The sequence below is a fragment of the Rosa chinensis genome, chromosome 7, assembly GCF_002994745.2.
Source record: "Rosa chinensis cultivar Old Blush chromosome 7, RchiOBHm-V2, whole genome shotgun sequence".
Classification (NCBI taxonomy): Eukaryota; Viridiplantae; Streptophyta; class Magnoliopsida; order Rosales; family Rosaceae; genus Rosa; species Rosa chinensis.
Genome location: NC_037094.1, coordinates 65,578,127 through 65,720,770, shown reverse-complemented (window position 1 = coordinate 65,720,770; position 142,644 = coordinate 65,578,127). Strand labels below are relative to the sequence as shown.

Below are 142,644 nucleotides of genomic sequence, written 5' to 3'. Positions count from 1 at the left end.
TAGTTATTCACTCAGTAATGCTACTAATACCAACTATAGTCCATAATCACAAAACTAGAGAAAAATTATTTTTATAATAAAACCTCATTTTAACTTACCTATGAACCAAAGACGATTGACGAAGTTGTGTTAGCTCAGTGGTTAGAGTGCCCACTACCTAAGATCTAGGTCCTGGGTTCGAGTCACCATAGGGGTAGGAGTGAAATCATCATTTGATCTTCTTTCATAATAATAATTTTAAAAAAAATCATAGACGATTAAGTTCATATAATTTAAAACAAATATTTATTTCCAGAAAACAATTTCACAATTAAACAAATAATAAGTAACTCCATTCATAAATGAACTCCATGAGATTTACTCACCTCTAAATCCAACTGCGTCTTCTCTCACAACCGAGATCAAGTACAAAACATTCTCCATCAAGCACCTAAGTAAAATAAGGTCTTAACTTAGTACACGATTAAAATAAAAGCGGTTACGGTTCGAACCGAGCACTTGAACCAAAAACTTAAGATTTCATCAATAGAGACAAAACTTCCTCCGAGACCTCCCAAGGTCTCCGGAACACTTTTATGATATGTCAAAACGACAAGTCGATCCAACGGTTGGATCCTCACGGATCGAAAACCGAGATAATCGAATTATGGAAAACCTAACATGCTTCAAATGATCACAACTTGACCTCATAACATATCAACATGCTCGTATCGACAAGTAGATGACAACCATGAAAACAGACACCCAAAAATAGGTCGGACGCGCCACCGGCCATCCCCAAATTGGGTCATGAAATCTATGCCAAAATGTTCATCTCAACATGTACAACAACTTTCACAACTAGCACAAAGTCAGAATGTAAACCAATTGGCCGGAATTTACCTCGAAAGCTCAAGAAATCGGTGAAACACGAATTTGGACTTTTGATACATTCTTCCTCCTCGCTACGAATTGGTTCAAGCCACTTGGAAGGATGAATGTACGTCTCCCGCGTCTGACCCAACTCGGACCCTGTATTCCAACCCGGTCGGAACTCCTAACTCCGGCAACCTCAGACAACGGCGCCAATCCAGTTCTACTAAGACCAGCCTAGCCTTCCTCCTTGTGGTGGTGGCTTGCTCTGATTCCCACCCACAGCGGCGCATCGAGGAAGCGAACCTAGGTGCAATTGGACCCGACCAGATTTTCCTTCTTCGGCGACGACCTAGCACTAAACCAGTCTTGTTCTTCTCGTGGGAGCTTCCTCGTTCGATCCATGGTGGTGGTTTTGGACGATTCGCACCGAAGCATAATCAACTCGAATTAAACAGTGGATTCCGGCTTGTGAGCTTGATTCCGGCGGATCTGGGCTAAACGGGCCAAAACTTCAGGTATTAAAGTTGATCCTTGTAGTAGAAACTCCATTTTGGATGGTTAGATATTTGTGAATTTGAGTTTGGCTGCGGCGGTGTGCTACCGCCTGTGGCTGCGCTTGGCAGCGTTTTTGGTCATGTCAGGCGCAGTTTCTGGTTTTATATATTATCTACTTGTCGATACAAACATTTTGATATATAATACGTAATTTTTGGAGATCGTATGAATTTGTTAAAATCGTTTTTGATCGTCTCTTTTATCGATCCGGGAGGATCTGGCCTTTCCATCGACTTGTAGTTTTGTCATATCGATTGTAGAAGTATTCCGGAGACTTTGGGTGGTCCTGGATGAAGTTTCTCCTCGACTAGCGCTACTTTTAGAGTTTTAGTTCAAACGGGGGTTCAAACTTTAGTCACTTGTGTTTTGTGTACTGGTATGAGACCGTATATGATTAGGTACTTGACGAAGTTGTCTTGGACGGTTATTTGGTGAGTGTGTTATCTCGATTCTCTATAGAAGACGCAGCTGGATTCTGAGGTGAGTAATCTCACAATGTTTATTTATGAACGAAGTTACCTTATCCTTTTCAAAGTTATTTACTTAACTGCAAACTATAGTTGATATTAGTAGCAATTCCTGAGTGAATGACTACGTGTGTGTGTGTGTCTATATATTTACTTGAAATATATATGTATGGGTAGTTTTATTGTGATAAACAGTATTTGTGAATCGGTTCATTTTATTGTTTTGGGGTGTGACATTTTGGGGATCCAAAGACTTAAGGGTTGAGGATTGGGGAATCTTTTCTTTTAGATTCGGGTAACATTTTGGGTCCAGTGCGACTTGCTTAATGTTGTGGTCTTTGTACCGGGAGGTCACCATTGGTGATTGGGATTTGTGTAACATTTTGGGTCCAATGAGACTCCTTTAAATGTTTTGGTATTTATACCTGGGATCCAAAGACTTTAGGGTTGAGGATCGGAGTCACCACTGGTGATCGGGGGTCGCGAATGTGACCGAGGGTGGGTTATTAGAACCATGGCCTTGGCCGAGGTATAGTTACAATTTGTTAGAGCTCTAGTCTGTCCGTCTAGGTATCTCATGGGGGTAACAGTGAGGTTACTTGTGACTCATGAGTACGAGTTTTAAAAGAGAGTCTTGAGTATATTCTTTCTTTTATTGTCTATGATGGACAAGAGTTTTCATATTTAATTGTTGGGGTTTCAATTAATATGATTTTGTCACGATGTGACACGTGTTTCCTTATGAGAAAATGATGGGAAGTTTCGAAAGAAATCAAGCATGAGTTTCTTGCGTGAGTTGTTTGTGTGAGTTGTTTCCTTAATTGGAATGAGTGGGCTTTCTTGTGATTGGTGTGAGTTGTTTCGGTTGTTGTATTTGAGTTTACTCATACAAGCTTTCATAAGCTTACCAGGTTTGTTGTGTGACAACCCGGTGTACTATTTGATGATGTAGGGGTTAATCATGCAGGTCAGGGTAATCATTGATGAAGCTGAGTTCTGTTAGTTGCAGCTTTACGGTAGGAAGCCAATTTTGTGACTTTACTGTTGTTAAGACTTCCGCTATGTAGTAAGCTCTGAGGAGCATTTACTTATTATTTTGTTGTGGCAATTTAATTTGTAAACTTGTGTAATATATGACTCTGCGATGCGAATCTGTATTGACATAATGGGTTCAGGACATCAATATGTACTTGGTTTAAAAAGAAAACAATTTTCAGGTATTTTATATTGATGGGTGACCCATCATGCATGTATAATTCTGGGATTATATTGATTTTTAATGTTGTTTAAAAATCGGGGCGTAACAAGGTCTGGGCATGGACAGTCTAGACTTTGTTCTATTTTGTACTAATCCACAAATTGTCGGCAAGCTTTGATCATGATTTCTTTGGAAATTGGTAAATATCTTGGTTCCATTGTCTGGTGGGATCTCTTCTATGAGTTTTGTCAAGAAAATACGTACCACAATTGAGTGTTGAGGCGGACTAGTAGGTAAAAGATGATTTTGCCTTGGAAAAGATGGGTAGTATTTGTCAAGTTTTAAGTCTGTCTGAGTTTAGAGTTTTAAATTTGATGTATGTATTATTCTGGGTTTTGACTTCTTTTTTTTTGAATTGGGGTTTGGAACCCAGCCTAACTGGAAGGATCAGCCCCACGCCCGTTATTCTGGGTTTTGACTTTAATTAATGAAATGTGATTTACTAAAAAAAAAAGAATTAGAAAAAGAATGATAGGAATTAAATGTGTGATACTTGCTACATAAAGTATGTTTCAACATTTATACATTTAAGGGTATAAAAATGAATGAACAAGTCATTTATTATGACGATTGACAGATAAGAGATGTAGATGGACTTTTATGAGAATAATGTTGACACTAATATTGGAGGATGGTGTTAGCGGGTTATGGTTGGGGGTTAGGTCCATCCGTGCTATACTCACTCTTTTAGCTTTCTTTCCCTCCTATTGTCTAAAGGTTTAATTAAATGGAAATTATGAAGTCAAGAAAGACTCACTATCAAAGTATCAAATAACAAATCGTGGCTTAGATTGTAAAGGGACTAGAATATGTTCAAGAAGTCAAAGAAACTTATACTAATTAGTCCTGTCAATTCATATTTAGCAGTAGCGCCATCCACAAATTGGTCCATGCCAGTTTCTCTTCTTTTGAAATATGATTAGCTAGCTAGGGAATATGGTTCTTGAATTCCATTTGTATTAGGCAGGGCTAGATGCCTATATATATGTTTACTTAAACTTTCTCCTTTGACAAAAGTAAAATAAAAAATGGTGTAGAGAATTATAAGGAATGGCCCCATTTTTAACGTTGCAGTACTGTTTTATTTATATTTTTCAACGAAAAACAACAAAAATTCATTAATGACAAAGATTATAAATAATGAACGACAATAAAAAGTTTACTCTTTTAGTTATAAGCTTTTAGAAATAAAAATAGATACAATAGCCTTCCAAACATTAAAATTTATAAGGAAATATTACCATTATCTATTGCATTTTCGCTAAAATATATATATATATATATATATCAAAATAGAACTATATATTAAAACCCTCCACAAACCTAGCATCCATACTAGCAAGAAGCAACAAAGCTAAAAAGGAATAAACAACTAGTAACTCTTGTTCTAAGCTTGGGAGGTAGAAGCAACTAGTAACTTGTTGTTCTAGCTCGCTGCAAAACTATTTTTCTATTAGTAATTTGAGTGTTGGAAAAAAATTGCTCTAGTCCGCAATAAGCAGAAGATGGTATATGTTGACAATTTTTTTCTATCTCTGTATGCTCAATAATCTTTAACGGAAAAACTATTGTGTTTAATAAGATGTTCAAAGAAATTTCTCAATCACCCGGCCATAATCTACGAAAGAAGGTTTAGTCTCCTTGAATTAGTGTACTACCAGCCTACCATAAATCTGTAGGATTTGAAGAACCGTACCTAAATTGTGTAAACTTCTGTGGCTGGAAACAATGTCTCATATGGCCATATTCTTTGTCCATGTTTTATATGTAGCTTTCATGAATTCATTCTCCGGAAATAACCTCTAATTAATTAATTTGAAGCCTCAATGTTTTTCTATGCTTGCTGGCTACCTACTTATGCAGTTATGCTTTAACCTAACTACCCCTCCAATACCTAATCCCAAAACCCTTTGTTTCTTTTTGGGTGAGACAATTGAGGAGCCTAAACCCCCCATTCTGTTATAAACTTTGGGGACCCCAATTCCCTATCGATCACTTAAATTTTTGTTGTTTCTTTTTCTTTCATTATGAAGTTGTTGCTGCTCTGATGAAGCGTACTAAGAGTCGTGCCAAGCCGGCTGGTCTTCTTGATGGAAGAAGGTTGGTACCATAGACTAAATGCAGATCTCCTCTCCAGCTAGCGGTAATGAAAAAGAAGGAGAAGGCTGCTTCTTGAAACTGCAACAGTTATTGATCCACATGTCATTCCTTTGGTGGAGTCTTCTCCGCCAGAAGTTCAAGCATAGTGAACAGAGGCGAGGCAGTGGCCTACTGGTCCGTGCCTCACTTTTGTTTTCTGAAATAAAATAATATATATACATATAATTTACTAATATTATATTAAAGATAGATTTTGATATATGTTTTTAAACTAATTCTCACCTGATGGACCAAATCTTCACGACTTCATGTGCTCCTTTTTTTTTTCTTTCTTTTTTTCTTTTTTGGGAGGGTGCTCCCCTTATTGATCTCGATAATATGCTCATATATTGTATAATATTTCTATTTTCTAATATTGTAGAATTAATTAAAATTAATGATTCTTATTTCTTCTTACTTACAGATTTTTAACATCAATAACATATATATATATATATATATATATATATATTGTTAAGTAACAATTCTCGACCAATTCTTTTCCAAATAATATTGTCACAGTAGTTTTTGTTGATTCTCACTACTCCTATTTTGAATGAAAATAAATGTGTCTTTTATGTGCATTGTTTGCTTATCAACTACAATTAAATCTGGTAGCAGTGACAAAGAATCACAATTTGGTTTCAGATTCTACTATGAACATTGTGAAGACTCATTTACACATTCGAACGGGTGACGAGTTTATGAATAATTGCTTGATTTCATATATTGGGAAAGATATTTTTACATGTACAGATGATGAGACTATATCATGAAATGATTTCAAAATATGAAATTTCGTTGAGAATAATTACCATTATAATATATAGAACTTACACTTAATGATTTTGTATGTTCTGATATTTGTTTTTTCTGTGCCCCAGTAAACTTAAATTTCTGGCTCCGCCACTGATAGTGAAGATGACATACACTTGGAAATTAGTACGAGCTAGATTTTATAGCTGTGTTTGTTAAGACTTGAGAGTCATTTGAGTGTAACATTGCCTTAGAGAAACTCAGGTCACGATGTGAGGGGTATTTTGTAATAACATCACATTAAAAATACAAATATCATTATATTTGATGGAAAGAAAACAATTATAAATTGATAATATCACACTTTCCAGCTTTTGGGAGTTGGGGACTGGGGACTGGGACTCTCCAATTCCCTCGTGAAAAGCTTTAATTTGAGGATGTTGTCTATGGTTTTCTTTGGTCATTTCATGTTTTGTGTTGAAAACCTTTTGGTCCAACACGTCATCTTGCCTTTCAACATTTGATGCATGGCTTTCCCGTGTGGCGCAAAAGCAATATCAGACAAGTAGCCCAAACGTTTTTTTTTTTTTTTTCCCCTCGAGAGCCCAAGGCCCCGATACTGCAAAACTCTTTTGGTTCAAAAGGACATGAGCTATGAAGAACAACACCATCCACTAAGCCTACTATTGATCTGGAAACAATTGATCATTTGTTCATGAAATGTAGTCATTCTTTGCAAATTTGGGAATTTTTTTCTCAAACTATTAATCCTATACATTGACCTCATTCTTTCATAAATTCTGTAAAGCATTGTTCCTCAATAACTAGTTCAGTCTCTCTGACTGAAATTCTTACCTTATGTTACAATATTTAAACAAGTGCATAAATCTCCTATTTAAATCCAGTGCGGCCGCAACAATGACTATTCAATAGAGAATTTCCAACCATCAAAGGCAAATTAAGCAAAAGAAAAGTTCAAACGCTTATCAGATGGTAGCAAGAGCCGTCTCAAAAGTTTTAGAGGCCCTGTGCGAGATTGAGAATACGGTCCTCTTTACCCGGTCTTACATAAATATATTACTAAAACTTTTTGTTATATACAAACAAATATAAATACAATTAAATTTTTTTTTAGTGCTTGTTTTGTTTTGGGCCTCTTATATATCTTATATTACTTTTCCACTTCTTTTAAAAATAAAAGAAAAAAAAAAAAACAGAGAGAAAGAAGACTAAAACTTGTAAACAAAAATTCCATTAAAACAAGCAAAACTATAACTGAATTATTAACGAAGATAAATACAATACAATACTATCCAAAAAACATAATAAATGAAAGAATGATCAAGGATAAATATATTATCAACAAAAAAAAAAGGACGAAGGAAAAGGAAGATAAATATAATTATTTGGGTAGTACAAAAATAAATGAAAGAAGAATAAGGGATAAATGTAGTATCTACAAAAATAAAAATAAAAATAAAAGATGAAGAAGAAAATAGAGGAAGGAAAAGGGGCCCCAAAAAAAAAAAAAAAAAAAAACAAATGACATGCAATGTGAATTGAACTTGTATCACTGAGTTGAAGATGGAAGTTTAGTGCCAACTAAACCACAAAACACTCATGCGATCTTTCGCACAAATATATTATATATAGTAGCACTAAGAATTATCTAGGGCCCCATAATTTGGGGCCATGTTCCATCGCACACCTTGCACAGCATCTAAGCCGGCTCTAGGTAGCCTCCTAATAAAAACTTTGTTAAATTAAACTTTGATGGTTCAGTTCGTCATGAACACAGTGGAGCAGCTGGTTTTGTTATATGAGATAACAGAGGAAATCTTACTGTTACTTATACTAAACAACTTGGACTTACTGATATCTTGGTGATTAAAGCTACTACATTAAGAGCTGGGCTAGCTTATGGCAGCTACTACTCATGGTTACACAAAAATTCAAGTTGAAGGAAATTCAAAAGTTCTAATTAACAGTATCAAGGACAAAATTTCAGTTCCTTGGAGGATCAAAGTTCTGGTACGAGATATCAAACACATCTCCTCATCTTTTCATCAATTTAGCATCAATTATGGTTGGAGGGAAGCAAATTTCTTGGCTTATGCAATAGTAAATATAGGACACAATTAATACTACTATGGCTAGTTGAAATTATTCTTTTCCATTGTCTCCTGCTAATGCTTATCTTTTTGATAGCTTCGTTTTAGGTTGTTCTAAGGGATACTTTTTCCCTGAGAAATCTTAAACCCTATCACAGATGATACTCTTTCCCTGGTGCCTATGATTAAAAATGGACTAACAAAATGGAGCAGACCAATGTCCCCATTCTCCTCCCCAAATAAACTAAAAGTCCTACTGTCAGAGCTCCTAAACAAACTAATGAGCACTGAGGCCCTATAAAGAAGCTGAAAATGCCAGAATTCAGTTCCAAGTTCACTGCTCGAACTCTTGGCATGGTGGAAGCAGCAGGCAACATTTTGGTGCGAAAGGAGGACTTTAACAAGGAGACGGCTGTACCAAAAAAGAAAAGATCAAGGCAGACCTCTTGGAAGAACAAGAATCCTCCAAAGTCGAAGAAGATTACTGATGCACAAGAGTTGTGTTTGGCTTATCTGACCAAGACCCCTAGCCCTACCTTGAAGGGCAAGGAGAAAATTTAAGTCTTTTATTTTTGAACTTTGCCTATTTACTATGTCGTAGTTTTACATAGTTCATAGGCTTACTTCAATAAGTGAGTACTAATTATTTTTTAATGAGTGGTACTATCTTATATACCACTGTTTCGTATCTATTTATTCATGACAGTGGAAAGGTATGTAACATGCTATTCGGGCTTGAGTTCAATGAGAAATCAATGTGATATAATTCAAAAAAGAAAAAGAATATCATTTAAAATGTAGTCAGAAATGAGAAATTAATTTATAAGACATGAAGAATCAACAACAATAATATCACAACCTAGCGTGTAGGATGAAACTCATTACGTCAATGAAGCAGCACCAAGCATACTAAGAGCAGTAAGGGCAAGTTTAGCAGATATTGAGTAAGCTCCAGAGCTTGGAGATGGTACTGGAGATTGTACTGGAGCTGTGACAACTGAGGGTGCAGGAACTATATTGATCTTTGGATGTGATTTTGGAGGTGGAGTACTCCCCGATTTTGGAGACTTGGCTGCAATCAAAAATTTGTAATTAGGGTTTGCAATCGTCTCTTCCTCAATATCTAATAGGTCAAATGGCTGAATTTGTGAATTACAAACGCAGATACAAGTATAATCATTCACATTTTAAGAACAGAATATGACACATAAAACTCTTAATCAATAATGCGAACAAAAAATGCAACAATTTTAATTATATTTACAATAATACATAAATTCTAATAGCCTTTTTTTTGTCATGAATGATCATTCAAGGGTATAAGAACAAAAAATGGTAATAATTCGAAGTAAAATTTGTAGAAATAGTTAGAGCATGTATTACCAGGAAAAGCAGTACCAGGAGGCATGGGAACTGCAAAACAAGTGGTAAACTCAGTTCAAGGGTTTGTCTATGGTATCGTGATATTTTTCATATATTCATTTCACCCTAGCTGAATCAAAATTAAAATTTAATTTAACTAAATTTACGACATTGACAACAAAGTTACCACATTCATTTTACACTATTTATATATAACTGAACCAAGTTACAACTTACAACATTATCAGAAAATTGTAAGAATGTTAATATAGAGTAACTATCTCTAATAGAACTAAAATTACACAAAAAAAAAGGACTCTCATTACTACAGTGACGACACGTGTTGTCATATCTATAAATGTATATATGACATACAAATAAGTACCGTAGAATTTCTCATCAACGAATTAAATGATCATCATATAATCTTTGCATGCAAGAATCAATCTTACTGGCAGATAGTTCAAATTCATTCCACTAGTGAGAAATGATAGACCAGATTACTCACCGTCGCAATTAGTTAGAGGGGGAGCATTATTGATCCCACATGCCGAAGAAAGAGTCATGGCCTTTGTCATATTCAAATGGATACCCAGGTTAGCAGTACTCTCGAAGAATTCACATCCGCAATCAGGACCAGTTTTGACCACAGTTTCAAATCCAGAGCAGCATGAACGTTCAGGCGTTGTGGTTTTGATTCCATCACTCAAAAAAGGGATACAATCTGACATCGCATAAATCACCTTAGAGCAATCTGAGCTTGACGCTGAGGTTGATGGTGCAGTTGAAGATTTTATTTCTTCTGGTTCTGGAATTAAGGGTTGAACATGGGGGCGCGCACAGTTTGCCAAAACAGTCCAGGTGGCCAAAATGAATGAAAGAAAAACGATTCTTGTCATCTTTTCTTTAATTTTCTTGATACTTTCCACTCAGTGAAAAAATAAAAAAGGTTTTTTAGGTTATAATGTCAGGGAAATCAGCAATGTTCTATGAGTTTTAAATACGGTGAGAATTAAAGTTTGCTTCCATTTGACATTCCTAGAATCACTCGGGTAGAGTTTGAATTCCACTGAAAATGGAAGGTCAGTTATGACCTATTCCCAACCACAGTTTAGGCATATCGTCTAGACATGGTCTCTAATTTAAAGAGCCACTGTTGAATATTTTGGATAGACACACACATGCACACATATATGATCCATTCACACATATTAATTGAGCTATTAAAGCGTGTCCAAATAAAGAGATAAAGAAAAATTAAATCTTCATAGAAAGAAAGAACAAAAAAAGGGCATAATAGAGAACAAAAACAAAAACAGAAAAAACAAAAACCCTATTTTGACGAAGTGGTGTTAGCTCAGTGGTTAGAGCACCCACTACCTATGTACAAAGTCATGGGTTCGAGTCACCATGAGGGCAGGAGTAAAACTCTTTGATCATCTTTAAAAGTAAAAAAAAAAAAAGATGGAGCAGCCCAGATCCTCTCAATGGGCTGTCGTATTTGAATGATATGGCCTGAGGAAAAGGGATTTTCTAGTCTAAGAACTTATAGGGGATTTGGGCCTAGCAGTATTCACCCATGAACCCAAGAATTATCTATTTTGATCATTCGATGTATACAAATTTACAATTTTAAAGAACAAACCCTAAAAATGTATACCGTAAGTCTGTAAGCCTCAATCTTTGTCACTACTTGTTTTATTATAAATGTGGTAGTATTTGACCTAGTGAGACGAATGATTTTTGATGTGGTATATTAATTATAAAAATATGGTGAAATTGGTACCTAATTTTTTTTACAAACCACCCCCCTTCTTCCCTCTCATGCACATGCGAATTGAAAAATACTCATGAAAAATATATTTTTGTTCAAGTAAATCCAGAATATATGTCTGGCTCAAACTCTAGGTTTCTTCTGCAAGTTGTAATAAGGTTAATATTAGAGATAATCTCAGAGATATCTTCATTGATATCCATTCATTGTACGATTATGTTTCCATGTACAACTCTGATTCTATGTTTGTAATCCTCTATATAAATAGGCCCTTATTATCAATGAAAACACAGTCAATTCTCTCCCAAATATCAATTTTGGAAAACACGTTATCAGCACGAAGCCTTAACCTTCAAACCCTAATTTCATAGCCTTCAAACCCTAACAAACACCACTGCTCACATCGAAACCCTCGATCCCAGAAGCCCAGAACCGACTGTGAAACCTCCAGAGTCAGCCGGATTCGCCCTGAACCGACAATCGGAAGTTACTAGACTGGTTGTGTTAACCTCGCCAGCCAGCAGCCCTTACACGCCCCTGACGACAGTGCATCGACAAATCCTTGACAGCCCTCAAGGCCCCTACGCGTAGCACCTCGACCGCCCTGCTCGATTAGCCTCGCTTGCTCGACATCTACCGACACCACGCACGTGCGTCCCTTTACAGATCCGCTCGCCCACACACACGCTAGCCTCGCTAACTGTCGACAGCACCAATGCAACCCTTCAACAGCTCGTGCACAGCCCCACGCAGTAACCCCTGCCAGCCCCAACCCCACATCGACCCACCACCCCCGGCACCACCAGTTTCTGCAACCTTTTTTCAACAATTTTCCGGCGACTTTTTCCGACAATTTTTCGTCATTTTTCAAGGTATGTTTTAAAAGTTCTCGTTTTTGAAGTTTCTCTTCTTTTTCTCGGAGACTTGCAATTACGCTTCTTCTACACCTCCTTTCTTCTTCATAGGGGAGACCATAAGCAGAACTATGGGGGTTCGTGCTCACTCTAAGCTTGGAGCTTGTAGAGTCATCCAAACTAGGGCTGGGCGTTTAAGCCCGAAAACCGCAAACCCGGACCTACCTGTCAAAGTTGACCCGTTCGAGCCGGGCCCTATTTTTTCGTCACCAAAACGGTTCGGGTCGGGCCTTCATTTTCAAAGTTATTGTTCGGGCCGGGCCTTGACTTTCAAAGTTAGAAAAGCCTGTTTGGGCCCGTCTTAGTTAAAATAGACAGAGGTCTATGTATTATTGGTCCTAATATAAGGCTCAAAATCTCTACCATACAATCAGATACATTGAATTATACTCCTCACTCAAATACCAAAAGTCCTAAACGACTAAACCTAAACAATCTCAGCCATTTCATCCCAAACCCGATCTGAACCTAGAGAGTAGAGAGGTCTCCTTCAGTCCTTCTTCCCAAACCCAATCTGAACCAAATGCCTCCGCCTCCGCCATATCCTTCCTCCACCATTGACCTCGTCTGCACTGCGCCGTCACTCTCCATCTCCACCACTGACCTCTGATGGCTTTGATTCAAGATTTGAGATTTGTAACTGGTGGCTTTGATTCAAGATGTCGTGACGCTGAGAAGCCGAGAGGCTCAGCCGCCCAGGACTGCGAGAGGCTGCCTCTTTCTTTCTCCCTCACAGATTTTTCTGCCATATCATAAGTCAATTCGAAGTCAGAGAAGAGAAGCCCATAGTTCTTCAGGTCTACCACTCTCAGGTTCCTTAGTTTATTGATAGGTTCCTCATTTTAGCTTCATGGGTTCCTCAGTTTATTAATAAATTTGATTTCTATTTTGTGCTTATTTGGTTTGTAGCAAAACTGGGATTTGGGTTTTTGTTCAGTTCTTAGCAATTTGAGAGCAATGAGCAATTGTATTTCACTGGTTTTTGTATTTTGACTGTCTGCTGAGAAAATGAGGCCGATTAGTGACTGCAAATATGCTTGTGAGTTATGGAGAGGCTGATGGGAAGGTTGTTGTTTCATCGTCGACAGCAAATGTAAATTACATGTATTTGGGCCCGAAAGCCCGACCTGAAATGGAACGGGCCGGTCCCTGTTGGTGCCAAAATGGGCTTTGGGCACGTGGGTCTGAACAGTAAGAAACGGGCCGGCCCGGGCCCAGTGAAATTTTAGTCGGACCTGGCCCGTGCCCAGCTCTACTCCAAACTTAGAGTCTGTTGAGAAGTTACGATCGACCACAAACACATCATTGTTTCGATCTAATCCATTCCCTCTTGGAATTGAATTTCTTGGGAGCGACTACTCTCAGAAATTCCTAATTTCTTGGAAGCGACTTTGCTTAGGAATTTTGTTTGTTTTCATGGTAGCCTTTTCCTCTTCAAAACTAATCCTCTTTTCTTGTTGTGTTTTTCAAGATGAGTAACCTGAATAAGTTAGACTTTGCTCCATTAGAAACAACAGGCGCTGGATACTACAAAAGGGTCAGTGATGTGCGCCAACATCTTAAGGTTGAAGGAATTCTGAATACGATGCTCGAGCCAAGTCAGAACGTGCTCACTATTGAACAAGCTGCCGCTTTTGAAGCGAATCAAGCTAAAGCCATAATTCTCATGACAAGGCACATGAATGACTTACTCCAAAATGAGTACTTTAATGAAGAGGACCCTAGAAAGCTATGGGTAGAAGTCGAAGAGCGATTTGACAACATTCATGACTCCCTGCTTCCTTACTTAGAAGTGAGGTGGAACAACCTCCGCTTCTCTGATTTTAAGTCTGTACTTGATTATAACTCGAAAACCCTTCTTATCAAGTCTCAAATGGAATTCTATGGCAAGAACATCACTGATACAATATTGATCGAGAAGACGCTCTCCACCTTCCTTGTCTCTGCACTGATGATTGCTAAGAACTATCAGATTAATCTCAACTCAGGACGTATCACAAGGTTTCATGAGCTAATTGGAGCCATGAACGTAGCTAAGAAGCACGACAATATCCTTGTGAAGAACTATAACGCTAGACCCATGAGAACCAAGTCTGTTCTGGAGTCTAACTATAGTTGCGCTCCCAAGGGAGGACGCAAGGAGCTAAACTTTAAAACTAGGGATGATTCAGGATGTTCTAGCCTATATTCTCGCCCCAAAGAGGAAGGTAACTACCAAGATAGGCGTGCATGGAACTGTGGAGGTCAATGTATGAGGATAGAGGGAGGCAGAGCCTCTGGCTATGGTGGTGGCACCACCAAGGAAAATAGATGTCCCCAACGCGCCCCTAGAGCGCCTCTATCAAGGGAGCCCGAACATAAAGATGTTTGTCTCAGACATGGATTGTTTGGACATTGGGTTAAAGCTTGCAAAGCATCCTAGAATATTACAAAAGCTTACAAGATGTATCGTGAAGCAAGAGATGCAAATTACATGCAGTAAGAAGATCAAGATGACAATCTCGCTCTGAGGGTGGAAGACTTCAGAGGCCAAGATCAAGAGACTGGCGATTTTGTTTAAGTCTTTTATATTTTTCAAGAGATGTAGGCAATTGCCATATTGTTTTTGTAGTAAATGCCAATGATTTGGTCTTTCTTCAAACTAGGGTCATCCAAAGTAAGTGTGATGTGTAGGAAGGTTTTGAGATTAGTGGTACTTAAACGAGCCTTGCTCCATCGACATCTCTCTACTCACCTGGTCACATTTGCTTTGGAGTTACCAAAAGAAATTAGACGACTACCATTGTTTTGCATTAGCTATTTCATTGGATTAGATTTTTTTTGGCTAAAGAGACAATGATGTAATTCCGTTGGCTTATTAATAAAAGTTTGAGTTCTTTTCATTACGACTCCTTTTTAATTATGAGCCTTTTCTTTCAGGAATGGGCTCTGGAGAATTGCAATGTCTTGCGGATAGTGCGGCTACGCATATCATTCTCCGCCATAAGTAATTATTCTTTGAGATGTTGCCTACATATTCCTCTGTGACTACGATGGCTGGATCATCAAGATTAGTTCAAGGACATGGAATGACCCAATTCCTCTTGCCAAATGGGACCTTGATTAATGTTACAGAAGCTCTCTACGCTCCTAAGACAAATCGCACCATATTGAGCTTTAAAGATATTATAGTCGACGGATTCCATGCGGAAATGTATACTGAGAACAGAAAAGAGTTCCATTGCATTACCTCTAATGATTGCGGATGGAAGCACATCTTAGAGAAGCATATGTGTCGATCTAGTGGACTTTATGTCACTACAATTCAACCTATTGAATCCAATAATGTGATAATAAAAGATCTCTTGGATTCTGACACATATTAGCTTTGGCAAGACTGACTAGGACATCCTGGTCGTGACATGATAATCCGTATGCTAAAGACTTCACACGGACATCCATTCTTTTGAGCTAAAAGAAGCAAGAATCAAATATTGATTCCAGGACTATGTGTGGCCACCGCAGTACACCGCCTGCCTAGGGCAGTCTCTATCCCCCCTCCCAATGCCATTGAAGGTGTCACCCATTTCCATGACCCCGTGGATGTCAATCCTTATGGCCATGACACCATGGATGCCACTTCCCATGGCCATGACGCCATGATGAGTGATGTAATCACCAATTTTGCTTCGAATAATGCTTCAGACACTCATCCCCAACCAAAATCCTCATTGGTTGCTTTTAGGGCCCCTCGCTCATTTTGCAAAGCCCGTTCCTTAGGAAAATTAGGACCGAGACCGTCCTATGCAAAAGATCCAAAAATACTCATTCTGTTCTTACAGAGAATCCAAGGGGATATTTGTGGACTGATTCAACCACCTTGCGAACCTTTTAAATACTTTATAGTGTTGGTTGATGCGTCGACACAGTGGTCACATGTCGCGCTATTGTCCACTCGAAATGCTGCATATGATAAACTCTTAGCCTAGATTATCCGTTTACAGGCTCACTAACCGGACCACCCAATTAAGTCAATTCGACTTGATAATGCTGGAGAGTTTACATTGAAAACGTTCGATGACTATTACATGTCACTGCCGATTGATGTAGAGCATCAAGTTCCTCATGTTTATACCTAAAATGGTCTCGCGGAAGCCACCATTAAGCGCTTACGAATGATAGCTCAGACATTGGTTATGTGCACCAATCTCCCTGTTTCCGCTTGGGGATATGCAATACTACATGCAGCCACACTAATTCATCTACGACCCACTGCCACCTAACCTTATTTTGCATTACAGCTAGTGACTGGGTACGACCCTGATATCTGGAACTTACGCATATTTGGGTGTGCCATTTATGTGCCTATTATGCCGCCATAGCATACTAAGATGGGTCCACAGAGACGAATGAGCATATATGTTGGATATGAGGCTCCAACTATCGTCCACTACCTGGAACCCTTGACAGACGATCTCTTTACCGCTAGATTTGCGGATTGTCACTTTGATAAGATAGTCTTCCCGTCGTTAGGGGAGATAAGAACACACATGTTCAACAGGAACGACAGGAATTGTCGTGGTCTGTCCCCATTATGTCTCATCTCGATCCCTGTATCGAACCGCTCTCCATTGATGAATGCCAATGTAGTGCTGATTGGCCAAAAAGGAAATAAGCGATCCAAGCAGAACTTGATTCTCTAGCAAAAAGAAAGGTATTTAGGCCAGTTGTGCCAATACCGCCCAACACCAAATCGGTTGGTCACAAATGAGTATTAGTTAGAAAACGTAATGAGAGAAATGAGATTGTAAGGTACAAAGCTGGCCTTGTGGGGAAAAGCTTCTCAAATGCCCTGAAATCAACTACGAGGAGACCTATTCTCCCATAATGGATGTCATTACGTTCCGCTGCCTTGTCAGTTAACTGAACACGCAGCTCATGGATATGATTACTGCGTATCTATATGGGGATCTAGATACAAAGATATACTTGAAGGTCCCGAATGGACTTCAGTTACCCAAGTCAAGTGGCTCTAAATCACATAGCACGTTTGCAATAAGGTTGAAAAGCTCACTATATGGATTGAAGCAATTCGGACGGATGTACCATCTATGTGACTACAATTTTAGGAAGGGATATGTTAACAATGAACTATGCCCATGTGTTTTCATAAAGAGAACAAGTTTCGGATTTGCTATAATAGTAGTTTATGTTGATGACATGAACATAATTGGCACCCTTAAAGAGTTAAGAAAACCGTTGAACACTTGACATCCGAGTTTGAGATGAAAGACCTTGGGAGAACACAGTTTTTCCTCAGTTTGGAACTTGAGCACTGTAAAGATGGTATTGTGATTCATTAATAAGCTTATACCTAAAAGATGCTTATGCATTTCAATACTGACAAAGTTAAGCCTTCAAGCACCCCAATGGTCGTCTGCAGTCTTGATCCAAAGAAGGATCCATTCCTTCCAAAAGATGACTACGAAGATGTGCTAGAGACAAAAGTGCCCTACTTAAGTGAAATAGGTGCATTATTATACTTAACTCAATGCACAAAACCGGACATCTCATTTGCCGTGAACTTGTTAGCTAGACATAGCTCTGCGCCAACACGATGTCATTGACTGGTGTTAAAGATATCTTTCGATACCTAAATGGTACAACTGATATGGGCTTGTTCTATCCCTACAGAGAGACGATGGATTCGGACCCATCAAATGTCAAGAAAGCCACCAACAGTGGTCTGCATTCCCTCTCCCCATCCCAAAATGACATAAGTGTTTTGGAAGGTTTTGCTGATGCTGGGTGCCTCTCTGACCCACAAAAAGGTCATTCCCAAATTATTTATGTGTTCATCATTTGTAAGACCGCGATATCTTAGAGGTCTACAAAGCACACCCTTGTTGCTACCTCTTCGAATCATGCAGAGATTATTATTCTTCACGCAACGGTTCTTGAATGTATATGGCTTAGATCCATAATTACGCATGTTCGAAGCAATTGTGGTTTGAAGTCTACCACAGATGAGCCTACCATCATTTATGAGGATAATGTTGCTTGCATTGAACAAATTAAGCAAGGCTACATCAAAAGTGACAACATCAAGCATATATCGCCCCAAGTTCTTCTACAATCACCAACAACATAAGCTCATGAAGATCAGAGTGAACCAAGTTTGATCTGAGGATAATGTGGCAGACTTGTTTACTAAGTCACTACCTAAATCCACATTCGAGAAACATGTTGCAAGCACTGGCTTACGGAAGTTATCCGAACTCCCATGATCGTAATCATCAGGGGGAGACGCAGACATCAGGGGGAGATGTCTACATGTTTAGTCTCGAAACGTGAAGGGTGTATTGTACTCTTTTTCTCCTTCGACCGAGGTTATTTTTGTCCCACAATATTTTTGTTACTCAGCAAGGTTTTTGACTAGGCAATGAGAGGAGCACCACGTTTGGGCGATACAAAGGGGAGTGTTCAAGTAAATCCAAAATATGTGTCTGGCCCAAACTCTAAGTTATTTTTGCAAGTTGTAATAGGGTTAATATTAGATATAATCTCAAAGATATCTTCGTAGATATCTATTCATTGTATGATTATGTTTTCATGTACATTATGTGTTTGTAATCAACTATATAAAGAGTCCCCTATTAACAATGAAAGCACAGTAAATATTTTCCCAAATATCGATTTCCTAAATATATTTTTTTGGGGGGGGGGGGGGGGGGGGGGGCGTGGAAAGCGGGATGGTTTGTAAAAGATAGGGGGTATCAGTTTGACTTATAAAAATAATAATTTTCAATTGTACATATTTACTATATACTATTTCTCAAGGCACTGTTCATCGGCTTATGAACAGTGTCGGCTCCAGCCGAGCTGACATTATGAAATGATGGTTTTGCCCTTCGAATGTTGGCTTAATTACGCTTTGCTGTTTGACCTAGCTATAAAACGTGCTGAGCTGATGGAAGCAATCCTTTTTCTCTCTCTTCGTTCTTGGCTGAGTTCTATGTTTCTGTTGTTGATAGAGTGAGAGAGAGGGAGAGAGTTGAAGAGAATAGGTTCTGCATGTCCTGATCGTGTTTGTTTTCCTTCGATTTACGGTTTATTTGTTGCTTGCATATGACTGATTTGAGGTTTCGGTGATGCAGGAGTTTACTGTTGTGAAATTGGGTTTGTCAGAAGCTTAGGTGTATGTGATTAGTGAGATTGTTGCTCAGTCGTACTTCACCAAGGGAGACCCGACCCCAAAGCGGGTTATCAGAAATTCTTTTAAGGTGAGTTATCTATTGTTGTATCCTTATTCTTTTTTTCTTCTTTTTTCTCGAGTTTGGAGATGGTTTCTGTGGTGTCATGAATTGGGTTTCTCGGCTTTCAGTTTCAGAGTCGCAATTCTCCCAATTTTTTTTTTCTTTGAGTATTTGGGTTTCTGTGTTTGCATGCTTTTTGGGATCATTGAGTGCTTTGAGTATTTGGATTTTTTGTGTTTGCGTGTTTTTGGGATCATTGATAGTAGATGATACAAAGGCTTTTTCTGCACCTGATGGACATTTGCTAATTTGAATCTTGATTTAAATGTTGGCTTCTGTTCTGGGATGAATGGTGTTGATGGTGTCTAGGTATGTGTGGAAAACACGTTACACGGTATAGAGAAAGATTTTTGGATTGAGCTCAAGGGTATGAACGAATCTTGGGGGTAGTACAATTGAAGCTAATGGATTTAATATCTCGAATAGTGATATAAAGTCCACTAGAAAGACACATAAACTTCTCTAAGATGCGCCTTTGTTCGCAATCATTAGAGGCATTGCAAGGGAACTCATTTCCGTTCTCTACATGCGTTTTCGCATGGAATCTGTTGGCTATTCATAAGTGTGATTTTCCCTAGGAGTGTAATGAGTTTTTGCGACAGTAATTAAGGGGCCTTTTTGTCAAATGGAACTTGGGCGATTCCATGTCCTTGAATTAATACTGATGGCGCAGCCATCATAGTCACAAAGAAGTATGCTCAAAATTAAAATGGAGTCATAATAAAAAGAACTTGAAATTTTATTCATAAGCCAACAAAGTTACATCATTGTCTCTTTGACCAAAGAAAATCTAATCCAAAATGCTAGCTAATGCAAAACAATGGTAGTCGTCTAACTTCTTTCAGTAATTCTAAAATAAATGTGACCAGGTTAGTAAAGAGATGTCGGTGGAGTAAGGCTCGCTTAAGTACCACTAATCTCATAACCTTCCAAGACATCACACTTACTTTGGGGTGAGACTACTTTGAAGAAAGACTAAACCATTGGCATCTACTACAAAAATATATGGCAATTGCATATTACATCTCTTGGAAAATAAAAAGACTTACACAGAATTGGCGATCTATTGATCCCAGCCGGATTTGTAGTCTTCAACCCTTCACTCTAGATCATCTTCTTGATCTTATTGTTCCACATAGTGAGCATCTCTCGCTTCACAATATGCTTTGTAGGCGATGATAATTTCTTCACGAGCTCTACAAATGTGTGCCCAATGATCAGACACTCCACATCGAGAACATACATCTCTTTGCTCAAACTCCATTGATTAAGGTGCTTTGAAAGATTCATTTAGATGGCTCTTAGTGTTGGTGGCGCCACCAACATAGCCAGAGGTGTTGCCTCCCCCTCTCTTTCCACGTTGACCTCTTCGGTTCCGTGTTCGCCTATTTTGGCGATTACCTTCCCAAGTAGAGCGATTATATGGACTAGGACGTCCAGAAGTATCCCTAAGATTAGGGTTTCGCTCTTGGCGCCCTCTCTTAGGGGTGAAACTATAATTGGATTCCGGAATATGCTCTGTTTCCACAGATCTCTAATTATAGTTCTTCACAAGGATGTTGTCATGCTTTTCAGCTACATTCATAGGTCCAATGAGCTCATGAAACCTTGTGATCTGTCCTGCAGTAACATCGATTCGACAATTCTTAGCAACCATCAATGCAGAGATGGGGAAGGTAGAGAGAGTCTTCTCAATTAATCAACATCGCATTTGTGATATCTTTACCACAAAATTCCATTAAGGATTTAATGCGAAGTACTTCCGAGTTGTAGTCAAGAACTGACTTGAAATCACAGAAGCCAAGGCTATGACGTCTCACTTCTAAGTCAGGAAGCAGGGAGTCATAGACGTTGTCAAATCTTTCTTCGAGTGAGACCCACAACCTTCTGGGGTCTTCTTCATTCATACACTCGTACTGGAGCGAATCATCCATTTGACGAGTCATTAGGATGATGGCTTTCGCCTTATTTGCCTCTAAGGCTGCTCTATTTGCTTCCAAAGCTTAAGCTTGCTCAACAGTTAGCACGTCCTGGCTAGGCTCAAGAATCATATCCGGAATTCCATCGGCCTTGAGATGCTCGCGGACATCACGAACCCACCTGTGATATCCAGAGCCAGTTGTTCCCAATGGAGCAAAGTCTAATTTGTTCAGGTTACTCATCCTGAAAGCGAACAAGAAAAAAGGGTTAGTTTCAGAGCGTAAAAAGCTACCATGAAAACATTTAAAATTCCTGAGTGTAATTGCTTCCAAGAAATTAAATTCCAAGAGGTATTGGATTAGATCGAAACAATGATGTAAGTGGTCGATCATAAATTATATACAAACTCTAAGTTTGGAGATCTCAACAAGCTCTAAGCTTGGAGTGAGCACGAGCCCCCACAGTTCGGCTTAATTTGGTCTCCCCTATGATGAAGAAGGTGGGTAGAAGAAGGGAGGTTGCAAGTCTCCGAGAAAAGAAGAAAAGAAATAAAAACTTCAAAAACGGAAACTTTTAATAAAAAAAAATACCTCAAAATAGGTCGCCGGAAAATTTGATCGGAAAAAGTGGTCAGAAATTGATCGGAAAAGTCACCTCTGGCTGCAGGTTCGGTCAACCAATGTTGACCGATGCTGACGTGGCTGCTGACGGCTTGCTGAAGTGGCTGATGAAGGCGTGCTGACGTGGTAGTGGCCCTCTAGGCTGCGTCAAGTGCTTGGGCCGGTCCTTTTCTTCTCTTTGGGCCGCGTCCTTTTCTTCTCTCTGGGCCTCCTCCTTTTCCTCTCTTTGGGCTGCGAGTCCTTTTTTTTTTTTTTTTTCCTTTCTGCTTCTGCCGGTTTTTCTGGACGAAGATCTGCCGGCCGGTTCAGTACTTTTTAGATCAGTTTTTGTTATGTTTCTTCCGGTTCCTGAAACTTCAGATTGAGGGGCTACTTTTGACAAAATTTGGTGGAAATTGGATGTCTGGAAGATGGTGAACCGGTGGAATATTTTCTGCGGGTTGTATGGAGCTTCCGGTGGCCGGTTCGGTAGATTTCTGGCCGGTTCTTGAGGTGGTGCTACCTGTTCTGGACTCCTGGGATCGAGTTCTTCAAGGTGTGAGGTGGAGGCAGAAAAGGCTTCAAGGTTTTGTATTCGGATTCAAGGTTTTTAGCTTCTTGAATCAGGGTTTGGCTATTTGTTTCAGGGTTAGGGCTTCGTGCTGATAACGTATTTTAGGGAAACGATATTTGAGAGAGAATTGCTGTGTCTTTTCATTGATAATAGAGGTCTCTTTATATAGAGGATTACAATGCATAGAATCCGAATCATACAAGGAAATGTAATCATACATTGAATAGGAATCTCTAAGATTCTCAGAGATTATCTAATTAAACCCTATTACCACTAGGTCAAATAACCTAGAGTTTGGGCCAGACACACAAATATAGATTTACTTGAACAGTATGTAAATTTGGGGGAATTTTATGCCTGTGTTTGGGAGGATTAGCAAGGTGAATTTTGTGAATTTATTTTGCTTAGTCCAGTCGGTTTTGCTTTGCTAGGCTACCTAGGTTCCCGAGTAACATTATCTAATTAACAAAGTTGGCACCAAATTTAGCAGAAAAAAACAAAATCAAAGAAAATAAATTTTTATTTTTTATTTTTTTTTATTTTATAAAAGTTTCATACCCAAAAAAGATATGAACTTGGCTCCAAAGTATATCGCTTCTTGACTATATGTCCGTGTTAATAACATTTGAATGTCCATTTTTGTGATGCCCTTCATGTCTACACTGTATCTTACAAAGATATTGTTCAAAATCTATTTGCATTTGTTTTCTGAAATATACATTTGGTAAGAATTATACTATTTTTAACTATTATGTAAGTGAATAGTTTCTGAAAATGGGGATTTGATTATGTGGGTACATGTGCATTTCTTATTAGTGTTTGATCTTGGGAAAGGAAAAATATGAACGAGGACGAGAACCTCAATAAACTTGCAGAAATGGATTAGGAAAGGAATCCCATAGCTAAGGATTGCCCAAAACTTTCTCTTGAATTAGTAGTGCTTTGTTCACTGGTATTCTTCTTTACCTATATCTTTGTATGTGCATGTTGTGACTTTCTAAGTGTCATTCAGGTTCGTACACCATAGTAGCTCTCTTATAGTGAAATAGAAAGAAACAGAGAAGTAAGGAAAAATGAGTACAGATTTCAATGTGTTATGGTTACCGAATGCATATATATTATACCTCAAATCAGCGATAGTAATCTACATTTTGGTAACGTACTACCATGCTGAGAGATCATGATTGACAAAGTAATTTAAAGCTCCGAGTAGAGTTAGAAATTGGCCCTCGCTGATGGACAGAACTCTAAATTTAAGTATTTGGGTCTATTGATATTGGCCGGAGAAGGCTTTATTGGTGATTTAGTGTTAGCATTGGTCAAAGATATCAAATATTAAGAATGTAAGAGGGTATTCTTTTTATACATTGGGCAAATTTTATTCTATGTGGTGTTGTTTGACTGATACAGATTTGGGGTTTCAGTGATGTAGGGGTTTACGATTGTTATATTGGGTTTGTCATCAACAAGGAGAAGGAAGACGATTTTTGGAATTGTAAGCTCAAGTTCCTTCGTTTATTTTGACTTCGTATGCCTTTCATACAATTGCGCGTTCAAGGCTCAATTTCTAAGCCATTGAATTATGTTTCTATCCATGATTAGTTTTTTTAGTTAGTTGAAGTCTGAATTGGTTGATCTTCGTTCAAGATTGTGTTGAACTCTTGATTACATATAGCTAGGCTGTTTTTTTTTTTTTTTTTCTTAATGATTATTTGTTTAATCATAGTCCACAAAGCTGTGATAAACGCATAATCAAATAGGATGTAGATTGATGGAGATGCTGGCTTAATGTAGGTTGAAAGGTGCTTGGGTATGGTACGATGTTAACCAAGGATTAAAGCTGAAAGTTGTCTTCCTTTGTCCATCAAGTAACCCAATTTGTTCTTATTTTGCCTCTCTCTTTGCAAAAATGAAATGCTGAGCTTTTATATTTAATCTCACATATTCTAGAGAAATTTTAAATACACACCCCTAATCACTTAATACACATCCCTATTATTTTATATTTCAAATTAAATTTTGTAGGTAGGTTAAATGACCAAAACAGACATCTATACATTAGAAGACAAAAAGAATAGTCATATTTTCCTTATATTATTCTATTTATGTATAAATAGTTAGATAAACACAGTAAATTTCTATACATGACCTCCTAATTTAATACAAGAATAAAGTTAGAAACTATCTAATTTAATTTTACCTTAAATAAATTGTAATTAAGTGATGTTAGAAACCATAATATTTAGAATTTCAAAATCAATGGCATTAAATGTTTTTAAAATGGATCACTTTACTCCCATTTTTTTAGTTAATTTCCTTTTCTTTTCTTTTTCCTAAGAGATATGATTAATCCATTTATTTTCTAATAATAAACATCACAGGTGAAAAAACTTTGTAATTGTTAATTTGTTTGGCCCCTCTAATGACAACTTTGTAGTTCCGCCATTGTGGAGAAACTATTAATATAGTTTTGGTTAAATGTTCAACTCATAATTTTATACTTGATCAACATGGTGTTTAGTGGATGAGAACTCAAATAATACAAAACTTATTTATATGCATCTATTTAAAGGGATTAATAATAAATCTTTATGGATTTTTCAATAACTAACACAAGTAATCAATATGGTTATTTATAAAACATCAATTAATATACTAGAATATACTAATCATATTAAATAGAAGCCTTAATATAGTCAAATAATAGCATATTTCATGATTTTTGAGATTAAGGATATTTTAGGTACTTTTGAGTTGTGTATTTAGTAAAATATTAGAATAAGAAATTAAATGGGTGGTGTATTAAGTATGGAGTGTGTATTAAGTAATTTGGGGTGTGTATTTAAAACTTCTCCAGATTCTAATGGGTGTGGTTTTATTGAGATAACAGGCATGCTGCTTGCTTTTCGGAGGTACTTTCTGTTAGCGTGAGTCATAGCGTAACATTAGGAATGTAATATATTGTAATTATATCGTAGTTAGTACTTACCTATTCTGTGTATGGTAGAGAATAGAGACGTAGGTCAATTGTATTCATGTAACCCTCTTTATATACCTCCACTGTGAGAAGAATAAAATATCAGAAAATTTATTCTCTCAACCTTGTTCTATTTGACTCTTTCTTCTTCCTCAATATTTACTAATTTTACATTTCAATTCTATTTTTATGCTCGTGACTTCTTTTGCTTCTTTTATCTACTCAATTTTAACATTGAAGTACCAACTATATATATATATATATAAATATATATATATATGAATTTTGTATGGACTATGAGTTGTCTGCCTAAAATTAATCTGTACGGCATATAATTTTTACTTTGCATTGCATCCAACCGATGAAATGGAATGCCTTCAATTTTATAGGGAAAGAAACTGCTTTCGTTTCATTCTATTTTTGTTTAGTTATTGACCGTGAATCCTCTTTTCTCCTTTCAAAATCTACAATTTTGTTATGAGAAATTTTAAATACACACCCCTAATCACTTAATACACATCCTTATTATTTTATATTTCAAATTAGATTTTGTAGGTAGTTTAATGACAAAAACAGACATCTATGCATTCTAGAAGAAAAAAAATAGTCATATTTTCCTTATATTATTCTATTTAAATATTTATGTATAAATAGTTAGATAAACACAAAAAATTTCTATACATGGCCTCCCAATTAAATACAAGAATAAAGTTAGAAACTATCTAATTTAATTTTTCCTTAAATAAATTGTAATTAAATCAGGTTAGAAACCATAATATTTAGAATTTCAAAATCAATAGCATTAAATAATTTTAAAACATATCACTTTACTCCCATTTTTTAGTTAATTTCATTTTTTGTTCTAAGAGTTATGATAAATCAATTTATTTTCTAATATAAAACATCACATGTGAAAAAACTTTGTAACTGTTAATTTGTTTGATCCTTCTAATGACAACTTTTTAGTTCCACTACTGTGGAGAAAGTGAGAAACTAGTGATATAGTTTTGGTTGAATGTTCAACTCATAATTTTATACTTGATTAACATGGTGTTTGGTGGATGTAAGCTCAAATAACACAAAACCTATTTATATGCATCTATTTAAAGGGAACAATAATAAATCTTTATGAATTTCTCAATAACAAATACAAGTAATCAATATTGTCATTTACAAAACGTCAATATAATAGAATATACTAATTGTATTAAATAGTAATCCTAATATAGTAGAAAAAGTAGGATATTTCATGATTTTTTAGATTAAGGATATTTTAGGTACTTTGGGTTGTGTATTTAGTAAAATATTATAATGAGAAATTAAATGGGTGGTGTATTAAGTATGGAGTGTGTATTAAGTAATTAGGGTTGTGTATTTAAAACTTCTCTTTTGTTAATCAGTTCAGATTCTGGGGCTTTATGTCAAAATGTGGTTGTTATTAGAGTTTGAGTTGATAGGTTTGTGAGGCCAGTTTACTACAATCATACAACTATTCAGATCACTCTGGAAACACTACCACAAAAGTGGCCTAAAGATACTAATTTTTACACACTTTTGCAGTATTGGTGGCAGCACCCCATCAATCTTTCCAACTCTTATGTTTGTTGACAATAAATAGGTCTACGAGCCATATTTGAACTAGCCAAGATGAGTGTAGACCTTTAATCAAGTGAAGTCAATATTGAAAAGTTTGTATTCTGTGCTCTCATCTTCAATCTAAAAATCTTTCAATTTTGCCAATATCAGTATTAATATAATTTCTCACTTTCACAATGACAGGGAAGGCAGCATTGAACCAGCAACATCATCCATGGAGTATTTCAACAAGGAGCAAACCGACTGAACTATGATGATACTTTTTGTGTAGACAGAACCAGAGGAAGCAACTTTTTGGACAACCTCCATAACTGCCCCTACGCCTATTTTTGGCAAGCAGATCAAGCAATGATTTTAACTAAGTTAGCCTGCAACAAAAACAACCTATTTTTTGCAAGCTGTTACCACCAACAACTATAACTATATTAACTTTAAACTATGGAAACCTATTTTGTAAACACTACCACATCCATATTAGTGGTAATGTTATTAGGACATGATCAACATATTCTGTTATAAATGATTTGCCATATGAATTTACTTCTCAAATATATTCTCTATCCTTCTAAACTTTCAGATTCGTTCCAAAACCCGCAGCCACGCACGGGAACAAATTCTAGTATAAGCAATATCACGAGTGATCGTAGGCAATATATATATATATATATATATATATATGTTAATGCTCAAAGTTCAGCGGTAGCTAAAGCTTTGTTAACGCTGGTCCGATGGGCGGACCGCTACCTATGATACTCAAAGTTTCCACTACCAGTCAAATGAAATACAGAGGGCGTTAGAGGGAGACCGCACTAGGCGGTCTTCACTTCTCCGATGCCTAACTTAGTCAATGTATTTGTGTTGACAAAGTAACAGTAGGTAAGTATTAAATGCGTAATTAATGAGGAGAGAGGAGAGAACCTTTTATAGGTGAGGAGAGAGCTGATCTTCTCCATGTTTTCGATGTGGGACTGATATGTCTCAGTGCCCAGCTTCTGGAGCTTCTGATGTTGTCTTGGCGCGGCGCGTGGCGGGGCGTCTGCGGTGATCCGGGGCTCAGGCGGTAGTCTGCTTAGCTGTGTTCCCGTAGGTCACTCCTCTGGCGGGAGTTGGTATCGCTAGTGGTAGCATGAGCGTGGCTCATTATACCTGATTATGCTTGCAAATGCCTATGTAAGTACAATATATATATATATACATACATACATACATACACACACATATCATATCCAGAGCGGAGCTTCGCTTTGAAAATTAACGTGTGAAGTTCGAGTTTTTGGTCACTTTTCCGTCGCACATCCACATCTCGACCGTTCAGTTTTTAGGTATTAGTGTATAGATCGTCTCTGCAAATTTTCAGCCAAAATGATGATCTAAAGGCATTGATAATTGCCTTAAAACTAGTACGGTTCAGGTTGACAGATTCAATCCGTCCATTGGTTTAAGCGAGTGAGATACCTTAACGATCATCAATTTAGCTGAAAATTTGCAGAGATGATCTATGTGTGTGTGTGTGACAAGTTTCACCCTCAAAACCAAAAGATAAGGGTTTGCGACTCTAGAAACTTGATCTAGTGATATTAGGAGTATGATGAAATGATTGATTCAAAATCTGATCAAAGGACAGCTAAAGGAGATTTTGCCAACTATAATAATTCATTCGCTTTCAACATGTATGTCGTTATAACTGTAATCATCATATGATAAAATTTGGTTTCTCCTTTCTAGTTTAAGATCTTGTACGAGGTGTATTATATGTTCATTTAAACAGAATTAGGTGGGAGTGAAATCTGTATTATTATGTAAAGATGAATGGAAGCCAAACATGCGCACTTGTCCATTAACATAAATGAACGTGATGGACAATCTCTTTATAGAACCATTACGTGCATGCTGGCTCATCTGTACAACTTGCGGCTGGGTTTTACTCTGTGAAACATGCATGGGCCTCAACATAAATTCCAGAAACTTATCAGTCAGGGACCCCAAACTATTGTTTAAGTTTGAACCATCACGAAGCCAATAATCAATCTTCAACCACCCCCAGTCTTCTCAACTCAATCTCATTCACAAAGCCAATAATGTTTGGGGAAACAAGTAAAATTTCTTGACCTTCTCTATAAGATTGAAGCCGGATTAATTGTGAAAATTAGCTGCGCACATAAACCAACAACAAATATATGTTCATTCGATCATAAGAATTTAATTGAAGTGAAAATGTCTGATTACAGCTTTCTTTTCACCGATTGTCTTATAATCGTAGCAGCAAAAATGATTCATCAATTTGGACCTAATCATACATATATATATAAGATAGCAAATGGAAGCTGCCAAAGTGCAGCCTGAGATCTTCATACAAACTGTGTCCGCATTCCTCAGTAGGTACCTGTGACCTGTCTGTACGTTCTAAGATTATTACTTTCCTCATGCAGAGTGAAAATAATAGCTCGATCGAGCATTTGATTTGATTCCGACAAAGAGGCTCCTTCACCTTTATTTAAACCCTTGACACTAAACACTTTTAACATGTTTAGGTATATTGATAATATATCATATAGGTCACATCTATTCATTTCGTGGGCTCAACCCCATTTGTCTCCTGAATAAAAGCTGATGATCATGAAAAGCATGCAAGAGAAATTATCCAGCCCAACAAAAGTCTGGAGCCAAATTAACTTGGGAAGTGGAGGATGGTGTGAGAGAACTCCTCCAAAAACCACAAAGAGACGTCCTTTGCCTCCACGAAGAGTTGCTGTCCACAGAGTGGGCACACAAACAAGGAGGAAGGCCCTCGAAACCAAAAATTGTAAATGAAAACCAGTGGGTTGACATTGACCTTCAACCTAACCCTGTAACTGGGTTGCTTAGGTGTCAAGCTATTAATGGTTCTGGCCTAACCCTAACAACTGTCTTTTTCTCATTCACCTCCAAGAAATAATGAAAAATCATTTTGGCGGGGAATTTACGCTGTATCTTCTTCCCAGCAATCATTGAAGCTCAGGATATAGAAAAGCCATCTTTGGTTTGTACTTTATACCAAGTTTATTGTGGTTAAGAATCAATGTAATTCAGCTGATAGGATTATAATGCAGAAAACAAATCAAGGAGCATATGTGACTTGACTGGTAGTGTTATGCATCAAGCTCCAATCCCAGCTGGTTGGACCCATGGTTTTTGGAGTCATTCCTAATGAGGCCGTGAGGGGAACAAGATTGGTATGATCATACTGCATAGTCACCAACTAAGTTATGGTTCGATCATGACTTGAAGTACTTTGAGAAGTGAAGACTAATATAAGTAGTACTTAACCTAAAGCGTGTGCCTGCCTTTCTTTAATTTGGGTTTTCATGGATCATTCCTAGTTTTCTTAGATTGCAGAATTGAGCTTACTGAATTGCTATATCTATAATAAGGTGTAAACCCTAAGATGTGAATAGTAGTAATTGAGAGAATTGAAATGAGAAGACTGTAATTGCAAATTCTCTGAATACAGAACGTATAGAAAATATTTGAAAATTTCGAAAACATGTCGTGTGATCTTCATCCTAACAGTAAGCCAGAATCTGTAAGCTCAATCCCACTAAAAATGACGTTACACCACGCCAAGTTAGTCCTAGTTACATCAGAAAACTACAAACTCAAAGAAAATACCCAAACGAGTTTGGACCTTAACACTATATATGTAGCAACTGCAGATTCTTATTTGTCGTTTTAAATTAATCTCCATCCTACGTAGGTACTCAATGGTAATATATATATATTTATAGAGACTAGTAAATATCAGGGAATATAAATATATGTGGGAGTAGTCTAGTAATTTGATGATGATGATTGGTTGGGATTTTTTTTTTTTTAGTCAGAATGATTGGTTGGGATCTTAAGCTGTAGGGTTCACAGGATTCTTACTAACAATATCATGTATCTGTATACACCTTTATCGATTTATTGCCAGACTAAATGTACGTGTAGCGGTTTGTTGGTGGCTACATTAAACTTGAAAAGGCTAGGTAGTATATAAATAGATATGTTCTTCTCTGATAAATTTAGGGTTCTTGATCCAAAATATTAAAATGAGTTAAAATTATTTCACTTATTCCACTAATAGATTTTTATTTCCATTGAGCCAACTTAAAATAAAATTGACAACTTTACCCTCAGCTTCCAGATCCCTGTGCCGAACACCAAACTTTCCTCTCATTTTTCTTGAAATTCTCGCCGGAATTGTAATCGGGGAAGTAGTAATGTTAGGGTTTGGGAAGGGGCCGAGATGATCTTTCAGGATTTTCGGGATCTAGAAGGGCGCCGCGGGTCGGTTCAATCCAGGAGAGACCCGACCCAAGCCATGGCCTCCGGCATTTTCCAGATCACCACCATCGTGTCCATGTTTCTGGAGAGTCGAAACTGGTACCGAAGCCGCCGAAACTGGAGAGTCGTGGCTGGGCTTGGAGTCGAGTCGCAGGAAGATCTCGACGATGAGCTCGTTGGGAATACATGTATTGATCCGATCATGGCCTCGTCTACTTTCTGAGAGAGAGAGAGAGAGAGAGAGAGAGGTGCCGTTTTTATTGGGAGGGAAATGCAGGCGGTGGCAATGACGATGAGGAGGAAGAGGAGGAGGGCGAATCTGAAGGCCAGGGGAATTTGACTTTAACAGCACTGAAGGAGGAGAGGAGTTTGTGACGCCAAGACCTTCGATGACAGTCGTCGTCGCCGTTTAAACTGCGGGCCCCATCAGACCTAAACGACAAGCGGGCTCTCAAATTTGCCATATTTAGTCTTCTCCTGTTTTTTTCCTTTAGTAAAATGGGGGCAAAATGCGTATAAGGAAAGAAAAAAGATAAAACCATTTGTCTCACATTTTTTTTTTTAGGGGGGGGGGGGGGGGGGGGGGCAATAGCGTTTATTGGGGCCTCCAATAAAAGTTCTGAATTTATGTAATCTTCTCATCTTTTTCCTTAATCAAAATTTTATTTGTTTAATATTAAAGAGATTAGTTTATATTCCGGCGACATAAAGATTTGTGTGTGTGTGTGTGTGTGTGTGTGTGGGGGGGGGGGTGGGGTGGGGTGGGGGAGCAATAAAGGTATATTGACGGGCAATAAAGATTTATTGGGGGCAATAAACCTTCCCGACAATCTCTTTGCGGACCTTTGACGATGTTTCATAAACTTTTACTGCCCTCAATACACATTTATTGAAGGCAATAAAGGTTTATTAGTATGAAATCTCCGACAACCTCTGGCGAGCTTTTAAGAGAAGTCCGATAGCCGGCGATTGGTGACTGGATTCCTACAACCGGTTATCGGATTCCAGCAAAGTCTTCTATGGCTTCTCTCTCTTCCATTCTCTCTCTCTCTCTCTCTCTCTCTCTCTCTCTCTCTCTCTCTCTCTCTCTCTCTCTCTCTCTCTCTCTCTCTCTGTGTAACAAAGGAGTGAGGCAAAATAGTCTTTAAAAAAAATTTTTAAAAAAAAACTTAATTGGTTATTAGGGAAGACCTTATTAGAGTTCTTATGAGTAGGCGAGAACAAAAATAAGTAGGTGGTGTAAGCGGGAAAAAAGTCCATAGAATTAGGGTAAATGGTCAAAACCCCATAAATTTAAAATAAAGTTTTCTTTTTCGATGGAAAAATAAAATAACAAAGAGAAACCCCTAAAACAACCTAAGCTAAGAGAATCAAAAGCAAAAAAAATTTGAACAACCCCAGGTAGAGTATGAGACCAACTGCCACCACCAACTAGATGACCAAGATTCGCCAAAGTGTCAGCAACAAAGTCCGCTTCTCGCTAAACATGATTAAACTGAATCAAACTAAACTGGTTGGCCAAAAAACCCGGATATCATGTACTAAGGTGGTAATTCTCCAAGGAGTTTGGGTTTTGTGGGTAATGGCATCAATAAGTAACTTTGAATCGCCTTCAATTTTAGTATGAGTTAACTGATGAAGCAAAGCAGCTTGCAAGCCAGCACGAAGAGCAAAAGCTTCAACACAAAGAACATTAGAGTCTCCAAGTCTTTTAAATTTATAATAAAATTTTGATGTCATGCGTGAGGTCATTCAACCTTTTTAATTGTCATATACGTATGCTGCGATTTGACAAGTATACAATACATATATTATTAATTTTTTGTTTAAAATGTAAAACTTTATTACTAATGGTTTAATTATGATCTAATTATTTTTCTTCTTCCACTTTAAAAGTGTAGAATATAGTAACGGGAAGTAAGGGTGTCCAACAGATCATTGGAACTAATTGTTTGGAAAGATTTTGAGTTTGATTTGGTTTGAAAACAGAAATTAAAGTTTGAAAATAAGTTACGTCGAGAGGAATCAATTAGAGGAAAGAGAGTAAGGAGTGTCTCTACTGCTAAACAATCAATTAGTAACTATCTACTTCACTCAATTCAGTGCAATTAGATGCCTAGAGTGTTAAAGTCAACACTGCATATACAACTCTCTTATTAATTGGTGTCACTATAACTTGATATTCAACAAGATGATAAAAAAGTGTATTATCAAATACCTAAGAGTATATGAACATAACAAGCAGAGCCGCTCCTAAATTTTCAAAGGCCTAGTGAGAAAATGTAAATGAGCCCTATTAATTACAGGATTTAAAATATATATATATATATATATATTAAAAAAACTTGGTGGAAAAAAAAAAAAAAAAAAAGATGATAGAAATGAACAAACCAAAAACAAAGAAAGAGAGTTGCCTAAGATTTGAAACCAAGTCCTGGCATCTAAAAATATAGCACCTTAACCAATTATACCACTTCGTACTTGGAGGCCTCATGAAATTGGAGGGTAATAAAGGTTTATTGACTGGCAATAAAGATTTATTGGGGGGCAATAAACCTTTCCGGCGACCTATGAGATCTCTAACGATCTTTGGGGACCTCCGGCGAGGTTTCATAAACGTTTACTGCCCCCAATAAACATTTATTGGAGGCAATAAGGTTTATTGCGGGCAATAAAGGTTTATTGCGGGCAATAAATGTTTATTAGTATGAGATTTGCGACGACCTCTGGCGAGATTTTCAGAAGTCCGGTGGCCAACGTTTGGTGACTGGATTTCTACAACCGGTTATCAAATTCCGGCAAAGTCTTCTATGGCTTATCTCTCTTCCATTCTCTCTCTCTCTCCCTCTCTCTCTCCCTTTATGAAAAAAAAAAAAAAAAAAACTTAATTGGTTATTAGGGAAGACCTTATTAGAGTCTTTATGAGTAAGTGAGAAAAGAAATAAGTAGGTGGTGTAAGCGGGGAAAAAGTCCATAGAATTAGGGTAAATGGTCAAAACCCCATAAATTTGTAATAAAGTTTTTTTTTTTATGGAAAAAGAAAATTACAAAGAGAAACCCCTAAAACAACCTAAGCTAAGAGAAATATCAAAAGCAAAAGCATTTTGAACAGCCCAAGGTAGAGTATGAGACCAACTGCCAACACCAACTTGATGACCAAGATTCGCCAAAGTGTCAGCAACAAAGCTCTCTTCTCGCCAAACATGATTAAACTAAATCAAACTACACTAGTTGGCCATAAAACCTGGATATCATGTACTAAGGTGGTAATTGTCCAAGGAGTTTAGGTTTTGTGGGTAATGGCATCAATAAGTAACTTTGAATTGTCTTCAACTTTAGTATGAGTTAACTGATGAAGCAAAGCAGCTTGCAAGCCAGCACGAAGAGCAAAAGCTTCAGCACAAAGAACATCAGAGTGTCCAAGTCTTTTAAATTTATAATAAAATTTTGATGTCATGCGTGAGGTCATTCAACCTTTTTAATTGTCATATACGTATGCTGCGATTTGACATGTATGCAATACATATATTATTAAATTTTTGTTTAAAATGTAAAACTTTATTACTGATGGGTTAATTCTGATCTAATTATTTTTCTTCTTCCAATTTAAAAGTGCATAATATAGTAACTGGAAGTAAGGGTGTCCAACAGATCATTGGAACTAATTGTTTGGAAAGATTTTGAGTTTGATTTGGTTTGAAAATAGAAATCAAAGTTTGAAAATAAGTTACGTCGAGAGGAATCAATTAGAGGAAAGAGAGTAAGGAGTGTCTCTACTGCTAAACAATCAATTAGTAACTATCTACTTCACTCAATTCAGTGCAATTAGATGCCTCGAGTGTTAAAGTCAAAACTGTATATACAACTCTCTTATTAATTGGTGTCACTATAACTTGATATTCAACAAGATGATAAAGAAGTGTATTATCAAATACCTAAGTTGCTAAACTACTTAAGCAAGAAGAGTATATGAACATAACAAGCAGAGCCGCTCCTGAATTTTCAAAGGCTTAGAGCGAAAATCTAAATGAGCCCTATTAATTGTAGGATATATATATATATATATATATATATATATATATATATATAAACTTGGTGGGAAAAAAAAAAGATGATAGAAATGAACAAACCCAAAACAAAGAAAGAGAGTTGCCTGAGATTTGAAACTAGGTCCTGGCATCTAAAAATATAGCACCTTAACCAACTACACCACTTCGTACTTGGAGGGCTCCTGAAATTGGAGGGCTAATGCCGCCGCACTAGTAGCAACCCCTCAAGGCTACCCCTGATAACAAGATACCTATGAAGGGTGTTATCAATTAGGGTTTTTCAAGAGAGAGCTCCCATAGCCAAGATTTTTAGAAATTGTAACACATACTTGTTAAGAGGCTATACGTTATAGGGAGCCATGTGAAGAAGCACACTCAAACACACATTTGGGTAGCAAATAATAAAAATATACCAAAGTACATGTAGTGTATACTTGCATGTTGCATATCACTTGAGGAGTTGAGGGTCAGAGAGCAATTGTTTTATGTGTTCAAGGAAAGAGAGTCAGCAATATTAATAGAATACTATACAAAGCACTTGATATTATTCGATCCCAATAATGATGTCCCCCATTTGGTCAATTTGAGGGCCATTGACCCTTTCAAAGAGAAATTATAGTGATATATTTCCCTTTAAGGCTTTAAACAAGTAAACCTTGTTAGGTTGTACTTGTGGATCTTATAACATTTTTCACCAACCGATTACGATGAACGGTTGTTCACCTATGTTTGATTCTTCATCATTTTATATTAGTGAATTAGTAAGTAAGTACTTGAGAAAGGTAAAACAAATATGGAAGGAAAGAGTTAGTACGTACGTACATAAAATACATATATAAGCTCCTTTAGATTTTACCATTTGACTTCTAGTCTTGATCTTAATCATGCATGCATGATATATAATTAACATTCTAAGACACATAATATCAAATCAATCGTTAGCACCTTGCAAGTGGACCCAAACCCGGATTTCACTTCACTTGCAAGTCTCATACGTTAGCACCTTCCAAACTAATTAATTTCATATATGTATTACCTAACACCTACATGACATGGCTACACACACACATGTAGATTTCCTTATACAATTCATTAGAGCATCTGCCACTGTACCTTATAATTGATAGGCTATATAGCCATATATGACTTACCATGAAGGAATATACCTTGGAAGTATGGAGTTTAAACAAAGTCTTTTCCCACCGTAAGGCATAAATGAATGCCATAATTGCAAAGACATAATTTAATAATTTATATTCCTTTATGAAAACATAATTTGTATTAAAATAATCTAACCCAAATATATTTAATATTAGGCTCAAATGAAAGATTTCAATATGATCTTCACAATGGTGTAGTTTTTATTATTGATAAATTTATAGGCATAAAATTTCAGGAGAAAAATTAATTATAACTAAAACTGATATAGGACACAAATGGAATAAAAATAAAGTCAATTGAGTGATGAGGGGTAAAAGAGGAACAAAAAAAGTGGATAATAAAAAATTGAATTGATATACCTTACCATATTGAAAGCCATATATGGCTTGAATATAAGGTCATACGGCAACAATTTTTTTTGGAAAACGTGGAATAGCTTACTATGGGAGGTATTGGTAGGCTATATATGGGGTTTTGGGGTACTATGGCATATGGTCTTATAGAGAACTATAATTTTTAAAGGGGATACTCATTTTCAGAAAAATACGACGTACTCATCTCAATCAACTTGTTCAAACTTCAAAATTTATATCTTAGAATTTAACGAATGTAGTTAAAAAATTTATAGTTCTTTAAAGTATTAAAACACCAAAATGATGAGCCATTAAATTAATTATTATTTAAGATACGCCCCATACAATAAACTAATCCACTCCCCTCTAATATCGTTTTCAAAGGAACACCTATAATAACGAGTTAACGACTCCTTTTGCAGTTAAGCATATGTTCCATCTTTACACCAAGTACAAAGAAGAGTTCATAATTCTTTTTAAAAGCTTCTCTAGTCCACATGTCAAAATTAAGATTAGTAGCTGAAATCCTCATCAGACATATCATTATATATTTATTTATATATATACAGGGTCCTTCTAATGAAAGATTCTTTTTCTTGGCTAATTTGAGAGATTGCTTATTATGCACGCTTTTCGATCACATATCCACGTCTCAACATTTCATTTTTTAGGTCTATATGAGTAGACTATCTCTGTAAATTTTCAGCCAAATTGATAATCATTAAGGCATTCATAACTGCGATTTACAATTATAAACATGAATGGTTCAGGTTAGACAAATTCGGTTCATCCAATTATTTAATCTAATTTGATACCTTAACGATTATCAATTTGGCTGAAAATTTGCAGAAGTGACCTATACATTAGGACCTAAAAACTGAAGGATCGAGATGTCAAAATATGATTGAAAAAAGGGTCCCATAAGGGATCCCTTAAAATTGCCAAAAAAAAAAAAAAAATCCCTTAGTGGAATGGCCCTGTGTGTGTGTGTGTGTGTGTTAGTGTTATGGCCCTTCTAGTGAGGGATCCCTTTTTTTGGCCATTTAAGGGATCACTTATTAGATCCACTTCTTTATCACATATTCACATCTCAACCGTTCAGATCTTAGGTCTATATGAGTAGATCATTTCCACAAATTTTCAACCAAATTGATAATCATTAAGACATTTAAAATTGCGATTTACAATTATAAACATGAACGGTTCATGTTGGACAAATTTGGTTCGTCCATTGATTTAATCTAGTTCAATATCTTAACGAACATCAATTTCGCTAAAAATTTACATAAGTGATTTATACATTATAACTTAAAATCTGAACGGTCGAGATGCCGAAATGTGAATGAAAAGTGGATCCCATAAGGAATCCCTTAAAATGGCACAAAAAAAAAAAGACTCCTTAAAGGGCCCTATATATGTGTGTGTGTGTGTGTGTGTGTTATCATTTGGCCTGCGGACCCCTCATATCGGCCCTCATTCCCAACGAGGTAGGGATAGGGCGAAGGGTTCAAAGTCCAGGTCCGATCCATTAAGTACCCATCAAAGACCGGCCTGCCCGGCCTTATAAGTCCTGCTTGAAAGCCCATTCAATAATAATATTAATACTTTTTATATAGTTATTAGTTGAATATGTAAACTAATTATTGCATTAGGCTATACTTTTCTTTAATTTTGTATTTTATCTTATTCAATCATTCACATATCATAATTTTTCATAGTTTTTTGTATTTTCTTTAATGAAAGAATATTACATACACACAAGTCAGAAAACCCTAGCTCTCTCTCCCATAGCAGTCTAGGTCTCCTCTTCTTCTTTTAGTGTCGCTCGTCTGGCGATGGCCTAGCGTCGGTCTCGACCTTGGTTGTGCTGATGCTATGGAGCTATTGTCGGACAGGTGGTGGTTGGGCTTGGTTTCGGGTCTGGGGTGGTTTTGACTTGGAGGCGGATCAATGGTGGTGTTAGTCTTAGGTCTGGTCTCAGTGCAACATTAATTTGAGGCGGTATGGTCATAATCAGTTTCATTGGATGGTGCTAGGCATCGTGGGATGGTTTCACCAGACGGCAAGGACTGTGTGTTGGCGTAGGGTGGTCATTAGATGACGACAGATGTGTTTGGTACCACAGAGGTGGCGGATTGGGGTGCCGTTTTTTTTTTTTTTTTTTAGGATTGTTACGGCAAGCCCTCTAGAGATGGTGTCGAGATCCGTCTGGGCCAGGTATTGGTTTGCGTCTGGGCTAGGCCTCTCTTGGGCTGCTGCTCTTAATTAGTTTTTTCTTTTTTTTATTTGTCAATAAACCCCTTGTTTTATAGGGGATTGTTTTAGTGAGCTTTGGCCCGGTCTAGGCTTTTTATTTCTTGGGTCGCTAGTTAGGTGACAAATCTCGATCATTTTTAGCACTATCGGGTTTGTCTTGTCTATGCTAGTTGAAGCTCCTCTAGGAGTCTTTGTAGAAATACTTGGTTTCAACGTACCACAATAGCATGCTCGGCGTTTGGAGTCAGGTATAATAGAATGCCTATGAGGCTAGGTGTTTTTTTTCAGCATAGACTGCTCTAAGCTACCAGTGTCAAAATAGAGTAGTATTCTTTGTACTTTTCTTTGCCCATGATTCAGGGCCATATTAATTTATGTGCTCTTTATCTCGAAAAAAAAAAAAAACATTACACACACACACACACATATATATATATATAATTGGGTCATCATAAAACGTCGTTTACAGAGTACCTTATAACTTATTCATAACTAACCTGATGATGACTCAATTTCTATCTTCTCTTACTACTTCTTCTTCTTCTTTTTTTAGGATGTATCTTCTCTTACTACTTAGGTTAAATTGAAAAGAAAAATATTCCTTTTTTTTTTTTTTTGAAAAAAAGAATAAAATATTCTTAATCTTATGAAGCAAAGATAAATCTCTTTCATTTATTTCTTATTTTATTTAAAAAGAGGACCCATTCCAAGCAAAGCTGACCAGGCCACAGATTCCTCACGCCTTTTATATATGTATACTACAACTAGGGCTGTCAATTCTGACACGACCCGATAATACGACTCGAAACCCGCACGAAATAAAGCGGGTTGAACCCCCACGATTAAAAAGCGGGTTGGCCGTGGGTCAACCTGTCATGACCCATTTAATAAATGGGTTGGCCACGGGTCAACCCGCCAACACGAAATGAACCCGTATAACCCGATTATGCTATACCTTTTCTTGAAATTTTAGACGTTGGGAGTATTTGATCATAGGATTAGACAATTTGAAATATTTTGCTTTATAATTATTGGATTTAATTATTTATGAATTATATATAATTATTTATATTATTTGTCTTGTGGAGTTTTTAGTAAATTTAATCAATTTATGCATTTTTTTAATTAAATGGGTCGCATTGTTAATCTTTAAATGAGTCATTTTGTCTAACACGATACGACCTATTTATTAAATGGGTTAAGCGGGTTGGAAATGGGTAACCCGTTTAATAAATAGGTTGGGTTTGAGTTTATATTTTTGACACGATTATTAAATGGGTTGGGTTTGGGTTTGTATCTTGCGACACGATAAATGTCTTGACTCGACACGAACCCAACCCGACATGACCCATTGACAGCCCTAACTACAACTAATCATGGACTCGTATGTCATGCAAACAGAATCTCTTAATTATGAAACTATCAGACCCAACTCCACAATAAATATATATATATATATATATATATAAATTATGAAACTATCAGACCCAACTCCACAATAAATAAATATATATATATATATATTATATATACTATTAAAATTTAAAAACTCCACAATATGTGTGAATCTAGGGAAAAAGATACTATTAGCATAACAAAATCTATCTTTGGTTTTACTTGATTTGAAAGAGTTTCAATCATATTTAACAATCACATGACTGTGTCAAACAACCAACACAAATAAGACAGAAAAAAAAATGAAGGTTCATTTAGGCCCCTGTGGTGTTACAGGAGTATGATGGCATGGCGTCGTTGCATACAGTGGAGATGAACTCCCTCTTTCTTCTGGGTGCGAATCACTAACATCCCACCTTCTTTTGAATACCTGGATACCATCAGAGACATTACCTTTGTTGCTGGTAAGTTTCTTGAACTGGATGAAAAGCTGTTTGAGAATTTGGGAAGAGTTAGGGTTAGGGTTTCTCATGAATTATCAGAATCTTTCTTTCTTCAAAAAGCTCTTTGATATGCTTCAAATGTGGAGGCTAAGATTTCCTTCTTCTTCAAGAATTTGGTTGGCAAGTGTAATCTGTGTCACCTATTACTGCATGAAGGGGATCCTTGTCCCTTAAGCACAGGCAAAACCAGTAGAGAAGAGGCTTGATATTGGAAGCTCATCTTTGGGTTTCTCTACAAGAAAGTTTATGGATGGAGCTTTCCGCTTCCAAGGTATTCAAACTCCGGTATTGCCTCCTGTAAGCCGATCATTGTTTGGTTCATATGATCATATTGGATGCAAGCTAGTTATCTTGCATGAAAAGTTGATGCCTACTAAAGACATTGCTACCTCCATGGCCTTGGTCCCTATCACCAAACTCAATGAGGATGATCTTTCTCCTCCCAAAGAAACTGCATCTCCTCCATCTTCTGAGTTGATGGTTGTCCAAGTAACTGAACCTGTGCATGCTTCTGTCGTAGAGGAAGATGACTTAGGGGCGCAAATTGAATAAACTGCCTCGGAAACCAAAGATGCTACACCTCCACAGGTAAAATGTACCACTAATTAGAGATCAAGGCCTCCATCTTCTGAGGCTTATCCAAAAAAGTGAAGATTTTTCTGCGTGAGCTATTCAAGAAAGTTGAGTTACAGGATGCACCAACCAAAAAGCTGAAAACACCTACTTTTCCTAGCAAATTCTCTGCTAGGTCTCTTGGACTACTTGAAGCACCAGGTAGCATTTTGGTGCCAAGAACCAATAGTGGAAGAGAAGCCGGAACCAAAGAAGAAGAGAGGAAGGCCACTTGGTTCCAAGAACAAAAATCCTCCAAAGTCGAAAAAAGTTGCTGAGGCACAAGAAACTTGTTTTGCGTACCTTACTAAACCTCCTAGCCCTAGTGAGAAGGGCAAGGAGAAGATTTAAAGTTGTTTGTTTTGTTTTATGACTTAGCCTATTTACTATGTTTTTTTTTTTGGTATAGTTTATAGGCTCACTTAGAATAAGTGAGCATTGATTTGTAATAATGAGTGGTGCTAGCATATCGCTTATCTTACTTGCCATATTGTTGGTAGTGGATGATATGTATTCGTCCCATTCTGGCTTTAGCCAATGGAAATTTATTTTACAGATTTAAAAAAAAAAAAAAAAGAGTTTCAATCATGAACTGGTAATCTATTCAATTAATTAACCCAATAGATTTCGGTTTTGATCCTATTACTTAGTTCTAAAATTTAAAAGCTCTCAACTTGGCTGGGTTCCAAAACTCTTCAAATAAAAAAATAAAAAAAATTTAAAAGCTCTCAGTTTCATATCCAAAATCTCTTCCGGTCAAATTCACTAAAATCAAGTCAGAAAATGGTAAAACCTACATTCATGTAAATATTTGGAAACTAGACTTTGTTTAATTTCGATTTTACCAGCAAGTTGATCAGCTGGTCAAGCGAATAATTATAACGAAGAAAACTTTTATGAAATAAATTGCAATTTCATGTGTAATTCACCATTTTTGGATCTCATTTGGCCAGGTGGTACCACAAGAAAAGAAGGGAATCTGTTGGAATCCAATACCACCAAATAAACTCAGGTTTCAAACGGCCAGTCATCGATTTTCTCAAAAACTTGCAGGCTTGCAGCACCATTAATTCACATGTATGACACTAAAAATTAACTCAGAAAGACAAAGGAGATCACTACATACATGATGAAGATTTAGAATTAACTCTGCAAATTTTCCATTAACTAAAAGGAAAAAAAAAATACCAAGAGGGAGAAATCTATGATGAAGTTGTGTTTTGCTTGAATCCACATGAAAATTACAGCTTCAAATTCCTTTCATAGTTTCATGCATAAACCTAACCCCCAAATCTACTTATATTCATATGGTCCAGCGGCGCCTGCAAAGATCGTGCTGTGTTCACCGGGTTGACATACCACACTACACAGCGGCCACAGTTTCCCCTTTGGAAGAGACATGGTGTCCGGCGACGACGGCTGTGGAAGCCGAAGATGAACACTTGTCATTCCTCTCATCAAGGGTCATCTGTTGCTGCCGGCACTCTAGACTGCAGAAAGCAGTATCACCTCTGCATAACTCAGATCAGTTATAGAAAAAAGAAATTGTGAGTTAATGCTGAATATTACAAAAGAAGTGGCGTACAAATAATTAGATTAGTTTCCAAATATCGGCATATATATGTATATATATCACTTTTACTATATATACCAAGAAAACAGAAAATCCCGGAAAATAAGCAAGAAATCTCCAGACAGAAATCAATCTGGGAAGGACTGACTATCAGAGCCAGGTAAAATCAAGAACAGATGGTCTCAATCCAAAAAAGTTATGAACTGGGTTGTTTCCATCAATTAAAAATGAAAAAGAACTAAGCTCTAGTGGGTAAGGGCATTTACCTGTACATATAAATATCACGGCCAGGAACAAGGCGGCGTTTGCAGAGACCGCAAGCCCTCAAGAAGTGAGGAGTCTCAACGAAATCAGCCGAGTTCCTTCTGTGGTTTCTAGGTGAGGGTGATGAGGAGGCCATCTTCACCATAAGGCCATCAAACGCCAGAGGGCTAAAGGGGTTGTGGGGATCTGAGGGCTGAGGTTGAGCTTCAGTGTTCAGATCAAAGGTGATCTCTGACATGCTTGTGGTCCTCTTCATTGGAGGCCTTGGTCTCTTCCCCAACAACATTTTTGCTCCTCTTCCTTCTTTGTTTCTCTCTTCTGCTACAACTATTAATACTGCTACAACTGCTGTTCTCTCTAAATCTAAATCCTGAGAGAGAGAGAGAGGAGAAACAAGAGGGAGGGGTAAAGGCTGAAGAGAAGGAGGGGAAGATAAAGAGGAGGGCCAGAAACTGAGGAGCGAATCTGGACCGTTTGATTGAATTAAAGACAGAGACTGTGAGACTTGTTAGCATTATATAGGAAATCCACGTCAGCCCTCCAATTGTCATTTGTTTATTTTCTGGGCAAATGGGAGCTTCGGATTCTTTTTCGTTTCTTTCTTCAAAGCTATGGCCTATGGCAGTCACTTACAGTGAGTTTTACTGGCTCTGCTCTCTTATAATTGCAAATGCATGTAGCTTGTCACATAAATAAGGTCCACATACTCGTCATTCAACACGTACATACGTGATCCCTGACAATTGTCCCTTTGGCAATTTTTTTGGACTTTAGGTTAATCTAGGGTCGAGTAAACTTATTGGATGGTGAAAATTTTATAAGAGGGGTTGGTAATTCGGTAAACAGTCAAAAAGAATAATGGTATATGCACAATAAGAAGTGATAGCTATTAATTTAACCTGAAATATCTCATCGGTAATTCAACAATAAGAAGTGGTTAAAAATATTATTTTTAGAATACTGCGTTCTGTAGAAAGATGGGAGAGAGCGAGAGCTCTGTAAACCCTAGCGCTGCCACCGATAGGTATCCTTTTTGGAGGGCTCCTTCACCTCCTCTCCAGCGTTCGCTCCGGCGTACGAGTTCTCTTCACTATGGCTGCATGCCTTTCATCCTCCGACGGGACGATTTTCCGACAACGACAAGGGATCTGATTGGCCGGGTGTCCGTTGCGCTATGGCTTCAAGTTTGGGGCACTCTGGTGTTGTGGGATCCTGGTGGTTCTATAGTTGGATTGCAGCCGCTCCTAGTCGGCGAGTGGTGGAGGAGAGATTGGTCAACAAGCTGGTTGATCTGGTTTGTACTGGTGCAGGCACGACTGGTGGAGTTCAGTCCGGTCTGGTTCGGGCGGCAATGTCGATATTGGGCTCGACGGGCTTCTGCTCTCCTGCACGGTGGCGACTGGGTTATTCCTTGGTCGTTGCTCTTGTTCTGGTGGCGCAGATGGTTGCAGATCTCGTCAGGTAGTAACTAGCGGTGGTGCTTGGTTTCTCTGCGTGGGGTGCCCAGAGTAATCTGGGTTCTCCTTACGGGCTGGTGTTGGGCCCATCTGTTGGGCCAGACCTTTCCATGGGTCTGGATCTGAGACTCGGGTGACTCCTCTTTGCTTCTATGTTAATTTGGACAAAGTTTCTGGGTGTGCTGCGTTTGTTTTCCGGTGGAGTGAGCGTTTCTAGATTCTATAAAAAGGCTCGGTATAGTCACGCTGTGAATACCACAATTGCTTGCTTTGGCGAGCAGTGTCCCTTATGCTGGGTCGAGTCTAGTCTTCGTTGGTCTACTGATCTTCTACATGCCCGGATCGTAAATTCTGATTGTTGGGTTTACAGCTATCAAGATCATGACAATGGTTTGGTTGTTGGTAATTATCTTGAAGACAATGAGGACTTACCTTTAGAATTTACTAGTTTCTCTAGAAAAGTTTTAGAGCAGAATTTAATTGTACAAGAACAATTGGTTGATGTAGTATATCTTCTAGTTTGTTCTAGCTTAGCTCAAAGTCTTAGGCATTTCTGGCCTTTGTATGCTCCTCATTGGGATGCCCTCTTAAGCGATATTAATCGCTAGATCAATGAACTTTTCTTTCAAAAAAAAAATAAGAAGTGGTTAAATTAATACATCTATTGTTATCCTTTAAGTTTGGCTTTTGGTGTAAATTTGTCCTTACAACATCTTACTTCTAAGAACTACGTGTGCTATGATAGCAAGTGTGCTTACTCTTCTAATTCAATATTTAAGTTGGAGCAGTTACACTCTCACATAAAGTTATCTTGGATCTTTCCATATATACATCTATATGCAAGGTAATATTATTTTGTCATATTTCTTACATCTTATGACATTAGAATGATGTTTTATATTGCAAAGTTGTCTTGTAAGAACATTTTGTGACATTTTTTTTTAATTAGATGACTATTTGTTTTTTAGAACCGATCCGTTTGAATGGGAAAGAATAAAAATGTTAAAGAGAAAAAATCTCACATTAAAAATGTGACAAAAAAAAATATAACTTATAAATGGATTACTTTTTGTTTTTGAACTTGATGAAGAAAAAAAATTACAAGTGGGTGACTTAGACCCAATTATAATTAGACAATTTGAATTAAAACTCAACATCTAATAGATGGTTAAGTTAGGACAATATATGTGCAGTGATCGGCTACATAAGTTATGTTTGTCGTTGTTCAACATAATCATAAATAGGCAAATCCCTACTACCTTTTCATACACAGAAACAACCTCCTCTGCCATGCCGACAGTAGTTTGTAGGAAGGCTCCCTCCACAACTGGAAACACAATTCATCGTCCACACATACCTATATAAAATTTGACATGGGGGGACATTAGCCTTGTTCACATGCAAGTTGTGCCGCTAATATGCTTGCAAACCGTCTTCATTTACAATGCTATCAAGGATAGGTCAAAAAACCATTAGAACCATGTCTCTAGTGTAAAAACACGTTCCATTACCAAGAACCCTAGACTGGTCGCTATAGGAAGCAAACTGACCAAGAACTACCCATCATCCAAAGTGTTGATCGTCACATCCTTGGGTCCCTTTTGCAACCCATCTTGCCCACAAACACTGACGTCTCGAAACTTGACATATCATATGGAACTCCATTTTAGTGAAAACTTTTAACCGGTGTGGTGAAGACAATTCAAAGGTTAGTCGAATTATTGATGATTGTAAGGATTATTTACATGTTTTTGATGCTATTATAATATGGTATATTTTTAGATAAGCAAATAGTATTACAGAGAGATTTACCCACTTTGTTAGTTAGGTCATGTTTCTGATCTATCTTTAGTTGAGGCTCTTGCTTTCTTACAGAATATTCTTTATGATAATATTTGTAATGTAAATATGAGCACTAGGGTTTCAGGTATTACGTCCCTACCGATGCGATAGTATGAAATGAATAATAATATAGGTGTGGGGCTGAGCCTCCCAACTTGACTGAGTTACAAACCCCTTTTCAATTAAAAAAAGTATATCTACCACGTAAGAGTCACCCAAAATAAGCTTGGAGGCTAGACTACCGCCGTTAAAGAAAACATGCTAACAAGAAAACCCTTACCCAAGTATTGGAGAGATAGCGATTTATATCGGTATATATATATATACACTAGCATTTATCCACACATGCTCTGCATGTGCAAGTTATTATTATTTTCTTCTTCTTTTTTTTTCAGAAAAAAAAAAAAAGAGTTAGTTATTGCAGAGAAAAAAAATGGGAGAGAGAAAAGTGGGTTGTGGGTATTTTTTTTTATTTTTTTTAAATAAAAATTACATTTTGTAAATGTCTCAATTATCCTTGTGATTTAATTCATTTTCAAAGTTTATTAATCTTCTAAGGTTAATTCTGTCAAAATTTTAGATTTTGAATAACAAATCATCTTCTCTTAATAATAGTATATATATATTCCACCTTTTAAAAGAAATATTTTAATTTGAGATAACTTGTGTTATTAGACATCCCATTATAAATAAATAATCATCTTCATTAACAATGGAGGAAAATGATATTAAATTATTTTTTGATGGAGCTTGTGATAGTATGGCAGGTAATATTGGGTTGGGAGCAGTGGCCTTAAATGGAGGTGGTGGTTTATTAGGGGCTTTAGCAGTGCCTATGGCTGCCTTGCTCAAACCCCAGGCAATTGAAGCTTTGGCACTCTGGCATGGTTTGAAGTTTTGTCAGCAACTCAGTGTAACGCAATTGGTGATTGCGGGAGATGCATCAAACTTAATTGTTGCACTTGGGAAGTCTGAACTTGATCTAAGCGACATTGGAGGAGTGATGGATGCCATTCGTCAGTTGATGTCAGAATTTGAACGAGTTACTTGGAAACATGTACGCAAGCGTGACAACCGAGTCGCTCATACTCTTGCTAGAAGGGCATTGAAGATGGTGCAAGCTATGTTTTGCCAAGAAGTTGGCATGGGCCTCCTTTTTTCTTTTTTTTTTGGTCGAAAGCTAGCATCAATTAACAAGGCTCTAAGCCAAACAACAGTACAAGGGACACAGCCCAATACAGATGAAGTCTGCAAACCATGATCCACATGGTCATCTGCCAGAACAAGCAAGACCATAGAAATCAACATACAAGAAAGAAAACAGCCGAAAACAAAAAGGCCAAAGCAGCCCAAAAAACCCAAATCTTAATCAAAGCTTCTTCTTCATCTCCAACTTGCAGCCACCATAGCAGATTCGACTCCGGAGCTCCAACGGAAGTCATGAGCAAGGGATGGTAACCAAGGGTGGTCGGCAGAGGTGAGGAGGGCAGAACCTCCGTACATTCTCCAATGGACCGATTACGAGAAGATCTCGCATAAAAGGATAACAACAACCAAACCAAGATAGATCTTAGCAAAGAGAGCTGAGATCTGAAGAGGTGGTTGCAGAGGAGGTGGAACTCTTCCATGGCAGAGCAAGGTAGACAAGAAGAAGGAGATCTGTTCACGGTTTGGACATCTTGAGGAGCAAAGGCAGAACAAAAACTGAGAATGACCATGAGAACAAAACTGAGAATAAATCTTAGAGATTTAGATCTAAGATCTAAAAGCGAATTTGAAACAATGAGGACAAAATCAGATGCAAAAGAAGAGGAAAACAAGGAAATCAAAACACCACTTGGGTGAGGAATCACCACAGAGGATGAGGAATCACCACAAAGGGTGAGGAATCACCACATGGGTGAGGAAAATTTGGGGAAGAAAGGTTGCTGCAGAGAAGGGAGAGCCTGGGTAAGAGAGAAGCAGGAGCTTCTCTCACTAAAATAAACAGTACTCGACTCTCATATGTTCCTTGCTTGGCATGGGCCTCCTTGGCTCCATGAAATTATTGAGGTAAGCCATTGATGCTAAGCTATGGGGTTCTCACTTGAGAATTATTGCCCCATTGGATGTATTTCCAGTTGAATTAATAAAGTTCATCTTTAATAAAAATAAAAATAAACAATGGAGGAAAATGTCCACATTCATTACACATTTAGAATTTATTTCTTCAGTTCTCTATATTATTAATAAGAGAAGAGTTTTTGTTAGCCAAAACTGAAAAAATGTACCAAAATAACCTTGAAATATTAAAAAAATAAAACTAAACTTTTATTCTCTAGAGACATAATTAGAGGTGGCAAACGGGCCGACCCGGCCCATTTTAAGAGGGCCTAGTCGTGCTTCGTGCCGTGCTTGGGCTGGCCCATTTATTATCGTGCCGGACTCGTGTCGGCCTATTTACTTAAACATTAAGCCCGGCCCGGCCCATGGCCTTAGCCCGTATCGTGCCGGGCCGTGCTCGTGCCGGGTCAATAACAGGCCGTGCTCGTGCCTACCCACTATAAAGCACGATTTTAAAATCTTAATTTGAACCAATAAAAATTAATTTTATTTAACTATTTAAAAAATTAAAATAAATTAAGTTCTACAACGTTTTTCTTAATCTTAGCTTTTTGAAGATTAGATTTCTAATAATTTTTTATATTCCACTATAAGAAAGAAAGAAAGAAAAAAACTCAAAATATATTGTTTTTAGTATATTATTGTGAGATTAATCTTTATTAATATAATGAAGATTTAGTATCTATTATTCTTTCTTTCATTCTATAGTTGTATTATTATGAGATTAGTCTTTATTAATAAACATATATTTAATATTTAAAAAAATACTTATGTCAAAACAAGGATATAATGTTTTGTTTCATCATTTTGACAATATAAAAGAAAGCATTGGTGGAATTGTAATGAGATTTTACATAAAAAGGTCTCATATTCAAATTTCATCATTGTAGTTTTTTAATAGTTTTAAAAACAAAATGAAATTTTGTGTTTGTAATGGGCCGGCCCATAATATATCGTGCTCGGGCCATGCCGGGCCCATTACTGGCTCGGGCCGGGCCGAGCCAATGGGCCAATATTCTTAAGCCCAGCCCGACCTGTTATTTTAAAGTGCTCGGGTAGTGCCGGGCTACTAACGGACTTGGGCCGTGTCGTGCTCGTGCTTAGTGGCCCGTTTGCCACCTCTAGACATAATCATCAATTACTTCAACAATAAAAAATTAGATAAAAATGAGAAAGGAAGGAAATAAAATCCACTTTCTCTCTGCAGATAACTACCCATTATCTACAGTTATCCACTTATCTGCATGGAGTGGATCATTCAGATAACTACCCACTATCATATAACTTCCTAACTTTTTATTATTATTTTTACTTTTTTTTTTTGAGAATTTTTTTTATACATTGGGAGGCTAGTATTTACTAATAAAGCAAAGCACTCAAGCTTCAGCATATAATATAAGGGTGTGGCTATTGCCACCCTACCGTTTTCTTAGTTCACCCTACAAACATTTGAATTATTGAAATACTATATTACCTAAGTGTAAAATGATTGATAAGTACACTAGTTTTCTAAAATCCAAATCTGTAAGGAAAACTAAATATATAACTAATTAATCAAATAGAAAGACTATTTAATTTTTTATTCGATAACATTAATCTTTATCTTTTCCATCCAAATTTGAATTTATTAAATTTTTTATACTCTTTTTGTTGCCTCCTCATCATAATTTGTGATTCAATTCATAAAGGATTAATTCCTATTTACCTACCTGAACTTTTGGTCATTCTTCATGTTAGTCTCTAAAGTTCCAATTTCATCAACAACACCCCTGAACTCCCAATTTTCATCAGCCTTGTCCAATTTTTCAAACTCCATCCAAAATTTCCGTTAATTGATGACATGGCAGGAGATAGAAGGGCAAAATTTTGATAATACCCTTGTGAACGTTTTCCCACTTTTTTTTTTTTAAACCAAAACAATATTAAGTATATTATACATAAATGAATATATCTCTATTCTCTTCAATTGTTCATTGCTCAAAACCAACAGGCTCAAAAGAGCAAAAATTTCGGCAATTTTGAATTAACATACAGCTCATCACCATTCTGATTTCTTAGTGAATCCGACATGATCTACACATAACCTTTTCCAGAAAGGCATAAAACTGAAAGCCTCATCTGCCCAACTATAACATTCTTCAATCTAACAATAAAATTTCAAATCCATACATAAAGCATAAAACTTTACCCACAATTCTCCCAAAATCACAGATAATGAAATTGATTCATTGATGTTGCTTACCCCGATTGTCAGACAATGGAATTGAGTCTTACACCATTTAATTTGAACCCAAATGGAAAGGACAAAAAACATATTGGTGGTGGCTTTACCTTTGGTTCAGCTAAAGCAGATCAATAGGAGGGGATGACCTAGAAAGAGCAAAATAGGTCCCATCCGACCCATTTTCCAATGATAAGGCAACAGTAACGACTGAATTGGTGGTAGCATCAAGGGTCCCTCCTTCGGCGGCTGTTGTGGTGGTAGCGGTGGTGACTTCCACAAGCTTTCTTGAACGGTTTCGTCTGCGATGCCCATGGTGCTCGCAGTACTTCTGACCAGCCACCCCAAAACACCATCAGATTCGCCTAAACGACCTAATCGAGGAAACCCTCTTCTGGGTTCGACATCCAAATTAAGGCCATCAAGTTCCCAAGTGAAGAGGCTGGTCTGCCAAAAGGTTGTGAGAATCTCGACTGGTCAGAGGCCTGCAAACATGATGGTGCAGTGGTAAGCCACGAAGATGATCAGAGGTGTCAATCATAGAGGTCGTGGACACCGCCAAGAAGAGCACAAAGAATAGAAATGCCTCCATGCACTAGCTTCTCTTGAATCTCCGCTCTTTCTCCTCTGATTCTGTCCCCAACAACTTTAATTCGGATCGGGACTGTGTTAAGGACTGAGACTGAGATCGATACTCCCAAAGAGATCGAGATCGAGACCGAGAGAGAGAGAAACAATGTGCATGAGTCGGAGTGGCCATTAAAGATCAGTATTTGGGCTCGAAGAGAGAGAACTTATGGATGAGATTCGGAATAAGGATGGCATGGGGGACGGCGATGGTGGTGGATGAGATTCTGAAGAAGGATGGTGTGGAGGATGGCGGTGGTGGTGGAGGAGTCAACTAGCTTTAGCTATGGTGGTGGAAGAGCTAGTAACTGTGGAGGAAGAGGCAGCAGTAGCGGTGGAGGCAATACATTGTTCGAGCTAGAAAGGAGGGGTTTTCTAAAAACAAAACAAACAAAAAAATTTAAAATTGATCCTCTTCAAAGGGTAGATAAAATGCAAATTGATCATTTTAGCCCTTCTGTCTCTTGCCACGTCATGAATTGACGAAAATTTTGGATGGAATTTGAAGAATTGGGCACGGTTGATGAAAATTGAGAGTTCAGGGATGTTGTTGATGAAATTGGAAGTTTAGGGACTAACACGAAGAATGACCAAAAGTTCAAGTAGGTAAACAACAATTAATCCTTTCATAAAACTATTAGTGTTAGCTTCATCATCTTTGCAATACCCTTAGTAAAACACACACACACACACAAAAATCAATCTCTTCTTCATTTCTCATGGTTGTTAACTTAATAATCTTTTAACATGAATTAAAATAGATGATCATAAAAACTGAAAGAAAAAAATTTAAAAAATGGAAGTAAATCAGATTATGATTTTATTAGGAAACTTTAATATATATTATTTTTTATTGGTATAAATTAAATTAGAGATTTTCGTTAAAAAAAAAATCTTCTTTAATTGGGTATGTCATATAAGGATATTTCTAGAAAGAAAAATGAGTTAGATAATTAAATATAATAATTAAAATTAAAATGTAGGGTGTAATTAGCAAGTAGGGTGAACAAAGAAAATAGTAAGGTGACAACGGCTACACCCAAAATATAAAAGATGGTTCTAGTTGGACCTCCACATTTGATATTTGGACCTCCGACTTTTTCAATTATTAATAGACTTTGTCAAATTATATGAAAAGACAAATAAGGACAAAGAGAGAAAAATGAGAAAAAAAAAATTGCTCTTCTTACCCCCCCCCAAAAAAAAAAAAACATTCAATTCAATTCAAAAAAAAAAATTTCCGAAATTTCCTTATATTGCCTATATTGTTTTATAATTTACCTAAAGCAATTAATTAAAAAAATAGTTTCTATAGTGTATTCATATGTTCCCATGACGAAACAATCGCTCCAATTTTTTTGGAGCTGAGTATACCAAAACCCTAGGATTTTTGGTAGCAGGTGGCGGCAACTGATTCGTTCCTTACCTGTCAGGGGGCGTCTTCCGGCGTCTTTTGTATCTAGTGTGAGACGCTCGGGTGTGCAGCAGAGGGGAGTATTCTCAGATTTGGGATCAGAGACGAAGGACATCTTTGGACGAGAAGTGGGTGTGAGGCGGCGACGGAACTGGTTTCTTGTTGTCGGCGGTGCACCTTTGTCGGCATCTCTTCGAAGTCACTTCTGGTTTTTACAGCAGGTCGGGCTTGTTTCAACTGCATGGCTATCTTCCAAGTCGGACTCAAGTCCCTCGAGGCGGCGAGGATGGTTGAAGATCGAGGTCGTCCGTCGGAATGGCAATGGCGGCTTGCTTGCTTGGTGTGGTAGCAGTGCCTCCGGCAAGCCTCCTAGGGTTCCAGTGATCAATGGTCTGAGTTGCAGATTGAGGGCAGTGGGTGTGGGTTGGGCTTTTGGTTTCAATCCATTCTCCCTCCTCTCTCTTGTTTGGGCCGGAGGTTGGGCCGGGGCTCTTGTTGGGCTTGTTGTGGGTTGGACTTCTATATGACTCTAATTTGAGGCTATTCAATGCTTTGAGCGGTGGAAGGGTACACCAAGTTGGTCTTAGGCCCCAAGCCATTCATGGTAGATGCGAAGAATTAGGGTTGTATTTCGGAATAAACAAAGTTGTTAGTTGTTTTTTCTTTGTAGTTTCCTTTTGGTTAGTAGTTTTGCATTTCCTTTTTGGATTTTAGTTTTCGCATTCCCTTATGCGTATTAGAGCATCTTTAACAGACTCTCTATTGTGGCTCTTTAGCTATTTTGGAGAGCATGTTTAGCTTTTTATCTATTTTAGCTACTGCACCAGACTCCTAAGTGACTCTTTATTATAACTTTTAGCTATCTTGCTCCTAAATATAGAGAGCGAGATGACTGAGGCTCTCTATAATTTAAAACATTCATTTTAAGTTTTTTTATGTAAGTCATGTGGTGTTAGCTCAATGGTTAGAGCATCCACTACCTATGTAGGAAGTCATGGGTTCGAGTCACAATGGGGGTAGGAATGAAATCCTTGGATCCTCTTTTTAAGAAGAAGAGAAAAAAAGAAGCTATTTTATGTAAGTTATAAATACATTTAAACTATTTAATATTCATTTAAAAATAATTTAAATTCAAAACTAGCTAAAATATAGAGCATTGATGCAGACGTAATTCTAAAGTGACTAGCTAAAATGACTTTTTAGCTATTTTAGCTAAAATTTGACTCAAAAATGGCTAGCATTGCTAAAGATGCTCTTAGTCTGACTATTTGTGTAGTTAGTTGAGCAGTGATTGTAATGAGTGATCTTCGAATCCCCTAGATTGACCTTGTACGGTCGTCATGATCTTTTGATCATTGGAATATATTCCATTTCCCTAAAAAATAAAAAAAAATAAAAAATCTATAGATGGCCCATCATTTAATACAAAAATAAATTCAAAGCAATCTGATTTGGAATTTTCTTAAATTAAATTCATTGAATATTATGATATAGTTATTACTCGATCTTCCAACCTAAAACCCTTAAAATCCTTATTGTAGCATATTCAAAGGGATTCCAGCAACATATCAAGATCGAGAACCAACCCTCTGATTAATTTTGGTGGATGAGAGACCTTCTAATAAGAGAGCAACATCATGTGATTTTGATTCATTCTTCTTCTTGTAGTTGAATATAGATAAAAAGTCGAGTAACAGATTGTTGTATCTCATGTTCAAGGGTGTTTTGGTTAAAATAAGGAGGTCTACTTAGCAATTCAAGTATTCTAAAAAGTAAATTAGAGGTGTACTAAGTATGAGAGGTCCAAATAGCAAATTTGGAGGTCCAATTAGAACCACCCTAATATAAATTGTCAAAAATCCCTTTAGTCTAGAAAAAAAAAAGCATAATTCATTCATCTAAATAGTTTATTTTAGGATCCTTGACCCAAAGCACCAAAATCAGTTAAAATTGTCTCACTTAACCCAGCGACCAATTTTTATTCCCACTAACCCAATTTGAAGCAAAATGACAATTTTAGCCTTAACCTAATTAATAAATAACATTTTATACACACTCTCTCTCTCTCTCTCTCTCTCTCTCTCTCTCTCTCTCTCTCTCTCTCTCTCTCTCTCTCTCTCTCTCTCTCTCTCTCTCTCTCTCTCTCTCCACCTCTAGTGCGGCGTCGAACTCCGGCATCACGCTTGAAGCTCCGATCAGAGCTACTAGAGTCGAACACAGTCTCAATGAGCCTCGGAACAGTGTCGGCTTGCCTGAAGACGACGAAGAAGCTCTGGTAGTAGTGACCTTGCCGGTGGAGAACTCATATCTCAATGCAAACCTGGAAGTCATGGGCCCTACTCTCCGCAGTCCGATCTCAGTCGTCGTTGGTCCAAGTTCGACTCCAACTCCCAGGTTCGAGGGTCCAAGTTCGACTCCTAACTGACTCTAGTTCGATCATGAGGCCCTCTGGAAGGACTTTCTGGCTATGCTCCACCACAAGATCTCCGAGAACTGGCTCAACGCCACATTTTCCTGAAAACTACTTCCGGTGCCGGGTCTGCAACTCGAAAGAAGGGAGAAGAGGACATATGTGCCTAGATCATTTTGTGGGTGCCCAAATATTTTTGTTGTTGTTGTAATGGGGGCAAAAGGCCCAAAAAGAAAGAAAAAAGAAAAAAAAAGTTTTATTAGAGGGTAATAAACATCTTATAGACGTCTATTGCTTCTCAATAGACGTCTATTGGAGGGCAATAAATGTTTTGAATTAATGTAATCTCCTCGTTTTTTTCTTTAATCAAAGTTTTATTTGTCTAATTTTACGGAGATTAGTTCTCATTCCGGAGACCGAAAGTTCTATTGGAGGGCAATAAACGTTTATTGGGGGGCAATACAGGTTTATTCAGGGGGACAATAAACATCTCTAGCCCCATATGAGATCTTCGACAACCTCTTTATAGACTTCCGGTGAGGTTTGTCCCCCAATAAATGTCTATTGGGGGGCAATAGAGGTTTATTAGGGGGTAATAAAAGTTTATTTGGGGGCAATAAATCTTTCCAGCGACCTATGAGATCTCCGGCAAGCTCTTTGGGGACATCCAGCCAGGTTTTCAGAGCAGCCCGATGGGTGATGGTTGGTGACCGGATTCCCACGCTCGTTGGCCAGATTCCTCAATCGTTGGTCGGATTCCGTGACCGGTGACAGGATTCCGACGAAGTCTCCTATGTAACAAATGGGTGAGGGTAAAATAGTCTAAACAAAAAAAATAAAAAAAACATAATTGGGTATTAGGGAAGACATTATTAGAGTGTTCATGGGTAATGGAGAATTAAAAAAACTTAATTGGGTAAGTGAGAAAAAAATCCCTTAAATTAGGGTAAATGGACAAAACCCTTTATTTTAATATGATAAAAAAGCAAAAAAACATAATTACAAAAGAAAAATTAAGGAAGTGGTGATAATTAAATGATATTCACCATTCACATGTGCATCGCATGGTATAAGGCTGGTTTTAATAAAATTGGAGTAAAAATATAAAAAAGTAATATTAGTTTGATATAACTGGTGTACATTGTCACATAGGATTAAGACCACAAATTTTAGGCCTTAAATAAGGCACCCTAAAATTGCCCTAACTATAAAATTAGGAAGTACGCTCCTTTGCTCCGCAAAAATTGGAGCAACGTAGTTAGGGTTTGGAAAAAACAGAGGCGGCTCCTTTGCTTATCAGGCTGCGCCCTCCCGTCGAAGACGTCTACCAGCCTCATCGGTGAGCGAAGGGTGTGGCCGGATGGGCGTGTTTTCGCTTGGTGGCGGGAGGTGATCAAGATTGGGGGCTACGACAGGAGGCGTTTTCTTTTTCTCAGATGAAGACAACGGCGGATCGGTGTTCTGTTGCAGAAAACTTGAGGAATCGAGGAGCGGTCATCTCAGTAAGATTGGAAGGTGTGTTGACATTGGGTCGGTGTTGGGATAGTGCTCGGTTGGAGAGTTTTGTCATCTGGGTTTATGGTGGAAGGAGATTTCAGAGATGGAGTTTCTCTCCAGGTTCGTTTTGTCTTGGCTTAGATGTCAGATAATTGGGGTCGAGTTTACCAACTTCAATCCCAACTTTGCTATGACTGATTCTGTGAAGCTTAAGTCGATTTTGTGGAGAAGGAAAGTTGATTGTGGCAGTTTATTTCTGTGTTTTTTTAGGCTTTTATTATTTAGTTTGTGGTTAGGATTAATAAGTCCCTCCTCCCTTGAGCGAGGGTTTGGGTGTTTTAGTGGAGTGTCGATGCCATTGTTATGGTGTCATGGTCGTTCTGCTGTGTCATGGTCTGGTCTTTTGTCGGTGCTTTCTGGTTATCAACGTGATGGTGAATCACCCTTACAAGTGGTCTGGCTGTTTTGGGACGCGGAGTCTGAACAGGTGAAAACAGTTCATCTTAATGTTGGTGGCTGGATTGTATAGGTACAGGTTTGGTTGTTACTTATTGTAGCTCGCGAGTATGGGTGTAAAATTTGATTAGGAGTTGAGCATTTTTGGCTCATGGAAGTCACTCATGTTGACGGTCCCGTAACTATGGATCCAATGCTTTGTAATCTGTTTAGTTATTAATAGAATTTTCATTTTCTCAAAAAAAAAGGAAGTAATGCTATGTGAACCACATTTTTTTATACCACCTTCATCACATCTTATGTAGCAAATTATATAGCACAAAGCCCAACAAAGAAAAATATTTTATTAAATGATGTGATTATGCCACATTGTCACATCAGCTGCTACATAAAGTGAGACTCAAAAATATTGCTCACCTAACATTGTTCAAAATTAGGAGAGTGTTATTGGTGATTAACAAAAGTAAAAAGCCTTAGATGGGGCGGCCAATGTGAAAAAATATCCAAAAGAATATATTTACCCTAACAAAATTCATAAATTATTATATCTCATGCAAAATACCAAAAATAGCGTTTTTATGGTTGTATCTGTAAAATTGATACATGTAATTTACTAATTGACCGATAAAACAAAATCAATGACTTACCAACTAATTGAAGAGATTTTTCTCCTCAAAAGGTTACATGTTTCCACTGTAACAATACGGTCAATACCATTGCTTACCCTATGCGTTGGTTCGATGTAAGAAAATATCCAAAACATTTGATACCTCGTAAAATATATCTCATGCAAAATACCAAAAATAGCATTTGTACAGTTGTATCTCTGAAATTGATACAAACAGCATTATGTAATTGACGGTACGATGAGATCAATGATCTGACCATGTAATTGAAACGAGTTTCTCCCTCAAAAGATTACATGTTTCCTCTATGGTTTTGTTTTCTTTAAATATGTACTCTTCCAAAAGAAGGGGACGAAGTCTTTGGATAGTACAACCAGTAGTAGTACTCTAAAATTATTGCAGTAAAAAGCTTACATCTTGCACCCCTACTTCTGATGTCATTTTCCGAGCTTGCACTCATCACCAGATAGCCCAACTATTTGGGGGGGGGGGGGGGGGGGGTGGTGTTGGCTTAATCCCCGGGTGACCTGGTCTTCCCACTTGCCCCTTAAAAAATGTTCAACTAGCTGAATCATAATAGTTCATTAACATAGAGATCATACTTTCTTAAAACAGGTGTCTCCCAATGTGACATACCCTTATCCCCTGGTATTCTAGTATAAATATATGCACCAACCTTGAAGGAGATCGAGATTCCAATAAAATGCAACTACTGCTAACTGTGGTTGCATTTCAACTCAATTCTTTAACTTGGAGTCGAAGATGGGGTAAGCTAGGAAAGCCAAAAGTTTCTGATTCTTTTAAGAAGATGGGTTAAACTATTTGGTCCCGGCCGTCCCGATCATCCACTAGTACGTACTTCAATTTAAACGATGGCTCTTTGGATTAACTGTTGTTGTTTTCCCATTTACCTTTATTTACATAATATGCACAATCTTCATTTTCATTAACTTTTATTTACATAATGCAAATTCATCCTCGATCACACTTTTTTTTTTCTTTAAAGAAATATCTAATGAATTTGTCTGACAATTACCTGGTCATTCAAATGCATATCATTCGATTGTCAATTAGTTCACTATGCTAAGAATTAGAGTACTTTGTAGTCCTCCAACCTTTTATGTGGTATAAAAGAGGAGTATTTTAGAGTTTTCTCACTTTTTGTTTCCAAATCTCTCTAAATGATTTAGAGTATATGGAATAGACGAAATGATTATTCCTAATTCTTTTGATAAAAAAATCACTCCTTCATCGAATATTAGAAAATTATAGATATGGAATACAAAATAACATCCTTTGGGAGTTCAATATATTCTTTTAACATGGGGAATATGCTGTGAACACAATAGGCACACAGTGCTAAGTGACATATGTTCAAGAGGGTATGGCTTGCTACATACATACATACATACATACATACAACATATATATGCAAAATAAAGCCTTCTAGACTAGTTCTAGTTAGGTTTATTGTTTACCAAAATTCCCAGGAAGCTTAATTAAATTCTAAGGTAGGAATCAGCTGCTACTTAATTAGCAGGAGAATATATGCAAAATATAAAGATTCTATTTGGTCACTTTTCTTATACGGAATTAAATTGATAGGATTTACTTTTTAATTAGATATTGTTCCATTCTAGTTCTGTTTACATATGTACTCTACACAACTAGAATCAATGTTAAGCTTTCCTAATATTTTCGCTTAAACCCTACTCACTTCAATTTATGACCGTCCAATTAACCAAAGAGCTAGAAATAGACAAATTAAGATGCACTACTCAATTTAAGCGATCAATTTAACTTATAAAGAGTCACATTCTCTCTATACAAACAGCTCAAGATGGACTTATATGGTCTCCAATTAACAATTTCCTAGAGAGGTAGCTGCTAACCTACTCACGTGCATTATTGCATAAAAGTTCTATGGATGCTCGATTTATTTCACTTATCCCTTATCGAAACCTAACTTTTTTTGCGAAAATTTTAATGATCTTTAACAACTGAGAAGAACAATAATGATCTTATCCCATTGGTTTGAAAATGATCTTCAATTGTAAAGCACTAAAGCATTTATCCTCCCATCCTATGTTAGATTTGGTAAAATTCGATCTCCTTATCCTTTTTTACCAATTAAACTTAACTTTTTAAACCTTTTACCAGAATAAAAATGAATATTTTCATCTGCATCGAATAAGAGTTTAGAATTTAGATTATTTCGTTATTTTTTTCTTTTTTGTTAAAAATATCAAATGACAACACTCTCAAAATAGGTAACTTTATGCTAAAATAAAGTTTTCCAGCTCCTCTCATAGGAACTCCAACCAACAGCTTCTCTATAATTTTTGTATTATAAGGAATCAAAAGTCAAAGTTTTAAGCAATTTTTCTTCTCTAACTCCAACAGATTTCATATATTACAGCAATCTCTAAAATCTCCATAATTTTTCTTTCAAATTTTAGTGATTACTATAAATTTAGAGAATTTTTGCTCTCTCTTTCCTCACTATCCCTAAAATGAAGATAGTTATAAAGAATCTGTTTAGAGTAAAACAGACTATTTTTTTATTAAAATAGAGAAAAATTAAAATATAAAAAAACGGTTAGAGTTGCCCTCTCAGCCTAGATTTTAATATCAACTACGCCCGAAAACTCAATCCGTCCAAATTAACCAATACAGATAATCATTGCTAGTTATTAGCAAATAGCAATCAGGATAACTGAAGAGGGACCCGATAATACCAGGCTAGTGGTCCATCAAATTAAGACTTTGGAGACTAAGCCTACACATGTGAACAGCTCACACATAAAGTTGAGATGTCATATGCTGCTAGCTGTTTCCTGCTTAATAATTGACCTTAAAACTTGTTAAGCAAAAGAAGCTTTCTTAGCACCTACGAATCTCTTCAAGTGGGCATTTACAGGTGAGTTGCTTCCATTGCAATGCCTTATAAGAGTGCAACGCCCACCATCAGAACCAAAATATCTTCCCTAAGATAACAATAGGCGGGGACCGACCACTCTAAAAATTATATCTCCTAATTCAAGTGTTTATAGCTATTAAAATCTGTGTGGTCTATACCTAAGATAATTTGTACGCCGCAAGGAAATAGACAGTATACATTTTAAATATTACCATGACGTTTTGAAGCTCTTAGTGAAAAATAAAAATTAATTCTTAGTTTATTTTTTTTCCTTCTCAAATTAAACAAAGATGAGTTTCCCACCAACAAGTTGGGAATGAACATAACTTTCTGAAGCCCGTGTGAAGGACTATACCTAATTACCTATATTCCCCATACGTACGTCACTTCCTACAGCAATGTATTCCACTTGTGTTTGTTGCTTAACCCCTATTTGTGGGATTAAAAGCTTTGTTGCATACAACAAACATATCATTGGAAGAACCCACTTCTCGCATCATCATGTCTGATCGAGTACTATCAATCTCTGAGATGCAACGGCACCAACCGATTCCCTCATATGAAACTTTAACTGACTGATTTTTTTTTTCATTTTTTCATCCTATAGAGACATCAGTTGATCTTATTCTTAAAACCAAGAGGAAGTAAAAACAAAAACTTCGTAAGAGAAATCAAAACCACACCGATCTGACCCGACTAGGATAAATGTGTGTGTATCCAATCTAGTAAATACAGATATAAATGAACCATCATATAAAAGTAGGTTTTACATGTTTGTAATCAAGTGTTTGACATCGATACAAATGTGTATGTCTCATAATTTAAAGTATATTTCATATGTTCGGTCATAAAAATTTGATAATACAATCATGTAGAAAGTATGCAATAATGTAAGCATGAATATCTAATCTTAAATTCACATGAAATGTTACCTTTGCTTTCTCATGCTAAATTCTCAAAAATAGAAGATAGATATCCATGTAGCTATATGTTGAAATTGAGAATGGTCCCAAAAGGGACCACAATGTTCTCTACAACTTTTTAAGCCCAAGGTTTTGGATCTATACAACTTCAGTTTTATGTTCTTAATTGGGCCTATACCTTTGCCTAAGAGGAGCTTAGGTCTTGGCCCCCACTTGTTATTTAATTTATTTATAAAAAAAAAAACTAAAAACTAAAAAAGAAAAAACCAAAAACAAACAAAGAAGAAAGGAAAAAAAAAGCTGGCCCTAAAGATCGTCCTGGCCATTTCAATTGCATGGTATGTGTGTGTGTGTATATATATATCGCATAATTCTCTAAATTATTATACTGAAATTAGATTGCTTTATGATGCTTCTACCCTTCAAATTATAATTGTAATTGAGCTTTTATTGATATTATTGGTAAAATGCCTTTCATTGATCTCATGTCACAGATTAACTGATCGATTCTTCTGCATGTAAGCCGCAATAGTTATTAGTCCCAGAAGGAACGAAAGTACTATTACGTATACAGACCATGTATTGTTGAAGTCATCACAATGACTTAAGCCAATGGGTATGAATCTAATTAAGTTAGCAGATTTATGTAACCATTCTTTATCATCCACTCAAGACTCCAATGGTTATTGACGTTCCTAAGAGTCCAATAAGCCCACCCAAATGTTGCTCGCCCCCAGACTTCTAACTGAGCCTTGGCAAATCTTTGGTAATCCTCCTTTGTTGCATCTTTCACATTCCATTCAGCTACCCATTCACCTGCAAATGTAAGCCGTTAAGAAATAAACCAACCATGTATATACATCAAGCAAACATTTTTGCTTATATGCACTTTCATGCGATACATGCAAACAGTTAGAGCCATATGATGCCTATTTGTATCGGTTTACCAATTTGGTTAATATGTTTAACTTCTAACCTAAACTGAGTTTTCCTTTTACGATAAGAAGTGAGTGATAATTTATGAATTATTTAATAAAGGCATTTCATAGGCTGAAGGAACATGGTCTCACAATAATATTTCCACGGCTACAACAATTCTAGGGCTGTCCTTGACGTGCAGTCTCATTTTGAACATCTAGGGGAAAGAAGAAAAAGTTTCACACCCCAACTTTCTTTTGCTTTTTTCTTTGAGGTATTTCGTAGAACACCTCACTTCAATCATTTTGCACTTACCTAATTACTCGCTGAAACCTAGAACCACTAACTAAACTAAAGTAGGAATGGATGTCAATGTAGATGAAGTGGCCAACATCAAATCATACATAAACAAAGTGGGATTCGGATCACATACCAACAAAAGTGAGAGGGCCATTCGATGTGGTAACAGTGTTCAAATCCGTAGTCCGATTAGTGTAGATGAAGTCGATGTTCTGTTGGACAGTCAAGTTGTCAAAAGCACTCTCAAAGAGGTTATAGTAATGGACATCAATGACGACTCTCTTCAAGCCACTGGCAACAGGAAAAAGCTCAGTCGGTTCCCTTGGTCCTAGTCTGTTCGAGAACACAACGAACGCTGTGGAAGAGTGCTTGCGAACCGCAGCATAACCAGCCTTGTAGTATGTGGTCAGGTTCTGCAGAGAAGTTCCTGGGGAGAGTGGTTCGTTGATGAGCTCAACTGCGTATAGGCTTGGACTCTTTGCATACCTGCAGTTGTGTATCCCTTAATGTTGAGAATGACAACAATAAATACAACTTGAAAAATAATTTTTGATGGCTTTATCGGACATCAAATATTTATATTATTAAAATATTAATAGTTTAAAGTAACTGATAGAGTTAGAAATTTGCATATTACTAAATATTATAGAGAAATTTTTAAGTCAATTCATCAAATAGTTTATGTATATTGTTACAATTATGAAGTTGTTAATAGGGTAGACTGGGAGGCAACAACCAAAATTTAATATGAGAAATCTAACTAGAGACCCAGAGTTGCTTAAAATTTCAATGACAAATACCCGTTAGTCATGGTATCCGCTAGCCCTAAAACCATCTAAAACTCTACTCTAAACATTAAGCTTTACAAGAATTTGGCACATATTCTAATAGTCTATAAATGACACTAATTGTTTACCTTGCAGTCAAGAACTCGATGACATCAACTGTCTGCTGTATGTTAGCATCGGTTTGGCCCCATTCCTGAGATCCATCTCTTGAAGCACTGTGTTCATAACCATTTTGAGATCCTGGTGCTGCATGCAGGTCAATTATTACCTTCAATCCATATTTCCTGCCAAGACAACAACATGTGTGTATAAAACTATAAATTATTTCAGATATTTCTATCAGACTTGGCAAAATCAATGATTTCTAGTCTCCTTTCAAACATGGCCTATATCATGCCTATATCATGCTTAGGTTGGTCTTTTGATTGGGTCCAGAGTCCAAACTCAACCACTACTTTAATCTAGACATAACTTGGACCCATTGAGGTATTTTAAAAAAAAATTAAAAAATTAAAAAACCCAAGAAGAATAAGCAGGTTTTGGTTGGACCAATACATACTTTACTTTTATGCCTCGTTTGATTTACAGAAATGAAAGTAATTCCTTTGTTTTTCTCATGGGAAGAAAAATAAAATTTCTCAAGAACTTTTCATTTCGATATTTGGTAACATTAGAAAAGTTGTTAAAAAGTTTGTAATAATAGAATAAAATAATATGTTGTGAGTAATAAATGCAATGAAAGAAGGGGGGAAAGTGATTCTTTTGGTGTTTGGAATAAATCACTTTCTCCCTTATTTTCCATTCCTTCAAGAAAGTATTTCCTTTCTTTTTGTATTCCAAATGTAGAAAATGAAACTTGGACTTCCAAATTTTATTGTCTGATATTTACTTTCTGTGAACGAAACATGGCTTTAGACTAAAAAAACTGCATTTCCAGTAAAGGTGAGGATTGACCGATTGATAGTTGGGAAAGTTTTGAGATATGGCAGGATGAAAAGTAAAAACATACTGTGACCACAGGAAGGCATTATCCAAGGCTTTCAAGGAACCCCCGACATAAGGGTGTGGAGGGTTTGGGTCGCTTGATATCCACCAACCAACTGGTATTCTCACTGCGTTTAATCCATTTTTTGATATGAAGTCAAAGTCTTCTTCAACAATGAATGTCCTCCAGTGCTCCTGATATGCACATGTTCCACACAAAAAAATCAGTCACACATGTGTCAAGACATTATACCGCTAAATACTGAGACGTTATATTATCCCACTGTCAATTTTAACTATTTACAACATAGCATGACAATAAATCATAATTGTTAATTAGGTAAGTTTAATTCATGGTCCGACAACACAGCAGTCAAGACAAAAGTACGTTATGGATAAAATGTATAGCAAACTTTTGTAAGAGTGATTATATCCTTACCTTCATGACTTCAGGAGCCAATTTGCCATAACCATTTGTTATCTGAAACTCCCCCTGCAAACGTCCAGAAATGGTAATCACAAAAACAGAAGGATCATTGTCTCCCCATCCACTACTACTCTCTGCATAATCAGCTGTAACCAACACCTCTGTCTTCGCCTGCAAGAAGAATCCGTTGGGTGCTTTGATCCGTACCCGGCTTGAATCATCCGGTTTTCTTATGATTTCAAATGTTTCCGATACACCTGGCGCGGTCACAACAGCCACCACGTCTTTTCCATTTCCCTTTACATCAATTCCCACAAATTGTTTACCGAAGACCCTGAAATTAAATGTGGTCTCATTGATCCTCCACAACTGCAACACAACATAAAAGTAAATAAGAATATAAACCGACACCATGTATAAGTTATTACATTTTGACAATCAAAACTAATCAAATTGATTACTTTGAATGTTTCCCAGCCTGAAGCTGAGGTTCGGTTGGCAACTATGATGCTTCCTCCTCCATTCTCAGCAGCAAGAAATTTCCCAGTTGTGACTGATTTGAACTGAAGGCCGGTTCCATCCTATAACAAAAGCTCAATCCATAAGTAAAGATATGAAATGACTAACAAGCTATACACAACTACAGAAGAAGAAGAAGAAGAATGATAATCACCAAGAAGTCCTTGTTGGGAATGCCGTCGAAAAGAGAAGGTTTAATCCAGCCTTCTGTAAGTAGCCAACCTCCGAGATTAACTGCTTTTACTGGAGTAGAAGTTTGAGCAGTCATTTTTCTTCCAAAAGAAATAGAGATCATACATGAAATGAGCACTAAGCATAGTGGCCATGTTCTTGAGTTGAAAGCCATTTTGCTTAGGCTTGTTTGTTGGCCGGGCGAAATATGATTGGGGAGACAGAATTAGACAGGTGATTATAAATAAGGGAGGGGCTCAAGTTGTCAGGATTAGGGAGTTTGACCCAATTGGGAGTTGAAAATTCTTTAATTAGTAATAAGAATCCTCGGAAGAATTGGTTCATTTAACCAATGCAAAAAGATGCAATATTATATATTATTGATGCACTAACTTTTGGTTTGTTCAAGAAGATTTATTTGACTCAATTCTATATCTAGCAAATTTGATAAATCGAGCTGGATTCTATTTTTTGATGTAACAATGAGATAAAAATAGTTAAATTCTGCATAACTAAAATAATTTAGTATTCATTAAATCGTTTTTCTTAAAATAAATAATTAAAACTATGTGCGACACCTTTCAATTTATAAAAATAGAATGAGAGAAAAATAGAGCTGGATTCTGTTTTTTGATGTAACAAACTAACAATGAGATAAAAATAGTTAGATTCTGCATAAAAATAGTTAGATTCTTAAAATGAATAATCAAAACTATGTGCGACACCCTTAAATTTATAAATACTAGAAGGAAAACACACACTATGTGTGTGCATTTAATTTTGAAAAAAAAAAAATATTTCAAAATAATGAAACCAATTTTTAGCAATTAAATGTGAGAAACAGTTGAAGTTAGTGAATGATAGTTTGGGAGAGCAGATGGATAATGCTTATTTTTATATTTTTTTAAATCTTTTTTATTTTGTAATTTACAACTTTATCCTTGCACATTTAAACTTTTTTAATATTTGAGGGCTATTTCAGTAAAAAAAAATTGTTTTGGCTAACAAACTCTCTTCTCTTAATAATAGTATAGATGTAACGTTTTACTTGATTTACTGAAACATTTAGACTAACTTAGGTACAATAATTGGAAGGGAGATATCTCTTCTAAAGTAGAAGACGACTATATAGAGTGAAGAACCTTTGACATGTATGTATTGAGTTGTCTATCATTATTATACAAAACTGATTTTTGCATTGAGTTAATCTACTACTATACATTCAATATAGGATTAATGGTCGAAATACCCCATGACATTTCCTTCTATTGTCAATTTACACACTAAATTATTAATTTTACCAAATAATACACTAACTTTTCTAAAGTTTGCCAATTTCCACATTTCCGTTAACTTCCGTCAAGTTCCATCATGTTCAAAACACGTGAAGGTATTTTGGTCTCTTTTTTTTTTCTTTTTTGTTTTTCTTTTTGGGATCAAAATCCCACTATCCTTTATGATTATAAAAAAAATTCCACTATCCATGAATCTATATTTTGTTATGGAAAAATATTATTTTTACATGAATGATTCAATTTGATAAGCTCAAATATTTATCATATGTCAAATGATTATTGAAAAAGCATACCAAAATGCTAAAAAAGAAACCTAGATATTAAGAAAACACCCTTTCTTAAAAAAAAAAAAAAAAAAGTCTACAGACGTTAAGCTCCTTATGTATATACAATATTTATTAAGAGCAAGGTTAGAGTTTAGGGTCACTTTTTGGTCTCATATTCACATCTCGACCGTTCAGTGTTTAGATATTAATGTATAGATCATCTCTGCAAAATTTCAGCCAAATTGATGATCTTTAGGGTATCTAACTTTCTTAAACCAATGGACGAACTGAATCTATCTAACTTGAACCGTACTAGCTTTAAGGCAGTTATTAATGCCTTAACGACCATCAATTTGGCTGAAATTTTTGTAGAGATGATCTATACTTAGTATCTAAAAACTAAATGGTCTAGATGTGGATATGAGACTGAAAAGTGACCATAAACCTTAACCTCACGCTGGATAGGATCTGTATATATATTAGGGGAAATATCACCAATAGTCACTGAGTTATGACTTATTAGACACTTAACTCACTGTATTTTCAATAATATCACTTAACTCACTCAGTTTTACATCCGTCTTTCACTTAACTTCAAGGTTCTAAAAAACGCTAGGCGCTAGTCGTGCGGTAACCCGGAGCCTAGCGCCTAGGGGCCTAGGCGGGGACTAGGTGGATTTTTATTTTTGATTTTTATTTTGATAACATATAATTATATAAATATAAATATATATATATATATATATATTTATTATAATTTTTATAACAAGTGACTCTCTTCCGACAAGGGATATGATTGATAACATTTGATAGCTTTTATATCCTTTACCAATTTGTATAGAAAAGTAAAAGACCAATGTCATGAGTCATGACCAAGAACGGTTGTAAAAAATGACAAAATAAAAGGGTTAAAATAATAAAAAATGCTAGCCCACAAACCACTAAAGGTGAAACCACCGCCTCATATCAAAATCTCAGAAAGCTTCGAAGTAAAGGCAGTTCTGCTTCATCTTCCCAGAATCCCAGAAGCCACATCTCACCTCTTCACCCACTTCACCCACTTCTCAAAATCCAAACCCCCAACAAATCTAAACCCATCTTCATCTCCACGCTCTTCTCCTCCCCCAAATCCTCTCTCTCAATCTCAGAGCCCATCCCATCTCGCCTCTCGAAGAGCGATACCCAACTCGAAATCCCGTTCAGGAAGCTCTTCATGCTGCCACAGATGTAATCCGATTGCGAATCGAATTGTCAAGTTTGGTTGATTGGGTTCAAGATTGAATTTGTTAGGATTTGAATTTGAGATCTTTGTTACGATGGATTTGTTGATTAGTGGAATTAATCTGTTGGGGTAGTTTGTTTTTGAATCATGGTCATCGATTCCGGATTCGAGTTTCATGATGGAGAACTAAGCGAGTTGCTTACAGCATACACCAGAGGAGGAAAAAAAATTTCCAGAATCCAGCTCCTAGCGCCTAGACCGCCTAACCTCCGCCTAGACCGTCTAGGCGGCCGCCGAGAAACCAAACGCCCAATTCAATCGACTAGCCTGAAATCGGATCGGACACCCGGCGCCTAGCGCCTATACGCCGCCTAGCCCGTTTTTTAGAACCATGCTTAACTCACTGCCGTTAATTTTACCGTTAGAAGCTGTTAAAATTGAGGGTATATTTTGTCAAAACACTTAAAAATCATTTTTAACTTTTAAAAACTACATTTATTAGACTTTTTTTCAATTTTTTTAAATTTCTGAAATTTCTAATTAAAAATGATTTTTTTAACTTAATATAATTTGAAAAAAAATTGTCTTTTAAAAAAAAAAAAGAGTTAGAAATGCATTTTTTAGTGTTTAGACAAATATACCCTCAATTTACATTTATTAGACTTTTTTCAATTTTTTAAATTTATGAGATTTCCAATAAAAATGATTTTTTTAACTTAAATATAATTTGAAAAAAAAATTGTCTTTTTTTTTTATAAAAAAAAATTATTAGAAATGCATTTTTTTAGTGTTTAGACAAATATACCCTCAATTTACATTTATTAGACTTTTTTTAATTTATGAGATTCCTAATAAAAAATGATTTTTTTTAACTTAAATATAATTTGAAAAAAAAATTGTCTTTTTTTTTTTTTTTTTAAAAGAAGGTTAGAAATGCATTTTTTTAGTGTTTAGACAAATATACCCTCAATTTTAATAGCTTTTAAGGGCAGAATTAACGACATTGAGTTAAGTGAAAGACGGATGTAAAACTGAGTGAGTTAAGTGATATTATTGAAAATACAATGAGTTAAGTGTCGAATAAGTCATAATTCAGTGACCATTGGTGATGTTTTCCCTATATATTATATCCACCTTTTGAATCATTATTAACTTCCATTTCATTCCATTCAAAATAGGGTCCTTGACCAAAAGCCCCAAAATGAGCCAAAGTTATCTCACTTACCCCAGCAAGAGATTTTTATTCCCACATACACAATTTGACGTCAAAAGACCATTTTTTCCTCAACCCATTTAAAGATTTACAACCAAACACCACACTCTCTCTCTCCCCGATCACACTCCATCGCTCTTCTCTCTCTCTCTTCTCTTGAGCCTGTCACGATCTCGGCCAGATCGTCGTCGGCATGGTCGCCGGTCGTCTGAAACTGTAACGTAATCCTTCAGTCGCCAGACTCTTCGCCCAATCAGAGGCCCGTCCGGCTTCGATGCTCCTTCGAGACTCTCTCCGTCGCCAGGCTCTTCGCTCTGAATTTTTGGTTGGATATTGACCCACATCCTCATGGGAGGGTTGTTCCTCATGAAAGCCTTGAATTTGATTTGAGCATTTTGTTGTTCGCGGTGATCGTTTTGATCGGAACCGGTTGGTCGGTTTTGTTAATGATTGTGATCCCTCTGCAAGTTCTGGCCAATTTATTGGCTTCGGTTGTGAGTGATAAGACTAGGCCGTTTATTAAAGATTGGGTCATCTAGAAAGAGGTCTTCTTGTTTGTTGATATCATATGTTGTACTCTGTTTTGGCTTCTTTTTATATTTTAGTATTGAATTTTGTGTGCTTTTTCAAAGGAACGTGTTATAGCTATAGATGAATATGATGCTGCCATTTGGCCTCTGAACTCATTCATCATGTTTACTGTTTAGAGTAACCGTTTTCCCTCATCCTTATTGGAAAAGATGGAATTGGATTTAGAAGGTCGCCTATGCTTTTGATTATACTTTTTTTCATTATCCTTTCTTTTATTTCTTATAAAATGAGGCCCAGAAGGAAAGGAAAAAGAAAGAAAAAAAAAGATTATATTGGGGGGCAATAGACGTCTATTGGGGTGCAATAGACGTTTTGAATTAATGTAATCTCCTCTTTTTTTTCTTTAATTAAAGTTATATTTTTGTAATTTTAGAAAAATTAGTTCTCATTTCTGTAATCGAAACGTCTATTGGGGGGCAATAGACGTTTTAAAATTGATATAATTTCTTCATTTTTTCTTTAATCAAAGTTTTATCTGTCTAATTTTAGGAAGATTAGTTTCTATTCCGGCTACCGAAAGTTCTATTGGCGGGTAATAGACGTCTATTGGGGGGCAATACATGGCTGATAGTCGTCTATGGGGGGGGGACAATAGAGGTCTATTGGGTGCAAAAAAAACTTTCCGGTGAGATTTTCAGCAAATTCCGGTGGGCGGTAGCTGGACTCCTGCGAACGTTGACCTGATTCCGGCGATCGGTGACCGGACTCCGGCGAAGTCTCCCATGGTTTCTCTCTCTCTCTCTCTTTCTCTCTCTCTAAGTAACAAAGGGGTAAGGGTAAAATGGTATTAAAAAAAATTTAAAAACAAAAAAAAAATCTTAATGGGGTATTAGGGAATACTTCCTTAGAGTGTCTTGGGTAAGAGAGAATTAAAAAAACTTAATGGGGTAAGTGGGAAAAAAATCTCTAAAAATGGGGTAAATAGACAAAAGCCCTTCAAAATATCCAATACATTGTAACTAAAAAAATAAAAAAAATAAAAAACAAATGTATATGATAAATTAAGTTGAGTTAATCTAAACAAAAATTAGAATAGATAAACAAAAACCAAAAAATTAAAATTAAGTAAAATGACCAAAATACCCTCACATATTTTGCACATGATGATATTTAATAGTGGAACTCAACGAAAGTTAACGGAAATATGAAAATTGCCAAACTTTGGAAAAGTTAGTGTTAGAGTATCTTTAGCAATGCTAGCCATTTTTAGTCAAATTTTAGCTAAAGTAGCTAAAAAGTCATTTTGGGTAGCCACTTTAGAAATATATATGTATCAGTGCTCTTTATTTTAGCTCATTTTGAATTTATATTATTTTTTAAATGAATATTAAATAGTTTAAATGTATTTATAAATTACATAAAGTAACTCAAATAGAATATTTTAAATTATAGAGAGTCTCATCTCGTTCTCTATATTTAGGAGCTAGATAGCTAAAAGTTATAATGGAGAGTTACTTAAGAGTCAAGTGCAACTGCTAAAATAGATAAAAAGCTAAACATGCTCTCTAAAATAGCTAATGAGCCAAAATAGAGAGTCTGCTAAAGATGCTGTAACGTCCCGGACCTAAATTTTACCGTTTACTAGTCATTTGGACGGAAAGCGATAATTTCTTTCACTTTTTACTTGTTTGGATACTTTTAGTGGCCCTAAAAGTTGACTTTTCGTTCGGGTCAAAATTTGAGAAAATTTCCTTCATGAAAGTTGTAGAGGACATTAAACCGAGCGCGTGCATATGTGGTACGTAAAAATCGGAGTTTGTATGTGAAAGTTATAGCTTAAAATGTGAAAGTTACTGTTTATGGTAACAAAAATATAAATATGGAAAGTTACCACTGTAGGTTTCCATTTTCGGAAACCCGGTAACTCTCCCTCTCTCTTCTCCCCCGACCCCTCCCCCTTTCGACCCGAACTGGTTTACCTCCGATTTCTCCCTCCTCCGGCCGACCCACGACGGAATCCGGCTACCCCCAGGCTCGTCTCCTCCCCCTTGACACATTGGCGGTGGTGTTTTGTGAAGATTTGGCCGGAGAAGCTTGATTTCGCGCCGGGAAGGTAATGGTTTCAATTTGCGATTTTTGCCGATTTCCGGCGATTCCGGCCTTCTCCGGTCACCAGACCGGCGTCGAAGGTCGGGTTTTTGCTGGAGATGATTTCCCCTAAGGTCTTGCTTCTCAATTTGCAGTGTGGAGGTCGAATCGATCGAACCCGATCCTAGCGTTCTTGAATTTTTCTGGAAAATTTTCACCGGCTTAATTGGAGCCCTTCCAGGTAAAATTGGCACTTGTTGTAGTTGAGAAAGAGATTAGGCATGTTGAGTAGGAGGTGCTGCCAAAATTTGGTGGCCATTGGTGGTGTTTGGTAGGTGGCGCGTGGGCCCCACGCGCGGCCACTGTGGGTGGCGCGTGGCGGCCCGTGGAGGCTTGTGTGGGCAGTGTTTTAATTTCAGTTTTTAGCCCTTTAAATTGTATAAATGTTGTGGAGCTTGTATGTGAAGTTTGGTGAATTTTGGAAGAGTTTGGATATGTTTGTAAATTCCCGAAGTTTGGAAGTTTTGGTTGTCGAATTGTGAGAATCCGACCTTCGGGTTTCCTTTGTTCCGATATGGAATACTTTAATCGACGGAGATAGATTAATGGTGAAGTTTGGATTGAATCCGGAAAGAAATGGTGATGTGGGATTTCGTAGGGTTTTGGGATTCATTATAGAATCGTACTTGTTTATCGAATTATTGTTTACGGAATATAATTGTGTACAGGACGAGGTACCGACCCATCGCTTGACGAGGATCCTTACGCTTGGGTACCACGTTAGCCGCATACTGTGAGTGGACGTTTATTTTCAAAGAATGATGCATGCATTTATTTATTTGAATCTGAGATAATAATTTGTTTATCGTATTACTTTCCCGAGCATATGGTTATTTTCAGAAATGATTTTGGATATTTGTTTATTTGAAGATTTTATGGCGTGCGGGGTCACGTCATTGGTTTTGCTTATCTTACCTTATTTATTTATTTCCGATGTGATTTCTGGATTTATACTATTTATATTATATTTATACTCGGCGATTTGAGATTTTTATGAGATTTTCGAAATGAGATTTCGATGGAGTAAATCTTTATATTTATTTATCTCCTATTTATTTTGAACTTGAGATTATCTTGGCGTGTGGGACACGTCGTTGGAAATTCATTTACGAGAGTTGGGGAAGTTTTATGGATTTATGAGGTTTTCGGATTTTCTTTTGCCATACTTTGGGTGACTTATCATTGCTAGCTTTGATCTTCCGCCTTTGTGGCGAGGTCATGGGATCACCGAAGCCCTCCGCCTTTGTGGCGCTGGTTACTGTCTCTGTGACAGTAATTCTGAAGCCCAGTATCCTATCGCTACACATAGTGGCGTAAGAGTATATTACGGGAGTAATGAGAGTACTTTAGCCTGGGAGGCTATCACCCGAGCCTGGGAGGCTCACTCGTATGGCTATCGTCTTCCCCTACTCATTATACTATTTTCGACTAGCGGGGCTAGTCCGATTTATTTTAGCCAGCGGGGCTGGTTTTATTTCCTTGAGTATCTGAGTTTCAACCTTTTCTTTTATTCGTTTGTGACTAGCGGGGCTAGTCGGCTTTCATGAGCGGAACTCCTCTTATTTTATTTTTGTTAATCATTGCATGCATCGGGAATTTTTAAAGAAATAAATGTGGGAAAGTATAAAATCTCTTTTGTTTGAAATTGTTTATTTTTGTCCGCTCACGCTAACGTTTTTTATGTACTTTCCCTTGGGCCCTTCGGTTTCAAATGCCCAGTTCGCAGTGTAGCTGTTCGGCTTTAGGAGTTGAGGCTTAGCACCACCGCTGTCATCTATCCCTCGTAGGTTACTTGCTAACCTACTATGTATATCGTTGTTCTTTTGGTTTTAGCCTGCTCTGATAACCTTGAGATTTTGTATTAATATTGTAACCTATGACTTGGTTGTAATTTGAGTTAATTGGATAATTTGATACTCTAAATTGTGGAGTTGTGCGGTTTTGGGAGCAGGGTGGCTCCAGAAGTTTTGGGAGGGTTGTTTAGAAGTGAAATTGAAATTCTACAGGTTTTGGGTTGCCCATTTTTAAGGGAGGTTATGCCGAAATTTTTGGTAAACCTTCTTTAAAGGTGGGTCCCGCGGGGCCACTTCGGATTCCAGGGTGGAATCCGGGGCGGACCCTGTCAGATGCTCTTATTGGGTAAAATTAATAAGTTAGTGTGTAAATTAACAATAGAAGAAAATATCAGGAGGTATTTTGGCCATCAAGCTTTTAATATAATCAGATGATTCCCATAATATAGACCCAATATAGAAAGTTTTTTTTTTTTTTTTTTGTTTAAGGGTAATATAGAAAGATTTACCGGTGTGAGATTTGCAATCTTCATAGGTCGACCAAATCATTGCATAGACATTTTCTTATTCAAATGCCGCATTTTGGCATTTGTTCCACCGGTCATTGAACATACGTACGCACCTATCAATCTAGACTTTCATTACACCATGTCTGTGCCAAACTGAGAAGGAGAAGGTCAGCGCAGGGTTTCCTTATAAACAGGGATACTCGATAATAAACGAACAATGCTACGTACGTTGAACTTGAATATTTCTGAAAAAAAAAGTAAACTATGCCATTTTGGCATGAATCTAACCAATCATTTTTCCAGAAAATTAAAGAGCAATTACCATAAACCAATACTGGTAGTCATCGATTAGTTTCAGATTGAATATTTAATATAAGAAGATCACCCTGTATGTTAATATATATGGAGAGCCTCCAAGGCTGTAACTAATATGGTTGCATTGCCCGTACATTTTCACACTTTATGCCCTGTTTTTGAGCTCAAAAGCGATTCCAATTGGATCACAAAGATACAAATAAGGAAGCTTCTAACCAGGTCCCATAAGATTCAACACCTTTTTCAAGCAAACACCGATGGAAGATGTTTGAAGCATAGAATATCCAAAAATTTAGAGTTGAAATAGTTGTAGACAAGCCGCAATCCAAGGCTACCTATTGTATGGTTCATGCGTGTGTATCCTTGGAGGAATTCTGTACACAAGAACAGAAATGAGGGTATTTTTGTTTTTATTTTGGTTACACCCCGTTACTTTAATTGGTCAACTAGACCACTTGCATGAGAAAAGTTTTCTGACTTATACTATTAGGCATCGTTTGGTTGCAGGAAAAAAAAAATCAGTTCATTGGTCTTTCCTATGAGCATGAGAAAGTAAATTTCCCCTAGTTTTCCTACCAATGTTTGGAAATGCCGGGAAAGTAATCGGAAAATATATTTTACTTTACTTTCCGATGTTTGGTTTCTGTATGACATAAATAGGAAAGTAGGTAACATTAATCCTTATTATCAAAACATAAACAATTCAAAATTAAAAAGTATCATGGATAATTTGGTAATAACAAGCATTAAAATGATCTTTAGAGTAAGCTATTAATGCAGGAAAAATATGAGGGAAAATGAATCCCATAGGGTAGATCCTCCCACATTTTCTCCCATATTTTTCCATGCATAAAGGCTGTTCCTTTCCTTGGGTGTGTTAAACACAGGAAATGATAAAGTTTTCATTCCCAACATTTCCATTCTGCGAACCAAACGAGACCTTAAGATTGTGAAATTGATATATGAGCTAATGAGCATATATATATATATTTTTTAAATTTCTTATTGATATACAAATTTTAAAATTTGTGAACCAGCCGGCCGTGAAAAAAATGTATGAAGTTGTTTTTTTTTTTTTTTTGAAAGGAGTTGTTTTTCTTATTTGTATAATATGTATTGAATGCCGAGCAACAAAAGAAATCTTGCATCTAAAAGCAACAAAATTACTAGTAGGATAAACACTTTGAAATTTGAATGCTGTAACACTTAAACCGGCCATCAAAGCCAAAAATTCATTATTATATTTTTAAATGCATTGGATGAGATCGAACCGTCATTCTAATTAGTCAATCCCAAAGGTTTTAGGAAATTAATAAAAGTTTTGAGTTGGTCAAACTAAGAACCAAGAGAAAACCCACTAATTTATAGTGGGGAGAAAACGAATTAACTGAAAATGGTCAAACGAATTACGCTTCACTTTCATGGTTGGACCTCTATAAATCATTTTACGATAATGTTGACATTCAACAGATGAACCATACCATCATGCCAGCAGGCATTAAGCATGTTAACTTGGAACATCTCATTAGTTGACTTTGCCAGCTTCTAGAATTAACTGAAAATGGTCAAACGAATTACGCTTCATTTTCATGGGGTTGGACCTCTATAAATCATTTTACGATAATGTTGACATTTAAGCATGTTAAGTTGGAACATCGCATTAGTTGACTTTGCCAGCTTCTAGACCCATAAGCAATTGGACATTGATCGAAATCCAATTTCGTTTTTCTCTTCTGCATGCGCATACCAATTAGAGGTCACATAAAAGGAAGACAGTTGAGTGGAAAGGAAGGTTTTGACGCAGATCGTGCTCAGACTGCTGCAACTAGAGATAAGATATAAAGCGCAAAGTGATCACAAGCCATTATTATTGGCTGACTCTGGCCACTCATGAGTCGTGTAAAACTGCTCTAATTAGTGCTGTAGGGCGTTTTAGCAATGAAGTTGTCGGTTTTGATCATTGAGAGCATCATTCGTAAAACTAGCTATATTCTAGCCAATGTAGCCAATGAAGAAAAGGCTTCACGAAAAACATGCACGGACGAGACATATATTAATATTACTACAGATCTTAATCCTTACCTCGATCTCCTTGTATGATAGTATTATGTCGATCAGGTTTGATATATTTTCCATATTCCCACTCTAGTCACAAGCTAGTGAAGCTACAAACAAAGGCGTGAATCAATCCAATGATAACAAGAATTGAATATGCCCGCGTAAAAAAAAAACATCCACTTGCTAGAATTGCTAGATATTCTTCCTTTCTAAAAAACCATCTTGTCAGAGTCAAATATAAAAAAAATTACTGACCGGTTTTCTAGATGCATATGAACATCTAGAATGTTATTTCTTAAAAAGAAAAAAGAATATAGTTTTACAGTACTAAGCGTACCCAGACAGGTTATATCTATATGTTGAGAACTTGAGATGCCCGCTACTCAGGTTTCCATTATTTGTCTAATCCTGTAGAAAAGTTCGTGATCTTGGGCACTTTTGCTTCCTAAATTAGCTACCTTCTGTTGGAAGTGGGTGGTTGGAATTTGTGGATGCTCATGGCCTATTCGAGCCTAGTGGACTCGGAGTTGCAAGTATAGTGGGCTGCGCATAGCACATAATCGGAAAGAGACAACAAATTGGTTACTTCATCATCGCTAATTAAGTAATGGGGAAAATTCTGTTTAGTTTTTGTATTATGACTATGTCATCGTTTCAGTTCCTAATATTATAATTTAATTTAAAAAGTCCATGAGATCACAATTTTTGTCTAATAAGTCCTCGTCGTTAAGATTCCGTCAAGTTGGACCTTTATGTTGTTGATGTGGCTCTCCAAGCCAGACCACCTCAGCATTTGCAGGCCATGCAACCTGTAAATTGTCCAATATAACCCTCCTTCTTCACACCCAAACCACCAACAAGCTCTCTCTCCGAGCCCAACCCCTCGCCGCCTCGTCTAAAACTGAATCAACCAACCTCTCTCCCTCCACTCTTACTCAAAGAACTCAAACTCGAATTTCCTCTACTACTGCATCACCAAAACTTGAACAGGAACAAAGTCTCCGAGAGCAATTTCAAGGTCACCATCAGCAAAACCACCTTCTCACTGCCACCACTTGCTGCTACACCACCTCCTACTCTATATGTCACTACACCCAATCCCACCACCCTTACCCTCCACCACAACCATCCCCAGACCCACTTCTCCAAGCCACTGCCCCTCAACTCCTCATTTCTAATCCCCCAGATCCCTACCTGCACCACCACCAAAACTACCACAACCACCACCGAGCTCAACCAACAATCCCATTGCGATTATATATCCGCAAATTCCAAGAACTACACTTGCATAGTCAATCAAACCAATATATCCAACATCTGGGTATTTCCAAGTTCATCAAAAACCAAATTCCACCTCAAATTAACCCCAATTTTTTCTTTGAAACCCAAAATTACCCTAAAACAATCAATCCGAAGTACTGAGATTGGGTTAGCTATCCCAATCCTCAGCTTGCTTTAGCAAAATCGCAACCGTGTGCAGTGTCGTCGCCATCACCATCGGACTCAAACCTCCATCACCGTCGGATGTCGAAGTCTGGTTCATCTTCCATTTAGATGGAACCGGACCGAGGTCGTGGTCGCTGAAGCTCTGCCTATGTGGCCAAACTCTGACCATGAGATCTGAACCAGAGTCCGATTCTTTGAGAAGCCCAGTAATGTCGGTGAGCCAGAGGCTGAGAAACTCTGACTAGCGAGTGGTATAGAGGCGGCGCACTTGCTCGGGAATGAGAGCCAAAACATGAGGCGGCGCACTTGGTCTCACAGAGTGGCTTTGTTTATCTTCTTTAGCTTTGAGATTGGATTAGATGAGAGGAAGAAGAAGGGCTAGGTTTGGGTAAAGGAAAAAGAGGAAGAAGAGATTGCAGCAAGAACAAAAAAGAGAAATTAAAAAAACTAAAAAGGGAGGTTAGGGTTATTCTGGACATTTTAACACCCACCATGCTTATGTGGCGCTGAGTTGGCGTCTACTTATTTGCCATGTCAGCCAGTTAATAGAGCATTTGGATGGTGACGACGTATTAGAAGGAAATTATGACCTCAGAAACTTTTCAGATTAAATTAGAATGTCAGGGACTGAAAAAATGACAGAGTCATAGTACGGGACTAAACAGGATTTTTCCCTTAAGTAATTATATCCACCCAATAATTTGAAGTACACGAATCGTCACACTAATAGGTCAAGAGAGTTTTTACTTTTTAGTGAAGATTTTAGAATAAGTCTAACCCTTGATTTAGAAGTCAGAGTCTTTATTTTAAAGGTCTCTATTAGGCAATTAGAGCATCATGCCTAATAGGTCTATAATGAGTTTTAAAATATAGATCTTTTCTGATTTAAAAGATCATGAACAAAAAATACTCTTTTTTTTTTCTTTGCACTTGAACAAAGTATTCTTTCCTCATCAATAATGGTTAAAACAAGTCCACTTTTAGGCATAGTACTGACATGTATACTTTCCTCATCAATGGTCAATACAAGTTTAACCCTCGATTTAGAAACCCTTATATAGTCTTTATTTCAAAGGTTCCTATTAGAGCATCACCCCTAATAGGTATATACTGAGTTTCAAAATATAAGTCTCTTTTCTGATTTAAAAGATCATGAACAAAACATACTTCTTTTTTTTGGGACTTGAACAAAGTATACTTTCCTCAACAATAATGGGCAATGCAAGTCCATTCCTAGGCATAGTACCGATGTGTATACTTTCCTCAACAATGGTCAATACAGTATGTATTTTTTATTTTATAGAAGAAGTCTATTACTAGGCATAATGCTAATATTTTCCTCACCTAACCACCTTGAAAATACCAAACAGAATGATATTGTGCTACAATCAATAGAACAACTTAACTAAGACATCACTATATCAAGAAGGACACAGAAATTGCTAACGCAGTGTAAACCTCTCCACTGAGGAAACTTCACTGCTTGGTTTTTAACGTAGCCAACACAAAAAATCAATCCAATATGAATCAAATGAGTTTACAGTATACAAGTTGTGTTGTTCATAACAAACACCTTCACTTAGCAACAACTGCTAACTTGATTTACAACTGATCTAACGTTTACTTGATTATCAATCTATCAACTCTAATCAATCAACTGATCTTCCTTGTTCTCAACGTCTCACAGATCTTTGAGAATGAATTATGAAAGCAATAGACAACACATGAGAAACACGGAACAAATAATGAGAGTTTTCAGAGAATGGTTTTAACAAAAACTAATGGTTCAAGAGTGAACAGTTTTTATGCATGAAAAACGAAAACCCTCAACTTGTATTAGTTTCGAAACCTTTTATACAGGAGGAAAACTCCCCCTCAAACAAATCTTTTCTTTAATCATCAAATAAGTTAAATATAGAAAGATATCAAAAACTGAAATCAATGTTTCATGTTTATTTGTTAGGCATGCAAAAAGTCTTTAATGCAAAATGCACCAAATCAATTTAATAGACATGTAAATCAATTTTAATTATGTAACATGATTTGGAATCCATATATATTAAACTCAAGATCAGTGAATCAATTTTGCTTGATCGTATCTTCCTCTTTGTTTCCTTGAAGCTCCGGTTTCCTTGTGACAATGGGAAATCATGCATTGAATGGTAATAGCCCAATATACTTACACACCTTGACAGTAACACGTATAAGGTTTTATCTCAAAAGGCATTGGTACTATTATGAATAATCCAACCATCATATGTCTCCTTTCTGATGTGGAATTTTATCCTTTCCACATTTTGGTTTGTATTGTGTCATACAACCCTAACAAACTCCACCTTGCCCGTGTACAAATCGGTATAATTTCTCTTTCCAAACATCATTTCGCTGAGTCATGTTATAGTATCTTGCAACTCCACCCTTGACTAGGATTTTACTTTAGCGCTTGTTCCACTTGCTTTCAAGTCACTCCACCTTTCGACTCCCTTGAATTAGGATTTTTCTAATATTCCAACCTAGCTTCACAGCTAGAAATTTTCACCTATTCTCTGAGTCACTCCATCTTGAGCTTACAACCTGGCCACACCTTGATAGGAATTTTCTTCTAGCTGGCTTCACATATCGCACTTTGGAGTTGTCACCTTAACCAGCCACTTGCACTTGACTCCACTTTGAATGATGATGTGCTCCACCGAACCTTCGGTTCTTATACTAATTGTTGTGGACAACGAAAACCTCGTGGTCCACTCTTAGGCATAGTACCAATTTTGTCTCCACTTAACCATTTTAACGTCATCTAAGGATCCAAAGTACTTCTTGTATGTAGCCTTCACTTTAACAGCCATTTCAAACAATACTTTTTCAGTGTGACTTTCATATGATTTATAAGGCTTTGTAAATAGACCCTCAATTTATGCATTAATGGCCATTATGTCATGGAGGACTTTGGGTGTAGTACGTTGGTTGGTTTGACAAAACCGCTAGCCTTGTCCCAATCTGCTTCATATAGTGGCCCTATCATGTTCCTAGGCATTCTAGATGATACGTCCCGTATCTCAATTTATCGGTTTACTGGTTATTCGGATGGTAAATGACATTTACTTTCACTTTTAACCTCGTTTCGATACTTTTAAGGGGTCATAAAAGTTGACTTTTTGTTTCGTTGGTCATTTGAGAAACTTTTTCTTCACGGAAGTTGTAGAGCATGTTAAACAAAATTCGTAGGCACGAAGTACGCTAAAATCAGAGTTGTAATGAAGAAGTTATTAAGGATTTAAGTTAATGGTATTTTTATAAATAGTGGGAACTCTAATACTATAAATAGTAGTTTCCTCTTTTGGAAACCACTATATATATGGAAGCTTTCCGAAATAGAAGCCCCAAAACTGAAAAACGGTAGATTCGCCGTTGAACTTCCTCAGCCTTGCCAGTCTATTTCGGCCACCTCAGGCTGTGAAACTGGTTCAGTCTCTTCGCCTTGGAACGAGCTTTCCAAGCATTTATGATTTGCACGCTATCATTCACCGTACATGACGAATCGAAGAAAAGAAAGTAAGACTCGTTTGCGGCATATTTTTCAAATTCCGACCAACTCCGGTCAAATTGGCCATTGAGACTAATTGGGCTTTGTTCGTCTTGCTATCCTCTACAAACCCTCCAAGTTTCACATCTGAATTCAACCTGAGGAAGACAAATTTCAGATTTTGAGTGATTTCGGCTCCAAATCCTCCTAAATTGAGGTAAATTTCGGCTTCTATACTTAAAATTGGACTTTGCGTTAGTTGAGAAAGCTGTTGGAGATGATGAGCGGATGATGGTGATGAAATTTCATGACCCAATTAGGGGTCGGGACCAACGGCCCACACGCCGCCACTATTAGTGGCCTGTGGAGGAGCGTGCGGTCTTTTTCGGCCATCTATTTTTGCTAGTTGGTTCCTTGTAGTGTGTAGAACTCTTGGGTATCAGTTTGGTGGAATTCGGAGGAAGTTTAGTATCGATTGGGAATTTATGAAGTTTCGGGTGTTTACTTTCAGAAATCCGACCAATGGATTTTCTTCGTTTCTATTCTAGAATGCTAGAATTGATGAAACGATGTTGATGGTAATGTTTGAAACTTGTAGATTTTGGAGGGTCAAAGATATGGAGTTTTCAGTTCATTTATTATGAATTTATTTCAAAAATTCCATTCGGTTATTCAAGATGTATTATTGTGTACAAGACGACGTACCGAGCCACTGCTCGTTGAGGAAATTCTTACGCGTGACCGCCTGGGTGCCTAAATCATATTGTGAGTGGACCTTTGATTTTAAATGATGCATGCAATTATTTTCCGAATAAGTGATTTATTCCTTTATCGTTTTTTTTTTTTTGAATAAAAGGCTGCTGTGGCAGCCCTCAAGCCTTAATCGACATATTATTTGGTTTTGGTTTATAATTTGAACATATGATTTGATTTCGGAATTTGATTTTGATTTATCTTGTGAATTGCTTTCGATGATGATTTTAGAGAATTAATTGTGATTTATTTTGATGTTGACTTTTGGGAAAAATTTTGTTTTGCCATTTTGTTTGACCTTAAGCTTTCGTTGATTTATCTTTGATGATTGATTATTATTTGAATTTATGATTTGTAATTTAATCTCGCTATTTATTATCAGATTGAGATTATTTTGACGTGTGAGACACGTGGTTGATTTAATTGAATTATCTTGAGATTGTCCAAGTATGGTTGGGAATTGTATTCATGATTTCATTAGCGAGATTTTGGGGAAACTTGATGGATTTTAAGGATTTATGGATTTACTGGTCTTTGAATGTTTTTCTTATGCCCTACTTGTGGTGATTATATTATCATGTTAGCATGTTGTCTGCGTTTGTGATGACGTGATTGAAACACTTAAGGTTGTCCGCCTTTGTGGTGCTGGGCTGCTGCCTTTGTGGTGATAACCCTGAAGCTCAGTATCCGCCTTAATGGCGTAAGGGTAATTACTAGAGTATGAGAGTACTTTAGCCTGGGAGGCTCATTCGTATAGCTATTGTCTTCCCCTACTTATACTTTATTATTCTTGACTAACGGGGCTAGTCCAATTTCCCTTAACTAGCGGGGCTGGTATGTTTTCAAGAGTTTTTGCGCTTAAAGAAATATGTTTTATAAACCTTGCATGCATTGAGGTTTTATAAGTTTAAATACGTGGGAAAATATTAAAGTTTACCTTATTTAAAGTATCTTGATTATTTATTTTTGTCCACTCACGTTAACGTTTTTAAATACTTTCCCCTGGGCCCTTCGGTTTCAAATGCCCAGTTTGCAGACCAGATTAGTTGAGGTCGGGCGTACATGGAGTCGAAGCATAATCAATATCATAGCTTCCACATAATCATCTTATTTATGTTTTCCTGGTTTACCTTTTGTATTAGAATTACTCTGATAACTTGTGAGATTGATGTTGTTAAGTTGAGACTTGTACTTGTGAAATGGGAGATGTTGTGATTTGGGAAGCAAGGTGGCTCCAAGAGAATAAAGATGGATTGTTTAGAAGTGTAAATGTGTTTTCTTCAGGTTCTGGGTAGTCCATTTTTAGGGATGACACTGCCGAATTTTCGGTAGAGTTATTCTTAAGGTGGGCCCTACAGGGCCACCTCGAGTTTCAGTGTGAAATTTGAGGCAGGTCCTGTCACTGGACTTGGCTTTAACCAAATTGTCTTCCTTATCCTCATGCATCTTATTCCTCATTCTCATCAAAATAACTTAAATACTTCATATCTTTTTTCTCGTCAACCATCCTATCAAACCCTTGTTTAAGCTCCAATGCAAGTCGAACATGATGTATGTGAAATTCCACATTGTTGAACATCTAAGACACAGACAATCTTGCACTCCATGTTTTCTTTTCAACACAAAGCTTAAAAGCATCTAGCCTAGCTAATGAGCATCTAATGTACCTAACTGGATTCCTAATACTAGCCACAAACTTGTCAATAATATGCAAACCAGACCTCACAATGTGAAACAAGCATTTTGCATTTAGAAACCCCCCTCCAAAGATTTGCTGCTTGTCTAGATTGCCCATTTTTTTACCTAATGTAATCAATAGCTATCTTATTGGCTGAAGCATTATCTACTGAAATAGTTAAAACCGTCTTGATTGACCACACAAGTCTCTAGAATATTTGCTATGGTAATGCCTTGATGGTTTGGAATAAGAAAAAAATTAAGCTCTCTCCTGTGCATTTTCCAGCCATTATCTATGAAATGGGCTGTACAACCATGTAGTTTATGTTTGGATCAATGTCCAAGTATCAGTCATCAAACATGCACAATGGTTGTTTAATTCTTTCTTCATGAGCTCTTCTTCTTTTCATCATACATTCTCAAAAATGTTTTCACTATCAATTTCCTACATGGATTATGAACTTAGGAACTGGTAACCTACAAAATCTTTTAAATTCTAGTATTTCAATATAACTAAATGGTAGTTCATCAATTATGATAACTTCAGTGGCTGTTATAATGCAATTTTCCTGAGTCCAATGCTTCACAATAACATCAGTGGAAAGATGGGTTTGACCCTCACCTAAATTAGTTATACCAAGGTACCCAATGCAAAATTGCTCAATGTGCTTTTTAAGAGAGCTAGTGCCATTGCTAGGAGAATTGTGGGCAAGATGAGTATAGCAATACTTACATTGTGCTCTCTTGGTGTTCCCAACACACTCTTCCTTACCATCAATCACCTCGATGATGGGATGATCTTCCTTGGTGAAATATTCTCAGACCCATGATATCTATCTTAAACCAGCAACAGATCTCGATTGCCTCTTCCTCTTTATTGGAGCATGTTTCGTCTCTTTCAATTTCAAATTAGGCCGAACTTTTGCATGCTTTATTTCATCATATGATTCTTCTGTTGCATTTACAAGCACAATTTCGTTCCTTTTGTAGTTGGATTATTGTATGAATCCACGAGAATTTGGAGGCTTGAATATAGGGATTAAGCAGAATTTGGGGACGAGTTAAAATTTCAGTGTTTGAATTAGGGGTAAAGTGAGTTGGGGTTCATAATTCAAACTTCGAAGACGAGTTGGAATTTGGGGGTTTGAACTAGGGATGAAGAAAGTCGGCATAAGAACTAGGGCTTAAGAGTGAGACACAGAGAAAGAATGAGAGATAAAAAAAATTTAGGGTTTGATCGAGAAATTGAATTGAGAAAATCAATTTCAGGTTTACCTTATAAAGATAATGAGTGATTGTTTGTTGTCAAGTCTATATACCTACACGTGTACTATGCGGTTTCATTCAATTTCAAAAATGCAAAAGAATGGGAGTGAAAACCGAACCGAATTAAGAGTGTCAAGAACCGAACCGAAAAAACTTGCTAGAAAGATGTCGTGGAACCGAACCAAACCAGATTTTCCGGTTTGATTCGGTGCGGTATATCCGGTTTATGGTTCTGATCCCAGGCCTAATTTTACCATTGAAGACCACGAAGGAAGTCGCATTTCATGCTTGTGAATTGTGATACCAAACCTTTGTAGAGCTATTTTAGTCTTATTTCTTAATAAAATAAAATAAAGGAAAAAAAAATTAATACAGTCGAGGATTGACGCGCCATGGGCTGGCGAACAGCCCATCACAAGTTTCCCTCACGCACCCTCCATGTGAAGCACCGACAGCGCCTAGCTGTCCTCAAATCACCACCACCATATCTTCCTCTACATCCATTCTCACTATATCTCACTCAAAAACTCTCCCTCCATTGGCCAACCCACCTCTCCCAATGACGTGTCAGCCACACAAAAAACGCGCTCACAGAATCCCAGCCCGCACCCAATCCCCGCCCCACGCGCTTCGGGCACTCAATTTTCCCGTAAATTGCTCTCACCTCTCCTCGTGATTACGCGCTGCCTTTTATTATCATCACATATATAATTATTTATACCCACAACACTCTCTTCATCACTACCGAAAAAAAATTCAGTGTCTCTCTTTCTCTCAGCAATTCAGAAAAAAACTCCTGCTACAATGGCGAAGCTTGTGATGCTGTTCGCTCTGTGCGTGCTGCCGGCTCTGGCCGTCGCCACCCGTCCGATGAGGACTCCGTTCACCGTCGAAGGAAAGGTCTACTGCGACGCTTGCCGTTTCGGTTACGAGTCCTCCGCCACCACCTACATTGCCGGTAAACCTAGATCTCCTTTTTGCGCTTTTGTATTTTTTGGCTTTGTTGTGGATTTACGGCTTCGATCTCGGTTTGCTAGATCTGAAACCTTTTTTCTCATTTTTTTTTTTAATTTTTGTGTAAAAGGTTTTGTTTCACAGATCTGACTGGGATTTGAACCAGTTGGACTGTGGAGATGTGCTCTACAATTCTAGTGTTTATTATATTGGTGAAGGAAAAATAACCTAATAGATCGACAGTGACTTTCTGTGGATATATAAGAATCGGTTCAATCAGTTAAAAAAAAAAAAAAAAAAATCTAAGAATATATGGTCAGTACAAGACTGAGAATATTGATTTAGCATTAGGACGCGGTAATCTGTTTTGAAGAATTGCATTGCTGTAAGTTTCGGATTTCTTGTAATCCGTAGCAAAATGCAATATTTTTGGGCGATGTAGAAATGGTTTTGTGTTATCTTGTGGTTAATTGTATATGTTGTCGTAAGCTATGTTAGGCGTAGGTATGTGAAATGTGTATGTTTTGAGGTGATGTGATTTCGACTGTGAATGTGTTATGGTTGTTGATTTGTCTCTGATGGAATTTGATTGGGGGTGTTGATAATAGGTGCTAAGGTTAGAGTGGAATGCAAGGACAAGCTGACCATGGCACTCAGGTACAGCAAAGAAGGGACAACTGACTCGACCGGAACCTACAGGATTACTGTTGCAGAGGACCATGAGGACCAGATCTGTGATTCTATCCTTGTGAGCAGCCCTCAGAAGAGCTGTTCAGAAGCTACCCCAGGGCGTGACCGTGCTCGTGTCATCCTCACCGGCTACAATGGCATTGCATCATACAACCGTTTGGCCAATGCTATGGGGTTCATGAGGACTGAGGCCGTGTCTGGTTGTTCCCAGATTCTCAAGCAGATGCAGGAGTTGGATGTGTAGATGTGGTTTGAGTTCCTAGAGTATGCATCTAGTTTTAAAAACTTTGTTGGCTATATTCTCCTAATGTTTGGTATTATTTGTTGGTTTGTTATCTCGACACCTAAAGATTCTTCATTTAATTGCTAATGTACTCTCCATGATATATATATTTGTATGGTCTCGTTTGATCCGGAAATAATAGGTTTTGTTAATGATAATTGAAATGTGTTTAAATTGGTTTTTCCAGTGGATTTGACTTTAGTATAGTATCTACAGCATATATCTTCTGCCTGATTGAATAGTACTTGTACATTTTTGATCAGGTGAAGGATCAAACATGCAATCTGTTCTGATAGTCAAGCTTGGTGTTACAGATTTATAGTCAAGCTTGGTGTTACAGATTTACTATTAGGCGTAGAGCGTGATACCATTTTTGAATTTTGACCGTGCTTAATTAAGTTTTGAAGCTCAATGTTTAGTACCATGGGGTATGGGCCTTCCAAACATCTAGAAGAAAAGACTAGCCAACTTGGCTCTAGGCAGTTGTCAACACATTCCAACCTTGTGCCAAGCAAGCACAATATGCAGTTTAAACTCTTAGCACTCCGGAGAGTTTTCCACAATAGGCTAATCACATTGGAGGAAATTGAGAAAACAGATAATTCGAGGCCTAAAACGTGATGAAAGGCAATGATTCAGATCCATAGGGAGATTGAAACTAATTGGAACAGATGAAATCTTCTACACATCTGGAAGAGAGAACAGAACTCACCAGCATTTATAATCAATCAGGTCGAATGTAGGTTAACAAGGGCAATGGGCCAAGGGTATGTGGGTTCCTACCCAGTTCAGCCTGCCAATAACGGGGTTTGTGGGGAGTATGCTGACCCAGTTATTCTGAACTCACCTGTTTGGGTCTGGCCCTATTAAATTTTTGGGCTTTTTCAGGGGGTTTGTCTAAGTGTCTTGCATATATTACGTAGAAGGCTTGAGTTGATCCGCTCAAATTTGGACCGTTCTGGCGGGCAGTTCACTACTTGGTCTTCAGTTTTAGTCTGCATAATCTGGATCATGCTTCCTGGAGGAGACTGTAATTATCTCAGATTATTGCACATTTCAAGCGATGAGTAGCTCATATTTGTTTGCTGAGATGTGGCGTTCCACAATAGTGTGCTTAGGCAAGCGGGAGTGTTGGTCGATTTGTTCTTAGGACCACATTGAGATGTGGCACAAGACAATTTACACTAAGAATATTTTGCTCCCACACTCTTTATTCAAGCGGCTTAGTTGGGAGTCGAACTGAGGTTCAAGACTATAAACCTCACCCCGCTTATTACTCGTTCCTAAAATATGAACTAAGAAAGTACTTGGCCTTTAAGAGCCTGGAACAAAGAGAGGATGGATTAGTCAGAAGCCTCCAGGTCGGCTTTGCAAGCTTATATCAGTTGAATCCATACTCATGCATGACCAGAGTTATGCCAGTAGTCCCTCTCAGCTCGTGCATGGATGTCCCACATATCGAACTTATTTTAGAACCTTTTTTTTTTTTTTTAAACATAAAAATACATTACAATGAGAATCACCTTGAATTCTTGAATCCTGAATAAAGACTTATATAGGTACAAGAAATTCTAAAGAATTACGGGGAAATTGGTAAACCAAATATAATTATGGTGGATCGATCTGATCTCTTCTAAAATCGGTTAGCTGTCAATTGGCTGTACCTTTTTTTTGTATTTAATTGCTATTTTTCTCATGGGAGAATTTTATTGTTCTTTGACATAGCTTGAAAAAAACACCCAAAAAAAAAAAAAATCCTTAATTTCTAATTCTCTCTACTGAAGATCGATCAAGAAAACTAAACTAGCTAGCAAAGAGTACGTCGACTTGTCAAATTTGAAAGACAAAAACACAACTAAGCAAATGGAGTAGCCAATAGTGTATTCTTAATTGGTGTTTGTTAGAATACACGTATTTTGTAAGACTTCTGATATCATTTTGAGGCGATCTCTAGATGTTTATTGTAATCAGGGGCTTAGGCTCAATGTCTATCTCTTGTATTCGACAGTTTTATTAATCAAAGTTTAAAAGCAGCTGCACCCGTTCTTTATTCAGATTAAAAAAAAAAAAAACTAAGCATGACATGTACATTGAGTTTGCCCCGCCTTATAGTAAAAGGGACTCAAAACAAACAATGCCAGAATATCCTTCCCATTTCTTCTTGACCAAAAAGAATATCCTTCCTCATTCGTTGTTGAGTTTGCCCCGTGGCAGCGGTCTCTGAAAACTGTCAAGATCTCTGGTGGAAGGAAGAGTGGTTAGGTGAGGTGTTGTTGTATTTGCCTATTTGGTGTGACTGCATGAGAGAATAAGCTGCATGCATATACATACAAATACAGAGAAGCACGTGTTTGTGTTATAATATCGAACAGAGAAGACTTGGAAGGAGCTGGTGGAGTGGAGGTAGGTGCTGGTATGAATTCTGGGTGGAGGCTTTGAAGGGTTGCTTTTGCTTAACTGGCCGCTTTCGTAGTTAGGGCTAATTTGCTAGGCCTTCCAACTACTCAAAAGGCAAAAACACATCGTTGGTTTTTATGCTGAAAATATAAATAGAAAGCCATAAGCAACTGTCTCTGTCAAATAATTCATGTCTAAAAGTCTCGGGCAATTAGCAGCTAGCTAACAAAAACGAAACTACATATTATCTTTATTATATGCATGCGATAAAGGGCCAATTTATTAGATATTCAAGAGGAAGAGGAAAAAGAAGAAGAATAGGACTACTCTCCACCCCCCATTAATTATTGTGTTTTCAATTTACACGTTTCTCCTTTTTTCATGCGTAAATTGTAGTGCTGTGAGAGATTTTTGCGTAGGGCTACCCAATCAGTGAACTTATAAGGGGGTGCTTTGGGTGTTTTATTTTTATAAGTAAGAATAAATTTAGAACACACTTAAAATTTTTCTGAATTTTGATTGGGCTGCCCCACCGCCGCGTAGTACGTTTGCCCCATGTAAAAATTTCTCTTTGTATTTTACTTGACTAAGCCAATGAGCTGTGACCTATTAGTAAGTTGTAATTCCAATATTGTAAATATCATGAGTTCGATTTTAATTGACATATATAAGAGTGGGTGGGCTAAATAAAATTTTTTTTTATTATTAATTTTACTTGACCAAGCCAATGATGTAGTTCTATTTGATATTAGGATGTTAAAATGTCTCCATCGACCAATCAGTTAACAGTGGTCTTTCACTGCATTATTAAGGAACTCGAAATTCGGTAAAAAAAAACTTTTCTTAATCAAACACAATCACATAACAAAAACTATTCTTTCTAAGATCGTAATGTTACTAAAGAAAATCGATTAACATTTGCAACTATTTCCGCTTTCTAACAAGTTTCTTATCCAAAAGACATCCAAAACTACAAATTACATAATAAACACAGACATTCGAACATGTTTATCGATTATGATTAATCCAACATGGATTTACATGGTCATGGTTTATCTATTCAATTTCTTTCACATGCAAAATGATATTCTTCTTTTCAATCGAATATATGAATTTCAAACACAATGTGACTACAAAAAGAAAAGAATAAGGAATTGAAGTCAAAGAAGCCCAACTTAGTAGAACCATAAACGCCCACCAATGGTGTCGCCAAGTTGGGCAAATTGTCAATATACTGTTCCTCCATAGCGCTTTTAGTGACGACGACAAACAACAACGATTTCTTCTATAAATAAAAAGGCCATATAAAACTCATGTAAAACTCACTTCCCCAGTTTCCCTCGCCTATTTCACATTTTTCTCTTTCCATTTTCTGTTTGGTTTTGGTTTGCTTTGGTTTTGTTCTCTCAGAAATCGACATGTAAATGCAGCTCTCAACTTGTGTCATATAAACTGTCAATCATCTTCTTCTCCGTCAACTTTTCTCGTATTAAACTCTGGTCCCATTTGGTCGTGTTTCCATTTTGCCTCTTCCTCGGTTTCGTCGGTTTTTCCCATATATATTAACATCAAGGTAATTTACTCCTACCAACCTTCATCAAGATAGATTCTTGATTCATTTTGCATTGGATTCTGGGCCTTTTGGTATCTGGGTTTCTCTCTGATTTTGCTAAGGAGGTTTGTTCTTTTTCATTTTTGACTTTGATTTGAATGTGATTGAACATTGAAAATGGTATAAAGCAGAGATCTTTTAATTATTTTTTAAGCACATATTGTTTGGGGTTCCTTCAACATAGATCTCTTATTACTAATTTTCTTTGTGAATTTTGATTATGACCTCTTATTACTAATTTTCTTTGTGAATTATGATTATGATGCATGAGGTTGATGAACATGTTTATCTGAGATGTATTAGCTTGTTGTTTCCCTAGCAATGTTTAAGTTTTTGGGTTGTGAGGGAAGTGATTGATTAACATGCATCTAATGGGGGTATTGATTTAGAAATTTGAAGGCCTAAGAATCTCTAAGAGAGAAATGTTTATGATCATTTGTATATCAATATAGTGTCTCTGTTCCCATTTGTGTAATCGTTGTACTTTTGTCGTTTACTTGAGATGTTTATGATTTTTTAGGATGGCTACTGCAGTGTTTCACCAATCCATTGGAACTCACCAGTCCCATGGACATCTCTATAACTCTGGCATTCATCAAGAGTTGGGGAAAAGTTCAGTGAGATTGATTTCAAAGGCGTTCGAGGTTGATGTTGGACTGTCAAGAAGAGTATGCTACAACTCTGGTCAGAGAAACCTTGGTGTAATTCGAGCTTCGACTTCCCAAACTTCAGTGATTGATCACGTTTCGTCCCCCTCAAAGAACAAAGAAAGCGAATCACGAAAGAAATCTAGTAAGCTGGTTTTACTCACCCTATTTTGATTTGTTGATGAATAGTCAGTATACTTGTATAATTGTTCTTTCTTTTCTGTAGATCTTTTCTATTGAGCTGAATGAAATCACCACGTTTGGTTATTGAAATTTTGAAACATTCTTTTCCATATCCTTTCAGATGAAGCAGCTTTGATTTTGATTAGGCATGGTGAATCATTGTGGAACGAAAAGAACTTGTTCACTGGCTGTGTTGATGTGCCGCTGAGCAAGAAGGGTGTAGAAGAGGCACTTGAAGCTGGCAAGAGAATCAGCAACATACCTGTCGACATGATCTATACATCTGCACTGATTCGTGCACAGATGACTGCCATGCTTGCCATGACACAGCACCGTCGTAAGAAGGTAATTTTAGGGAAAACAAATCTGTTTAGTGTCATAAGATACCACATTATGTAGCTATTTGGAGGCATAGTGATTATCGTAATTTGAACTGATGTCGATAGATGATCAAATTGGTTTAATACCATTGATCATCCATGCAGTAATTAGCAGGGGAATGCAGATAAAAAAAATCTGTATTAAAGGGGAAAGGGGAGAAGTGAAAAAGATACCTATCAACTCAAACTCCGGGTTTTACAATTGTATTAATGTCTGAACTGTAATTAAGTCCTCAGGTTTTACTCATTTGGACAGAAAGTTATCCTTTTGTCATCCTGCTAAATATCAGTTTGCCTACAGGTGCCAGTTATGTTGCATAATGAAAGCGAACAGGCTAGGGCATGGAGCCAGATTTTTAGTGAAGACACAAAATTGCAATCCATTCCTGTGGTCGCGGATTGGCGCTTGAACGAAAGAATGTTGTTATTACATCTCTGCTTTTCCTTGATAATTGTTCTGGCCTGTTATCCCTTTCCTGTACTTAGCTGCATGACGTGATTTTTTTAATAGGTATGGGGAATTACAGGGTCTCAATAAACAAGAAACAGCAGATAGATATGGGAAGGAACAAGTTCACGAGTGGCGTCGGAGTTATGATGTACCCCCTCCCAATGGCGAGAGTTTGGAAATGTGTGCTGAAAGAGCTGTTGCTTATTTTAAAGATCAAGTACGTATGTCTGCATACTTACCTGTATCTAGTTGCTCTGAACTGCTTCTATAACACATTTTATGTGAGAAAGGTTTGTGTAGTTTCAAAAGACGTCATTGACTATATCCATTCTTCACCGTCTGACTGTATAAATATTGCTCTGGCAGATTGAACCCCAACTCTTATCTGGAAAGAATATTATGATTGCTGCCCACGGGAATTCATTGAGATCTATTATCATGTATCTGGATAAGCTAACTTCCCAAGAGGTGACAGACCATTTATATTGTTGAGATCGATATGCATTATAGTTGTGGCTCTAATACTTTACAGCCAAGAAAAAAATGAATTTATGTTTTGTCCTGTTCTTCCTTGGCAGGTTATTAGTTTAGAACTGTCAACTGGAATACCGATGCTTTACATTTTCAAAGAGGGAAAATTCACTCGGAGGGGAAGTCCTTCGGCACCTACTGAGGCTGGGGTTTATGCCTACACCAAGGTGAGAAAGTTTTGCACTTAGTTAAATATTTTTCTTAACTTCAATTTTATATTATCAACAGTTTGCCTTTGCCTTGCGGAATCATTATTATGATGGAAATGTTTAACTACTTGGCTTGGGAGAAACTGTCTTCGTTTCCCTTGTCTTCTGTTTGTGGAGAAAACAAATGGAGCTTCAAGAAAAGCTTCAACTGATATGTGTATTTATAAGACCTTAATAGACATTTCAAAATGGCTTTGATCTATAGCTTTACATTAATTTATGAACAAACACAGAGACTGGATAATAATTGCTATCAACTTCTTTGTTAACTTTATTTCCAGTTTCTAGACCTTTTAACCCTCAAATACGGAACTAATGCTTCTGCTGTTTTAATTTTGTTGCAGAAATTGGCCCTTTACAGGCAGAAATTAGATGAGATGGTTCATTAGCGTGTTATATATTACAGGAAACCCATCATATGCTCTCAAAGTCGAGAACCAAAATTGCTGGTTTTCTTCTGCTTTTAAAATTTTAAGTAGCTGGTGCAAGTTCTCTTCCGTTGCTTCTTCAGGGGGTTTATCTTTCAGCAGTTTTGTTTGTACCAGTTGGTGTGTCATACTTTTTTTTCAAGTTCTACAGATATATGAAATATATGGGGGCAGCTCTGAAGCAGTACATAGCCACAGTCCTGGCTACTTGCTTCTGTGTACTTTTGTATGTCTAGCAAATTTAGTTGAAGTCCCTGTGCTAGAAGAGAGTTCGGTTTGTCCTTGTATGTTATTACTAAGTTGTAATCCTGTAATTGATAGGACTGAAATAAGAACGTATCTTTTGGTATCTTCTGGGTTTCTGCCTCTATATGCTTTATTTAGTGGTCTCCCACTAAATAAACATGATGCTCACAGAATCTAGACCATGTTTTACAGTTTAGTCATTCGGTCTGTTGTTTTGTTAAAATTTGTCCACATAATAAAGACTAGAGATTGGTACCCTATCTTGATAATCTCGATTCACAAATATGTTTGCAACTTTACATCACATATATATTTGATTGATATGATTTGCTCAATTGTCTTGCATTGTAATCAGTGTTTTAAAATGCACTCCGATGTATTTCAGTAGATCGTCACTAAGGCGTAAAACGTATATCTTACATTATAAAAAAATTTATATACATAAAATGATAACAATATAGAAAAAACAAATGCTATTCATAGTCATCAATCAATAAGAATTGAGCTAGATTCAATGAACCTCATAATTCAATAAATACTCAAACATAAAATGAAATCTAAGGTGAATATGATGGTTTAGTACTTGATGCGGCATTTGGTGTTTATGAGAAAGCTTTGGCGGCAAAGGAAGAAGTCTGGGGAGAGTGGGAGTCAGGAAAGAGATTCCTTTCTGATGGAAGAAATTTGAGGAGAGGGGAGTCAAATTTGCCATGAAGGAAGAAATTTAGGGAGAGTGGGAGTCTGCAAACCTGCTATAGCCTTCTTCTTTTTTTCTTTAAAAAAAAAAAAACTGAGCCTAAGATTAAATTGATTAAGCTTTTTGTGGCTCAATTGGTTTTTTGCGTCTTTAAGTATTGATATTGAACCAAACACAATATAGATAAGAAAATATGTCATCCACCCTTTTAAAACACTAATTGTAATTATAGCACAAGCGTACACTGCATTTTCTCAACACCGTATTAGCTCGCCACCTGCTTTCAGAAAGGACACTCGTGCAAACTCAAATTGTGCATCAGAGTAACAGCCACAAAAAGCTTTGACCAACTGAGCGCTCAAGCCAGTAGATTCACCAGAATTAGGCCTGAAATATTTCTGTCCTATTGAAAGATTATGTAGGCTAGAAAGAGAAGTTGTACAGTAGTTTTAGCTTTATCATTTTTATTTCTTGATAAAGATTTATGATTGATACATTAAGGAATTGTTAGGAGCATCACATTTTGATCTCGCTTAGGCAAAACCTCAGCCAAAGAAAAGAGCACCACACTACACCCCATTGCAGAGCTAGAACATCAGCTTGCACATGAGAGTTCAATAGCATTACCTAACTTTATTTCCTCTGCATTTTTTTTTTTTTTTGGGTGGGGGGAACTTTGGCCCTCCAATTTAGCGAAATAAAGAAACAAAAGAATAAGAAGAAGAAATTACAAGTTCAAGTCAGTCAATTTAATACGTACAGCACTAGGTATCTAGGTGCAGCTGGAAGGAGCAAAACCCACAGTACCACGTGAAATATCAAATTCCCAAAGATGGTTTTGCTGCATTTGGTTGCCAATAACAGGCCCGCCATCGGGAGATGGAACAAAGCCAATACACTTGGTCCCCGTTGTCACAGGTACAACATAGTTTCTCACTGGTGGCTCATATCGAACACCATCTGCAAAATGAAATGCAAGTCTAGGCACCGAAGACTCGTCATATCCTTTATCATTGAAGCAGAATTCAAATGGGAGCTCTTTGATCACGAAATTATTATATTTTGACAAAGCATCTGTCAATTCGTCCATGACAGCCTTGTAAGCTGGTAGGGGTAGAAATGTGTTGGTTGAGCCTGAATCAAGCACTACACCACCATCACGCGACGTTGCATCCCAAAATTGACTTGGTATCTTCAATAATGTGCCCCCGATTGAGATGCCCGTTATGTTTACGCCATATAAATTAGAGTTACCTCCCCTCTGCTTCCTCATAATCAACTTTGTGTACCTCATAGGGCTGTTAACAGTTTGTTTATTGGGACCAAATGTAAGATAACTCAACACACTCGCGTTGCTCCTATGAAACATTAGGCAGTAAGAGAACTTGCCAGAAAACTTAGAGGAAACTACTGTCTCGGAGAATGAGTAGTAACCGAAGCCTAAACCTAGAATGCCATCACCTTCCTTTAAATTTTGGTAGGACTCTGTGCAGCCAATTGTCACATTAGGCAGCTTTGTTTTGCTACCATTTGCGAGGGGTACTGTTATAGTGTCATGCCCAAAGAAACCATCTGCTCCCTCCTTTCCCATGTACCTGTAAGTGTATCTGCAAGGCGACGTTGGGGTTGGGCAGTTTTTATAAGACATCATGTGTGCGAGCCCTTGGCGGCACATACCATCGGAGCATGGAACAGGTTTGAATGTCGATGACAGATCAGCACGAAATTCCCTACCTTTATTGAGAAAAATTAATGACTTTTTGAGATCGCCATGATGGTGTTTCTTCTTCTTGCGATCGTCTATCATTTTCTGTTTGGCCTCCTTTGTCAACGTTCTATCGTATTTGCATTTGATCCATGTCAAGTCACTCGCTGTATCTGCAGCCAACAAGAAAGTCTTGGGAGGTGTTCCAATTTTTACTTCGACCCAATACAACCCCGACAGCATATCAAAACCCGAATGCACCGGCATTGCAAAGGATGAGTTAGTTTCTGAGTCCTGTCGCCTTGGGATTTGATGATCATCTCTATTCATTAGGAAAATCGTTTGGTGGCGGATTATGTCATGGAGGTGAAGCTCTTTCATGATATCTATATCGGTTTTATTGATCAAACCAACTCCTCCATTGAAATGAGGAGAGTACTTGTGAATTAGCGGCAACCGCATGGTGGTATGATCACCATTGGCACAAACATGCAAAAGTCCATGATGAGTGGCAGAAAGCAAGAAAATGATGAAGAGGAATGTTGTTGAACTAGTTGACATCCTCCCCTTCATCATTGATTGTCGAAATGAAATGACTCGAATGAAAGTCTGAAACTAGAATATACAAGGATAGAATTATAGGATCATGCATGTGGACATGGGATGACTAACATCAGAGGCGGGAGAGCTAGCTAAATTTAGACGTACAAAATGAGAAAATTCTAGTTGTAACCGATTCTATACAGCTGAAATTAGAAATGATCAAATGATTGAAGATTTCAAACAATAAAATAGATTGCCAGAAGGGCTGCAGTTTATTATTGCCAAAAAGGGCTGCAGTTTATAATATTTCATGACAAGTCTGCACCTAAAAAGGTATTTCTAAATGTGCCTAGCAAATTTTCAAATACACCCTGCATATTTTTTACATCCAACAAAATCATAGAACCGCTATCTAACTCCACCTAGCAAGTTTTTCAATGATATCTTTATTTCTAATTAAACCCAACAAGACCCGTTACACCCCATAAAAGTGTAAAACCTTATCAAGATGAAGAATAACACACTCAACAAATCCTTCATTCTTCTGAGATGGTTTGGTATTCTATATTGACCTTCTTAACGTTGATCTGGTAACGTATATGCATACCCAGTCTCAACCTCAAGAATTTCTCTACCTTAGACTTCGTCGTCATCGCCTCCGAAACTGTCCCATGATGAGCGGGTATTGAGAAGAAGTAGATGCAGAGAGAGTTGCCGAATAGAGTAACTATAGTTGCACTACATACATACCAGGCAATTAGATTTTTACAAACCTAGATTTCTAAAACAAATTAATGCCTACTTAAGAGAGGAAGCAAGAATAAGTACAGACAAGTATACAAGGACTATTCTGAAATTAAATCACACAACCAAAATATTGCAAGTTTAGGTACCTGGCCAATGCATTGCCCCACCCAAGGGCAGTGATCGATGATCAATGCGCTCCACACAATTGTTGCAGATAAAACAATGGAAACAACGAGGGGGGTGATACAGGCATATAGCATACAAGTGTCACAAATTCACAATACTTCACTCTTACGGGAAGCCCATTGATCATCACTTCTTTTGTTCTAGGATTTTGATGGATGATCATCATGGAACATACCTTGTTAGAATCTCCAAAATCATGATTGCACTCACAACTTGGTCAATATCACGTGTATTAAATCTAGGAGATGAAGCAATTATTATAAAAAGTGAAATTTGAGTTTAAGGTTTTGCTGGAAGAAACAACGTAACAACATGAAATACAGTGAATTGCTGGGTACAAATAGACTAAAGAGTTTCAAATTATATGGTTTCGTTTGTTCTTAGCTTAGTTTACCATGACTTTTAATAAAATTTCATATGAGGATACAACTGTTTTTTCATGCAAAATTAATTTTCTTGGTGTTCATATATATTTATTGGATACATTTAGAAAGACCCTGTTAAAAAGATAAAACGTCTACAAATCATGACAATTCAGCTACATTTTGTTTGTGGTATTTGAAATTATACAAAAATAGTACTTGAACATATTTTGTTATGCCAGTTATTTGAATTTATACTGTTATTTAACAAAATTCGCTTTGATACTATCTCCAAATAGTGTGTTACTGAGCAACTTCAATAGTGTCTTATATCTATCTCAAATTTTCGATGCTCACAAAGATGTAGCTCTTTTTTTCCTTATATTGGTGCATCTTCATATACAATAGTAAAACAAAAGTAGGAATAATATTGTAACCATATAATTAATCAATTTAAATTTCTCTTTACTTGTGCTTTCTTGACGTTTTCTCTCTCTCTCTCTCTGAGAAACCCTAGGCCGGTCTCTCCGCTTGCAATTATTGTTCTCGTCCGGCGGCGCCCGGATGTCCGGCCTCGCCGTCGTCTTGGGCTTGCTGCCGGACGGGAGATCTACTGCCCAAGGATTTCGTCTAAGGGATTCTCTCCGGTTCGTCAGATGGTTTGGCTGGGATGGTGGCGAGGACGATGGTCGTGCGGCATAGGTTGATTTACTGATCCTCGCAGATGGCTTCTTCGATCGACGGTGCCATGGGTCTTGCTCAACGGCGATAGGGATTGCGAGGCTTGGCTCGGGGATGGCGTTTCCGTGGTGATGCAGGTTGGGCCAGCATGGCTCGGCGGTTTGGATCGCGGAGATGGTGTAGCGGTGCAGATCGTGGCGACGCGGCAATGTGGTTGGCCGAAAAGTGGCCGTACTGTGGTGCATGACAAGTCTGGGAGGAGTGGTGGACTGGTCCAAACCAAGAAGATGGGCCCGAGTGATCTCTTTGGTGACTCTTTTGGGCTTTTGTTCTTGGGTCTCTCTGGTGGTCTTTTGCTTTCGGTTTGCTTAGTTTTTCCTTGTTTGGTTTTTTGTTGTACTATTTAAATAAGTCCTTCCTCTTGTGAGCGAGGGTTTGGGTGTTTCTAGGTAGTGTCGTTGTCTTTGTTTGGTGTCTTAGTTGTTTTGGTGTTTCTGGGCGTTTGTTGGTGCTTTCTGGTTATCAGCGTGATGGTGAATCACCCTTACACATGGTCTGGTTGTTTTGGGACACGGTGTCTGAACGGGTGGAAACAGTTCATCTAAATGCTATGGCGGAGTTGTGTCGTTATACATTCTGGTTATAGGTTAAATTGGGTTGGGGTTGAGCTTTTTTAGCTCATGTTTGTCCCTCTCGTTGGATCCGATGATATGTAACCTGTTTGGTTATTAATATATGGTTTATTTTCTCAAAAAAAAAAAAAATTAATCAATTTGAGTAGGTCACTGTTAACAAAATTTAAACATCATCCACAATCTCTTTTCTTTCCTATCTTCCTCACCTTTACCTCCTGCACTGTGCAAGAAACTACAGTTTCCATTGAAACCCATCTCTAATCTCTCATAGACTTTTCAATTGAAAGCTTTGAGACGATGGAGTCGTCGAGAGCCTAGTGTCCAAATCCACAATTCACCCAAATCAACCACTCCCTCTTTAGGAGGATAGATCAGTCAAATAGAATAAGATTGAGAATGAATTTTCTGATGATGTATTACACTCATTCTGTGGTGTATATAAACAGATTACAATCGTACTACAACTATTGTGTACTACTGTACTACAACTATTGTGTACTACTGTACTACACAACATATACAAGGTAAGTAGTTAAAACAATATATTCCATTGTAGTCTATTCCTAATAGGGAACGATGACTCACACTAACACTCCCCCTCAAGTTGGCGCATATACATCAACCATGCCCAACTTGCTTAGTGAGTCATAAAACGCCTTCCTAGAAACTCCTTTGGTAAGTACATCTGCAAGTTGCTCTTCAGTTAGAACAAAAAGAAAGCTAATGATTTTGGCATCTAGCTTCTCCTTTATAAAGTGACGATCAACCTCCACATGCTTAGTACGATCATGCTGTACTGGATTATGTGATATGTCAATAGCTGTCTTGTTGTCACAATACAACTGCATGGAATTTTTGAGTATGAAACCCAGATCACGTAACAGATTTCTCAGCCACAACAATTCACACACTCCGTGAGCCATACCTCTATACTCAGCCTCAGCACTAGAACGTGCCCAACTTTCTGTTTCTTACTCTTCCATGTAACCAAATTACCTCCCACAAAGGTAAAGAAACCTGATGTCGACCTCCTGTCTGTGATATTTCCAGCCCAATCTGCATCTGTGAAGCCACAAACCTCAAGAATGTTGTTGTGTTTAGAAAATAGTACTCCCCTTCCTGGAGCTGACTTCAAGTACTTCAGAATTCGCATAACAGCATCCATGTGACTCTCACTCAGATTATGCATGAACTGACTCACCACGCTCACTGCATATGCAACGTCTGGTTTGGTATGAGCCAAATAAATCAAGCGCCCAACTAACCTCTGATAGCAAGCTTGATCAGTAGGTACCTGATCTGGATACTTAGCTAAACCATGGTTCTGCTCAATAGGAGTGTCAATAGGTCTGCAATCTAACAAACCTGTCTCTGTCAGCAAGTCAAGAACATACTTCCTCTGGCACAGGTAGATTCATTCTCTCCCCCTGGCTACCTCAATTCCTAAGAAGTACTTAAGCTCACCCAAGTCCTTCATCTCAAACTCAGAGGCTAGCTGTCTCTGCAGTTTATCCATCTCAACAGTATCATTACCAGTGATTACCATATCATCCACATAAATAATTAGAGCTGTTACTTTCCCTTGTTGATGCTTGAGAAACAAGGTATGGTCTGAGTTGCTCTGCCTGTAACCAACCTTCCGCATGAACTGTGAAAATCTTCCAAACCAAGCACGAGGTGACTGTTTGAGACCATACAAAGACTTTATCAATTTGCATACAAACTCACCAGGAGAAGCAACTACATACCCCGGTGGAAGGCTCATGTACACTTCCTCGGCTAACTCTCCATGAAGAAATGCATTCTTGACATCAAACTGTCGGAGTGGCCAGTTTAAACTAGCAGCGAACGAGAGCAGAACCCGAATAGTATTTATCTTGGCAACAGGAATAAAAGTTTCATCATAGTCTATACCATACGTCTGAGTAAATCCATTTGCTACAAGACGTGTTTTGTATCGATTCACTGATCCATCTGCATTATGCTTCACGGTAAACACCCAAAGACAACCTACAGCCTTCTTGCCTTGTGGTGGAGGCACAAGTTGCCAAGTATTGTTCTTCTGCAACGCCTCCATCTCTTCATCCATAGCCTTCCTCCACTTTGGATCTCCCAACGCATCCTGCACTTTGTTAGGTACTGATACAGCAGATATTTGATTCACAAATGATTCATATGACTTAGACAACCTCCTAGTGGACATATAGTTGGCTACTGGATATTTTGATTTGGCAGTAAGAGTAGGTTCATATCTTTTGGCTGATTGACCTCAAGTGGTCCTATGTGGCAACACATATTGCTCAACATTAGACTCACTACTACTAGTATCAGTGGATGGACATACCTCAAATGGGTGATCTTCAGTACCAAAAAGTTGTGGGTCAGGGGTAGAAGCGATGGCAGGAGGGGCAGTTGTGTCTTCAACCTCATTCTGAGTGATGGGAACTGGTGCTTCTGCTGCTGGAGGCGGCGAGCTAATAGTCTCAACGGGATCCGTCAAAATACCTCCTGGCTGTGTGGCTTCTCCTTCTCCCTCTGATTCCTCCCCTATCCATGATATAGCTCTTCAAAATATGAATTCTCCCCCTGAAGAGCTATATCTAAAGAGGAGAAATAACTCATGTCTTCAAAGAAAGTAACATCCATAGTGACATAATACTTTCTGGTGGGTGGATGATAGCACTTGTACCCCTTCTGATAGCCTCCGTAGCTAACAAACACACACTTAAGGGCCCGGGCATCCAACTTAGACCTCTGATTTTTTGGTACATGAACAAAGGCAACACAACCAAAAACACGAGCTGGAAGATTGTGAAATGATGGTAAGGGGACATGAGAGGCGAGAACCTCAAATGGAATTTTTCCCTGAAGGACACTGGATGCAAGACGATTGATAAGATGAGAGGAAGCATGTATAGCATCGCCCTAAAGATACTTAGGCATATGAGCACTAAAAAGAAGGGCACGAGCCATATCAAGTAAATGACGGTTTTTCCGTTCGGACACTCCATTCTGTTCTGGTGTTTGTGGACACGTGGTTTGGTTAACAATCCCATGGATTTTAAAAAACTCTTGGAACACATGGTTAACATACTCCCCTCCATTGTCAGAACGAAGGACTTTGATGGTGCTATGATATTGTGTTTGAACAAGATTACGAAATGTTTGAAAAGCGGGGAAGACTTCATCTTTGGTTTTAAGAAGAGCAACCCATGACAATCTCGTACAATCATCAATAAACAACACAAAGTATCGCATACCCGATACAGTAGGCTCTCTAGAAGGTCCCCAAACATCAGAATGAATCAACTCAAAAGGAATAACACTTTTATTAGAAATACTAGGAGAATAAGTAGCACGATGACTCTTGGCCAAAACACATGTTTCACAATGTAAAACTGACTCATCCACACCAATAAACAGAGTAGGCATGGTTTTTTTCATAAGACTAAAAGATGAATGCCTTAAACGGCGATGCCACAACCAAAGCTCACTTAGCTCATCAAAAGTAGAAGTCAAAGCGGCTCGGGACTGTGCTCCTGGTTTCTCTCCTGCGTATGTCTGATCCAGATGGAACAACCTGCCCTTCAGGTACCCCTGACCGACTATCTCCCTGGTGAGAAGATCCTGAAAAATCACAAACATAAGATAAAAGGTTACAGAGCATTTAGACTCAGTGTTCAATTGTGGGACAGATATCAAGTGATGAGATAAGTCAGACACATATAACACATTATGAAGTTCTAAAGTGGGAGTAATACGCACTGACCCTGACCCTAACACAGGAAAAGCCTCACCATTGGCATTGGTTACATAGGACACTGATGGGGAAGACAATTCAGTAAAATATGATTTGTCATAAGTCATATGATCGGAGGCACCAGAATCAATAATCCATGTATCAGAACCAACAAAGTTAGAAACTTTTAAAGCCATACCAATTTTACCTCGACTAGCTATAGAGGCTGTAGGAGTAGCTCCACCTGGTGTATGATGATCTTGGCCAGCCACTCCATAGAAATCCGGTTCTTGGACCAAGTGAACCGCAGCTGCTTTCCCCTTAAGGCGATAACCTTGCTTTTTAGGTTTAAGGTGTGGGTTCAACTTCCAACAAGTCTCCCGAACATGCCCAAGATCGTTGCAATAAGAACATTGAGGATGAGGACGGTTGGTGAAGCCTTGTGGGAAACCTTGCTGATGAAGTGGGGCTGAACTCTGTTGCTGAAGGAAATGTGCAGGTGACTTGGCCTGAATGGCTAGGCTAGATACTTCAACCTGTGCATGTTTAACACTTTCCTGTTGAGACTTATCCTTGCGGATGTATGTAAAAGCTGTGTTCAAACTAGGATGGTCTGTCATTCTGAGCAATTCTCCCTTGGCACTGCTATGCTTCTCATCAAGCCCTCTCAGGAAGACATGAACCCTTTCTAGCTCCTTCTCCTTCTGGTACCACACAAGATCTTCCTGATTCTTGATCTTGCAAGGACGCTTCTGATCAATTTCAGCCCATACATTCTTCAGCTTGGTGAAACACACAGCTACTGGTTGCCCATTCTGTTGCATACTAGCAGCTTTACACATCAATTCATGAACCTGTATAAAATCAGACTCATTGGTATACAGATCCCCCAATGTCTTCCATATTGTTTCAGCAGTCTCACACTCTTCCACCAACTATAAAACATCTTCAGTCATGGCTTTGAACAGGAGAGCCATCACAGATCCATCATCATCCTCCCACTTAGCATAGGCATCCACATCTTCCTCACTAGGAGTTTTGATTGTTCCATTCACATGCCCCATCTTGTGTATGCCACGAAGATGGACAGACATAATCTTCTTCCATGTTCGAAAATTGGTACCATTGAGTTTTGGACCACCAAAAGAACCACCATCTGAACTTCGAACAGAAACCTCAATCTTTTGGACCTCATTGATCTTAGAACTCTGTGCTTCACTATCATCACCACCCATTGCAACAAGACAGCAGGAAAATCACACAATCACAAAGTATGCAGCGGAATGAAAGAGACAGAAGATTCCAAAATAATAGAACGTGCATATATTTTTTTTTTGGAACCTGTTGCACGGGTTGACTTGTTGCTTAGGCGATCTGGTAATCAAGGGGGACTTGAACAGAGGAAGCCGGAGACTGAAGGATCGAATAGGCGACCGGACTGGGTCGTTCTCGGATGTGCGTCGGACAGAAGCAAACCCGATAGTAGGCTAGGACGACAGGCTGGTGATCCGGGCGACGGAAGCACGAGACGGGTCGGGTCGCGTGAACTGGGTGACGCCAGGAACTGGTATGGACGGAGCGACCGCGTCTGGGCCAAATGGACTGAAGCAACACCGGAAACTGGAGCAGCGACTACGTATGGGCCTGGGCCTGAAACTGGAGCAGCGACTGAGTCTGGGCTGACTGGAGACTGAAGCCACACTGGAACTTGAGATCTGGAGAGGTTCTCTGGTTGGTCTATCTGGGCAACGACGATGTCTCCCCGACGCGAAGTCGATCTGGGCAGCTGGGTTAGCGACTGCGGTCTGGACGAGTTGGTTTGACTTGACAAAGGTCGGTCCCTCAAAAGGAGACGAAGACCAGGCTTGGATTAAAGGCAGAGAACGACAAAAAACAACCCTAACAAAGGGGTTTGGTTTTGTATCAATTCCTCGGATTGAGGAAAAATTGAACAACTAAAGAGACAAAGTCCTTTCGGATCTCTGCTCTGAAACCAAGTCAAATAGGACGAGATATAGAGAATGAATTTTCTGATGATTTTATTAAACTCATTCTGTGGTGTATATAAACAGATTACAACCGTACTACAGCTATTGTGTACTACTGTACTACACTACATATACAAGGTAAGTAGTTACAACAATATATTCCCTTGTAGTCTATTCCTAATAGGGAACGATGACTCACACTAACAAGATCAAGATCAATATATTTCAAGATTTATTTAATTCATTGGGTTCGATGTCCAACCCCAAATCGTGGCAGACATTTGTCAAAGTTGTTTCTCATATTTCTCTTGGCATCTCTAATTTAGGTCCTTCTAGGGATATAGATATCTTATGATCGATGTCGATCATAAGACAGATCTTATTGTGATTCAATGATAATGTGATATCTCTAATTTTTTTGAGAATGAGATATATCTAATTTTTTTGAGAATGAGAAATATCTAATTAGAGCAAAAATATATATATTGAATTTGACAATTCTTTCTTAGTGTATGAAATGGCTTGAATGATATTCAAACTCATGCAAAGTGTAAGTCGAGGTGAACTAAAATAATTAATCAGTTGATTATCCAATAATTTGATCTAACTGCCTTACGTTTGTTTGAGAGTTTCTCTCCATCAAATGATTCAATGGAAAAGAGGAGTTGCGTAGTCGTGAGCATGAGGATCTAAGAATCTGAGATAGATATAGGATTTTGGTGGATGGATTACACAGAATATTAATAGGGGCCAAAAGTCTTAGTTATCCAGTCATAAGGTCATTTATCAACTATTAGATAAAACATGGTTAAAAATCAATCTGATAACCTAAAGTAGGTTATTTATCAAAATTTCTCATTTTTATTTTCTCCTGCGATCTTGGTTTAGCTTTCTTAGAATTTATATGGCTGTGCTATTTATGACTTGGTAGTATACCCAATCGAGCATTATCAACAAAATTTGTCTCAATATCCAAAGAACAAAAATCTCCTGAAAAATTAGGACATTATAATCTTAAAGCGTGAACCAAACACATACTGTATTAAGATTAGTCTTCTTCCATTTTATTGAGAGCGAACCCTAGAGAGCCAAAAGCAAAAGCGAGCAAACCCTCCGGGGCACGCCCTCGTGGCGGCAACATCGGACAGGTTAAAGGGGACCTAGTGTCCAGTGATGATTATTCGTGGAATAAACCCAGTCGAATAGAAGGTGACGCAGTGGCTTCGTTCTCCAAACCGCAAGGTGGTCATGCTGGGGAAGTGCAGATCGGGCTCAACGACTTGTGGGTCGGGCTGCGGTCGACCACCCCATGGTGGCTGTTGACTTCGCCTGGTGCTGAGAGGACGGGCTTTGAAGGAATCAGATCGGATCGGAGTGATCCGATTTGGTCTGTGTTACTTGGAGCCGTCTGGTGGAGAGGGGTGGCGGCGATGCCTATTGGGGTGTTGGGGAGGACGGAGGGTTGGCGGGTCGGCCTGAGTTCGCTCGGAGTGGTGGGTTGGCCGCCGGTGGGCGGACGACGTGGATCTGGCTTGCGGGAAGGGGGCGAGGTGGCTATTGTCTACTGTTCTCTTGGATTGGACTAAGTGTGTTTTCGGCCTGGGCTTGGGCTCTGGGCCCAAACTCCCCTTATATTTTGTTTATTGTTTTTTGTTATTATTAGCTAAATATGGCTTTATGCCAGCAATAAATCCCTGCCATTTTAGGGCAGGGTGATATAGGCGTTGTCTAGGTATCAGTGTGCCTTGTCTGGCCTAGCGAGGCGGCGAGCTGTTTGGTTAATCAAATGGACACAACCTCCTAATGGCAGGATGAAATTGAGTGCCGCCGGATTTTTTTTCTGTGCGGCAACATAGTGGGAAAGCTGTGCTATTTGTAATGATGCTTCTTCGTTATAGAGTTATCTTTCCGTATGTCACCGCTATGTCAAAGCAAATAGAGTAGTCATTCGTGCACTCTTTGCTGATTGGTGTTTGTTAGAATATATAGATTTTATGGAGAATCTTGGTATTATTTCAGGATTTTCTCTTTATGCTTATTGTAATTTGGGATTCAGGCTCTACGTCCAACCCCCCCCCCCCCCCCATGTATTCTGCAATTTCATTAATAAAGGCTTGAGGGCAGCCGCACTAGCCCCATTTCAAAAAAAAAATAAAAAATCTTAAAGCTCAAAAATTTAAAATCACAAACAAAAAAAAAATTGAAAAAAAATGGGAACGTTCTTCTCCGCTCAATTCTCACATTGCCAAACTATTCTCAGTCCCACGTTGCACGTACAACTGCTTCTCTCTTATTGTCTTGGTTTTTTCTATCAACTCAAATTTCCTAACTATTCTTAATGAATCGAGCATGGCGTTGCCCGGCTAGTGGTTCCGGCCAAGATTCATCGTCGATCGTTGGTGGCCGTACTTCTATCCCGCAGGGGACATGGGTCGTGGGCTTGTCCAAGGCCGTGGCCTTTCTTCATTCCTTGGGCCTCTGCTTGTGGTGGGCTTATAGTATGTATTATTTAGTTTTGTTATTTTGTTTCAAGTTTAGGTGTATTTTATGTACAATAAATTCCTGCCAACTCTTGGTAAGGTCATTTGGGCTTTGTACTAGGCTGCATACTCAGTATGCCTTGTTTGCCCTAACGAGGCAGCAGATCTTGGATTGGGTGCAATCTCCTAGTGGCAGGATGAAACGTTGTGTCGGCAGATTCATGTCTAGTCATCAACATATTAGGAAAGCTATTTTATTGGCTCTATGGCACTGCTTTAACTTTCCGATATGCCACCATTATTGTAAAGCAAATAGAGTAGTCCATGTGACACTCTTTGGTATTGGGTGCATATTCGAATACATGGTATTTGTGGAGACTCTTGTTACTATTCAGGAGATCTTCTTGAGGTGTATTGTAATATGGGGTTTAGGCTTTACGTCCCCTCATTTGTATTCATCTGTTTCATCAATGAAGGCTTGAGGGCAGCCGCACCAACCCTTAATTCACAAAAAAAAAAAAAAAAAAAAAAAAAAATCCTAACTATTCTTAATAAAATCCCACCATTCCAATCATATCAACGAAACGATGAAACTAGGGGCAACAACTAAATGGTTAAACGGGAGAAATCCAAAAGCCCCTAGATCTAAAGCCAAAACTCCAAAAGCTTCACCGCCACCCCTAGACCAGCCATCATGGCTAGTTGGCTACCCACTACCAAGCGGCAACGAAAAAAGCCCTGAAGGACCTCACTTCCAGAGGCCGAACATTTCTCCACCATCAATCTCCACCCCCAAATAGCATGCACAAGGACATAGATACCAAAGAACTTAGTAATGGAAGTTACAAAGGTGGAGACCAGCAAGCAACACAACACCATTGGTCGGCGGTCCGGCCACGTCCCCAAGTTTTGATGAAGTGCCGGTATGGCAGCAATTTTTACATATAAAGTTAGGTGAATAGATCCAGCAGAGACTCCTGGGATCGAATATGGAAGATGAGGTTGCGGAAAAGAGAATTGGGAGAGGATGAGGTGTCTAAGATGAATGGAGAGCCATGGAGGAGGATAGTGGATCTGAAAATTTGGTGAGAATGCATGGAAGGAGAGGATCAAAAACCACGCCAAAAACATGGCTTGTCTTACAAATTCCAATGTTGATCCAAACCGTCATTGTTGCATTTTCATTGGAAAGAGCCAGCAGTAGACAGAAAATCTCAATCCAAACAGGGAAAGATCGGATTGGTACAAGCGCTGCATCACAGAGACCATCAAAGTCTGCCAACACAAGCATTGTTTTCCCATAATACCATGGACGATCTATTTGGTACAACTATTCGATCATATTCAGTCACGTGTTAAAAGCAGCAGTTGAAAATTATGTCAAGATTCACCAACTTCGTGAAGTTTCTTCTTTAAGTAAAAATGCTTAAATGAAGTAAGGAGATAAAATGCCTCCTTTGAGTTGGTTTTAGGAACTACAATCTTGAGTTCTGACCAACTTCACAAGCCGAATTCATTGACGGAGTGTCCAATATGCTCAAAACAAATCAATTGAGAACTTGAGTTTACAGGAGCCCTCTAAATTTGAAGTACCTAACCCAACAGCCAAAGGGTCAGCAAGATACATCACTACAGTTAAGTCACCATACCTGAACCTTGAGACAAGATTATACTTGATCTACATCATCGGCAGCTTTTGTGGTACTAGCAGCCACCGCCATATTGTGGTCTGAGATAATTTCTGGTTCTATGCCATGGGATGAGGAACTGTCTGTTTTCTCATTATCAGAAGCATCTGAATTTGAGTCTAACTTGACAGGATCCAATGAGAGAGCAGCACTGGTCAGGACAGGTTGTGAGGCTGCCAAGGGCAGACTTCCAGCTGTGCAAATCGTCTTATCATCCTCTTTCATCCTCTCGGCGTACTTATTTATATCAAAACCTGCAGTATCATTTCCGCCAAATGCAGCCTCCAGTTTTTCAATATCAAATAGATCCTCCATTATCTTCTTGGTGTTGAGGTCTTCCGCATACACAAACTTCACTTTATTGTAAGTCTTTGGTTCTAGAAAGGGCTTTACTAACTGCAACAAATACATGACATTAATTCGGCATCGTAAGGAGTAAGGACTCAATTATGAATTACAGGATGCTGGCATTTAAGTGTCACATGAGGCTTTATTTGCAACAAAGAATTGCCAAAGAAAAAAAAAAGCGGAGTGAAATCCAAATTCCCTCTTTCCTTCTTTGGTCAAAATTCTCAAACCTAAGTTAGTAAAGACAGAATTTAAGTTCATTCTCAAAAAAAAAAAAAAAAAAAAAAAAACATGGTGTGTGGATTGTAAAATGGGGAGTGGATCCCAAAAAAAAAAAAAAAAAAAAACGTACAGCGAAATATGCTTTGGTTACAGAGTTTCCCCACATTACTGCATACCTAACAAGTACAAAGTGATAGTGGTTCTCCCAATTTGAAACTTTACTAAAATAGCAAAGGGATGGGAAGCACTTTAAAATGCCGAAGTCTTGGAATGGCCCAAGATAAAATGAAAATGCAAAAGCCAGTTGTTCACAAATGTAAAATTCGTATTACTTTGAACCTTATTAATTCATAAGGATAAACAATTGGCATCTCCCTGCTGTTCTATTCAGAAGTATTTCTAGAGAAAAGGTAAAATAACAAAAATGGCATCAGAACTGAGCTTACCGTATAGAATGGCTCAAAAAACTTGGGTGGGTTGTAGAGTATTGCAAGACCTAGGCGTTCTGGATAATGGTCTTGCAAAACATGGGCTGTTTCACGTGTCACCTTCACTGAAATATGTGACAAATTGAAACCTTGAAAATCAATCAGCCAAACCATCTGTTCCTGGTCGGGTGGAAGATTTAATATAGCATTCTCCAAGCAATACACCAAATATCGTATCTGGCCTTTCGTTGACTTTGAGTTCTGCAATTGATATAAATAACTAATAAGTTACCAGGGAAAAGTAACTTTTTGACAATCTCTTTCCCAAAAGAATGAAAATTAGCTTTCTGCTGAAAATTAGATCTCCAGAGCATTGCAAACATTTATATTCAGCAGATCCTAATTTCAGGAATTCAACCAGATCCTAATTTTAGTTAGATGAGATGAGTCGACAAATAAAATCAGTTTTTACAGCAAGTAAGAGTATGCATCAACATGAAGAGAGCACCAACTCTTAATTATAAGTAAAAGCTACTTTAAAGTAAAAAATAATTCATGGAGGTGTGAGGAAGGCTTGTAACCTGGCAACTAGGCCTCATGACAAGAACTGGTCTCCCATGCTTGTCCATATAATTTGATCTGTAAATTTTTCCCGTCTCAGCTTCACGAGCTACGTCCTCCTACATAAGAAATGGAAACAACTAATTTGTAAAATATCATCTCTTCAGTACCTGAAGAACTTAACCCTTGTAGTAGCTGTTTGTAATGTAACTATTACTATTTTAGACTCTGCTAATTGTCGAGGTTTTACAGTTCACATCATAGGTCGGGACTGAATTCCAAAAGAATAGAACTGCTAGTAGGTGTAGACTCTTGATATCGTACTTTTCAAAACACAGAACCATATAAGCCAGCTCTAAATGGATAGCAAAACAAAGAAAAAACTACACAACATAACCTGCAAAAGATTATCAGGCTGCATTCAGTTCTAATAACTCACAGTGGCTAATGGTTTACAGAAACCTAAAGAGACAGAACGTGTCCTAAGCTGAGAGCACATTCTGTTCCTGAATTCTGACTATAAGGCTATGAAAAAAAATATACCCAACGAATCTCCTCCGGTTTGTATTCTGACCTCCATTTCAAGGTATCTTTCAACATTTTTGTGGCCTTCTTGACATTCCAGTTCCTTGCCCTTAAATGCCTTGCAATGGATGCATCGGAACAATATGTGGACAACTTATCCGGCACTGTCCCTATCAACTTCCTCACCTCGCTAATCTGCAAACATGAAGATTTTTTAGGGTAAACAATAAGAGTGGAACTACTCGTGCCCCAAACTACTAGATTTCAAACTAGTAAATGAGCACTTTTACTAACAATACCTTTGCCTGCTGCTCTTCACTTGTTAAAATATTCTCAGAGCCATTTGAAGAAGATTTCTTCATTCCCGCACTCATAGTTTTGAGAAGAAGAAAAAAACTCTGCAAATCCACAATGGAGACTTCAAAAATTATGTCCTAGTTTCACAGTTCCCATTTCAATCTCCCTTCACCATTATTCATCAAACACAGTGAATTCCAACAAAAAGCATGCTCTTTATCCAACAAACACAAAGTGAATATCTTCATTGTTCAATGTATCATTTGAAAATCAACAACTTCTATTCTTGTAGTCAAACCGCTTTTCGCTTTTCGCAACTAAAACTACCTAATCATTTGAACTATATTTTCTTTTTCTTTTCAAAAAAAAAAAAAAAAACCAAATCATCAACTCAATAAACCATCCTTCCATAGCTATCAAATATCCAATCTAAAAGAGACCACTTTGTTCATGTTAGCTTTTGCACTATTTTCTACTTCTCTTACAAAAACTCCCATGAATCCACCACAATGGGTCACAAAAACCATCAAAAACTCAAGCATATATATACATAATCAACCAAATATCTAGAAGGGTAAATCAGACAGGTCCGCTAACTTGGAAGGGTACAAAGATCTCTCTCACCTGACCAAAACAGATTGAAGAGAATTTTGGGTGCCAATATATCTCGGACCTCCTCAGCAGTCGGAACCCATCTGAACAAGGTCAACTACAGTGTAACAATTTAAGTACAAACAGAAAGACAGAGAGAGAGAAGCTGAGAATATTACAGGGATCTCGGGATCACAGTGATGCTGGAAGCCAAGGCCAACACGTGCTTTTGTAAGCCAAGGCCATTTTCGCTTCGTGTTGTTTTGTGGTGGTAGACTTTCGGACACAGCTTCGACGGTGTCGTTTTTTCCTGTGGGAGAAAAGACTGAAATGGCCCTAAATAATGTGAAGGAGGACATGCGCATTGCGTGGCGTGGTCACTGCCCTTTTAAGCGAATTCACATGGATTATATATTATAGGCTTTATAGCTTTGGCCGTTGCCGTGTACGGACGAATAGCATTTATTTCTCATAAAGGAGCGTATTTCTTTAATTATCGTTTTTATAGTTTAGTTATTCACTTATTCGAAAATTTAAATGTTGTATGATAAAATTAATATAAAATAAACCTCTACCTAGCCATTCACTTAATCCTTACGTAAACGCCTACATGTTAGGTTCCTCCCCTCCATCCGCCTACCGTTTAGCAATATAAATAGAGGTAACCACACAGAGAGGGCTCGCGAATTTGCGTGTTCGTTAACTTTTTTTTTTTCTTCTGATAATTTCTCTGAAAAGAATTATACGGCCCAAAATGAAGGAGAATAGCATCAAACCTCGCCAATCTTTGTTGAACACATCTTTTCATTTGGGACTTCGCACGATACTTAGGAACCAGTATTTTCAAATTTTCTTTAGAAGTCGACATTCCACCAACTACTTTTTTCTCATTCCTACTCATAGGTATAAGTTTCGGGAGTGTACTAAAACAAAGACTACAGCGACAAAGCAAGTGCATTATAATGTACCCTAGGCCCGCTTGGTCCGTCATAGGACAAGACTCACAAGAGCGACAATAACTAGGCGATCACATGTGATGATGTGATCTGTACTATTATCGTTTCAATCAGTCATTTTTCTTCTGAGAAATTTCCTGTTCTTGGATCACAAATGCTAAGGAAACAGAGACAAACGCATAGAAAAGAATTTGATGTGATTGATTCCAGAACTGAAAGATGTATGTACACTACAAATGCTGCTAGAAATATACTACTCCTATTACAATTTCTGTACCCCCATTTCTATACAGAATATTGTAGCAAACTAGTAATGCCGCCTTTCTAATTTAAATTTCAAACATTAACATTCCCCTTCGTGTGGTATGTGGTACTAGTCATATCATGCATTTGCATGTCTCCAAAAAATGTACAGAGCATCATTCAAATGGGATCTTTCTGCATTTGAAGCACCAAGTCTAGTCTTTATATCATATAGCACAAAAGAACCGAGAAGTCAACAGTGTGTTTGTCAAAAGAGGTCTATCGAGCCATGACAGTTATTTGCATCACAGGTTGCAGCTCAGATATTATAGCATACAATGCTTTGAAGCTTTGCCCACAGCATCATTTGGATTCCTGAGTTTCATCGGTACCCAATGCATGAGAAGAAATGACAATGACGGGGGAAAAAACTACACACTTAGTTATGAATGTTTTAGGCTTTTGGCATATGAAGTGTCTTTTATTTATTGCAAGAGAAGTTTTACCTCTGATGACTGTAAGCTGGTGGATTAAGGGTATGATTTTTCCACCATCTACCCAAAAGCATCCAGCTGCTTGCAAGAAATCAAAGGAACAACATCAATCAAGATGAATTGTCTTCTTGCACAAGCCGAAAGCGCCAGCCAATCCTCCTCCCCCTTATTGCCGAATGTCACAACTAACCAAAAGCTCATCTAGCACAAAGTTCGGCTCTGCTAACTTTAGGAGTCCAGCTTCTGTAATCAGCACAGAAAACCAGCACTGTGGCAGAAATATCACAGTAGGAAAACAAAGAATGCCACGAATCTCCCATGATGCAGAAAGAGGATTCAGAGCACCCATCAATAGTTAGATCTCTCTCTTTCCAACAACCCCAGCAGGCTTCTTTTGGATACCATATTGCCAAGCATCTCTGGACTTATCACCCGACTGATCAAAGTCGTCCAAGGAATTCTCAAATTGTGGTTTCATAGGGCGGTAATGACCATTCCTAGAAATTACTGGTGCACTGAATTTCTCATCTTCTTCTGAAGGTGTTCCTGACCTGGATTCCATGCGCATATCGAATGATCTATGTCTTGGTCCAGCAGATCTCAACCCCCTCATATTAGATGAAAGCTTTCCTGGTAATGGATTGTAGGAGGGTCCCTTTGGACCCAGAAATTCTTTGGGAAGAGTCTCCATGTCCATATAACAGTTCCTGGCCTTGGCATCAGTGATCAATGCAGCCCAGTCATCTGACTGCATTAAGGCATTAGCATTCCCCATGACCTGTTGAGAGAAATAAAAATAAATTAAAATCAACACTATGGGTGGCTATTTGCAGGTAGATGATGTGAGCACATTAAATGAGCAAATATGACTCGATGGAAAGAAATGCATACCCAAAGAGCCCTTCTTGCACGAGTAAGAGCTACGTTCATGCGGCGGATATCTGCAACAAAACCAACCCCGTGACCAGAAGCGCGCACACAGGACATGATAATCACATCTCGTTCTTGGCCTTGGAAAGCATCAACAGTGTTAATATACAGATCCTTCCCTTCTTCTGACTTCAAAGCATCATCGAACTCACGCTGAAGACATTTAAGTTGCAGTTTGTATGGGGTGATTATGCCAACAGAGATTTTCCCCATGCCCAAAGATTTTGCTGTCTTCTGGAGATGCTCATACAAACGAACACAAAACTGGGCCTCATGCATGTTCTGATAAGAGACCGATCCCCCTCTGTGCGACTCCCGCCCATGGGTAATATCATAAAATACGTAAGGTTTAAGTAAAGGGTCCTTGTAGTATATCTCATCAGGTAAATTAGCAACACTCTCACTGTCAGTGAGGCGTCCTTGGTAAAAGTACCTAGAGGGGAAATCTCGGATTTGAGGATGCATTCTATATTGCACAGATAGCAACATTGTTGGACATTTTGCTTGCTGGAATCTTTCAAAAAGACTTCTACTGTATAACAAAGTTCCAGCGGCCTTGCTAATAACTGTTGCAGGAAGCTGCTGAGGATCACCAACAAGAACACATCGTGCAGCACCAAGAGCAAGGGGAGGAAGAACTCCTACTTCACTGGCTTGGGCTGCCTCATCAATGACAACCATATCAAAACCATGAGAAAGGCGAGAGAACAACTTGCGACCACTGCTTGAAACAGTAGTGAAGACAATTTCTGCCTCATTAGCAAAACTTGCCTCAAGATTAGCACGAGCTTCTTCCAAATTGAAATTGCTGGAAGCGCGAAACTTTCCTTCTAAAATGAAAAGGCGGGACAGCTCAACCAGAGTCTTATCCCTGCTTTCAACCGCCGCTGCAAGGCTCTGCAACAATGCATCTCGATTCTGGTCCCGAGCCACCAGAACATCCGGATCAACACCCACAGATCCTTGGGAACGAACAGCAGCTGCTGCAACAGTAAGGTCTCTTTGAAGAGCAGCAATCTGCATAGACAACTGAGCTTCACGACCTCTTAACTGATGCATATACCCAAAAACTTCATCACGATTCTTGACCAAAAGCTGTTCAGTTCTCCGCTCAACAGAGACGGCTTGGGCAGCACGTGTCTGTGAATCGACACCTACTCGCGCTACATCAGGCCGATATACTTTCATCTCACCATCAATGAATCCACGGTCAAGAACACGTGAAAGAAGCTCGTCTGTTGCAGCATTAGAAGGAGCGCACACCAACATTCTAGGTTTTGGGCACAGCTTTGGTAGTGTACGAAAGAGATTCTGATCCATGCTCTGAAGAACCTCATCAATTGACCCCGTAGCAACATTATCAGAGTTGCTCTCAGTATTTTGCTTATAGCTTTCAGGTGCTAACTTTTTGAGCAAAGAAGTATAATACTGCTGATACTGAACCAGATGAATGACGTTTAGCATTCCCCAAACAGTGTGTGTCTTACCAGTTCCTGGAGGTCCTTGAACAAGAGTAAAAGGCCAAGGATCTTGCCTCTTTCCACCACTTGTACCAGATGCAGTATGCACTGCAGCCCATTGGATGGCTGAGAGCTGGGGTCCATTGAAGCTCCTATGCAAATGATCAACAAAATTCGGTGTGAAGCATTCGGGCATAGCAGGGCTCTGCTGCTCATATTTTGGGAAATGTTCAGGACTGGGCTGAAGAATCGCAGCTTGCATCTGTGAAAATCAATGGTCAGATCATTATCCACACAAACAAAATAGATCTGAATATTAAAAGGCACTGAAGATTCCCAAGAATATGTCACCTGCACATTCAGACGACGAAATGCATGCAGTGCAACGTACTCCCTCTGGGTGGTTGCAAGAGAACCAAGCACCGTCAAAAACCAAGTGCCTTTGGGTTGCAGCTTTCTCAGAATGTGATCATCATCAACCAAGCTGTACAACAGTATTAGAGAAGGAGGGGCGGGGGAAGATGTCAGCATACTTGCTAAAAAAAATATTAGAGAATAATCAAATTTAATAGACATATAGAACTATTTAGCAACCTATTGGATTCATAGGTGTCCCCAACATAAAAATGAAGGATTGCTCCTGATGGATCACGTGTATCGATAGGAATATGTCGCCTGACAGTACCAGCCACACGTCCGCTGATTTCAGGCTCCTCATTCTCGTCTGTTGAGGAGTTGTTCCTTCTGGATCTGACTGCTTGACATATGAGACTACGTTAATAACATCATCAAAAACATCTAATATCCATAAAATAATAAATTGACATAAAATGATGGATAGAAATGTATTCACATATCAGACCTAATCCAGGCCTGGGGGTTGAAAGAACTGCAACATCACCCTCCTTAAATGTCCACTTGTTAGATTCATTTGCTGGAAGGACTACGACATCATACCACCCTAAGCCACAAAAAGTTACACCTCAGTCAGTTCACAGAACAAGGATAAGAAACCACAGGTACTAGTGTTGCAGCTAAAGTAAACTAGGGAACATAAGATTAGACTTGGTACCTCTTTCTCTCCTTTCAATGCTCCTTACACGAACCATTGTATGACCATTAATTGAAGCACCTTCAGTTAATTCCTCCCACGTACTGTAAAGCTGTGCCCGGCATTCCTCAAATAGCAAGGGTTCAAATACTCTGACATAATCCTCAACAGACTCAAACCGATCAGGAACGCATTGGAGATCAGTCTCCCCTGTTGCACAAGGAAATGAAGGAAAGTAAGAAAGGATATTGACAGAAAAAATATGACAGGGTCAAAATCAGAAAAATAACCATGCGCAAGGACATAACCTAAATATCCATATGAACTAGAAGCTCCTCAGACCATTAAAAAGCTACTGAGCCAAATTTAGAGATTACAATTGACTGAAGATTAAATTTGATATTTTCCCTCTTATTAGCTCAGAAATCAGTGTATCTTTGCTCAATAACAACAATTCAGTACAAAAGCAATATTCTCCAAATAGGCTTTCCAGATGATTGGACACCCACCACATGAAGCTGTAGAGATCCCCCTCCACTAATTTGTGGGCCTGAGTAATACAATATCAACTTTTTACTTCTTTTAAAGCTAACAAGGAAAATTACAATTACCAAAATTCCACATTTTGACAAGGAACACAAACTCAACAAAAAAGGTGCAAAACTATACCAAAAGGAGATGAAAAGTAGAAAGTTTATCTCCTCTCCCATTGCCCCCAAAACAGATTATACTATGAGAACATTTGCACACAAGATGGCATATGATGGTGATAAGAATTACAAAGTGAAATTGAGAAAGTCAATGAAATGTGTTAATCAGAATCTCGATTTCACGCTATAATTGTCATCACCTTTCCAAGTCTTTTGTGTGCTATATGTCTCATAATGTAACAATTGGAGGGCCATGGAGCACTGGCATAAAAAAACCAGGAAAGTTGTCAACACAGATAGAACAAAGTTCCTAAGAGTGACAATATTGGCCAACCAATCACTAAAAACTAGTCAATGGTATTGAACATGCACTTTTACAGTAACCGAAAACTATAATAAGTAAAAAACAAAACAAAAAAACTTTGTACCTGGATTATGCCAGAACTTTTCATTGGTAACCTCCCGTATAAGACGCTCTACTGATGTGTCTTGGTACATGTTACTGACTGTCATTTGCTTCTTGGCAGGAATAAGCTTTTTGTTCCCCAACTTGGAATCCATGGAGCTTTGAGTGACTGGCTTCCTATTAGCAACCTGTGAATTCTTTGGGAGCCTCATATCTGTGGGCTGCTTCCATGAACTCTGTCTCGGAATAGGCGGTAAGACCTCTGCAGATGAGTCAGTATCACCATTTTGCCTTTTCAGCCTAGCTGCTGCATGATTAACATCCCCATTACATTCAGCTTTAGATTCACTAGAATCCCCAGCAAGTCCTCCTTCACTGCATAGAACATCAGGATGTTTCTGGTCCTTGATTATTGGTTGTGACTGCTTTTCTCCTATGCGATCAGTAGGTGGAGGAACTGAAGGTGGAGAAATTGTGCGAACCTCCTTCATAGTGCGAGTTGTAACAGCTGCAGGGATGGACTGTCTTCTTGGTGTTGAACTTTTGATAGGACCAGCTTGCTTAACATCTTCCAAATTAAGGAACATTGTCTGTCTACTACGTTTCTTTCCCAGCTTTGCTTCATTATGCTGATCCATCTTCCTCTTCACTGGATTATTTGCACCCTTGAGGGGACGGCTCACTTCAATGCCCTTAACTTTCTCTTGTTTCAGAACCAAGCCAGGTTCCTCCTGACAGTCCATGGATGTATGACCTTTGACATTGTTGTCTGAATTGCGGCTACTGCTGCTCTCATCCTTCAGACTTTCTGATATTTTAATATTGCAAGGACTACCGTCTGGAGCAACACCAGAAGCAGCCCCAGATCTTTCTTGTTCTAGGGAAGTTTTACCCTGTTCACGCAAACTGCCGCTTCCATGAGCATCAGCAGATCCATCGGCATCAGACCACTCTCCTTCTTCTCTTTCCACAGAAGGGGCATCTGCAGCAGTTGAAACTACAGCTGGCACTGCTTTAATGTCCTCGTTACCACTTGACGTGCACAATGAGGCATTGTTGGGAATCCTATCTCTTGCCTCCTTCTGCTCAGCGCTACCTTCAGAGCCATGAGTATATTTAGGGCGAATAAAAGGTTGAAAACCTGACACAGATGATGCATGTGAGAAAGCATGATTATTAACAATTCCTTGTGTACCAGCTGCTACTGCAAGCATTTCAGAAGTGTGGGGGTTTGTTGAAGGGAGTGCCTTTTGAGGCGGCAATGAGACAATGCTATCACTCTCGTCATTATCCTCGGCAGGGGGTTCATTGAGATCAAATAATGGCCGTCCTCGAGAACCCATCTCATATGTAAATACATACAAACTAAATCGTATTCCCGAACTGATTGAACTAGAACTTTGCGTAACTTTCCTTCTATAAAAAAAAAACATGCACATGAAATGCAACCAGTTAGCTAATACGAAAGCATCACCGAATAACAACCACAAACATTCACGAAAACCTAGCTGACTTCTATCACCAAAATTACATTACAGTCTATCATCAATCACAGTCTATTATCAAACAATCAATTACAAAACAACAAGCCACAGTAAAACAGTTATCAAGCAGAACGAATATCAAATTAATCTAACAAACTAACTCTTAGATTCAAATGCAAAAATCAACATTTCAAGGAACACTAAGAGTTTTGAAATTTATTCAGATTGAGATTTCTAATTGCCCAGAGAAAACCCTAATCCCAAATCCGGAAGCACAGTGCCTGATCCAATTAAAACCCACAATTTCCCAATTTATTCAAATTGAAAATTTTCAAATTGCAAGACCTAGCTTCCGTTCTAGGGTTTCATCACTTCAAATCCACACAGATCGAACCCCCAAAATTTCATTCAATGCATTTTAAGTCATGGCATACGATTCAGTCCTCCTCCAACCCCATTATTCACGCCTCTAAATCATCATCATCATCATCATCATCTTCCTCCACAAATCACAAAACTAAAATCTGAATTTTAATCTATAATCTATAGCAGATAGAACTTTTACCTCGAATTTTCGAGCGTCTTGTGTAAAATTTAACAAGATGAAAATAATAATTTTCACTAAAATATACGAGAGAGAGTCTCTGTATTAAGGTGAGGGGTTATATAGAGAGAGAGAGTCTCTGAGCGTCACAGAGAGAGAGAGAGAGAGAGAGAGAGGAGAGAGAGGAGAAAGCGAAGCTAAATATGAGAGAAAGCAAGGGGGTGGTGACGGGTTTATATAGGAAATATCAAACTAACTTCTCCGGCCGGTTTTCTCTCCGGTCACCGTTATTTAATTCCGGCTTTATTTTTTAATCCACCCCTTTTTTAAAACTATATCCTTCCGAGGAAATCAAATTTCCGCAAACGCCCCTGGTTTAGCCTCGTTATTACCGAGTCAGATTTTGCGGGTTGGAATTTTGACCACGGGGAGTGATGCGACGGAGGGTCAGTTTCGGGATTTCATTAAGGCTACAGATTAGGGCTAAAAAATTTTTTTTATGCTGGCGTGTATGACACTCGCACGTAAGAATCTTACGCTGCAAGGCCAATTTCGAGGTGGGGCCCCGAGGGATGCACACGTGGACGTGGTTGATTTGCTTACCGTTGCCTGATTCCTCGATCGAGTATCAGTGCGGTTTTTTGAAAATTTCTTTTTTTTTTTTTACCTTAAACGGTGCAATTTCCGTGACATCAGAGGGCAGAAAGGTCTTTTCAAGTGACGGGCGAGAACGAGCCCACGTGCATTTAAAGCGGAGGGAGAGCACAGTACTGTGTACGGGACTAGGGGATACAGATGTCCTTTGGGTGCACAACACGCGGGTAGAAGGCGCGTGGGAGTGCAGAGCAGAGTGTGCCGTGTCCTTCTGTTAGAATTAGTAAAAAGAGGGGTATTCCTCGTTTGGTTCGTAATTACGTTTTAGTCCACATGCTAAGAATAAGGTCATGAATCATGACTAGGGTGCTAATAGAATCTAGACCAGAAATTTTCTTTTATTTTTATCATGAAAATTTAGAGATTATGGAAAAAAAATTAAAAATTAGGATAAATATGGTGTATAATAAATAGGAAATAAATATTAGGAAGATTATTATGGCCTGCCCTGAATGATTTGATAGAGCTTGTTGGGGGATTGGGGGTGGATAGATATTCATTGTTTTAGCCATTTAGAGCACCTATTTAGGAGTGTGACCAAACTCTTAAAAAGGTGTTATTGAGATGCTAAATTTCATGTGATTTGATCGACCTAAAATTTATGTTATTTTGCATTCAATTAGGTTGTTTGGTATTCTCTAAAATAAAATTTAAAAATCTTGTGTTTAGAATTTTAATGATACGTTTACTTGCTTCTAATAAAAAATAATAAATAGAAATATTATGAGTGAACGTATATTTGATTAGCTACACTCCAATACGTAACCTAATTCAAGAAGAAGAAATGAGGGAACTCGCTTGAGAAATATGATTTACTTGTCTTAGTAATCACAAAAGAGGTCATGTATTGAAATCGTTTCTCTTAGTGTCCAAAATGTTTATCTATGCATAATTGTTAAACTATATGTCTTTTTAAGTGTCGGTCTAATACTTAACGAGTTCAATTATGAGTTAGGCTGTGTTTAATTCAAATGTTAGAGGCTAGAAAGAAAAGAAAATAAATTTGCATTGCATGTTCTATAGATACAAAATGTATAAATGAAAGGAGATTATATTGTAACGAATAAAATCATTTCCATTTTGTAAACCAATTGGGATCTTAACATATAATTATGATTCCTTTTATAGTATATAATGATACATTTACTTGTAATGAAAAATAGATAAATTGAATAAGATTATGAAGGAACGTATTCAATACACTACCCTCCAACATGTCCTCCAACATGTAATCTAATTTAGGAAGAGACTGTCTCGAGCATATCATTTACTTGTCTTAGTAAACACAAAAGAAGCCATGTATTAAAATCGATATCTTGTGTCTGAAATGTTTGTCTATGTATAATTATTAATCTATATGCGCTATATACGCTATTTTAAGTATCAATCTAATAAGTAATAACAATTTCAATTATGCGTTAGGCTTTACTTAAATGTTAGAGGTTAGAAAAGAAGAAAATGACTTCGCTTTGCATGTTCTGTAAATGCAATTTGGAATATAAGGAAACTTGCTTTATGAGAAAAATATATCACAAATGGAAGGAAATTATATCTGTACTAAATTGAATCATTTCTATTTGTAAGAAATTGAGATCTTAGGGGGGTGTATTGTATATGGAATTAGTGGAACTTTTAAAGAAATCTATGGAATTTAAAAGTCTGGGTGTATTCAATATAGACTTTTAACAGTCCATGAAAGTCTTGAGGTATTCAATTAGGATTTTTAAAGACTTCATGAATTCCACCAAAATCTAGGGGTATTCAATTAGGACTTTTAAAAATGAATAAAAGTACAGAGGTATTCAAAATATCATTCATAGTTATGGAATTAGAAAATCATGGATAATCATGGACTTTGTAGTGTTAACTATACATACCAAACTCTAATAATTTTCCAGCCTCCAGACCAAAGATTTCAAAAAGTCTATCAAAGTTTCCTCTTCAAAAAAAAAAAAAAAAAAGTCTATCAAAGTTTTTCTCTCTACGCAAGAAGAAGTTCGTCCTTCATCATCTCTCTTTCTTAATTTTTTGTCTTTTCTCTAATCTTTTATGATATCAACCTTTTTTGATACCCAACATGTTCATTGTAGTTGTTGAATGTGATTTTTGCTTTTTTTTTTTTTTCAATTGTGATACTTCGAACCCTAATAGAAATAAAAATGATTTATGAAACCCTAAAACTCAAATATTGTGGTCTAACCCTAAGACCTTGAACCATTTATCTTATTAATTAATTATTCTCATTAATTTGAATTTATTTTATGGTTCAAAAAAATGTTGAACAATTGAATTTCAATTGATTGATTGTAGATCAAGACATTGACCAATATTGCTACAATATATGTTAATCGGCGAAAACAAAATTGATGAGAATAATTAACCATAAACATCAAGTGATCTATATTGTATATTTATGTTGTTGGGAGATTAGAAATGAGAACAAACTCCTAGACAGACTAAGAATCATTTATTTGAGTCAATTTCTATTAGAAGATACTGGAGCATTGAAGAGACAACAAGTTATTATTTTGTTTTGTATTTGGGCTGCTTTTGTTTTATTTGTTTTTGTTTTTGTTTTTGTTTTTATATTTTGTACATCTTAGGAAATCTGTAGAAGTCATTCATAATAAAGTATATAGATTTTCATGAATCAATAAAAGTCTGTTGCTAAAATCAATGGTTTTAAGAAATCCATAACAGTCTATCAACTTTTTAAAGAGTCTGTGGACTTTTCAAAAAGTCTGTCATTTAAAAAAAGTCTGCACAAATCCAAATACAATACACCCTCCTTAATATGTAATCTTAAATTTACCGTTCGATCTATATGATTTTTTTTTTTTTAAAGAAGGCAAAGCCAATATATTGATCAAAAGCCAGAATGACCCTTACATACCCTTCCACTATCATCTAAGACAGACAAGAAGATGTGTTAATACCCACAATGGTACATAGAAACTAGGTCACTCATTTGACATTGAATACATCATAGACATAGCGGGATCCCCCTTTAGTACTACGCCGGAGGCGCTAGAAAGATCCGGCCCTCCCAACCTAACTCTTTAACCAATAAACCTAGCTGCCTAGAGACCTCAATTGGTGTACACCTAGATCCACTGAGAATTAAGTCGACAAGACCAGACCAAATGCAAAAAACTAAATGCACAAAAGTGACTAGACTGTCCCTGCAAGCGGAACCTTATTGTAAAAAGACTAGAAGCCATAAACATAGAATTGGGCCAAAGCCAAAGCCCTAGCCCAAATAGAGCTCAGAAGGCAGCCCAAAAGGGGAAGCCCAAACAGCACAAGGCCCAGCAGGATCAGGAATCGACCCAAAACTTCACCTCCTTGTGCGTCCGTGCAGCGCCGTCTGCTTCCACCATCTGTCAGCCGAAATCCACCTCGCTGACCACACCCAACCAAGTCGAGTCGGCCCACCCCAGCAGACCACAGCCACCACTCGGCCTCGCCACGCACCAGAATCACGAGCAGCCCGGATCTTCCAGTTTCTCGCCGCTGACAGTTCCTGAGAACCACGTCGCCGTTCAACCTATCAGAAATAGTGCCGCCGCCTGAATCTACAGAGCCCACGCCGGAGTCCCTTCCCTGCACAACACAACGCGAACACACCTAGAGACTTCGTCTGGAAATCATCCCGCCCCGTCCAACACCTTGAGCCCAGTGCCTCTCTTTCCGACCGTCCCGAGCAAGTAGGGTTCAACGCCCGTCCGACAGCAACCCTATAGCGGCGAGGCGAACCTACACCTACCCGGAGCGCCGCCGGACTAGCCGAATTTCTCAAAACGCCGAAACTAGGGTTTCCGGGTTTCCTGGAGCTCAGTGAGAGATTAGTCTTTCTAGCACGATCTATATGATATTTAGTCAGTTACATGTGTGGCATATTCATATACGTGTAGTTTTATTCCATAACTGATTACACTTCTTTTCTTCTCCTGTCAAACACACACTTTGCTATCTTATAGTTTATCTTTTGGATAGGACAATAATTTTTATGTACGATTAGATAGATTAATTAAGATAGCATGCACAAGCATGATCAAACTACCATTATGTTGGCTGTAAACTTTTGATTTAATCGTTTTTGTAATTGTTTGGTGGGTGGTATACGTTAATGGCCAATTTAAGAGAGGGATACTGTAGCATGACTTAAAAACCATATAGTTTGGTGGTGCGACACTCTGCAGGTTGTTGGACTCCTATTTAACATTACAATATCACGCGAGGAAAGTATCACCAATTTAGGTCAAACATAACAAATAAATTGGGGAATTGGGTGGCTGGGTTTTGACCCTTATAAGGTATGAGATTTGAATTTACACACCAAAACTTTGAAGTTCTATAATGTGCAATGGACAAATCTATTTTATTGGAGAATTCCTACTTAGAAAAAATGGTGACAAATCTTGTTAAACTATATTATTAGGAAGTGTGTTTGCTCTAGCTCCAGTAGTTGCAGCCAACTACATTATTGTTGATATTGTATTGGTAGTTTGATACTCATTTTAAGATAAAACCTACAAAATTTTATGTGTGATGCTTTGAAATTTGGAACTCACTCACTCGATGGTTATGGAAATAATTTGATGGAAACCCCTTGTACTAATTTAGATATCAGATGAGTGAAGACCAGTCCATGTTGATTTACTCTTAGATAATCGTGATTTAGTATCAACCCCTATCACAACTTTTTAAATTATGATTTGTGATTGAATTGAATGAAGAATTGCCACATAGAACTAGTAATAGAGCAGATACATACTATCCCTTATTAACCCAATAGGAGTAAAAATGGTGCCTCTAACATGGCTTTTGGGTGGTATCGATTTTATTGTTGACAGTGAAATGTACCTCTGTAGGGGAATAGAAATAGAATGGGACCCATTTGACACTTAACTCCTTCAATTTAAAACCCATCTTTACATATATTTCTCCGCTCAAAATCGTCACACTGTTTGATCACATGCCTTATTTTCAAAGTTAATCTCATCAAAAATTTCGTTTATTTATATCAAAATTAAAACTACTCCAATAAAAAAAAATAAAAAAATAAAAAAAAAATCAAAACTACTAACCGAACCAAAGTCAAAATGGGTGCGACTTTGCTACTGAGCTGGGCCTGCCTAGATATAACCTGGCCCAGACCACGAAGTACAAGCTGACGTGGCAAAATCCGAAGCTACTACTTCACTGGGCGAGTCATTTTCGTTTCCATCTAATTGTTGCAGCAATGGCGGTTGCCTTGAAGCCATTGTTGCCCATCATCATACTCTCCTCTCTGCTCCTCTACGAAGAGTGGGTCTCAACTCCCTCATGCAAACCCGAACCCGACCCGGCCCAGGCCCATGCCCACCCCCACCACCCGGACGACCTCAAGGTCATGATGGTCGCCAACCTCCTCCTCCTCGGCTCCGAATCCGGCTACTTCGACCTCCTCTTCCGCGACTACTACACCTCCAAATTCTTCACGGTAAATTCCCCATTCCACCCTCCATCATCTCCCGATTTTACCAAAACCAACTGAAAATTCGAAATCCTAACTGAAAAGCGCAGAAATCGTTCCGGACTCTCAGGCCCGATATGCTCCTGGTCCTCGGCGACATCTCGGCGCGTGGCCACCACTTGCGGAGGAGCGAGTACGTCTCGGTGATCCGTCAGTTCCACCGGGTCCTGGGCCCGTTTCTGGACCTCCCGCTCCACGTGGTTCTCGGCGACCGGGACGTCGGAGTCTGCGACGGGCTGAGTGAGGACTCGGTGGGCTGGATCGCGAGGAGGTTGCCGGGCCTGGACCCGGCCGGGTGCGGAGCCTTTGAGATTGGGAACGTCAGCTTCGTGTCGCTAAACGCCGTCGCTTTGCTGTGCGGGAATAGTGAGGTGAGGTTCAGTGTGGAGAAGGCGGTGGAGAGAGAGAGCGTGGATTTTCGACTCGAAAATGAGGGGGGAAGTGGAGATAGAGAGAGGAAGGAGAGGGTTTATGAGTTCGGGTGGAGAGAGAATGCAATATCCTCCGGGTCTGGACCTGTGGTTTTGCTTCACTTTCCGTTGAGCCGAAATGTGAGTACTACTGATTTTGATGGGAGTCCTAATGTTTTCGACGGCAGGTGTGTGTAGATTTCTTCATATTCTTGTTATTTCGGATAAGTAATGTTGTTTTAGTAGAGATGGAGTGTAGAACTAGACATGCGTGGAGTGATTTTGATGATTTGATATGCGAAAGCGATGATTATTTAGAGCAATGTATCTTGTTTTCTGCTAAAAGAAGTACTAAATGTGTTATGTTTAAATTATTTCGACAGGGAGGATGTTGGTAGAGGGCCGTACGATTTGTTACAGAAGCTACCGCCAAATGCTACTGAATACATATTTCAAGCTCTCAAGCCAAGGTGAGTTCACGCTTTGTGTTTTTATGACACTGCCTCACGTCCCCCTGCACATTATTTGTATAAATGTGTGTTCATATGTAGAGATTATGAACATGTTGTTTTGACTCTTGATATTATTGTGTACACACAGTAAGGTCATTTTATGTCATTTCAACCACTGAATTGTCCTCCGATGACTTGAGACTTGTATGCGTCTTTATTAGAATACTGAGTGTTTTGTCTTTATTAGAATATCTGTATATACAAATATGAGGTATTAACTCCAAAGGCATTGCATAAAGACTTGTTTTCAACCATTATATCGTACTCGGTTGGCTGAGATCCACACTCAGTGAGATCATTGGTTATTCATATTTTATATCACAATTGAGAAAGAACTCCTTATTAGAGAAGTATATCTTGTCTATCCACATATATAGGATGGAAAGTGCAAAAAAGTATACTGACATAATATGTAATTCTTGATTATTAGAACTGGTTTCTATTTTCTAAAATCCTAATGCTGGATTATGTGTGTTTTTAAGTGAAGCATGTAATTGAGACCTGATATAGCAGTCAAGGAGATGATTTCTCCATGGTCGTAAGCTGTTTGTGTATGTGTGCAATGGTCTTAATTTTGTAACCACATTCAAGAGTCTTCTGATCTATCATATTCTAGGGTCTGGTATGACAATTATTTCCCTCTCGTATAAAAGAAAAAGTGGATGAATCTAACTTGATTTATGAATATATTTAGAGTTCAATATACTTTTGTATATGGAGAACCAAACCACTTAGTTTATCCATAAGATACAAGATGTCCAAGCAACTATTATTACTACTTAGTTCTATCAGGTGACTGGCTGCAAGTATGAGTACCACCTGATGTGTTGCTACCATTGCAAGACCCACTTCTTTCTAGCTAGTGAACAAATCTTGTTGTGGCTTTGGGGAAAATATGGCTTACTTGGTGGCGATGGTATTTGCTAATTGCTAAATGTATTTGTTTTCTGCATTTTTAAGGTTCTTTCAAAAATGAAAGAAATATTATTAATAGTAAACTGTGGGGAAGGTGGCTTCCTATGTAGTGATTGCTTATTCACTAGTTGCTAAATGCTTAGTTGATTCTGCATTTTAAATATTTTTTTCTTTCTTCACAATAACAAAAGAACAGTTGTATTTTAAGGATCTGTTAAGTTGTCTACTCTCTGCCCTTACCCCTCAGTGACTACGGGTCCAGTTTGCATACAAACATTGGAAAACAAATTTATTTTACACAAAACATGCGCAGAGGTTGTTTTGGAACCTTCTGTTACTTTCCATTTCTATATTGCTGAGGGTTGGCAAACTAAAATGCGCAGAAGTTGAGGTGATAAATTCCAAATATCAGGAGTATTGCTTGTTAATGTTGTAATGCTTGAGAAATACTTGGAGGACCAAAGATGAATTGATAGTTCAGGGGAACAACCCCTACCCTTCTGAGATAGAATGATCACCTAATGTTCCTCAGTTCTATACTTATCCCTTTCTTAAGTCAGACTGGTGGTTCATGCAAGTTTGATGTTAAAGTATTCATTGATCCTTTTGTTGATTTGTATGCCTAACTGAAAGACTTGAACTTATGGGTTTGCTGAAGTTCATTATACTGTCAATTTCTAGACACTTCACCTGTCAGTCTATGTTCTCCAATTTACAACTCAAATTGTAACTCAATTTACCTGTAAGCTAATCGTGTGGTGTTTCTTCCTTGTTTTCAGGATTGTTTTCAGTGCCCACACTCAGGAATTCTATGATCATTTCCATCCAGATGGAACCCGTGAGGTTACTATTCCAGCCATGACATGGAATGCGAGGGATGATCCTGGATTTGTTATTGCCACTTTCCGAAGGAATGAAGGAGCAGTAAGCATCAGCTATTGCTCTCTTGCTAGGGAATCTCACATACTTTTAGCCTATGCATCTCTTCTGATTATTTCGGTATCAATGCTGGCTTTCTCAAGCACACCTAGTTTAAGATCTTTCAAGACAATGATAACCTGATATGTGTGTTACGATTGTGTTGTGCATTACTGCCCGTAAAATTTTGTATATACATTACTATAGTATTTGGGTGAGCAGAAATCCCATGTGGATAAAGCTCTGTGTTATTAAGGAGAGTCATCTATCATATTTGAAGAGGTGGAGGTACATAGTGCTACTACTCAGATGAGAAAAAGAAAAAAAAAAGGAACGGAAATCACCTATTGCAGCTCCATTTGGTTGTTTTGATATTCATTTTGTTGATGGTGGGGATAGAAGCGTTGTTTTAGAAGCTGCAGCTGTAGGGTTGGCTCTTGACTAATTTGTTGCTTTTGAATCTGAACCAGATCTTTGATTTGAAGCAATAAAATGGGCTGCCAATTGAGCTCAGTATGAAAATGATTGAATAGTTTTATTAAATAGTCTTTGACTTTTGGATGGCTATTGTCTGTGAGAATCACAGATGAGTGGCAGAGTGAGGCACTTGCATATAAATACATTTTTGACTTTATTTGTGGAAGAAATATACAGGAGTACTGCTTGTTCCTGCCACAACAGTCTACATTGCAATTAGACGTTACTGAGATTATTTACCAGCCATTAACCAAAGGTGAGGGTATAGCGAATTGCCAGAAAACAAGTCCGGGGATAAACCGAGGGAAACGCATACTGCTCCTTTAGAGCTGCATGTGTGTCCCTTCTTCTACCACGACTGATGTCAAGGTACTTACCACTAAACTTCTATCTCAGCTAATTTCAGTTGAGCAACGTATGCATCTAATTTTCTTGATTTAAACAACTAATGGTTTCTGCCGGTGGTTAAGCTAGGCCTACAATGTTATGAAAATCTTGTAGAAGAACTAGTAAATGACGTGTGTAAACCCAAATAGCTAATGTTCTATGTAATAATTTTTCTAAGGTCCTCGACTTGTACATTTTCCGTTACATGTGCAGTGTATTGTAATGTCGTTATACGAGTAAGTCCACTATCTTTCCTTTTGCGCGATACAACAGTCTTGATGTCTCTTTCACTTTATTATCAACAGGGACTAGTACACAAGATTGAGTAAATGGGCATGAATGGAAGCATTCAATGAGCAGAGAGACAGAACAGCTTAAACTACTAATCAAGGTTGGTTGTATGCCATCAACATTTGAGATTTGCATCATGGAAAACAGCCCTCAAAATCAAGCAAAACATTTAAATTATGTTTAAATCCTTTTAGATTAGCTGTTGCAAGATGCAACCTTTCAAATCAAACTATGACATGAATAGGGTGCTCTACATCACCCACAACCAAGAAACGAGAACCTTCTTCTACCACCATCGATCCATCCTCATTTGCATGGCTGAAATGCTCACAAGGGTTCAGCATGAATTCAAATTCAGCTTTTTCCCCGGCGCTTAGTATCACGCTTTTGAATCCAACCAACTGTTTTATTGGACTTCCATTTGACGGATTTTTCTGACTTACAAATAGCAACACCGGATGCTTACCAGCCATCTCTCCATCATTCTTAGCCCTAACAGTGACCTTGAACAAATTCTTCTGACAGAATTCTTCACCTAGATCTGAAACTAACCGGTAGCGTCTGGAGTCCGAATTCTTAGCTGGTAGACCAACCGATGACTCGTTTAGGTAGAGCTTCTTTTGGGTCAATGAAGATACAAAGTTATAAGGGTAGTTGGAGTAGCTGAGGCCATAACCAAAATCAAACACTCTTTCGCCTGTGTAGAATCTGTAAGTGCGCCCAGGATAGCCTGATTTTTTGTCATGCCTCATCCTCATGTCAGTCATTGGTGTTTTGATGTAATCTTGTGTATACCATGTTACTGGCAGTCTTCCACCTGCGTATGAGTTGAACATGTTATGTTACCAACCAGTTAGTCAATCCAGAGTCTAGACCCGTGATTAGGTGAACTCTTGTTAAATAGTGTGGTCTAGATTGATAGGACACATAGCATGTCACATATTTGTCAAAAGAACATTTCCTTACTGGCTTACTTTGTCTATTAGTTATGGTGGGCTGTTTTTTGTATAATGCTATCATTAAATTTACCTGGGTTGTGATCACCAAAGATGATTTCTGCCAGGGCAATTCCACCAGCTTCACCTGGGTATCCAGCCCACAAGATGCTTCCGATTTTTGGATTATCCTTGGCTGCAGATATGTCAACTGGACCCCCAGAGAGAATCACAAGAATCACTGGTTTCTTGGCAGCTTTAGCCACACTGCTAATGAGTTGCTGTTGCTTACCAGGCAAGTATAAGTGGTCTCTATCGTGCGCCTCTCTCTCTTCACTTTGGTCCAATCCCACAATCAAAACCACATAATCTGCCTGTTCTGCTACTTTCACAGCTTGATCAATCGTAGGATTAGGGCATTTAACTGTATCACATCCAGGGTGATACACTGTTTTCTTAGCATAACCTAGCAGTCCTTCTAATGGCGTAATGACCTTGCATGGTGGGCCATGATAGTTTCCGAGAAGTGTTTCGGAAGCATTGGCATTGGGACCGATTACAGCAAGAGAAATCCCCTTTGATTTAGGTAGTGGGAGTAGCTTGTCTGCGTTCTTCAAAAGCACAATGCCATCTTCAGCAGCTTCTAGGGCTAAAACTTGGTGCTGTTTAGAGCACACTTGGTCTGGACCAATGTTGCCGAAAAGTAGCTTGGTTGGGTTGCCATCAAACAGACCTAACCTCATCCTGATAGAGAACAGGTTGTGGAGGGCTTTGTCTATGAATGTTATGGGCAGCTTTTTCTGCTGCACTGCACTTTTCGTGTAATTCTGCAAGTAGGTTCCACAGTTCACATCCATGCCTGCACATATAAAACAGAAACATCTTATTCTTACCTATCTTTCGACATTTCTTAATTGAAATTCGAGTAATTAGACATTGAATCTTTAACTATTGCACACAAGCATAGTATACAACTCTTCTCTCACATTCAACCCATCACATGTTAGTCATGGATTGGCTTTGTGAAAGAGATGTATGTGAACGGTTGTACGTAAGAGTTTCAACACCTCAATTACATGTGTGCGTACGTAATTAGTTATTGCGAGAAAAATATTGTATGCAATAATTTGTCAGATTCTTGTTTCTTTCTTTTTTTCACTTGAGTCCTTATCTTTCTGTTAAGGTGAAGATTTAGAGCTTTGTTAATGCATTTTTGGTAGGAAACTATCAGGGTCCAATTTTGTTTATGATTTGTTAGCAAAATTGGTTCCCCTCCTAGTACATTCCATGCATATAAAAAATAGAACAGGTTCACTTTGAGGGCCACACAAGGTGATGGCTCATAGGACCAGTTACTTTAAATATTGACTTCTAGGCAACAGTCTAGTAAAGTGTTGGGCCCATTGGATCATAAATTGGGCCATGATTTAGAAAATAATGCATTTAAAGTTGTTAGAAATGCCCTACCTAACAAAAGGTGCTCAAAAAAACAGATAAGGACGGAACCCATGTGAACATGTCAATATTTATCCAGGTAAAAATAGGAAAGAAACAAAACGAAGGGTCCCACCGTACCTGCTTTGAGTACATCGACGACGGCATCTTCCGGCTGCTTAGCGTATCCCTGCACGTCGTGGATGATGCCGACGGCATCGCAGTCCGACGTGATGTACCTGATCCACACCAATACAAAAGAATTTAGATGGCTGAATACGAAGTTTTTCCAACACCAATGAATGTTTAGGTAACTCGATGAGGCTGTGACTCGTAAAAAACCAGAACCTCCACCAGTCCACCCCGTCGCGCGTTTAGGTGCATGTGTGACTACAAACTAGGTAGTTAAACACCAGTTACGAATTATTAAGCAAAATGTGATGCGTTAAACCTATGGATATACCCGTGAAAGTCCCATTGTCCTCGAGCAGTCTTGGTTAAGAGATTGTGATCTGCACAGCTTGGGACTCCATTGACTTGATTATAAGCACACATAATGCCACTGGCTTTGCCTTGCTCGACGCAACTCTTGAATGGAGGTTGGTACGTGTCTGCTAGGTCTTGCTGAGTTACCTGCAACGCATGCAAAGCAAGGCAAACAAACAAAACTTCTTCATAAGATTTTGTGGGAAAGCAAATCTTGGAAAACTGACATCTTTTCTCATCTCAAATAATAGACTCAAGAAAAACACTTCCGTTCACGTAGAAAAGTTTCTATGATTTTGTTTGTTATGCATTGTTAGATGGGCTACATGATACTCTGTTTGTTTGTTATGATAAACTCTTATCATTGAATTTATACTTTCTTCTCACTTATGATTGAGTCTATACTATACGGGACAAGATTTTGTGAGACTAATAGTTGATATCCTGTTTATCAAAATTCGAAAGTAGTTGGCATTTCATTTTCATTGTAAATAAAGTTTAAAACTTTTAACCGATGAGCTGTAATTTATTTGTTATTTGAAATAACTGTTTACCGTAGAGGTTATATGTTCAATTTTTATTGACATTATGAGATAATTGAAGTGTGGTTAAAAAGTTGTCGTTTCTCCTAAAAAACTGTTTACTGAAATAACTGTTTACCGTAGAGGTTATATGTTCAATTTTTATTGACATTATGAGATAATTGAAGTGTGGTTAAAAAGTTGTCGTTTCTCCTAAAAAAAAAAAAATTTGAAACTTAATTTAACTTCAATATTTTTCAACCTTAACGTAGTGGATTCAACATCGAAACTATTTTTTGTTTTCCACAGGAGAAAAAGAACTTGGTTTATAGACCATAAACAGAAGTTGAGGAAGACAACTAGACAAGAATTATTAAGTGATATTTATAACAAGCAAGAATAAAGAATAAAAAAGAATGAATTTTCGACTGACACATAATTCAGAACCCAAGAAAGCGCTCGTGATTTCATCAAATCAAAATTGAAGATAATCGATGGCACTTAACTCAAGAAAGTCTCTTGAATTGATCCACAACAAAGGTCACAACGCGACTAAACACCAAATACCAAAAGAAAATAAACAATTGAAACATTCGAAGCAAAGATCTGTGCATATTAAAACACACCAATGGATGAACACTGAAGATTGAAGAAGACTCACCTTTGCATTAAACCCAAAACGAGTCACATTATTCCAGCTATCCAGATCGTACGCCGTGAAATGCTTACAGCAAGCCGAGGCCTTGAGATGGCCAGCCAGCTTCCCTCCCTCATATGAATCACCTTGAACACCTCGAACATACGCCACGGCGTATTTTCCCGTCATCATTGGGTCTTCCCCGGGAGTCTCTTGCCCTCTTCCCCATCTTGGGTCCCTGAAAATGTTGATGTTTGGTGCCCAAAATGTCATCCCTGTCGCTTGTCCTGCATTGTACACCGCCCTAGCTTCGGTTCCGATCGCCTAACCGATTCATGCACAAGTTACATACATCACGATTCTCATTAATGCATTCAAAACGACAAACGACATTGTATAATGCACGAATTTACTAACTAGGGTAAGCGGATATTGAACATCACAATTGTCATTTGAAGCTAAAGGGAAAGGCAAAACATCATCAAGAACATTATTAAATTGGCAGTTTTGAATTTCATACGCGGGGTTACAAAAAGGTGCCCTAATTATTTCGATCAAAAGTGTAACAGATCATGCCGAGTTGGTATAGCTGTTTGACTCAGCGTGTCACATTTTTGTTTTGAAGTACAAGAGATAAAACAAACACAAAAACGAAGATATGGCCATATGGGGTTTAATCTGGAACAAGAAAAACGAGTTGGGTTGTGATTGTTTCGACCAAAAGAGTAAAGATCATGCCCGAGTTGGGATGTTTAACTCAGTGTGACACATTTTTGTTTCGAAGTAAAAGAGACCAAAAACAAAAAAACGACAATATGGGTTTGCATCAGGAGCTGAAAAAACGAATTGGGTTGTGACAGTTTCGACCAAAAGAGTAAGGATCATGACCGAGTTGGGTTTTTGACTCGGTGGCCGTGACTCATTACCTGACCGATTCGATACCAGAGATGCTCATTGAAAGAAGCAGCGGTTAAAATGACTTGAGGGAAGCTGGTGGCGCTGGAGACTGTGCCATAGAGACGAACGCCTTTGCCGACGTCGGCGACGCCGTGAAGAGCCTCCGACCACCACTCGTAACTCGGGATACCGAGTCGGGGAATCGGAGGGGCCGAGTTGACGAGTTGGGAGATCTTCTCGTCCAATGTGAGACGCGAGACGAGGTCATGGACTCTTTCGTGGATTGGGAGGGTTGTTTTGCAAAAAGGGTAGGACTCGGTTGATGGGTTGGACGAGTCACATGAATATGGGGGCTGAGTTGACTCGGTGAGATCAATGAGGAAGATGAGGGTGGAGAAGAAGATAAGAGGGATGAGAATGAGAGCTCGGAGCTTCATTTTCGAGTGTGGGGTTTTTGTTTGAGATGCAGAAATTAAAGCAGAAAGAGAGTGAGAGTAATATAGCAGCTGGGGATGGACCAAGCTAGGTCTCCCACTAAATCGACTGTTAATTTTCAGGGCACCTTTCCTCATATAACATTTTACTTTTTGCTATTTTGAGAATTATTATTCAGACTTTTCCTATTATTTTTCCGTTGAATTATCAATTTCTAACTTTCTAAGTTTGCAAACTAGAGATGTTACACGGAGCTATTATAGGACAAAAGTTGAAATCTTTCGTTGTCAAATGTGATTAAGTGCTGACAATATTGGTGTTATATGATACAAACAACGGTGAGTCATGCTTATTCCGTTGCATAATATTTACTATTGAAGTAACTCCTTTTTTTTTTCTTTGAAATAGGGTGCGGGCTGCTCTCAAGTTTTTATTAATAAAACTGCAGAATACAAGGGGATGTAGAGCATGAATCTCAGATTATAATAAGCATTAAGAGAACATCTTGAAATAATACCATGAGTCTACTAAATTTATGTATTTTATAAAGCACCAATTAGCAAAGACTGCACAACTGGCTACTTTATTTACTTTAACAAAGCGATGACATACAAAAAGATTACACTATAATATTGGACCCATACTTATTCATTGACCAATATGACATCTTAAGTATCTATGATCATTTAATTTAGTGGCGTAATGTTAAGCAGAATGTCTCAAGTTCAACTCAAGACATAAGTTCGTCAATCCTCTCATCCAGGAATTTGAGATCAAGTGTTTTTGTAAATTTGTCAAGTAGATCGCCAATATCATCATCATCATCTTCTCTATTCATGGTTGCAACACGACGTCGACATCTCTCACTCTATTCTCATGGCTAGTCTTGAAAAATTCACGAATTGGAGAGTGTGGATGAAATCTGAATATAACTATTGATATTTCTTGTTTTTTTTTGTTAATGAAATTGTTACTATTACTTGCCAAAAGAATATGGTTTGCCCAAATAAGTATTTAACTATTTACCAATCTAGTTTAAGAAGTTAACCTCATTCCTACTCTCAATAATTTTTTATTATTTTCTAATCTTTTAATAATTCTCACGAACTTATTTTTTATTTTGCACAAATTTCATCGTCCACCAATTTAAAAATTGAAACTCTATAAATGTTCAATCCAAGAAATTAGATAACCAAGAATGAATGGATTACATAAAATGTAAATGTAGACTTGATGCATGATGAAGGAATAGAACTAAAGGAGAATGAAATTCACACTTTTCATTTTACAATTCACACTCTACATTTTCTTTTTTAGTATCTTAACATCACATGTTTTTACAATCCACATTACAAAAGAATAAAACTTAATATACTAAAAAAATATATATAAAGTATGGATTGTAAAATGAGGAGTATAAATTACACTCCCCGAACTAAAATTACCTTCAAATTCAGGATTTCAGAGAAAGATATAAAGTAGCCAACAACTAGCCAATGTGGTAGTAGGTACGTAAAACCTATATATGTTTGTCTGATTGCTACGTTCTTGTTCCTTTATCCCCACTTTATGTAGTTTTCTGATGTCGGTAATTAGCCACATATATTTTAGCAGATAAGTACCTTACTTAATTCTTAACCAATCTTTATGTCGGCTGCAACAAGGCCTTGTGCAACACTGCAACCAGATCATGCAACGGGTCTTGGCCGTTTACAATGAAGATATTATTGCCAGCCCATATTTAATCTTATAAAATATGTACATTCTAACAGCAATTAACGGCCCAATATAGATGGATTGGGGGTTTGGTTTGGTACTTTGGTCATCCAAATCCAAAACCTACTGCAAAACTAATACGTATATAACAAAGGTTTTTTTTGTTGGTTACATTGGAAGAGAAATCGTTTAGTCATTAATTTTACATTCGATCTAACAAATTGTATGTCTGTGTATTTGGGATCATGTAGGTCAGTAGGTGAGAAGCGAGTTCTATTTGATTAGTTTTCTACATTAACGACACTTTAAAGGAGCTTACTTCTTTAACTTGACTGCTAAATCAACATCTAAATCGATTTGACCAAACCATCGTCAAGACTTCCATTTTTTTTTTTTTTAATGAGAGGAACCTCCCGGAAAGAAATTTGCACACAACTGTTGGAGTTCATAGCAAAGACCATGTGGGAAGCTTGTGTAGTTCTGATCTAGCTTTAACTAGAGCAGAAGCATATGAAAATACCAAAGAATTTCATCAATGCAGCAAAATTAATATTTCTCGTAACTCATGTAACCAAGTTAATTTCTGGTCAAATAGAGCATAATTCTCCTACTAGGCAATCATAAACAAACTTTATCCAACCACCTTCTGTCCTAGACTCCTATCTATGTTGAATGTCGGTCACTATAAAGATGGAATAGTTTAGAAGAAAGTAATCCACTGCTTAATTAATATGTTCGATAGTTCCCCCTATGAATGCGATAGTTTTCTTTGAAAAATGTATATCCTTTTTTTTTTCCTTACACATGGTTACAAAGTCAATTGTAAAACGCAATCCCTAGCCTTTTCACATTGAATATATATATATATATTTATATATTTGCAGAAGTAGTACAGATGGAGGCAATTTTCCAGACTACGTGAAAACTGAGGCAACAAAGAAAATTTTAATGGGGAAGAAAATAATGTTACCAATTATATTGTAAATCTTCCACTAAATGCATGGTTTTTTTTGAACCAAATCAATCATTTCATTCAACTTAAGCCAGAATGGCACGGATACATACCTTCCCTTGCCATCTCTAGACAAGTTTAGGACGTGGTATGCTAGCACCACCCATTAGACAACCAGTGCTCACTTATTCAAAAGCGAGCCTAATAACTATGAAAAAAACAATACATAGCAATTAGGCAAAGTTTAGAAATAAAAAACAAAATTAAATTTTCTCCTTGCCCTTAACAGTTGGGCTAGGAGGTTTGGAGAGATAAGCAAAACAAGTCTCTTGCGCATCCGCAACCTTCTTGGACTTCGGAGGATTTTTATTCTTTGCGCCCAGAGGTCTTCCTCGTTTCTTCTTTGTGCCAAAGCTTGTTGGCATCACATCTTTAGGCACTAAAATATTCCCAGGAGCTTCAACCATACCCAAAGATTTGGCAGAGAACTTACTTGTAAACATAGGCAGTTTTTGCTTCTTTGCATGGATATTTGGTAGCAACGGTTTGAATAATTCTGGTAGCAGAATCTTTAGTTTTTGGGGAGACTTTGAAGGAGAGGGGGGAGGTGACGCTTGTCATCCCTACTCTCCTTGTTCTCTGCTTCAACCGGTACAACTGGTTTTGCATCCTTAGAGGTCTTTGGCCTATTTCTTGATGACCCTACCTTCTTATCAAATTCCATGCCTTCACTGGAAGCAATAAGTTTAGAAGATGAGATCTCCAGGTCCGGAGCTGCAATCACTGCCAATGCTAAAGGTTGGTGCACCTCCTTCTCCATTTCTATGGCACTTAGGCCTCTATCACGCAGTATGATAGGTTTGTGTGCTTTAGAAGCTTCCACGGGCAGGAATAAGGACCTGTACATAGATGGCAAAATAGGTGTCTGCACACCCTGAAAACGAAAGGTGCCATCGACAAACGTGTTAGCCGCAAAACCTAGAGAAGGACCAACCAAATCCTTCCTCTGTTCTCCAGTACTCCGGCCTATACCTGTTGTTGCATGGCTACCAAGCAAAGGGCAATAGTCTCCCTCATTATAAATCAGATTGCAATGATCACACTTGCCCACCAGGTTTTCAAAAAAATATGAAATTTCAACCTCAACTCCAGGTGCCAGTTTTAGGGTTTTCTTGAGGAAAAAGGTTTTGAAATATCATGTACCACATGAACCCTAATCTTACCTGTATTTGCAAGGAACTTATCATCCAACTCAAGATACTTACCAGCCACTGAAGCAATACTTCTGATCATGTCAGGCTCTTCAAACAATGGAGGAATATTACTAAGTCGAACCCAGAAGAAGAGGACAGTTAGATCAACCTCTGCAATAGAATTAATGCCGTCATACTCCTGAAGTACAACCGGAGCCTGGTTAAATCGCCATGGTCCACCCTTTAACACCTTGCTACGATCCTTGCGCAAATCAAATTCCAGGACAAAACGGTTTGGAGCCCGCTCTTGAATCTTGAAACCTTTGTCAAGGACCCATACTCGCCGGAAAAAACGTTTCAGATCATTCAGAGCAGCCGGTTTCTTCACTAGAGGACGTGCCAACAGAAAAGATTGCTTGGCACGTCGCTGGATTCCATTCGAGGCTCTTGAGACATCTACCACATCACTGCTAGCAAGCGCAAGTGATGCAGCAAAGGACGAGGTTACAGCATCAATGTTGGACATGCTGCTGGGTTTGGGATCAACAGAATAGCGAGGGAGGTCGCTTTGGTTGTTCGGTTTGGTGGCGGCACACATAGCACTGCCCTAGGGTTTTTTCTCTTGCTTCTAATGATTTTATGAATCAATCCGTGAATAGTCACTAAATGCATGGTTATGACCACAAGGTATTGATTTAATTAGAAATCTATAATTTTTAAGATTTAAAATTTAGTGTATGAAAGATTACCCAATAATTTAAAAGATTGAGCTCCTCTGGAGTCAATATATCTCTGAAGTTATGAATTTCATAAAATTATAGTCATTGAAATATTTCAATGGTTAGATCGTCGCCACATCAACTTGTCTAATCTTTTGAGTTTTTTTTTTTTTTCAAACCAATGCTAACGTGCCGTTATCTAGACAAAAAAAAAAACAAAAAACAAAACAAAACACACACAAACTGTCATTTAAACCGCCACAATGTTTAAGATCTGGAATCCTACAAGAACATTAAGATATAAATCAGAAAGCTTAATTTTCAGATTCTAGGGAACTCAGACTCAAAGAACTTACATGCATCTATCTATTTTTTGCATTTCCTCATCTGCTTCATTCTTAGAAGCTTGGTTTTCTTTGAATTTCAGTTGGTCTAGCTCTGGTATCCAATTTGATTAATACCTGGATTGAAATCATGGTGGAAGAAAGTGGCAGCGAGGTTTTTGACCGATACCCGATCACCTGAAGAATGGTTATCACAAGCAAGGGAGTTTGTTCCATTGGCACTGAATAGGCAAGAGAGGTTAAGGGCCTGGAGGATGCACGTTTCAAAATTAGAGCAGATCCCATCATAATTATTAGACTTGTCTAGCCATCCCTGCTTCTCCAATAATCACGGATCCAGGCAGACTGAATTTGAATCAAAATCCAGTTCACTTACAAGTCTTATTTTATCTTTCTATAATTTCTT

The 142,644-nt window shown here is 37.9% G+C and overlaps 11 protein-coding genes across 17 annotated transcripts; 4 read left to right on the top strand and 7 right to left on the bottom strand.

Moving 5' to 3' along the window:
* Window positions 1-8,876: 8,876 nt before the first annotated feature.
* Window positions 8,877-10,470, bottom strand: LOC121050296 (non-specific lipid transfer protein GPI-anchored 11-like). 2 transcript variants are annotated; one of them, XM_040509846.1, is made up of 3 exons: window positions 10,012-10,470; window positions 9,525-9,554; window positions 8,877-9,213 (listed from the first exon to the last, which is right to left on the bottom strand). In XM_040509846.1, the coding sequence occupies exons 1-3, from the start codon at window positions 10,400-10,402 to the stop codon at window positions 9,023-9,025; spliced, it is 612 nt and encodes a 203-aa protein (XP_040365780.1). In that variant the 5' UTR covers window positions 10,403-10,470; the 3' UTR covers window positions 8,877-9,022. The 2 variants fall into 2 exon arrangements, with proteins under 2 accessions (XP_040365780.1, XP_040365781.1); XM_040509847.1 differs by lacking the exon at window positions 9,525-9,554.
* Window positions 10,471-13,662: 3,192 nt separating this feature from the next.
* Window positions 13,663-14,613, top strand: LOC121050696. Its single transcript, XM_040511565.1, has 2 exons — window positions 13,663-14,192; window positions 14,307-14,613. The coding sequence occupies exons 1-2, from the start codon at window positions 13,663-13,665 to the stop codon at window positions 14,611-14,613; spliced, it is 837 nt and encodes a 278-aa protein (XP_040367499.1).
* Window positions 14,614-42,861: 28,248 nt separating this feature from the next.
* On the bottom strand, window positions 42,862-44,098 carry LOC112175233 (FCS-Like Zinc finger 6). Of its 2 annotated transcripts, none has more exons than XM_040509883.1 (2): window positions 43,623-44,098; window positions 42,862-43,309 (listed from the first exon to the last, which is right to left on the bottom strand). In XM_040509883.1, exons 1-2 carry the CDS (start codon window positions 43,904-43,906, stop codon window positions 43,147-43,149), a joined length of 447 nt encoding a protein of 148 aa, XP_040365817.1. In that variant the 5' UTR covers window positions 43,907-44,098; the 3' UTR covers window positions 42,862-43,146. The 2 variants fall into 2 exon arrangements, with proteins under 2 accessions (XP_040365817.1, XP_024168659.1); XM_024312891.2 differs by having other exon boundaries at window positions 42,862-43,294; window positions 43,623-44,077.
* Window positions 44,099-62,537: 18,439 nt separating this feature from the next.
* On the bottom strand, window positions 62,538-66,455 carry LOC112175201 (probable glucan 1,3-beta-glucosidase A). The gene is made up of 7 exons (XM_024312866.2): window positions 66,207-66,455; window positions 65,995-66,114; window positions 65,546-65,902; window positions 65,132-65,301; window positions 64,251-64,406; window positions 63,468-63,820; window positions 62,538-62,932 (listed from the first exon to the last, which is right to left on the bottom strand). Exons 1-7 carry the CDS (start codon window positions 66,396-66,398, stop codon window positions 62,745-62,747), a joined length of 1,536 nt encoding a protein of 511 aa, XP_024168634.1. The 5' UTR covers window positions 66,399-66,455; the 3' UTR covers window positions 62,538-62,744.
* Window positions 66,456-86,945: 20,490 nt separating this feature from the next.
* Window positions 86,946-88,333, top strand: LOC112176812 (protein DOWNSTREAM OF FLC). The gene is made up of 2 exons (XM_024314903.2): window positions 86,946-87,193; window positions 87,798-88,333. The coding sequence occupies exons 1-2, from the start codon at window positions 87,040-87,042 to the stop codon at window positions 88,121-88,123; spliced, it is 480 nt and encodes a 159-aa protein (XP_024170671.1). The 5' UTR covers window positions 86,946-87,039; the 3' UTR covers window positions 88,124-88,333.
* Window positions 88,334-91,859: 3,526 nt separating this feature from the next.
* LOC112176811 (2,3-bisphosphoglycerate-dependent phosphoglycerate mutase 1) lies at window positions 91,860-95,349 on the top strand. 2 transcript variants are annotated; one of them, XM_024314901.2, is made up of 8 exons: window positions 91,860-92,132; window positions 92,692-92,963; window positions 93,123-93,346; window positions 93,683-93,801; window positions 93,893-94,049; window positions 94,199-94,300; window positions 94,411-94,530; window positions 94,917-95,349. In XM_024314901.2, the coding sequence occupies exons 2-8, from the start codon at window positions 92,693-92,695 to the stop codon at window positions 94,959-94,961; spliced, it is 1,038 nt and encodes a 345-aa protein (XP_024170669.1). In that variant the 5' UTR covers window positions 91,860-92,132; window position 92,692; the 3' UTR covers window positions 94,962-95,349. The 2 variants fall into 2 exon arrangements, with proteins under 2 accessions (XP_024170669.1, XP_024170670.1); XM_024314902.2 differs by lacking the exon at window positions 91,860-92,132 and adding an exon at window positions 92,220-92,237.
* Window positions 95,350-96,715: 1,366 nt separating this feature from the next.
* LOC112178425 (aspartic proteinase NANA, chloroplast) lies at window positions 96,716-98,110 on the bottom strand. Its single transcript, XM_024316574.1, has one exon. The coding sequence runs from the start codon at window positions 98,108-98,110 to the stop codon at window positions 96,716-96,718; it is 1,395 nt and encodes a 464-aa protein (XP_024172342.1).
* A 12,294-nt stretch (window positions 98,111-110,404) lies between these two features.
* LOC112179798 (phosphatidylinositol transfer protein 3) lies at window positions 110,405-113,928 on the bottom strand. Of its 2 annotated transcripts, XM_040512182.1 has the most exons (7): window positions 113,849-113,928; window positions 113,703-113,773; window positions 113,081-113,179; window positions 112,800-112,976; window positions 112,277-112,375; window positions 111,714-111,956; window positions 110,405-111,093 (listed from the first exon to the last, which is right to left on the bottom strand). In XM_040512182.1, the coding sequence occupies exons 3-7, from the start codon at window positions 113,153-113,155 to the stop codon at window positions 110,677-110,679; spliced, it is 1,011 nt and encodes a 336-aa protein (XP_040368116.1). In that variant the 5' UTR covers window positions 113,156-113,179; window positions 113,703-113,773; window positions 113,849-113,928; the 3' UTR covers window positions 110,405-110,676. The 2 variants fall into 2 exon arrangements, with proteins under 2 accessions (XP_040368116.1, XP_024174047.1); XM_024318279.2 differs by having other exon boundaries at window positions 113,703-113,905.
* Window positions 113,929-114,805: 877 nt separating this feature from the next.
* Window positions 114,806-122,090, bottom strand: LOC112179077 (uncharacterized ATP-dependent helicase C29A10.10c). Of its 3 annotated transcripts, XM_024317395.2 has the most exons (10): window positions 121,909-122,090; window positions 121,055-121,275; window positions 119,882-120,955; window positions 118,825-119,013; window positions 118,615-118,713; window positions 118,347-118,506; window positions 118,104-118,236; window positions 116,254-118,014; window positions 115,375-116,140; window positions 114,806-115,243 (listed from the first exon to the last, which is right to left on the bottom strand). In XM_024317395.2, the coding sequence occupies exons 2-9, from the start codon at window positions 121,200-121,202 to the stop codon at window positions 115,718-115,720; spliced, it is 3,987 nt and encodes a 1,328-aa protein (XP_024173163.1). In that variant the 5' UTR covers window positions 121,203-121,275; window positions 121,909-122,090; the 3' UTR covers window positions 114,806-115,243; window positions 115,375-115,717. The 3 variants fall into 3 exon arrangements, with proteins under 3 accessions (XP_024173163.1, XP_024173161.1, XP_024173162.1); XM_024317393.2 differs by having other exon boundaries at window positions 119,882-121,275; XM_024317394.2 differs by having other exon boundaries at window positions 114,806-116,140; window positions 119,882-121,275.
* A 5,673-nt stretch (window positions 122,091-127,763) lies between these two features.
* On the top strand, window positions 127,764-131,354 carry LOC112176661 (metallophosphoesterase 1). Its single transcript, XM_024314709.2, has 4 exons — window positions 127,764-128,026; window positions 128,110-128,657; window positions 128,853-128,939; window positions 130,676-131,354. The coding sequence occupies exons 1-4, from the start codon at window positions 127,787-127,789 to the stop codon at window positions 130,956-130,958; spliced, it is 1,158 nt and encodes a 385-aa protein (XP_024170477.1). The 5' UTR covers window positions 127,764-127,786; the 3' UTR covers window positions 130,959-131,354.
* Window positions 131,355-132,058: 704 nt separating this feature from the next.
* LOC112176660 (probable beta-D-xylosidase 7) lies at window positions 132,059-137,414 on the bottom strand. The gene is made up of 6 exons (XM_024314708.2): window positions 136,909-137,414; window positions 136,007-136,306; window positions 134,802-134,971; window positions 134,480-134,577; window positions 132,999-133,763; window positions 132,059-132,786 (listed from the first exon to the last, which is right to left on the bottom strand). The coding sequence occupies exons 1-6, from the start codon at window positions 137,314-137,316 to the stop codon at window positions 132,194-132,196; spliced, it is 2,334 nt and encodes a 777-aa protein (XP_024170476.1). The 5' UTR covers window positions 137,317-137,414; the 3' UTR covers window positions 132,059-132,193.
* Window positions 137,415-142,644: the final 5,230 nt, after the last annotated feature.

What these genes read in the sequence shown, in the direction of transcription:
- LOC121050296 (XM_040509846.1), bottom strand. Translation starts at nt 10,402, where the DNA reads ATGACAAGAATCGTTTTTCTTTCATTCATTTTGGCCACCTGGACTGTT. An exon ending in CCCTCTAACTAATTGCGACG is followed by an intron (nt 9,555 to 10,011) that starts GTGAGTAATCTG and finishes CTTGTTTTGCAG; the next exon opens with TTCCCATGCCTCCTGGTACT. An exon ending in TCCTGGTACTGCTTTTCCTG is followed by an intron (nt 9,214 to 9,524) that starts GTAATACATGCT and finishes TTTTGATTGCAG; the next exon opens with CCAAGTCTCCAAAATCGGGG.
- LOC121050696 (XM_040511565.1), top strand. Translation starts at nt 13,663, where the DNA reads ATGAGTAACCTGAATAAGTTAGACTTTGCTCCATTAGAAACAACAGGC. An exon ending in AACTCAGGACGTATCACAAG is followed by an intron (nt 14,193 to 14,306) that starts GTTTCATGAGCT and finishes GTCTAACTATAG; the next exon opens with TTGCGCTCCCAAGGGAGGAC.
- LOC112175233 (XM_040509883.1), bottom strand. Translation starts at nt 43,906, where the DNA reads ATGTTGTTGGGGAAGAGACCAAGGCCTCCAATGAAGAGGACCACAAGC. An exon ending in CGTGATATTTATATGTACAG is followed by an intron (nt 43,310 to 43,622) that starts GTAAATGCCCTT and finishes TTTCTATAACTG; the next exon opens with ATCTGAGTTATGCAGAGGTG.
- LOC112175201 (XM_024312866.2), bottom strand. Translation starts at nt 66,398, where the DNA reads ATGGCTTTCAACTCAAGAACATGGCCACTATGCTTAGTGCTCATTTCA. An exon ending in TTCCCAACAAGGACTTCTTG is followed by an intron (nt 66,115 to 66,206) that starts GTGATTATCATT and finishes CTTTTGTTATAG; the next exon opens with GATGGAACCGGCCTTCAGTT. An exon ending in TGGCTCCTGAAGTCATGAAG is followed by an intron (nt 65,302 to 65,545) that starts GTAAGGATATAA and finishes TGTGCATATCAG; the next exon opens with GAGCACTGGAGGACATTCAT.
- LOC112176812 (XM_024314903.2), top strand. Translation starts at nt 87,040, where the DNA reads ATGGCGAAGCTTGTGATGCTGTTCGCTCTGTGCGTGCTGCCGGCTCTG. An exon ending in CGCCACCACCTACATTGCCG is followed by an intron (nt 87,194 to 87,797) that starts GTAAACCTAGAT and finishes TGTTGATAATAG; the next exon opens with GTGCTAAGGTTAGAGTGGAA.
- LOC112176811 (XM_024314901.2), top strand. Translation starts at nt 92,693, where the DNA reads ATGGCTACTGCAGTGTTTCACCAATCCATTGGAACTCACCAGTCCCAT. An exon ending in CGAATCACGAAAGAAATCTA is followed by an intron (nt 92,964 to 93,122) that starts GTAAGCTGGTTT and finishes ATATCCTTTCAG; the next exon opens with ATGAAGCAGCTTTGATTTTG. An exon ending in ATAAGCTAACTTCCCAAGAG is followed by an intron (nt 94,301 to 94,410) that starts GTGACAGACCAT and finishes CTTCCTTGGCAG; the next exon opens with GTTATTAGTTTAGAACTGTC.
- LOC112178425 (XM_024316574.1), bottom strand. Translation starts at nt 98,110, where the DNA reads ATGCGGTTGCCGCTAATTCACAAGTACTCTCCTCATTTCAATGGAGGA.
- LOC112179798 (XM_040512182.1), bottom strand. Translation starts at nt 113,155, where the DNA reads ATGAGTGCGGGAATGAAGAAATCTTCTTCAAATGGCTCTGAGAATATT. An exon ending in GTGAAGAGCAGCAGGCAAAG is followed by an intron (nt 112,977 to 113,080) that starts GTATTGTTAGTA and finishes TCATGTTTGCAG; the next exon opens with ATTAGCGAGGTGAGGAAGTT. An exon ending in AACCGGAGGAGATTCGTTGG is followed by an intron (nt 112,376 to 112,799) that starts GTATATTTTTTT and finishes TTTCTTATGTAG; the next exon opens with GAGGACGTAGCTCGTGAAGC.
- LOC112179077 (XM_024317394.2), bottom strand. Translation starts at nt 121,202, where the DNA reads ATGGGTTCTCGAGGACGGCCATTATTTGATCTCAATGAACCCCCTGCC. An exon ending in AAAGTTCTGGCATAATCCAG is followed by an intron (nt 119,014 to 119,881) that starts GTACAAAGTTTT and finishes CTTGTGCAACAG; the next exon opens with GGGAGACTGATCTCCAATGC. An exon ending in GACACCTATGAATCCAATAG is followed by an intron (nt 118,237 to 118,346) that starts GTTGCTAAATAG and finishes ACTGTTGTACAG; the next exon opens with CTTGGTTGATGATGATCACA.
- LOC112176661 (XM_024314709.2), top strand. Translation starts at nt 127,787, where the DNA reads ATGGCGGTTGCCTTGAAGCCATTGTTGCCCATCATCATACTCTCCTCT. An exon ending in ACACCTCCAAATTCTTCACG is followed by an intron (nt 128,027 to 128,109) that starts GTAAATTCCCCA and finishes TGAAAAGCGCAG; the next exon opens with AAATCGTTCCGGACTCTCAG. An exon ending in TTTCAAGCTCTCAAGCCAAG is followed by an intron (nt 128,940 to 130,675) that starts GTGAGTTCACGC and finishes CCTTGTTTTCAG; the next exon opens with GATTGTTTTCAGTGCCCACA.
- LOC112176660 (XM_024314708.2), bottom strand. Translation starts at nt 137,316, where the DNA reads ATGAAGCTCCGAGCTCTCATTCTCATCCCTCTTATCTTCTTCTCCACC. An exon ending in GGACAATGGGACTTTCACGG is followed by an intron (nt 134,578 to 134,801) that starts GTATATCCATAG and finishes GGTGTGGATCAG; the next exon opens with GTACATCACGTCGGACTGCG. An exon ending in CGTCGATGTACTCAAAGCAG is followed by an intron (nt 133,764 to 134,479) that starts GTACGGTGGGAC and finishes TTATATGTGCAG; the next exon opens with GCATGGATGTGAACTGTGGA.